Source organism: Mesoplodon bidens (assembly GCF_964165515.1).
Source record: "Mesoplodon bidens genome assembly, chromosome: 10".
NCBI classification, from domain to species: Eukaryota; Metazoa; Chordata; class Mammalia; order Artiodactyla; family Ziphiidae; genus Mesoplodon; species Mesoplodon bidens.
The window spans coordinates 69,623,846-69,765,812 of record NC_138172.1 but is presented as its reverse complement, the minus strand read 5'-3'; the positions used below and the strand labels follow the sequence as shown (position 1 = coordinate 69,765,812).

The 141,967-nt window shown below is 51.4% G+C and overlaps 1 protein-coding gene across 3 annotated transcripts; it reads left to right on the top strand.

Moving 5' to 3' along the window:
* The first annotated feature begins 53,631 nt into the window (after nt 1-53,631).
* Nucleotides 53,632-108,520, top strand: MDGA1 (MAM domain containing glycosylphosphatidylinositol anchor 1). 3 transcript variants are annotated; one of them, XR_014016976.1, is made up of 17 exons: nt 53,632-54,147; nt 83,991-84,130; nt 88,043-88,217; nt 89,314-89,510; nt 90,279-90,411; nt 90,653-90,922; nt 93,052-93,381; nt 96,239-96,535; nt 97,369-97,653; nt 99,288-99,439; nt 100,271-100,448; nt 100,686-100,709; nt 101,707-101,859; nt 102,219-102,370; nt 106,986-107,116; nt 107,335-107,443; nt 108,164-108,251. XR_014016976.1 is itself a non-coding variant. In XM_081247736.1 (17 exons), exons 1-17 carry the CDS (start codon nt 54,081-54,083, stop codon nt 108,253-108,255), a joined length of 2,868 nt encoding a protein of 955 aa, XP_081103862.1. In that variant the 5' UTR covers nt 53,632-54,080; the 3' UTR covers nt 108,256-108,520. The 3 variants fall into 3 exon arrangements, 2 of the variants coding, with proteins under 2 accessions (XP_081103862.1, XP_081103863.1); XM_081247736.1 differs by having other exon boundaries at nt 102,219-102,353; nt 108,164-108,520; XM_081247737.1 differs by lacking the exon at nt 100,686-100,709 and having other exon boundaries at nt 102,219-102,353; nt 108,164-108,520.
* The last annotated feature ends 33,447 nt before the right edge of the window (nt 108,521-141,967 follow it).

Here is a 141,967-nt window from a genome sequence, read left to right as displayed (position 1 = left end):
CCCCCTCTCCCTGAACCCCAAGGCTTTTCTTTTGCTGGTGAAACACAGCCAGTGCTTTCCATGCTGCCTTGAAGATAGGTCTCTGGTTCCTGTCTGACCTGGTAGCAGTTTGTCTATATCTGTTTAAAAGGATCCAGAACTGAGTGACAGGCTGCTGGTTCCCTCAGATGGCCTAGGGGCCAGGGTGTCACAACAAGGCACTGCCCCATCCTTCATTCAACGATGAATTTCGTAACTCTTTCTGAGTGCTTTGTCTGAGCCAGGCCCTGAGGTAGGCCCTGGGCATCTGGAGAGAAAACAGGAGGGTCCCTGCCCTTGGGGAAGCTCACCCCCTCCACTTGCAGGGCTGCAGCTATAAAGTTATGACTCCCAACCCATCCTGTTCCTAGGCAGTTAGGTTTTTTAGCTCCTGTTGCAGGGCCTTCCACAAATCCTTGACTCAGTTTCATCTTATTAGGTTTCCTCCACTTGGCCATTCTGCCAAAATCATTTCGTATCTTGCTCCTGCCATGCCCTGTCCTCTCTCTCCCTCCTGACTTCATGTCATCCGTGAATGTGATAAGCCTGCCTGTTACGTCTTCATTGCAGTCCCTGATAACAGTGTTGGACTGCCAAGGACAAGGACAGAGCCTGGAGGCACTAGAAGTTTCCCTCCAGGTGGACACAGATTCCTTATTTAGCATCCTTTGGGGACAGTGGTTCAATCCACCTAATGACAGGGTCACCCAGCCATATGTGTCCATCTTGTTCACAAGAATATCACAAGATGCCTTGTCACACTCCTCAGTGAAGTCCAGACACACCACGGCTGACACAGTTTCCTTCCTGCCAGTCTGGCAACCCTGTCAAGAAAAGAAAAGTGGATTTTGTTCTCCAGTCACTGATGCCACACTTTAGAAAAACTTTTTACTGAAGCACGTATTCAGAAAAGGCCCCAAATCATAAGCGTACAGTTCGACAATTTTTCACAAGTGACACACAATGTAATCAGCATCCAGATGAAGGAATGGAAGGATACAGGCGGCCTGAAGACCCCCTCATTTTTAACATTTCCAATTACCTCCCCCGCCAGGAGTGATCATCTTATGACTTCTAACACCATAGGTTAGCTTCTCCCATTTTTGAACTGTGTATAAATGGAATCATATAAGATGTATTCATTTGTATCTGGTTTCTTTTGCCCAACATTATCTGTGAGATTCCTCCGTATTATTTTCATAGATGCTTAATACTCCATTATACGAATACAGCACAGTTGATTTATCCATCTGACTCGATGTTGGGGCTATTATAAGCAGCATGCCTATGAACAGTTATTTATAATTTGGTGCACATGTGCACTCATATTTTGAGTCTATCCCTAGACGTGAAACCTCTGGGTCATAATGTATGCATTTTGTAGATTTTGCCAAACAGTCTTTGAAAGTAGTTGTACCACTTTATACTCCCACTAGAAATATATGAACATCCTCACCAACATTTGGTATTGTCAATCTTTAAAATTTTATCCCTTCTCTGGGTGTGAAGTGTACCTTATTGAATTTGCATTTCCCTGATGACTTACGGTGTGGAGCATCTTTTCATGTGCTTATTGGCCATTTGGATGGCCTCTTTTGTGAAGTGTCTGTTTAAATCTTTTGCTCATTTTTCTATTGGATTTTCTGCCTTTTTCTTATTGATCTGCTGTAGTTTCTTTTTTGCAATCTAGATGTGCACTGACTCTGCTCTTAACCTCAGCCAATTATTTTTGCAAATGAATGCATTTGATCCCGGGAGTGAATGAGTGTCCCTTTAGTGAGAAACCACGTCACAGAGGGGCTGGTGATTCAGTTGTCATGTTCATAATCAAGCCCCCTGTTACTCTTGAAAAGTGGTCCAGGTGTGTGGGGAGATGAAAGGATCTAGAGACCACATGTTGAAGGGAACAGGACCCCTTTGGGGGCAGGCCCAATAGCCACAGTGAAGTGCTGTGAGGTTCCTTGTCAGAAACCCTGAGCTCAGGCACTGGCCTAACCACTTCTGAACATTGATATTGGAGAAGTCACTTAGCCTTTCTAGGCATCTATTCCCTCCTCAGGGAAATAAAGCTAATAATACCCATTTCACAGGGTTTTCTAAGGTTAAATAAGAAAACAGTTTATCAAATGTAATATTCTATGCAAACGTTGTATGTGTCTTAGAGTTGGGAGGACCTCATGAATCTGGCTTAATATAGTAGCTGCTCAATAAATATGCATTGTTGAGTGTCTGATGCATACAAGGTTGGCAATCTAATAGTAAAGAGGCTCTGATGGCAGCTTACCTGGGCTCAAATGCCAGTTCCATGACTTACTAGCAGTGTGTCATTAGGCAAGTTGATTAGCTTCTTTGTGCTTCAGTTTCCTTATCTGTAAAAGAAGGATAGGATAGTACTAACCACACAGCATCCATACGTGAATTAAATGAGATCATTTATGTAAAGACCTATACGAGGCTCATAGAAGGCACATAAATGTTAACATTACATTTGTAATCAGGACCTTACCTATATCATCTCACACTTTTTTTTTTTTTTTTTGGCTGCGTTGGGTCTTCATTGCTGTGCATGGGTTTTCTCTAGTTGCAGCGAGCGGGAGCTACTCTTCATCGTGGTGCGCGGGCTCCTCATTGCGGTGGCTTCTCTTGTTGCGGAGCACGGGCTCTAGAGTGCAGGCTCAGTAGTTGTGGCACACGGGCTTAGTTGCTCTGAGGCATGTGGGATCTTCCCGGGCCAGGGCTCGAACCCGTGTCCCCTGAGTTGGCAGGTGGATTCTTAACCATTGCGCCACCAGGGAAGTCCCATCTCACATTTTCATCCTAATGAAGCAAAGTGTGTGGTTATCATTTCCATTTTGCGGGTGAGAAGAAGTTAAGTGAATTGCCAAAGTCACTTGACTGGTGAGTACCTGAGGTGGGATTTGAACTCAGGCCTCTGTGGATATGTTGCAGCCCAGTGCATCTAACTGGGCTGCCATCTAGCTCATATTTGTCTCCCCTACTTCCAAGGACATTAGGAAAGCCTTGTCAAATGCCTCCTTGGATTTTTCAGGGTGGGGGAGGGGATAAGATAGGCCTGAGCCCTTAGACGCCTCAAGGGTGTATTGGGTGTACCTGGCCTGGTGTCCTGAGAGGGGATGAGGAGGTGAGGTTGGTGAGTCCAGGAGCAGAGCTGCAGAGCCAACAGGGCTGGGAGCTCTGCATCGGGGGCTCTCCCGAGCCCCAGGCCAGGCAGCCCAGGATGGCCCTGGAGCTTTCTGTAATAAGCCTGCCACATGGCTGGACAGAGACTTATGACTTCTGGTGGCTGGGCGGCTTCCTCCCGCTTGTCCTCTCTGGTTATTTATCACATTTGTCCCTCTGGAGAGGCAGGGCCATCGCTTACACTGTCCAGAACAGGGAACGCAATAAAACCAGTTCTACAGGAGGCCCTGAGCCTGTCCCCTTCATTGAGGGCAGGAGGGGCAGAGGGGCTCTCCAGGTTGGGGCAGGGGTGGGGCAAGGCACCAGTGGAAATGCCAGCCTGAGTCGCGCTTCCCCGGAGGTCTCCAGCAGCATTGCCAGGACTGCAGTGTGGGACATCACTTGCCCTGCCACAGCTAAGGTGGCACTAACAGCATCTCGAATAGCATCCTGACACCCACTCCCGCCACCTTGGGCACTGCCACCACCATTAAGACTAACACCATCACTGGTGACATCACTGTCATGTGGCAGCAGCCAGCATCACTACCACCACCATCAGCACCACCATCACCACCATCATCACCAACAGGAAGGTAATTACCAGCCTGGCTTCACTACCCACTTCAGCTTGGCTCAGAAAAACAAGGCAGTCAGAAATTTCACAGCTGCTTCTATTTCCACTCCTGACTTCTGCTCCATAAGGGACCTCCATGACTCCTAGAAGTAGTGTCCTTCTTGTGTCATTTCCCTGGTATTATGGAGACAGAGTGGGGTTGTGAGAGGAGCTTGGCTCCAGACAGACTTGACCTTGGACTCCTCTGTGCCAGTGACCAGATGAGAGGCGCAGAGCCAATCACATGCTTCCCTGTGTCTTAGTAGCCTTGTCTGTAAAGAGGGGAGCATAAAATTCACCTCACTAGGTTACTGTAGGGATAACAGAGTGAAGTGTCTGGTACATAGTAGGTGCTCAATGTGTGGCACGTGAAATGATGATCACAGTTACATTATTCCTGGGTGAAACCGCTCTCCTAGACACCCAGTTCCCAAAATGACAGCCTCTGTGCGTCTGCCCAGAGCATCTCCTGGACCTCCCCATCCTGGTCACCTAACCCAGGACAGTGGCTTCTCTCTCCATCTCTCACTGCCTGACCCAGTTTCTGTGAAAACCCAAGTTTCTCACTGAGCAGAGACGGCAGCGTCACATCTCCAGGTCTCATGGTCCTATTAGGACAACATCAGTGTAAACATTAGTTATTCACAAGCCCAATTACGTTTTGATTGCTCTGACCCAAGTGAGATTGGGGTTACTCTTGATCTACATTTATTTTTTTGTCACAAGCTTCCTAAGGCGTGGGGAGAAGAAAACAACCTCCTTCTTTCTCCACTGTACCCAAGCAGGAATCTTCTCCCAGGTTCCCTAATTTCTTCTCCTTCCCTGCTCCAGGACTCAGCCATACCTGGGCACTCCACCATTAAATGGAGAGGAGGAGGGGCTGGGCCAGGGAGGGAGGGAAGCCCAAACGCCTTTGAAATTTCAGTTTTAGTGAAAGGAGCAGCTCCACCAGGGAAGGGGGTAGGAGAGGACATGAGAAGAAGTTATATCTTTGCCCAGCCGGGGAGACTGAGAGAGGAGCTGCCTGGATTTGGGGTGGGGATGGCAAGCTGACCCCCCAACACCTGGGGCACCATGTGCCCACATTCTGGGCTATGCCCTTACTGATGTGCTCTAATTTGAACTCTGGATCTTCCCCCCAAACCTGCTTCTCCGGATGTCTTCCCATCTCAGTAAATCCTTCCACTTGCTCAGGCCAAAAACCTTGGAGGGGTCCACAGTTCCCTTCTTTTGTCATTCCAATCCATCAGCAAATCCTGTTGGCTTTACTTCAAAATCCATCCAGAGTGTGGCTGTTTCTCGCCACTCCCATCGCTCCCACCCTGGTCTAAGCCCCACCACAGTCTCTTGCCTTAATAGTCGTTATTATGGTCTCGACCATAATAGTCCCGAGTGGCCTCCTGTTCCATGATAGTCTATTCTCAACACAGCCACCAGAGTGACCCTTTTAAAGATGTGTCTGATCAAGTCACTTCACTGCTCCAAAGGCTGCAAGGGGCCCCCGTTTCCCTCAGAGTAAAAGTCAAAGTCCTTAAAATGCCTGCCAGACCTTAGCTGACCTGGCCTCCTGCCTCCTTTCTGACTTATCTCTACCGCTCTCCCCCTCGCTCGCTCTGCTCCAGCCACAAAGACGCCAAGCACCGTCCTGTCTCCGGCTGCTGCACTTGCTGTTCTTGTGTCTGGAAAACTTTCCCCCCAGATATCCACGTGGAGTATTCCTTGGTCTCCTTCAGACCTCTGCTCAAATGTCACCTTGTCACGGAAGCCGTCTCTATCTGTCAGGTCCCAGCAGAAAACAGATGGCACGCTCAGATTGAGATCTCTTGAGGAGAGTTTACAAAGAGGTGGGCAGGGTGTTTGGAAACCACAAAGGATAGAGCAGGACCCCTAGGCTATTAAGAGTGAGGGGCCATGACCATCCCAAGGACAGACAACAGGGTAGGGAGGTCCAGTGGGAGGGAGGCAGCTGTTATATAATCCAGGATGCGAAAAGGACTGAGTGGGAAGGGCAACCTGCTAGGGGCTGAGATCCTTGGTGGAGGGATGCAGCCAGCCTGGGTACTCCCCCTTTTCCCTCTGATCTGAGGGGCTCCCCATCGGCGAGACTTAACAGAAGCCAGAGAGCCGGGGGCCCAGGTGATGTGGCCTCACGGGGCACAGAACCTGGTGGAGAAGGGTGGTGAGTGAGTCTGGAGAGGCAAAGGGAAGGTGGTCAGGTCATTACCCATGACTGCACTACTTAAATATCACTCCCAGCACTCTATACCTCTTCCCTGCTTATTTTTCTATATGCCACTTACCACCTTCTAAAGGACATATAATTTTTGTTTGTTGGTGTGTTTATCTTCACCCATCAGACTGCAAGGTCCATGAGGACAGGGATTTTGTCTATTTTTGCCCACTGATGCATCCGCAATGTCTTGAATAGTGCCTGGCATATCATAAATGCTCAACAAATATGTGATGAAGGAGCAAATGAGTGAATTTTTAAAAGAGGGAAGCAGTGTGGGAAGGGCCAGGTGAGATCTAATGGGGCCTGAGCCCCCTGGATTTCACCCTGGAAATTGCCATGTGTAATGGAGAAAGAATGCATTCCTTGTTCAAGTAATTGATGGTAACTGATGGTAATTTCAAGTAATTAAACACTAATCCAATGAGTCAGTAATGTATTTATTTATGGTATCTGTTTGTTCCTTATAAATAGTGGTATTACTTTTGTCAGGCTATTAAAATCCATTGGGTTTTAAAATCCTCAGCGACTTCGTTGAGGTCCCTGGAGGTTACAGAATGAGTGGTGGGACCCGAGTTGGGTGAAGTTTGAGGTTGGAGCACAGGTCACGTGGGGTGGGTCAAAGCAGGCACTGGTAAGGGGTCTCGCGTCTGGTCGGCTGATGCTGGTTTGGGGATGGGGATTAAGAAACTCAGTCACAAAACCCTTTCCAACTTCCTGACTTCCTCTTTTACTCCCCAGTCTGTCTAAAAAGTATTCTTTTTAGATTGGGACATATGAGGTCCACGGGGGTCACTGGGTATAGGAGGTTATTTTTCCTCCCCTGACTTCTTTTCTAAGAGAACAGCAGTGTCCTGAGCTCTTGGACTTTGAGCCCAGCTAATTCTGGGCTGGATAAAAGATGGAGGAGAGAAAGGCGGGTATCTCAGCCCACAGACCCTGAAGGACCCAGAGCAGAACCTGAAGGGCTGAGAGGAGTTGTATGGGGGTGGGGGGTGCTGGGGGAGAGCCTAAGCTCATAAAAGGCAAGTCTGAGGCTTTGGGGGTATCTCTATGAGTTTAGGTCCAGCAGGTATATACCTGGTCCCACAGATGGACTTGCACAGAAGGACACAGAGTGTTGATACCTAGAGAAGACACTGCCTCATCTTTCTAGATTCCCAACCCACATTCTCCCAACACCCCCAAACTAGGGGTGTCAAGCCTTTGGTCAAAATGTAAACCTCTCCTCCCCCACCATACTTTGCTTTTTAGATCCTCCATGGCCACTTGGCAAATTAAACTTATTACAGGTTAGAAAAAAAATATCAAATGGGCACAGAGAAAGCAGAGAGAGAAGTCGGTGCAGGGCTGAGTGTCTCAGAGGCTATAGTCCGTAAGAGCTCTCCTCTCCCTTCATGAGCCTCCACAATGACTGTCCCCTTCCCTATGCTTCCAAAGTGGCAGCAGGAAGGCATTAGGGCGCAGACCCTGGAGTCAGATGACATGGGGTCAGACTCTGGCTGACTCTACCACTTCCTTGCCCTGTGACGTGTTGGGAAAGTTACTTAACATTTCTGAGCCTCAGTTTTTTCATCTGTGAAATGGGGATAATAACAGTACCTGTCTTATAGAGTTGTTATAACATTTAAATGCATTTATGCACATAAAGCACTTAGCCCATGTAGCCTGGCAGGCAGGAAGTGCTTAATCTGCCTTAGTTAGTAGAATAACTAATGCAGGTGTCCCGCCACCTGTGACTCAGTTTCTGCATTCCAGTTTGGCCTCATCTCTAACCGCAAAGAATCTCAGATCCCCGATGGTCCTGACCAGTCCTAATAATTCTCCTTCCAAGGCTCAAATGAACGAGCACCGTCCTTCTAGATCTGGAGTGGGCATCTCCTTTGTAGCAGACTTTTGATTTTGGCCCCTAAACATCAGCCAAGAATCGTCTTTCCTCTGCTTCTCCCCTGCAGCGTAGCCTCTGGAGCAGCCCCAGCTGCCGAGTGACCTCCAGCTTCAGATTTCTCACTGTCTCTGCGACTCACCACCACCACAGTCTTGCTCTGTCTTCCTGTCTCTGTCTCACTGTCTCTGTCCTACTGTGTCTGATCCTGTCCCTGTCTCTCTGGCCTGTCTCTCATTTCCCCTCCTCGCTCCTCCTTTGTTCTCTCTGTGTCCCTTAATTAGCCATATTTTGGAACCGAAGTGTTTTTATTATGTATTATTTATTGAATGGCTGTACGTCTCTTGTTCTTAATTTAAAAGGCAGATCGATAAAATGCTTTATATTCCTTGCTTAAACCAAAACAGAGCTAAGTTGTTCTTTGTTCATGTGGCTCTTTCTTGCTTATTTCTTTTTTCATTGGAAGAAAAATTTCCTCATCCCCATTCCCTTAACTGACAAGAACACTTAATTCACTCACTGGCTCATTCATTCAGTTAATTATTCAGTAAACAGCTATTGAGCCCCAGTTGTGTACCAGCTGTGGGACTCGGGGGACATAGCGATAATACAAAGCAATGTTCCTGTCCTCAAGAGGCTCCTATCTAGCTAGGGAGACTTGTTTGGGGGCTGATACATGCCAGAAAATGTTAGAGGTACTGTGTCAATGCCTGATAGCATTGCATCTGGCACAGGGAGGGAGTGGGAAAGGCTTCCTAGGTGGAGAGCAAGTTGGGCTGAGAATTCAAAGATGGGTAGATGTCTTGATTTGAGCTCACCCAGAAGAAAACCCTAAGGCAAGGAAAAGAGTGCAAGGAGTTAATTTGGGAGGATCCCAGGATGCACTAGCAGGAGTGGGGAAGAGAGACCTGGAAGGAAGGGAGTCAATACAGGGTATATCAGTGAGCAAGTTATCACTGTGGGCAACTGGGCTCACTCCCTCTGGGAACTGTGAAGTACTTGTCTCAGAGTTGTCCCAACTGAGTGGTGAGGGAGCTGGGGTATTTATACTCCCATCAATTCCCATCAATCATTAGTGAGAGCCACCCTGGGAGGCATTAATTCTTCAACACTCCTGGCCTGCTGCACAGATGGCAAAGTGGGCTCTGATGGCCAGAAAGATCCTTCAAACAAAGAAGCAGGTTCTGGCTGTTGGGAGTCAGGCTGGTGTATACTGAAGTGGTAAGGATAAAGGGGTGCTGTGGGGCCCCGACATCATCTGCTACAGTGGGTGTTGGGGGAGGAGAAGGGCATGCCAGAGAGGTGGAAAATGTGACCAAGGGCAAAGGGTGTGGTGACCCTCGGGGCCCACATAGAGTTTTGGATGGTTCCAAAATTCAAGTTGAGGAAGTCTGGCTTTGCTTCCCCTGGGCCTCAGCTTTCTCATTTATAGAAAGGGGACACAGATACCTTCCCTACCCATCCAAGATGATTTGCACAGAAACCCTTACCCCAACTTGGACCCTGAAGAGCAGAACCCAATTCAGCCCTTTCCTTGAATTTTTCCACCACACCTCCTGCCAGCCTCCAAGGCCTTGGATATGCGAGGCTATTTATGATGCCCTGTCGATATCTGTCTTGGCGGAGGAGTGTGGAGGGGGACAGATGGAGCCTGTGGTCCTATCCATCAGTCACTTGGCTGCAATCTCTGAAGAGATTTTAGTTGTGAGTTCAGATTTACTGTAGCCATCAATAGCGCCGCCTGCCTCTTTACCGGCAGAGAGCAGGGCCTGCAGGCCTGCTGGGGTTTGCCGAATGGATGTCTTGTAGCAACGCTGAGGAAATATTTGCTGCGGTGAAACAATGAGCCTGGTGGAAAGCAATTGCCCCAAATTGCCCCCTGACAGCCTGCTAGAGCTCTGCCGGGGACTCCCCGCATTATATGCGCAGCTTTCTTCATTGAGCTGCACCCTTGTTACCTGCCCAGGAAACAAAGAAGATGGCCTCAAACTTGAACTGGAGGGAAACGGAGGCAGGGAACATCGCTCTCCCTCTTCCAGGCCATGTGGAAGAGAAGACAGTAGGAGAACAAGGTGGTGGGGGTGAGGGTTGCAGGGGAGAGGGAGCCCCGAGTTACAAGACATGTACCAGGTGCACCCTGAGCAAAATGTACAGTAAATTTTAGCCCCATTTTCAGCTGAGGACACAGAGGCTAAGGGAAGTGGGAGGTTAGCCCAAAATCACGCAGGAAGTTGTGATGGAAGGGGCTGGAAATCCTGGTCTTTGGTTTTCTGGATTTCTGCATAAGGTTTTGTCTTTGGACTCCTCAGTATCCCTTTCAGAATTCTCTTTTCTGTGTCTCAAAGCTTCTTCACTCCCTCTTGAGGGGACCAGGGCCCCTTCACTCTCAGGGTGTGCTCTGGGGAAATGACCTGCTTCCAAGGGCTGGTACCTCTGAATGGGTTTAAGTGGCTTCTTTCTGAGAGGTGGCCAAGTTTTCTCTCCACCTGTGGTGTAAAACTACTTGTATCCTGATAAAAGGGGAACCTCTGAGGGAGAGGAAGAGGAGGAGAGGAAGGAGGAAAAGAAGAGATCCTTCCTACACTGGGAAGCCACCCAAATAAGGCCTCCTATTCTGCCTTCGAGGGTCAGGACTCAGGAGCAGGTCTGGCCTCAGTGCCCTTTCCCTTTGACCCAAGCCTGTTTTTGCAGAATTTATCTAACAGAAACAAAGCAAAATCACTAGCCCACAAGAATCTTGTTCTTGATATCTATTGCCACATTGCTGGTGATAGCAGAAAAACTGGAAAGCTGAATATCCATTAATAGGAGAATGGTTGGATACCTTATGGTCCAATTTGGGAATATCACACAACTGTTAAAAAGGAGGTTGACCTTGGGACTTCCCTGATGGTCCAGTGGTTAAGACCCTGTGCCATTCCACTGCAGGGGGGTGGGGGGGAAATTAAGATCCTGCACGCTGTGCAGTGCAGCCAAAAAAAAAAAGGAGGTTGACCTAATTGTTGACTTAGAAAGTTGTGCATGAGAAAATCAAGTTGCAGAGTAATAGGTGTATTGGGGTTCCATTAAAAAAAATTTGTGTATGTTTACATTTTGGGGGGAGGTAGAGAAAAGCACACTGAGGGGTCACATTAGGATTAATTTAGTTGTGAATGACAGAAAAAAAGACCACAAAACAACAAGTGTGTTAAACAGGAGAGTTTCCTTCTCTCTCACTTAAAATTCTGGAGGTAAGTGGTTCAGAGCTTGTGTGGTGGCTCTACTTCATGAAGTCATCTAGTTCCCTTCTATTCACCATGACTAGCTTCCATTCCCAAGTTTACCTCATGGCCCAAGATGGCTGCTTTAGCTTCAGCCATCACTCCATCATCCTAACCAACAGGAAGGAGGAAGGCACCCAGAGTAGCATGCCCTCTTCCCTTAAAAGGTCATTTCCTCAAAGTCTCATATATTAATTTTTGTTACATCCCATTCACCAGAGCCTAGCTCCATAGCCACACCTAGCTGCAAGGGAGGCTGGGAAATATATTCTTCATCCCAAGTAGCCAAGTACCCAGCTAAAAGTCTTTCAGGAAGAAGAGTATGGGTATGGGGGGGGACAACTAATTGTCTCTGCCCAGGGGAAGGAAACAAACTTTATACTGATTACTTTAGGGAGGGTGTTTGGGAAGGGGCATGGGGAGTAATCAAATATTAATTTTTATTTTTTACATCCTACACTTACTACTTTACCTGTCTGAATTATTTTAAAATGTGTTAGGGAATTTCCTGGCAGTCCAGTGGTTAGACGCTGTGTTTCCACTGCAGGGGGCACGAGTTCAATCCCTGGTCGGGGAACTAAGATTCCACAAGTGGTGCAGCGTGGCCAAAAAAGAAAAGTGTTACTTTGTTACTTTTGTAATAAAAAATCCCAATAACATGTTTCTTAAAAACCTTTCTGATGGCTCCTGTAATTCTTGTATAAACTCTAATATATTGCTCAGCATGGCATTCAAAGCCCTCTCACATCGCCTGGGCCACTTAGCAGGTTCCTTTCTCCTCCCTGTACCTTGCTATGGCCACATTGAACCCCCCACTTTTCCCCAGGAACTCCCCACCTCTGTGACTTTGTGTATTCTGGTTCCTCTTCTTAAAATGTCCTTCCTGCTCTTCATTTCATCTTTACAGCTGCCATTCAAAAGTCATTTCCTAGAAATCTTCCCTCCTTGCCCTGGCTGGTCAACCCCACTCCCCTCAACCCTGCTGCTTCCAGTCCTCTTTTAGAGCATCTAGTGGTTTATCTCTACTGCGTCCACTTTCCCCATTAGACCAGGAGCTCCTCAAGGGCAGGGACTGTCACTCATTTGTTCATATCCTCCGGCACTCACATAGCATCTGTTACATAGTAGATGTTCAACGGATGTGCCTGATGCTCCCTACAAGCGTTGCCTCATTTAATCTTCACATCACCCCATCAGGTCAGTACCATCATCCCCCATTTTATAGGATTGGGGTGCAATACTGTGTAGCGGTTATAGACCAGGAGGCTGCCTGGATTCAAGTAATAACACTGAAGCCAATTACTTTCTAAAGCCTCAGGTTCCCCATCTGTAAATTGGAGTTCATGATGCCGGTTGGCATACAGTAAGCACTCAACAAATGGTAGTGATAATTGACTGTCAGACAGCTGGGGCTGCAATCTTTCTCTCTTCCTTCCTCTCTTTAGCCCTCCTCCAGTTGGGAGGAATCATGCTGCGCATATCCTTTGCCCAGCCCTGCGACCAGGTCCAGGACAGGTCAGGTCAGCCCCAGCCTAATCTCCCACCAGCCCTGATGTGGAAGCTGGCAGAACAAGGGGAGAAGGAGGAGGACAGAAGTGTGATGTCCCTTAAGTGACCTCACCCTCCTGCAGCTCTTCCCAGAGCACAACAGTCTGGGCAGCATCTTTGCTGCTGTCTCTGGTTCCCTTCTATCCCCAGGACCTTGAGTCATCCTCCTGGGGGTGGGGTGAGGCACTGGGGCACGCTGTAGAGACCCTGAAGAGAACTGGGAACCCTGAAGAGAACAGGTGTCTGAGACCCTGACTGCATGACCCCCAGGGCCAGCCAGTGCCCACCTTGGCAGCTGACCCCTACAGCCTCTGGCTAGGCCACCCTCACCCCCCATCCTTGGGCACCCGTTCCCTGATCTGCCACCCCAGGAAGAGAAATCATCCTGAACTCTGAGGAAGGGGCACACAGAGGCTTCCCATGCAGAGGAGCAAGTTCCTAGTCTAAGCTGGGAAACCCTGTGAATCCAGCCTGTAGATGACCCTAACTGAACTACACACACACACACACACACCAGCAGTGGCCTCCTTGGGTTCCTACAGCTCCTCCACAGCGTCCTGTGATCAGAGGGCATCAAGCCTCTCACCCCCTCCCCATAATTAGAAGCCTTGGGGAGAAAATAGTTGCCCCTCCTTGTCCTCTGGCTTCTGCTATGTCTAGAATCAGCATCTCATTCAGTGACACATTCTGTACTGAGTCAGGTAGCAGTCAGCCAACTTCTGAACTAGGCCCCAACTTTGGTTACCCGCCCCCGCTGCCCCTGCACCCCCATACCCCAGACAATCATGAGTAGAAGCATTTGGGAGGCAGGAGGTCAGGGAGTGAGCACAGGGGATTCGGGAAGGATTCTCCATGCATCTCCTCAGGTGCCTAGTGGGCTCTGCGGCTGAGTGCTGGGAGGGCAGGATGGGGCTCATTCTCTTTCCTGGATTGGGGATGGGAGTCACAGGGCCAGTGACCCTATACCAGGCTGACCTGGTGACTTCAGGGTTCTGTGTTCCAAAGCCCTGGCTGCCACACCTCACCCTCGTTTGTGACTCGTTTCCCCGCTTCTGAGACTGTGTCTTTTTTAATACTATTTGGCTGTACTGGGTCTTAGTTGCGGCATGCGTACTCTTAACTAAGGCATGCGTGTGGGACTACTTCCCTGACCAGGGATCGAACCCGGGCCCCCTGCGTTGGGAGCGCCGAGTCTTAACCACTGCACCACCAGGGAAGTCCCTGAGACTGTCTTAACAGCCAACTCCTGACTATCCGCTCGCTAGTCTCCTCCCTCAGACGGGTGGGGTGGGGTAGCCTCCTGTACCAGAAAGGGGCCTCCCGTGTCCTTCAGCAGATGGGGAACTGGCAGAAGCTGGGAGAGGAGCACTAATCCCCAGACGTCGGACCCCGCCTCCCCCATCAGCCTGGACACACAGCTCTGGCCTCCCGGGAGCTCAGCTGGTGGGGGGCGGGGGGCGGGGGGCTGGGCAAGAGGAGGCAGGAAGAGACCATGGGTTCTGCCCTCTGCCCCCGACCCTAATTGCCTCCTTCACCTTTCCCAGGTTGTGTTTACCTTGGCCGCCTCCCTGTGCCCTGTTCTCCCAGCCGATCTGATTGCTGTAATTAGTTAATCAGTAACTGGCATAATTTCCCCCTGATTAATGCAGGAATAATCACCCGCCAGGGCTGCCAGCAATTTGCTTATCAGAGTCACTTTGAAACAGCTTTGAAAAAGAACGATTGGCACCTTCCTCGGGGTTAAAATTAGAGCCAGAGGAGGCCGCCCTCTGCCTTGGGCGTCTGGGATGTTGGGAGGGGCCAGCAGGGGAGCCCCCGCCCCACTCCCTGTGTCCGGGCGTGGGGCGGCCTGCGGGGCCTGTAGAGAACACGAGGGGTCCCGCGGGTCTCCCGGCCTCCCCGGACTCTGGGCAGTCACGATCCTCGGGCTGCTTCCCGGCTCACGTTAGTACGGCTCAGCTGCGCCCCAGGCAGCCCGCGACCTCCCGAGCTCGTGAGGCTGCCGTTCCCACGGTGGCGTCTGGCTCCACAAGTATTTGCTGAATGGATGCAGGAGAGAGGCTGTTCCTGCCTCCTGTGTGCCCGCTTCAGGGGGCTCCCGGGGACACGGGGAGACAGGGCACGGGTACTCACTCACATCATTTACAGCCACTCGGTCATTTCAAGGGCGATGGCAGTGCTGCAGGGCCCTCCAGGATGGAGCTGGTGGGTGGAGACCAGGATCCGAGGCCTGTCCAGGAGTAGGAGATTGTCGGTAAGGGCACAGGACAGGGTGATAGGACAGCAGGAGGGGCCTGCTCTAGGGAAACCACAGCCCTTCTGCCCTTTTCTGGAGTACAGGAATTATACTAGTTTCTTTACATACATTACCTCACTTAATCCTTATGAGATAGTACATACTTAAAGCCCTTAATGAGCATGTACTATGTGCCATTTTTGCTTCTTTATTTTTATAAGTTTACTTTTAATTATGGCAATTTCCAGACATAAAGAGAGAATTGCAATAAAGAACTCTTATGTACACAATATCCAGGTTCTACAACTTATTATTTTTCTAATTTTGTTTCATCGACTCCACCCTCCCTTCTTGTACTTGTTGTTCAAGTATCTTAAAACCCATCCCAGACATTATATCATTTCACCTGCAAAATGAGATGCAGATAATAAGAGCATCATCCTCACAGGGTTGTTGAAGGATTTAAGGACATCATGGTCTTAGGACACATATCACTCAGTAGATATTTGTTATTATTATAGAAGTGGCGGGGTGGGGGGTTAAATCTTGTCTAAGTCTGTAGGGTCTAGAGGAGAAGTGAAAGGCAGAGCCAGGGGTGTGAGAGCCTCCAGGTGCTGGTGCAGGGGTCTCTCAGACAGGTCTTGGGGGTGTGGGGCAGGGGAGACTAGTGTGATTGTTATTAACGTTTCCTGTGAGTGTAGGTCATCTGTGGAGCTGTGATAGGGGCCGGAGAGAATGATCACAGGGGATGCTGTGGCCTTACAGCTGAGCTGTGGCCCCTGCATGTTCCACTTGGCTCATCAGGTACACACCTGTCTCTCCAGTTCTCCTCTAGTGGGTGGAAGAATTGAGGGGAAGGGGTAGGCGGGTAACTAGGGGCTCTGGAGGACTAGTTCTAAGTCTCTCAGAAGGGAGCATCACAGCATCAAGTCAGGGGAAATCTGAGTGGTCCCTGAGCTGGGGGCTCGGGGTGCTCTGTTGTTGGATTTGCTCCCAGGTGCACCACCGGATAATGAGGGACATGGGAGAGAGGTGATAGAAGCCACTGTGCTGGTTGCTAGGAGCCCGCAGGCTGGTTGGAGCACAGTGAATTAAGCCACTGATCTATAACAAGACACGCACTAGCACATGGTGGGGTGTGATTGTCCAAATCAGTTCCCAGGCCTGGCCTGCTGGAGCGCTGACCCTGAGCAGATGGATGTCCATGTGTGCACATGTGTATGTGCACCTGTGTGCATGCATGCGTGCACACACTGGACTTACACTCCTGACTTATAAATGCTCTGTCCTGTGCATACACTGTCAAGTCACACCTGTCACAGAAGCTTTTGTCAGGGTGAGGAATAATATGTTAATTTAGAAACATTCCTCTGTCAAATAGGTGAGACTGTATGACATTGCTTTAAAAAAAATAATTTAAAATCCACAAAAAAATTCTAAAATGGGCTTTATTTTTAAACAACCAAGCTGTTTTCTGTGCTAGGGCAGCTGCCATTGGCCAGTTTGCCTCGAGTGCAGGAAATAGCTTGATGGATTAGGCATGGCAGGGGGGGTCTGTATTTCTCAAGGTGAGTGTGCTCCCCTCCCTCTCCTCCCCATTCCACAATGTCACCCTGGGTAGGTCCCACTTTCTGCGGGCAGGGTTTGCCCACCCCCCTTTGCACAACATTGACACTTGGTATCCATCTACTTCCTCCTTGAAACTCACTCTCTCCATTTTGCTGACACTGAGCTCATTCACTTCTCCTCCTACCTCTTTGGCAGCTCCTCTTCTTCCGCTCACTCCTCCCTCTGTCCTCCCCTTAAATGCAAGCAGCCCCTCTGAGATACCATCCCCAGGAGAGTTCAATTCTGGCACCACGTGTCCCCCTCCCAACCACCGCCATGATCTCTTTAATCCTCTTCAACTCTTTTATTTTTATTTTATTTACTTATTTGTTTTGCGGTACACGGGCCTCTCACTGTTGTGGCCTCTCCCGTTGCAGAGCACAGGCTCCGGACGTGCAGGCTCAGCGGCCATGGCTCACGGGCCCAGCCGCTCCGCGGCATGTGGGATCTTCCCAGACCGGGGCACGAACCCGTGTCCCCTGCATCGGCAGGTGGACTCTCAACCACTGCGCCACCAGGGAAGCCCTCTTCAACTCTTTTATTGCCACCAGGCTGATTCCCAGATATATCCCTATCCCTTGTCCTGATATTTCTCCAAGGACGCCCAGCCGGCAGTTCCCTTTGTGTCCTGGACACTTCCACTAGGCGCTCATGCTGGAACCTCAAATTTAATTTGTCTCTATCAATTTGTTAGAATCTTCCTCTGCAAATTAGATTATCCCCTGCAAATCCTAAACCTTCAACCAGCACCACAGCCCCTTCAGTCCCTTTAGCCAGAAACTTGGGAGCCACACACAGCCCCCACCATAATCATGTGGATCCAGGGCATTTCATCCTGCATATCTTTTCCTTCAACCCCTCCTCACCATCCGCACTGGGTTGAGCCTTGGCCCTCTCACAGGGACTCTTTGCCTCTCATCTTGCTCTATCACCCACCCACCCTCCAAGCCCAAACCAGAGTATAAAGTCCAGACTACTCAGGAAGGCGTATGTGAGTTCTCCAAGGTTGGTCCCAATGAACTCCTTCCCCTTCATCTCCCTGTACTCACTTTCTTCTCCCTGAACCCTCTGTGCAAGCATCACCCTGGGTGTGGCAGCTTTCTCGGAAGACACCAGGCACTCACATACATTTGTCCCTCACCTAGGAAGGCCATTCCCTACCCCATTCCCGACTTCTACTCATTCGATTCCTACTCAGTTTATTATTTATTTTTTAAATTTTTGGCCGTTCTGCATGGCTTGCAGGATCTTAGTTCCCTGACCAGGGGTCAAACCCATGCCCTCCACAGTGAAAGCATCGAGTCCTAACCACTGGGCCACCAGGGAATTCCCCTTACTCACTTTATTAGTTAGCATTAGGTTTAGCTGCAAATCACAGGGACCCCAAATAATAGTGACTTAAACAAGATAGATGTTACTTCTCTTCCATGTGGAAGTCCAGGTGGAGCTCTGTTCCATAAAGTCCTCAGGGACCCAGGCTCATTTCAGTTTATTGATTTGTCATCTCGAGGCTGTGGTTCCCATCCTCATGATCCAAGATGGCAGCTAGAGCTCCAGCCATTACCTCTGTGTTCTCGGCAGCAAAGAGGGCAAAAGTTATGTGTGACTGCTTTTAAGGAAGGCTACCAGATGTACTACACTGCATTTCCACTTATCTCTCATTGGCCAGCTGCAAGGAAGGATAGGAAATTTAGTCTTTATTTTGAATCATGTGCCTGGCTAAAAATCTAGTCCAGAAGAAAGGGAGAGAGGATATTGGGGTACAGCTAGGGTTCTCTGATGTCATCTGACAGAGACCTATTTAAATGCCTCTCCCTTCAAGTGCCCTCTCAGAGCAGCAGATGGAATTAACCACTTCTTCCTGGGCCCTTGCCTATAGTACTTACCAGAAATTCCCTCTGCCATCTATTACAGTTAGTTCTGGAGTTGTCTTCCCTTCCAGACTGTGAGCCCCTGGGGGCATGGGCAGAGACTTCTACAACCTTGAGCCTCCTTATGGCCAGATGCAAGTAGGGCAGAGAAGGTGCCTGGTGAGTACGTTTTTTTGACCAAATTAAGCCCTTGAGGATCTCAGCTCATTCCTCCCTGGGGACTAGGTCTTTGAAGGTGCCTGGTCATTATCAGATTGTAGTCTATAGCTGGTGCACTTGTGGAACTACCCTGTAGCTATGATTGGTTTGCTTTTATGTAACAGGGCTTTATAGACATATAACATATACCATAAGTGCCTTAAACTTAAGTCTAAGACAATAACTTTGAGTAATGAACACACCCATGTATCACCACTCAGAGCAAGAGAGAGAACATTTCTAACACCTCAGAAGACACCCTAGTGCCCCTCCCTAGGAACAGACCCTGCAGAAGTAGCCACTGTTTGTGTTTTGTGTGTGGCTGTGCTTTTATTGATGCTTGTATTAACTTCAGCAACAACTGGCTGCTTGGTAACCATAAAGAAAGCACCTATCTCTCTGGCTCCAAGTCTTCTCCTGCCTCTCTATGTGCCAATCACACCAGTCTTTAAGTTTCTTTTCTTTCTTTTTTTTTTTTTGTGGTACGCGGGCCTCTCACTGTTGTGGCCTCTCCCGTTGCGGAGCACAGGCTCCAGACGCACAGGCTCAGAGGCCATGGCTCACGGGCCCAGCTGCTCCGCGGCATGTGGGATCTTCCCAGACCGGGGCACGAACCCGTGTCCCCTGCATCGGCAGGTGGACTCTCAACCACTGTGCCACCAGGGATTCCCCTAGTCTTTAAGTTTCTTGAACTCACTGAGTTTCTCTGGCCCCAGGGCCTTTGCACATGACATTTTACCTTCCTGAAGCACTCTTACTCCACACATGGTCTATTTAATTCCTGTTTGACCTTCAGGTCTCAGCTCAAACATCATTCTTCATAAGACTGTCCCTACCTCACCAGGACTGGGTTCTACCTTCCCATAGCACTTTGCACTTTTTCTTTTGTAACAATCATCACCCTTGTAACTCTTTAATTCCTTCTGTGGCAGACACACCCTAAGATGACCTCTTGATGAGTCATATCCCTTGAGTGTGGTTAGGACCTGTGATTTGCTTATAATCAATAGACTAGGTCAAGGATTACAGGATTGTGCAGTCCCAAATCAATTGAAGTTGAATTAATCAAAAAGGAGATTATCCTGGGTTGGCTTTACTTAGTTTAAAGCCCTTAAAAAAGGGACTGGAGGCCTCCCTGAGGTCAGAGACTCTCCTGCTGGACTCAGAGAAGCAAGTCACATCGAGTTCCACCTCTACAAGGAAATTAATTTGCCCTGAGGGAGCTTGGAAGCAGATCGTTCTCCATTCAAGCCTCTGATGAGAATGCAGCCCAGCTGACACCTTGACGGTAGCCTGTGGGATCCTGAGCAGAGCACCTAGATAAGCCAGGCCTGGACTCTGGAGCCAGATAAGGAATGTGTGTTGTTTTAAGATTCTAAGTTTGGGATAATTTGTTACACAATAATAGATAACTAAGGAAGGGTGGGAGGGAGATGCCAGAGGGAGGGGATATGGGGATATATGTATATGTATAGCTGATTCACTTTGTTACACAGCAGAAACTAACACAACAATGTAAAGCAATTATACTCCAATAAAGATGTTAAAAAAATAGATAACTAATACATCTGCCTTTACCTCTTGTAAAGGGACCTTGTCTTATCTTTAGTGTGGGTATCCCTGTTCTCTAATAATAGATGTTCCCAAACTTTCTTGGCTCATGGTATCCTTAATGTCTTAATTTTTTTTCACGATGCCCCTAGATCAAAAGAAATAGTAACACTTCCATTTACTAAGTAGTTATATCCAGACAACTTAATAAGTATCTATGTCCTAACAACTTAGTAGCCATTTGAAGAAATAACACACATAAATTAAAAGAAAGAAAAATTTAACTTTACTCTTAACCACAATTACTTATTTGTAGGATGTGTGAACCTGTTGGGCATTGCACAACTTCTCAAACCTTGAAATCAGATTGGACACCACCACCCACTTCCTCTTTTCTTGTTCTACATTGATTTTCACATGGATGAAAACCTATCTTCACAAAGATATGACCTTGTGTTTTTTTTTGCAAAAGACATATCTGATATAGGACTGTTATCCAAAATACACAGAGAACTCCCAAAACTCAAAAATAAGAAAATAAATGGGAGTAAACAATTGCAAACCATACATCTGACAGGGAACTCACACAGCTCAATAGCAAAAATGTATAAGGAACTCATACAACTCAATAGCAAAAAAATCAAATAATCCAATTTAAAAATGGACAAAGTATCTTGTGAGATAATGGAAAATATATATTGGTCTCTGTCCCCAGTTCCTGAAACCCTTGTAATTTCCTGGGTGATAGGAGTGTCTTTTGTACTAATGAGGTGACTCTGGGTGGGCTCCTGGATGAGGGCTGGTCACCAGAAAGATCAAGCCATAATCAGAGGCTCGGCATTTTCAGCCCCACTCCCCCATCCTCCAGAGAGGAGAGAGGAGTTGGAAATGGAGTTAATGATTGATCTTGCCTACATGCGGAAGCCTCCATAAATGTCCTAAAAGTATGGGGTTTGGAGAGCTCCCAGGTTGGTGACCACATGGAGGTGTGGGGAGAGTGGTGTGCATGGATAGGGCATGGGAGCTTGGTGCCGCTTCCCGCACACCTTGCCCCCTACATATCTCTTCCATCTGGATGTTTATCTGTATCCTTTATCATATCCTTTTATAATAAACTGGTAAACAGTAAGTAAACTGTTTTTCTAAGTTCTGTGAGCCACTCTAGCAAATTAATTGAATCCAAGGAAGGCATTGAAGATATCACCTTTTTGAAAGAAATGCAGCTCAATCTACTGTTTAGTGTGAATGAGAACTACCTCAAACTAGTAGCTTGTGTGGTATACAGCAGATGTTGCTGCGTTTTCTTTGAAAATTTTAAATATCCCACAGTGCCCCTATGAATTCACTGAGGTGTTCCAAAGTACCTTGACTCAGTTTAGAAACCATGAACCTGATACATGGAAGGGACTCAACAAATAGTTATTAACTGAGTGACTGGCTGCCTGGATGAATGAATGAACTGTGGTGGGAAGGGAAGCCCAGAGAGGACCAAAGGGAGCTCTGAGTGGAAAGGCTCATTTCCTCTCACCTAGCACAGTGGCTCCAGAGGGCTAACAGTCAGAGTCCAAACAGAAGCAGAAGCCACTCCAGATGTTTCAAACAGGAGGAACTCAATACAGGGGATTGGTTTTACAAGTGGTGGAAGAACAGAGAAGCTGAACAAGGGATGGTGAGGTGACTCAGAGATTAGTGAGAGTGGGAAACTGCTATTACCCTTAGTCTGTAAAGACAAAAGGAGAAGGTTATTTCCAGGCCCTAGGGGAACCACAGTAGCCCTCTTGGGCAGGAGTTGCAGACATGAAGGAGATGCAGCAGCTGCAAAAGATGCCAAATGAGGCACAGAGAGAAGGGGCACAACTGCCCTGACATTTCCCTACTTCTTGCCTTCCAATTGCTCACCAGTGCCTCCTATCAGCCAAAAACAGCAGGAAACCAGTTGGCATAGAACCTGATAAATGTACCCTGGCAGGGGTCAGCCCCTGTTACAGAAAAGAGTTGGTGGGAGGATGGTTCTGAAAACAGGCCCAGGACCTGCTCAAGAGGGGTTGAATGAATTGGTTATGTAGGGAAAGAGACGGGGCTGGAAGGAGGGTCACTTCACCCAGGCCCTTAACCTAGCTTGGGAACAAGCCAGCATCATTCTGAGAAGAGCCAGTGTATCTAGGATTGGGCTAAAGTGGACACCCTATTTTCTACCAAACACTGGGGAGACTCTTCCTCCTCAAACTGGAACTGAGACCAAGGCTACATTGTAGAGCTTTGGAGACAGACCTGTGGTCCACTGGCTGAATGACTTCCATCAGGTCACTCAAACACTCTGAGTTCTGGTCTCCTCACTGTAAAACAAGGGCTTGAACAACATGATCTCTTGGATTCCTCCTATCTTCAGCATCTTTCTGTGAATGGCTAAGCCAGACTTTGAAGATGGAAAACGTCCCAAAGGGCAACTTGTAGATGGAGGAATGGGTGGGCAAGAAGGTGGAGCCAGATTCCACCCATTTATCTAGTAAAACATGGGCTGGAGGCAGGTCACCAGCAGATTGCATGCATCTGAGCTCACTGGCAGGATGTAGGGAGTTGTCTTCTTCCTGGAGGCATTGCCCAGGCCCAGAAGCTTTCTCTGGAGGGAGAAGAGACCCAGAACAGTCTACCCCTTGGCCTCACCTCTTAAAGGGTGGAGAGAGCTTGGAATCTGGTAGAGGGAATCATCTCATTAACTCTGGAGGCATCTGCAGTGATCCCAAGGAGGGAAATAGAGTTTGCAAGACAGATTCAAGGGACCCTGAAAAGTTGGAAAAGGAATGGGGAGGAGAGAACTGGACCAGAAGTTGTCAAATGGCTCATAGACCTGGAAAATGTCAGAACTAGAATACACCTGACATATTACCTACTGTAGTCCTGTCACTTTACCAATGAGGAAACTGAGGCACAGAGAAGGAAAGTAACTTGCCCAAGACTTCTCATCTATTATCAGCCAGTCTCCCGACTCTCAGCCTGGTTCTCTTCTGAACTACAGCTATCTCCCTCATCACACCAAGATCAAAACTGACTTGATCCGTGTCCCATTCTCTAAGGGCTCTTCTCTGGGTTTTCTGTTGCTCCAGAAAGTGAACTGAGCAGTGAATTTTCATTAAAACACGAGTTAATATGCGGTCCTACTAAGAGAATGTCAGCCTCACAAAGACAGAGATGTTATCTGCTTTGTTTCCCACTGTATTCCCAGCACTTAGAACAGTGTCTGGCATGTTATAGGTGCTATCTGAACCATCCCACTCTGAAATCACAATCTGTTGGGGACGATGTTCTAGGCATAAAGTGTAACAAATGGTGGACATTTCAGGCTTTGGTTGTGGGAGCTCTTTGTGATTTTTTTTTCCTGAACACCCACCCCACTGGCCCCGGTGAGACTGTTCTATCTTTCCTCAGTCCCCCTCCCTCAATATTCTCATAATAGAATTTCTCCAGCTGGATCTGCTATGTCACAGAGTCTCTCCCTTCTCTTTCACTTCCCCCTTCAAAACATCTTGTGGAACCCAATTCAGAAGGTTAGGAGAACAGTACCTAAGACCCTCCTTCCCCCTTGGCCCCAGCCTGGCACCACCCTCAGGGCTGTTTTTCTCAAGATGTCAGTTCCAAGCTCCAAGCCCACATTCTCAAATGCTCACCAGGCATCTCTCTCTGGTTGGTTGTTGTGGGTTGAATTGTGTCCCCTAAAAAGATATATTGAGGATACCTGTGAACATGATCTTATTTGGAAATAGGGTCTTTGCAGATGTGAACAATACTAGGCCCTAAATCCAGTGACTGATGTCCTTATAGAGGCAAATTTGGACACAAACACAGAGAGAACACCATGTGGGAAACATAGAAGCTATGCCTGGCCACCTACTTTGATGGCAGATATAGGGACAAAGCATTTGTAAGGGCAAAGGACGCTGAGAATTTCCCATGGAGCATCTGGGAGCCAACTGGGATTTGTTTGTAGTCTTTCTAAAGGAATGGATCAGCAGATGCCCAGAGATTGATGGCAGATGAAATGACAGGTGGGGAGTGCCACACCCACGTCAGTGAACAATGATAGGTGAGAAAGCCCAGCGGTGAGTTAGCAGGGGGGTATCTTTAAAGAACCCATGAAGGGACTTCCCGGTGGTCCAGCAGTTAAAACTCCGCGCTCCTAATGCAGGGAGGCTGGGTTCGATCATTGGTCAGGGAAGTAGATCCAGCATGCCACAACTAAAGATCCTGCATCGCCACAACAAAGATCCCGTGTACCACAACTAAGACCCCATGCAGCCAAATAAATAAATAAATAAATATTTAAAACAAAAAACCCACAAAGTTTCCCGTGAGAGGAAAAGGCAGCTTTGCTCACATGCCGAGACCTGGGAGACCTCCACTAGAGTATGAGACAGTACCAGGCAAGTCAAACCTTTCCTGCTCCACGCCTCTCCCACCTCCAAACTTGGAGCGGCAGAAGTGGCCTGGCGATTGGAGGAAGGGAGAGAGGGCTCTAATGGGGAAAGAGACAAGAAGCAAGTGAAACACGTCCCTCCCCTTCCCACAGTGGGGGCTGGACACCTGGGGCGGGCAGCCAGGAAGAGCCTTCAAATTTGTATGTAGGTACCTCTCTGGAAAGACGTAAAATGGACTTTAAAAAAATACAAGCTTTATCAAGGAAAATTTTAGAATGCTATAATGGACTCCTATGGACCATTTCTCGGCTACAGCTGTTGTCAGCACACAGCCAGTCTTGTTTCATCTGCACTCCCACCCCTTTCTTTTCCCCTTAATGAACTGGATATTTTAATTACCAAATGAAAGATTTTTTGTTACATGAGCAAATGAGAACTTTTTATTGCCTAAGAGTGGTTTTGGTACAGTGTGGCCTTGGGATAATGGTTTCACCTCTCTGTGCTGTAATTATTGCAAGGTCATGATCCCTGTTCTTCTGACCTCATGTAAGATGCTGGACCATGGAAGTCCTCTGGGAATGATCACACACGGGGTGGATGGGAGATGGTGACGATGACGATGAGGATTACCAGGATCAGAAAGTAAGCATGTGTGTGGTTGGAGTATGGGTGACGTGCAATTGCCATTTGGTGGCATGTGGTGGTATGTGGGTGGAGCATGGTGACATGTGTGCTGGTGTGTAGTTGGCATGCGCATGGTATGTAGGTGGGAAGTTGGGCGGCATGTGGTTGGCACGTAGCTGGTGGCTGGGGAGAGAGATGTGTGGGTGTTGGCTGGTTCACTCTGGGCTCAGAGTGTGAAATGATTTATCTGATTTGCCCTCCCTTGTGCCTCCCCTCCTGGCAGCTGACTGAATCTCATACATACCAAGTTTCTTATCACATCAAGAATTCATAATCATCCCAAAATATTCAAAGGGGGCATGAAATATTTACACACAAGGCACCAGATGATGAAATGAAGCAAGCCCATCCCCAGACCCCGGCAGAAATCTCTCTCCTGCAAGGACAGCAATGGGGCTGAGAAGTGGGGACATCTTCATGGGTCCCATCTCACCTTCCAGAGTTCTGGGGCCCCCAGGGCACATACAACAAGTCCTTGTTTGGTGGGGGAAAAGCAGATTTCCAGACTCCTTCCTGCTGCCTGTGTAGGCATCTCCTCTCTCACTCTCCCCATGAAGCCAAGGATGCCTCTGCTTGGCAGGGGATGGCTGAGGGAGTGGCGGGAAAACAGAGAGGGGTTTGTCCTATATCATAAGGACCCAAAATCTTGGAAATGGAGGCAATTGCAGAATTCACTCATCCTTCTCTCCACCAGATGATGCAGGAATCCTTATTTATCTGCTTGCTTAACTCCACCAACAGGGAGGTCATTACCCTTATTTAATAGCTGGTGAGTTGTGGTTAGAACGGTCTTCCTTGTATTGAAATACCTGCCAGCCTTCTTCAACCTGATGACCCTTCAGCTCCCTCTGAGGGTCACCTTGTTCATTGCCCTGAAGTCTGGCTCCTCAGTGTCTTGAAGCCCCCAGCCCTGCCAGCCACCCTGGGTTGCCCCAGAGCACAAATGGGCCCCTGAGCAGTCATAATGACCTGGTCTGTTTAATTAGCATGTGATTAGCCTAATGCATATTTTAACATCACACCAGAACTGCTCATCAATCACCTGCAGCTGGGGACAGACAGACAGTCAACCTGCAGAGCCAGGAGGAAGAAGTTCTTCTCAGTGACTTTTCGGGGGCACAGCACCCCCAGAGGGTTACAGAGCCGTGCTGTGTTAAAAGGCTCAAAGTCCTTCCCTCCAGCTTCCAGAGCAGGAGGACGATACTCAGGCCTCAGTTTCCCCAGTTACAGCTCTACCCCCACCTGGGCCAGCAGAATCGGCTGTGGCTTCCTGCTAGTGATGTTGATTCCTCAAGGACAGTGTTTTCCCCATCAGCCTGGAAATCCTTTGAGGACAGGAACCCTATCTTCTATTCTCTCCTGTCTTCTCACTCCATCTGGAATTCCCAGCCAAGAACTAGGATCCAGAACAGAAAGAGCCCTGGACTGGGAGTCACTGAATGCGTGTGTTATGTTGCCCAAGCCATGTCTTCTGGCACAATCTGTCTTCTGGCAGAGTCTGTTTCCATCGTAGTAGAGTGCAGAGAACAGAGGCTTGCAAGCTAGATCAGTTTTGCATTTCAGCTCTGCCAGAGGCTAGCTGGGTGAACTTAGGAAAGTGTCTTTACCTTTCTGAGCCTCCATTTCCTCAAATGCAAATGGATCATAATAATACCTACCTTATAGGGTTGGTGGGAGAATTAAATGAGTTAATACAGTTCCAGCACTTAGAGATACTTAACACACAATGCCTTCCTCCCTTCCCCCCTCCCTCCCTCCCTCTTTCTCTTCCATCTCAGACTGTCTTGAATTCACAGGCCCTTCCATGGACACTGGAGACTTTGCTGGTGGGGAGGTGAGACAGTGGATCCCTGGAGCACAAAAGAACCCTTACTGTCAGTGCTGGGTGGAGCCCTTAGTGGGGAGAGCTGGGGTGTGTGCTGAGCGGGGTGTAGCCTTGGGTGGATGAGGCAGGGCATTCTGATTGACACATCTTCCATGAGGATAAACCAGAATGTGACACTGTTACTGTCAGACCCTGTGCAGCAGAACACGGAGGAGCCTAAATATTTCATGGTCAAATTCATCAATAATGGAGACCGAGACTAAATTACATAACTGTCACCTTTCTGTTAAATAATATTTTCTGCAGGGTGCTGGGAGGGGGCCATGGAGGCCTTTATTGCAAGTCATGAATGATTTAGGCCAGCAAATAAAAGAGATCAGGAAGAAAGAAAGGGAGAGGAATTTTCTAGGATCACCTAACTCATCACTGGGGGTGGCTGGAGGGAATCTGAAAGGTGTGAGGGTCTTGGGGGAGAGGGTGCTATGCATACCTACAGGAAGGCTTTGGGGGCTGAGCCCCAACTTCCACAGCAGGACAGGGTGATTAGCATGCTAACCTGAGTCTCACTGTCAAATTGTTCCTTTTATATGGAGACGGACCAACAGAAGCTCAGAGACAACCAGAAATCAGGGGCTATGTCTTCGCATCCAATAGAGAGGTACTCGGAGTACAGGGGCTTGTCTCTCCCATCAGACCAAGGGCTTCCTGACAGCAGCAGCTATGTCTCCTCCATCAGAATCAGAACCCTTGTAGGCAGCAACTGTCTCCCCCACCCCATGAAACTGGGGGCTCCCAAGGCCAGGGCCTAGGCCTCCCTCATCAGAGAGCTCCCCAAGGGCAAGAACACTCCCTCTCCACTGCGGGGGTTGGGGGGGTAGGGGTGGGCTGTGCCTCTCCGGCAGGTTCCCTGATGGCGTGGGCATGATCCGACGTCTGCCCTGATGTCAGAGCAGGGGTTCCTGGAGTGCAGGCATTCTGTACTCCCGATCAGAATTGGGCCCTGTAGGCAGCAACTGTCTGTTCTGTTAGACTGGGGTCTACCTGGCGTCTTGGTCTGTGCCTTTTCCATTGGACTTGGGAGCCCCTGAGGGCAGAGCCTATGTCTCTCCACTCAGACTGGATGCTCCCTGAGGGAGGTGACTGACTTCTTTTTCCTCACCTTCCTTCTTTGCTCAGTGGAGGAGGGAAGGGATAAGGCCTAGTGGCCCCGTGTCTTGGGACACAGCAGCAGCAGGTGGGCCCTCCCCTCCCCAGGAGGGAGCTCCAGTGGGTATGTATGCAAACTCACCCTGCACCGTCAGCCCTCCGTGGGAAGGGTGAGGGTTGGGAGTGCGGTGCCCGCTAAGTGTATAATTACACACTACTTGGGGTAATTTTCCTCTTCCTCAAGAAGCGCACGTTGGCCCTGATTTTCTTATCTGCAGATTGTAAGCTCGTAATTAGCAGCAAATTACCCACACAAGTGACAAATTTTTGTGCTTTCAAGTAAACAGACAAAATACCCACGGTTCATAAATTGCCTCTTGGTGCAGCAGACACCTGGCTCCCGGCGATGCCCAGCCTGCCCACACGTGGCGGGGAAGGGGGTGAAGAGCTGGCGTGAAGGCCGGGGTTGCAGTCACAGGGATCAAGGGTAGACTGGCGTGCCTTTAGAATCAATCCTCCCTGCCCACTGACCAGCGCCACTTGGTCTGGGTCAGCTTTGCAGTCTCTGACGTGGATGTGGAGCATGGGGCGGCAGCATCAGCCTTCAGGATAAGAACCAGGTCCCCAAACCCTCATCTGTCACCCAGGAGCTCATTGTAACCAGTCTTGTGTCTTTTCTCAGCCAGTATCCCCTCTTTGGGTACCACATGCCAGCAGAGCACTGCCTTTTACTTGCTTTTAAACAGGGATTCTTTTTTGTGTGTGTGTGTGTGGTACGCGGGCCTCTCACCGTTGTGGCTTCTCCCACTGCGGAGCACAGGCTCCGGACGCGCAGGCTCAGCGGTCATGGCTCACGGGCCCAGCTGCTCCAGGGCATGTGGGATCTTCCCGGACCAGGGCACGAACCAGTGTCCCCTGCATCGGCAGGTGGACTCTCAAAGGCTGTGCCACCAGGGAAGCCCTAAACAGGGATTCTTAACTTTTTCTGGGCCATGGATCATTTGGAGACAGGGCATTTAAGGAGGTAATTAAGGTTAAATGAGGTCATAAGGGTGGGGCCCTAATCTGATAGGACTGGTGTCCTAATAAAAAGGGGAAGAGACACCAGATCTCTCTCTCTCTCTCTTTCTCCCAAGTGCATATGGAGGAAAGGCCATGTGAGGATACATTGAGAAGGCAGCTGTCTTCAAGCCAGGAAGAGAGGCCTCCTAACTGGAAAACAGCCCAGCTGATACCTTGATCCTGGACTTCCAGCCTCTAGAACTGTGAGAAAATAAATTTCTGTTGTTTAAATCTCTCAGTCTATGGAATTCTGTTATAGCAGCCTGAGCAGAGTAACACACTCGGGTTACTTCTCTGAACCTGCTTCCTCATAGGTAAAATGGGGGTAACCACTGAGCCTCCCATACAGGATTGTAGGGATCACATGAGATCAGGTGCGAAATTCTTATCAGTGTCCCTAGCACAAAGTAAGTGCTCGATGACTGTGTTATTACTAATATTTTAGGATTTTGGTGAGTTACTCTCTTTGCCCTTCCTCTTCATGTTCATTCAAGTTCTTTCCCACCAGGCTCCCAGACTTGATGAACACTCATTTAATAAGATTTGATTTCCTGTGCCCCCCAATACCCTTGAACTCCCCAATACCATCCAAAAACTATGGGTTGGCCAAAAAGTTGCTTTGGGTTTTTCCGTACATCTTATATAATATATGTAATGCCCCTACCTTCCTGCAGAGGAGATGCGTCACTGCTAGAGGCAAATAGGATCTGAAGTTACAGACTCTGTCACCCTCTCTGATCTCAGGGTCCTCACCTTTAAAATGGGATTAATAACACCTACCTCATCAGGTTGAAAAGAGGTAATATGTGTGAGATGCCTGGCCCAAGCATCTCTTACCCGTGGGCATAATGTAATAATAGCTGTGATCAGTGTTATTGTCCCTAGTAATCTGTTACTTTGGTAGCTCCCAATGAAACACACCTCCAGAAATCATGGCCTGTGTACTCCCCTCCCACATTGATGCTGGGCTGGCCTGAGACCTGCTTTAATCAATAGAATATGGTGGAAGTGATTTGGGTCAATTCCTGGCCTAAACCTTAAGAAGCCCTGGCAGCACTGATATGCTGGAGCTTGCTCATACCTGCTTGCAAGAGCGGATTGTTAAATCTTCAGGAATTTTATGGAATGATTGACCTCAAGTTGGTAGCTTAAAGTTAGTCTTGATGGAAATATTTACCCTATGGAAATTGGCAGATACTACAAATCAGGAGCCTCCCTTCTTTTCTCCCCCCCCCTTCCCTCCCTCCCTCCCTCCCTTCCTTCCTTTTTCTTTTTTCTCCTGTAGAGTCAGTTACCAGCACCCCACTGCCTGGCAGCTTCCACTATAGAACTTTTGTGAACCCTGAACCACCACATTAGAAGTTCAGCCACCTTTCAGGAAAGACCATCACGTGGAAAAGCCGCATGAGGAGAGAGAGGCCCTGGGACTACACAGAGGAGAACCAAGGAACCTGGATAAATGACCCAGTTGGGTTGCTCCAGCCAGCCCGCAGCCTCTGTGCCCTCCTCGCTGAGGTTTCCAACCTGTGAATGGAGAGGCCATGGACTTTCTAGCCTCAGGAGACATCATCAAACGGATCAGAGATGAGCTGTCCTGGCTGTAACCTGTCTGCATTCCTTCTTTCTATCTTTTTTTTTGGTTTGGTTTTTGTTTGTTTGTTTTGGCTGAGTGGCCAAACTCAGCCAACCACTGGATAATCAGGGAAGTACCTGTCTGAATTTCTGACCCACAGAGTTGTGATCAAATGAAGGACGTATTGTTTTAAACCATTAAGTCTTGGGGTTTCAGGATGCATCCATGGATAGAACTGCTGTCCACCCTGAGGCAAAGAGCCAGACACTCTCTTCATTGTGTGGCTTTTCATCCCCTTCCACATTTCCTGGGTTCCAGGAAGCCCAAAGGAGAGGTGCCCAGCATTCCACACCCCAACAGGGGTGGCCTTATTTGCCCCTGAGTCACCCTGATCTTCCAGGGATCCCAGGCGGCATCCCCCACTCACACCCCTCCCCCATCCCATATAAACAGATAAGGAGATGTGGTGTGAGGGATTCTGCTGGGAAGGCTGGTGTGGAGCTGAGAGAGGAACAGAGCCCCCTCCCTTCCCTGTTGACATTTGAAAAGGACAAAATTAGGAGGAAGGTAAATGTTACTCTTCTCTTCTCCTGGGGATCAAGGAAGAGAGAGGCTGACCCAGGGTTCAGATTGTTTCAAGTTTGGTGAGGGCGCTGGAGTGCTGGGCATGAGGTCACTGCAGGCTGAAGGGGGCTGCTGCTGGTGGGCTTAGCACCCTGCAGTGGAGCTTACCTGGGACTGGTATGGGGCAAGACTGCCCTTTCCGTGCCATTCCAGCACCGCTGAGGCTGGGTATATCCAGTGTTCCCGACCAGGGTTGATTCTACTAGTCTGCAGTGTTTCTGAATTCCTGACAGCTACTAATTTGGTGGATTTGGAAATAAGAAATTGGAATCCTGAGAATTCTTGGAAATTCCTGAAATCATTCTGTATTTTGTACTTTGCATAACAATATATTTGTGTGTTTTTAAAAATGAGTGACCATAAATAATAAACGGTGAATAATTTTTCTGTAATAGTTTCTAAAAGTTTCAGAGGTTTTTTTGTTTAAAAAAAATGATGCTAGGGCTTCCCTGGTGGCGCAGTGGTTGAGAGTCCGCCTGCCGATGCAGGGGACACAGGTTCGTGCCCCGGTCCGGGAAGATCCCACATGCCGTGGAGCGGCTGGGCCCGTGAGCCATGGCTGCTGAGCCTGCACGTCTGGAGCCTGTGCTCCGCAATGGGAGAGGCCACAACAGTGAGAGGCCCGCATACCGCAAAAAAAAAAAAAAAAAAAAAAAAAAAATGATGCTAGGGCTTCCCTGGTGGCGCAGTGGTTGAGAGTCCGCCTGCCGATGCAGGGGACGCGGGTTCGTGCCCCGGTCTGGGAGGATCCCACATGCCGTGGAGCGGCTGGGCCCGTGAGCCATGGCCACTGAGCCTGCACGTCCGCAGCCTGTGCTCCACAACAGGAGAGGCCACGACAGTGAGAGGCCTACGTACCACAAAAAAATAAAAATAAAAATAATGTTAAACACATGGTTCATTATTACAGGCACACCTCAGTTTATTGCGCTTCGCTTTGTTGTGCTTCACAGATATTGCGGGGTTTTTTCTTTCCTTAATTTACTTTATTATTTTTTTTAAACATCTTTATTGGAGTACAATAGCCTTACAATGTTGGGTTAGTTACTGCTGTATAACAAAGTGAATCAGCTATACATATACATATATCCCCATCCCTTCCCTCTTGCATCTCCCTCCACCCTCCCTATCCCACCCCTCTAGGTGGTCACAAAGCACCAAGCTGATCTCCCTGTGCTATGCAGCTGCTTCCCACTAGCTATCTATTTTACATTTAGTAGTGTATATATGTCCATGCCACTCTCTCACACTTTGTCCCAGCTTAACCTTCCCCCTCCCCGTGTCCTCAAATCCATTCTCTATGTCTGCGTCTTTATTCCTGTCCTGCCCCTAGGTTTGTCAGAACCATTTTTTTTTAGATTCCATATATATGTGTTAGCATATGGTATTTGTTTTTCTCTTTCTGACTTACTTCACTCTGTATGACAGACTCTAGGTCCATCCACCTCACTGCAAATAACTCAGTTTCATTTCTTTTTATGGCTGAGTAATATTCCATTGCATATATGTGCCCTAGAACTACCATATGACCCAACAATCCCACTACTGCGCACATACCCAGAGAAAACCATAATTCAAAAAGAGACATGCACCACAATGTTCACTGCAGCACTATTTACAATAGCCAGGACATGGAAGGAACCTAAGTGTCCATTGACATATGAATGGATAAAAGGTTTGTGGCAACCCTGCGTGGAGCAAGTCTATCAGCGATGTTTTTCCAACAGCCTTTGTTTGCTTTGTTTCTCTTTGTCACATTTTGGTAATTCTTGCAATATTTCAAGCTTTTTCGTCATTATACTTGTTATGGGGATCTGTGATCAGTGATCTTTGATGTTACTACTATGACTCAATGAAGGCTCAGAAGGTGGTCAGCATTTTTTAGCAATAAAGTACTTTTAAAATTAATTAATTAATTAATTAATTTTTGGCTGCATTGGGTCTTCGTTGCTGTGTGCGGGCTTTCTCTAGTTGCGTTGAGCAGGGGCTACTCTTCATTTCAGTGTGCAGGCTTCTCATTGTGGTGGCTTCTCTTGTTGCGGAGCATGGGTTCTAGGCGAGTGGCCTTCAGTAGTTGTGGCACATGGGCTCAGTAGTTGTGGCTCGCGGGCTCTGGAGCGCAGGCTCAGTTGTTGTGGCACATGGGTTTAGTTGCTCCGCAGCATGTGGGATCTTCCTGGATCAGGGCTCGAACATGTGTCCCCTGCATTGGCAGGTGGATTCTCAACCACTGCGCCACCAGGGAAGCCCCAAGACTATATATTTCAATAACGTAGATTTGCTGCCTTCCGGATATAGACATTTGAAAGAGAAAACATTAAAAGAAAGGAACATTAACACAAAATTAATGACAAAACTCATTAAAAATTGAAAGACACAAATATTTTAAAATTTTTATTCTTAAAATAAAAGTTTTTTAAACCCACAAAACATTAATTGACCTGACAATTTTGATCTTTGTTTTGCAACAAATATTCCAGACATGGAAAAAAACTTTTGTGTTGACACTGTTGGAATTGTCAAGCAAATGTCCAAAAGCACCTTCAATCTGAGTGTTAGGATGCACATTGCTTCATATAAGCTCATTTTTTGTTTAACAACGAAAGTGTTTTGTCTGCTTTCCCTGATTTTCTTTTTGCCACTGAAATTGATATTGCGTCTGAGAATTCTACAACATTCCTATTTCCTTCTCTTTGCCTTTCTTCCACAGAGAATATTCAAGCACTGGAAGATGCCAGTGATCATGACTGGGTAGTACTTGAAGAATGTAACATTCAGATCCCAGCAAAGTTAACAGGACTACAAATACCAAACTGCCAATTTAAGGGCTTATTTTGCTTCCAAAGCTTATTTCTTAGAATATCACTCAGAGGATTTGTATAAAAAATACTATGCATATAAACTTATTAATATTTATTTTATTTGTAAGAATGACTCACCATTGGGAACAGACAGGGCTCCCAACATACACTGATATAATAGCAACAGCTACAAGCAAGATTGACAGATTAGATGGTAAAATTCCCACCTATGAGCTCCTGACCAAATTCCCAGAGACATTGACCTTAACCTTCAACTCCATGTACTGGGGTTTTCAGCTTTTGCTTTCAACTTGACGTCATCAGTTGATCCCTTCAAACCAGTAACATCTCTATGTAGATTATGAAGCTTTAATTTTCGCAGGAGAATTATAATACTTTTTCCCATCTTTCAGTTTTCTTGACTGACTTTTCTTGAGATTTGGGATTTGAGAAAGAGAATTTCTATAAACGCAGAAAAGACATTGCTGCATTGTAACACTAGGTCTACAGCATGGCTTGAGGGACATGAGCTTTATCCAAGGAGTGTGAACTCTTGACATGCCTGCCCTTGGATGGGATTCTGTTGTGCAGAGGTTCATTAAAGAGAGAGCTGGACTTCAGTAGAAAGAACACCCAACCTCACTGGCTCCCAAGTTCTCTGCCTCCCCTGCTAAACTCTTACAAGGCAATGTTCCCCAGGGACTCGTTTTTAGCTCCTTTCTTGTCTTCAGCTTCATGCTTATTTGGGGCACTCCATCTCTGATCATGGTTTCAATGCACTGATGAAACCCAAATTCATGTCTCCAACCCAGATCTCTCACTCTTTTACCTAAATACCCATTTGTAAGGTTTTTGCTTTCCAGCCACAAGACTCCAGACTTTGCTGCTTTAGAAGTTTGAATATCCACGATAGGAATACTTCTAGCAGGGGACAAAATGGTTCCATTGAACTGAAAAGTGGGTTTGTCACCAGGACCTTTTGGCTTCTCATGCTAAAAGGGGGATTATAGTGTTGACTGGGGTGATTGACCTTAATAACCAATGGGAAACAATGGGGCAGGAAGGTATATGGGGCATCTCCTAGTAATTCTACATCAAGTGGTAAAAGTTAATGGAAGGGGGACTTCCCTGGCGGTCCAGTGGTTAAGACTTCGTCTTCCAATGCAGGGGGTGTGGGTTTGATCCCTGGTCAGGGAGCTAAGATCCCACATTCCTCAGGGCCAAAAAAACCAAAACATAAAACAGAAGTGATATTGTAACAAATTCAATGAAGACTTTAAAAATGGTCTACATCAAAAAAAATTCTTAAAAAAAAAAAAAAAAAGTTAATGGAAGACCAGAGCGACCCCAAACAAGCAACACCATCAAAGGCTCAGCCTTCTTCAGATGGAAGATTACAACTGTCCCATTACATAAAGAACCATGATCAACTGAGGTACTTGTGAAGTGCAAATAGGACATGGGATGAGATGACAAATACCAGCTATGGTCTTGTGAGTAGATGCAGAAACAAGAACTATAGTTTCTACCCATATTGTACCCACCCCCCTTTGTGATGGATATATTGATCTGCTTTTTAAAAATTTCCCTTTTTTCTCCCATCCTCATTCCCTATTATTTGTATATAGGGATTTTCTGGATGGTTATATTTGCAATTTGTTGAATGGATTATAGAATATCAACATGGGATCATGATGGAATTGGAAAGAGAATGGACATGCCAGTTATCCTGGTGTAATTACCAATATGAATTTGGGTTGAATCCCTTTGGGCAAAAGGGTAAGTTTTCATTAGTGAGGAATAATTACATTATGTTAGGTGGAAGCAGGTTTTGGTGGTAGTGGCAGTGGTGGATGAGCTTAAGAATGGAAGAAGGGTGTATGTTGACCTTAGGCAGTCAAGAGGTGGATTGTAGTGGACATTTGTTATTCTTCCTGGCTGCCTAGGGCCTTTAAACCTTCTTCCTTTGTTTGGGACTTCATATCTTGTGTGTTTGCCTTTCCCCTAAGTAGAAGCCAGAGCTCACTTTCCCAGGATGCCTTGCACCCAGTATGTAACTTAAGAGCTAACGTTTATTGAGTACTTGGATTGCACCAGACACTGTGCTAAGCACTTTTCCTTGTATATCTCAATCCTCACAACTACTTTATGTGGTAAGTACTATCATTAGCCTCATATTGGAGACAAGGAAACTGAGACTGAGTGAAGTTAAGTCACTTGTCCAAGATCACACAGCTAGTAAAGGGTGGAGCTGAAATTAATCAGTAAGTGATGGAACTGGGGCCGTCTGACTATGGTGACTGTGCTAATTTTAACCATCTGCCTCCAGGTGACATCTGTGTTTGGTGAGAGAACACACAGATAAAGTCATTATAATTTCATTGTATTAAAGGTTATACTCTAAGAGCATGGAGGAGGAAAACTTAATAGAGATCCAGGAAGACTTCTGGGAAGAGATGTTGCCTGAGCTGAGTCATGAGGGATGTGGGGAACTGGTTAGACAAAGGAGAATGGGCAGGACACTCCAGACTGTGGGAACCGCATGTGCAAAGGGCCAGAGGAATGAATTGGCATGACCGGACGGGCCACATTGCAGTGTGTCGGGAGAGCAGAGGGCGGGAAGGCAGGGCCTGGATCCTGCAGAGCGCTGTGTGCTAAGCTGAAGAGTCTGCACTTGATCCTGGAGTCTGTGGTGAGTCACAGAGGGATTTTCGGTGGATTTGCAATTCGGAAGTCTCAGGCAGAGCAGGAGGGTGGTTTGCAGGGTGTGTAGGCTGGAAGCAAGGAGCTATCAGGAGGCCTTTGCATAATCCAGGTGAGAAACGAGCAGGGTCACCACTACAAAAGTAGTGGTGACCGAGCAGGGTCACCACTACAAAAGTAATGGTGACCGGAAGAGGAAGTGGGTGGAGGAGATGGATATGAGAGATGTGGGAGGAGGTAGAAGCTGCAGAACTTGAATGTGGATTTAAAGAAGGAGGAGTTCAGGGTTTGGTCCCAGGTGTCTGCCTGGGTGATGTGGAAATGGTGAGCCGTTCACTGAGAGGAGAAATGCAGGAGGAAGAATGAGGTTGTAAGTGCTAAGCAGAGAGATGGGCAGCCTCAGAGCAGCCCGGAGCTGAAGATGCAGCTAATAACAGCTAACGATTACTAAGCGCATGTAACACACTAGGCCTGGTGTTAGGAGCCAACCTCACAGGGACTTTCGAAGATTATGTGAGTTTACACGTGTGAGGGGTTCAGAATAGTGCCTCTCACAAAGTAAGCAATCTGGAAGAAACTACTGTTAATACTATTAGTAGCTTTGTTTTACATACAGGGAAACGGCTTAAAGAGGTGAGGTAACTTGTCCAAGGTCACACAGGCAAGAAGCTGCAGTCTGACTCCAGGGAGCACCCCTGACCCCATACACGCTGTGGGTGGTGATCAGAGGAGGGGCAGTAGATGAGCTCACATATGGGGTGCGTGAAAGGGATAAAGGTGGGGGCGAAGAGCCCAGGGAACACTGACAAACTGTCCCCAAAGACCCTTGGCCAATTGTGTGCCCTTGGGGCCCTTCTGGTGCCCGTGCTTTAATGCATGTACTGCTCACCCCTGGATGTTTTTGAACAATACATTCGCACTATATTCCTGTGTCCCACCCAAGAACTTCTCCTTCAGTCATTCTAGGAGAGTTGAGGTCCTCGGCCAACCTTGAGAGACCCCGGAGCTCACAGTGAATTCCTTCAGCACAGGAACGATGCTTAGTGTCCTCCACTGCAATGCAGGTGTAAATGTGGTACGTCTTAAAGAGTTGTGGTGAAGGTTGAGATGGTGTTGAACATGTACTCCATTAAGCTTAGTCATTATTATTATTACTCACCATTATCGTTATTGTTATTGAATCTCCAGGGTTTAGTACAGCATCTAGGACTTAACAAACCCTTGTGGAATGAATGTCTGAATCAGAGCACCTTGGTTCTCATTCTACCTTCTCCTTGGACGAGTCACTCAGAGCCTCAGTTTCCTCACCTGCAGGTTGGAGTCACCAACCCCCACCTCACAGGCTTCCCAGAATTAAATGAGCGAATACGAATCTGTATTTTGAGGACTGTGGAGTGTTCTACAGATGCAGTGCACAGTCAAGCTCTGTCTCCCCTCCTGGGATGCGGCTGGCAGCAGACCAGGGACAGTGATGGGGAGGCTGCCTTGAACTAGTGGGAAGCTCAGTTCCTTGTCAGACAAGTGGGGTGAGGCTGGTAGGGTAGCTGGGAGGACGTGGGTCAGGCATGGCCGCCACTGGCTTACCAGCTCCAGGAGGGATTGTTAAGGCTAATGGACTGTAGCCTCCCGGACACCTGCCTAATGGTTTGGCATCAACGGTGCTGCATCCTGGATGTATACTTGCCATTGCACATATGCATGTGTGTATATGTCTGGGGGAGGCTCAGCTATCTCCCAGAGTAAGGAGGTGGCAAGTATTAAATCTTTGAGAAGCTGCCTCTTATGTGGGATGGAGACAGTTGAAGTACTGGGAGCATTTGAGTTTGTTTGGGTGTCTATCCTGATATCTTTAAGCCAAGCATGTGCACGCGTGTCTGTCTGAGCTGCTTAACAGGGCCAGTGAGCCACATGGGAAGTAATGATGGGGTCAGGGGTGACAGTGGGGCCAGCCTGGGGGGTTATATACCATGACGAACACTGTGGTAACAATGAAGGTGGTGTTGAGGGTGGGTTGATGGTGGTCTCTTGGCTGCCCCTTTCACACATTGTAAATATTTAAGAAGGAATGGAGGAGGAAGGAGGAGGAGCACCCTCATCCCTCGGTATCCAACCAGCAGCGTCTCCCTAATAATCCAGCTCTTGCAATATCAATTTTTCCTTCCAGAAAGCAGTTCACTTTTGCTGTATGATTGGGAAGGTAATGGGTGGGAGCAGCACCCTGTCATGGCATTTTTATTTTATTTTATTTTTTTGCGGTACGCGGGCCTCTCGCTGTTGTGGCCCCTCCCGTTGCGGAGCACAGGCTCCGGACGCGCAGGTCCAGCGGCCATGGCTCACGGGCCCAGCCGCTCCGCGGCATGTGGGATCTTCCCAGACCGGGGCACGAACCCGTGTCCCCTGCATCGGCAGGCAGACTCTCAACCACTGCGCCACCAGGGAAGCCCCATGGCATTTTTATTTAAGTGGAGTGAACACACCCTGCCTGGCCCTTCCTCCGAAACTTTGCTGAGACTGCTCCCACCATTCAAAACACCTTCCATTCAAGGCGACATCTCACCCATCCCTAAAGGCTCAGCTCAAATACACCTCCTTTATCACGTCTTCTTATGTCTTGCATGATAGAATTAAATTCTCTGTTCTTGGTACTCCTAGGTTGCAAAGACAACTGTTGTAGGAGTCCTATGTGGCTCTGAGGCCAACGAATCTGGGTGGGCTAAAGGTTACATTGGAAATTGGGTCAATGTCCTTCTCTGGTTTAGACTGTAAGTCCTTGGGGTTCAGCTTCGTGTGGCCCAGGATACCGAGGCCTGGTATAGTGGTGGGTTAGTAAATGTTTAACAACCAGCTCTCTGGGGAAAAGGCCCTGATTTGTACCACTTGCCAATTTCCGTGATATAAATACTCCCACCATGGCTGACCTAAAGCTACCGACACCATGCTACTGAAGTAGCAGTTGAGAAGAGACATGTACAGTCAGCTGTGAGCACGTATGAGCTTGTTCCAGCACACAATTGCTGATTCATGCCTATGCTCCAGAAATGTCAACACCAGCTAGTGCCTGGCACATAGTAGGCCTCGAAACATGTTTGAATGAATGAATGAATAAATGAATACATAAATAAATGAATAGACCAAGAGCTGGATGAGTGGGTGGAAGGAAATCAAGAGGCTTGGGCAGTGGTGACTCATGGCAGCTTTGGTAGGGGCAGGTGGGAGGAGAGAAGAGGTTGTTCTGCGCTGGGCAGGGGCATTGGTGGCCAGCACCAGGCAAATCTAAGGTATCCCAGTCCCCCATCCAGAGGGCCTTCCTGCCTCCCCCAGGCTTCCCCCAATGCAGAGGCTGCCTTGCCTTCTCTTATAAATAACCCGTAATGCCTCTGAACGGGGTTTTCTTGCTGGGGCTTTTGTTTCTTCAATCATGACAAAAGCTGCACTAATGAGTTATTGGAAAAATCAAGCCCTGCTCCAGGCCAGAGAGGCTGGGTGAGCACAGAGGGGGAGGTGCGGAGCCCGGCAGCCCAGGCCGGGCGGGAGGCTGAGCTATTTCCTGAAGAGAGCTTGCCAGGTCAAGAGAGGGAATTTTTAAAAAGCCCTAACAGGCGTCCCTGGTGACGCAGTAGTTGAGAGTCCGCCTGCCGATGCAGGGGACACGGGCTCGTGCCCCGGTCCGGGAAGATCCCACATGCCGCGGAGTGGCTGGGCCCATGATCCATGGCCGCTGAGCCTGCGCGTCCGGAGCCTGTGCTCCGCAACGGGAGGGGCCACAACAGTGAGAGGCCCACGTACCGCAAAAAAAAAAAAAAATTAATTAACTAAAAAAAAATAAAAAGCCCTAATGGCTCATATGTGTCCAGGGCTTTCCAGTCCACACAGACTATCTCAAGGAATCCTTCTCTGCAAGCTGCTGGGCAGGTGTCATTAACATCCCCCTGTTCCCAGGTGTTTCCACTTCAGGGCCTTTGTACCCGCTGTTCCCTCTGACTGGAACACCTTTGCTGCCAGGTATCCACTTGTCTCCCTCCTTCCGTTCACTCAGGTCCTTGATTGAACTGAACGTTACCTCCTCAGAGGGGCCTTCCCTGACTACCCTGTCTAAAGTGGCACCTACCCTTGTTCTCCACTCTCTTGTCCTACTTGAATTTTGTTTTGATAGCACCAATCATAATCTGATGTCTTGGGTTGGCAGAGGCAGACCCCAAGATAAGGATTTGAGGGCAATAGTATTCAGTGACTCCAGGAAACACCCAGGGGAGGATGGGGAAGTGATACAGGGGAGGGAAGGCAGTCAATAAAGGGTGCAGTTATTTATCCAGTTACTGCAGAGGGAGGGGGACTGGAGCCCAACCCTGCTGGGGAACTCTGGGAGCTAGTGTGGGACACATACCTTGGGGACATCCTGCCTGAGAGGTGAGGGAGCTGGGGTGTTTATGCACCAGCTCTGTGAGTCATTGCTGAGGGCTGCTCCCGGGGAGCTGGGGGTTCCTGGCTCTTCTGGCCGCTATGTGGGCAGGCAAAGAAGGCCTTGGGCAAAGGCAATTAGAAGTTAGCCCGAGGGCAGTGAAGTTAGTATAATAGGATATGGGCTGACATAACAATATTATGTTTGTCTCATCCAGTAAAATGGAAGGGAGGGACTTTGTCAGGTTCACTGGTACAACCTCTGTCCCTGGAACAGTGTCTGGTAATCATGACATAGTTATCGAATGAATGAATACTCATTTTACAGATAAAGATGTTGAGGCTCAGAGATGTGAAGGACTGTGCCCAGATTAGATTCATCCACAATAGAAGTATTTACTGAGCACCTACTATGGGTCTAGCACTTTAGTCTCTCTGACTCCAATTCCTGGGTTTCCCCCTAGTCATGCCCTCCCCCAGCCAGGGTCCTAGTGAGGGGGAGATGGGACATCCTGAACTCCATTCCACACCCCCTGGTGCATAAATGCTCCTCTGCCTGACCTGGCAGGGAGAGGTCTAAGAAGTCGTCTGTTGAAGTTCAGGCATGAGTTGTATAGCCAGGATCTACACTGAAATGTTATTTTGTGTTTTCCCATTTCGCTTGGAATAATGAGTGACATTTCCCCCTCCTCCATCCCAAGAAAGGAACCAGGGTCAGTGTCTGGGTCTGGGCTTTCTTGCCTCAAGGAGTTTTGGGTTTTGTTATCAATGCAACAGGGACACCCCCATCCAGTTCGGTTTGGAAGTAGAGGTCTCTTGCGGGGGAGTGAAGAGTAGACTAGATAAGCGATGAGGAAAAAGTGACTGACTAGAAGGGCCTCTCCAGCCCAGGAAGGGATTGACATTTGGGGGTTTTTGTTTGGGGCCTTGTGTCCCTCTGGCCTGCAGTGCCAGACGGGGATATTTGTGGAGACTGGATGACAAGTGCTGAGGCCCTGAGGGTCTCCAGGGCCCAATGTGGTCACTGAGAGGGCTGCTGTGGAGAGCTCTCACACCTGTCCAGGGCAGCCGGCCGACTGAGGTCTGGCCCAGGGTTCAGGAGCCAAGGCAACAGGAGTCAATTACCATGGCAACCACAAGGCCCAAGGCCTCTTTCCTGGGTCCCAGATTCTTCTATGACCCTGGAGACTCCCCCCAAACATAACTAAGGCTGATTTCTCAGCACACTGGCAATTGGAGACTTGGGGTCAGAATTTATTTGACTTGAAAAAATAAAACGGTATGACATTTATTGCATGTGGATGTTGCTGAGTAAATTCAAACCCACTCCAGTGCAGAGGGACCTGAGGGCCTGTAGATGAAGGGGACTGAGCTGAGAGGCACAACACCAGCCTCCTTTCTGCTAGTAAATCTGGCCAGGCAAAGCCAACCCCTGGGTCAGACCTCCTAACTGCTTGGAGGGCAGAGGAGACCACAGGGGAAACACTGGAAGAACTTTATTTTTTTTTAAATGTATTTGAAAATCACATTTGTTTATTTCTGGTTATGAAAATAATACCTACTGCTTAGGACTTCCCTGGTGGCACAATGGTTAAGAATCCATCTGCCATTGCAGGGGACACGGGTTCGAGCCCTTGTCGGGGAAGATCCCACATGCTGCAGAACAACTAAGCCCGTGAGCCACAACTACTGAGCCTGCGCTCTAGAGCCTGTGAGCCACAACTGCTGAAGCCCGTGTGCCTAGAGCCCGTGCTGAGCAACAAGGGAAGCCACCACAATGAGAAGCCCGCACGCTGCAACCAAGAGTAGCCCCTGCTCGCCGCATCTAGAGAAAGCCCACGTGCAGCAACAAAGCCCCAACGCAGCCAAAAAATAAATAAATAAATTTACATTAAAAAAAATAATACATACTGCTTGCAAAAACAAAACAGGGGAAATAGAAGCATATGAGGACAGAAATGCAAATCACCCATAATTCGATCACCCACAATAATCATTAAAATGGAATTATCTGTCCTTCTCATCTTTATTCTATATACAGCTTTTACATAATTGAGACCATATTAATATTATTTATATGATTTATATTCTATCTATAGGGGACAAAGGTCCCTGTGCTCTGCATGGTAAACAAATAAAAAACACAAACACACACACTCACATGTTAATTTGCACAGACAGTGGAGAATAGAGCTGGGGGCAGAACACTGAAGAGTAATAATTCCCCACCCTGCTACTAAACAGCATCATAAACCTGAAGAAGTTACTTCACCTTCTCTGTGCCTCAGTTTCTTAATCTGTAAAATGGGGTTGATGAAACCTCATTTAATTGCCTCCCAGAACTTGGGAGAGAGTCAAATGTGAAAGTCCTTTATCAACTGTAGTGGTATCATTAGGCCGTGATAAAAAGAACCAGGAGCCCCAGCTTTTGGCATTTAATTTGCTGCGTGGCTTTGAAACAATTCCTTGGTTTCTCTGCTTCTTAACTACCTACTTAGTTAAAGGAAGGACTGGACTAGAATTCCTAATAATAAAAATAATCTTTAGGGACTTCCCTGGTGGCGCAGTGGATAAGACTATGTGCTCCCAGTGCAGGGGGCCTGGGTTCGATCCCTGGTCAGGGAAGTAGATCCTACATGCATGCCGTAACTAAGAGTTTGCATGCCACAACTAAGGAGCCTGTGAGCTGCAACTAAGGAGCCTGCCTGCCACGACTAACACCTAGTGCAATCAAATAAATAAATAAATAATTTAAAAAATAATAAGTTTTAGAATGCTTACTACGTGTTAGGCACAGTATGGAGCACTTCATATGCATATCCTCATTTAATCCCCCTAACAGCCCTATGAAGTTGGCACTATTCATCTTTTTTTTTAAATTTTATTTATTTTATTTATGTATTTTTGGCTGCGTTGGGTCTTTGTTGCTGTGCGTGGGCTTTCTCTAGTTGCCATGAGCAGGGGCTACTCTTCGTTGCGGTACGCGGGCTTCTCATTGCGGGCTCTAGGTGCCTGGGCTTCAGGAGTTGTGGCTCGCAGGCTCTGGAGCGCAGGCTCAGTAATTGTGGCGCATGGGCTTAGTTGCTCTGCAGCATGTGGGATCTTCGCAGACCAGGGCTCGAACCCGTGTCCCCTGCATTGGCAGGCGGATTCTTAACCACTGTGCCACCAGGGAAACCCCTGTTGGCACTATCCTTATCACCACTTTTTTTGGATGAGGAAACTGAGACACAAAGAGTTTAAGTAACTTGCCCACAGTTACTCAGCTAGTAAGCAGCAGAGCTGGGGTGAAATTAAAGACTCCTGAGCACTGCCGTCTACAAAACTCCTATGATGATAGAAGTGTTCTATATCTGCATTGTCCAGAACGGTAGTCACTGGCTATGGGTGACTGTTGAGTTGAGCGCTTGAAACACGGCTAGTGTGACTGAGAAACTGAATTTTAAATTTGACTTGATTTAAACTTACATAAATACTAGTAGCCAGAGGCTGTGTGTTTGGCCAGCACAGCTGTATTATGTCAGCTTTTGGCCCCTCTTCTATGTGAGAGGCAGCACCAAGCAGTGGAGAGGAGTATAGACTCTAGTTTCTGGAGCCAGATTCTCTGATTGGAAAACCAGCTTTGCCACTTACTAGCTGTGTGACTTTGGGGGAGTAACTGAACCTCTCTGTTCCTTAATTCCTCATCTCTAAAACGATGATAAAACTACCTACCTACTGGGTGGTTGTGAGGGCAAGTGGCCTTTAGGCTGAGCATTTTATGCTTATGCGATTGTCTACTTACTCTTTCAGATAAGCCCTGGGTTAGGGGGTGGAAACGGTGAGAGGTGGGGCTAGACTGCTTTCAAAGGGCTGAGTGGGAGGGTCCCTCGGGATCCCCCTTCCACGCTCGCTCAGGGCCAGATGTGGCTCCCGAAGGTCCCCGGGAAGTGGCGGTTCCCCAAGGAGAGCCGGGAGGGCCAGATAATGAGGCAAGTTAATCAAAAAGTCAGCGAGTCCCCAGGGCTTGTAGTGTGTTTGGAACAAGGAGCTTGTGGGACACGGCCCGGCACCCCTCCCATCCCCTAGCGCATCGTGCTGGGGGCCAGAGGGGCTGGGGGCTGCGGTGGATTGGGAAGAGAAGGAGCGTGGTGTAGAGGGTGGGGGGGTATGAGGTACCGAGTAGGATGACATCAGCTTGTCCTGGGGTCGGGGCAGAGCGGAGGGAGCTGCAGCTGGGCCTCCATGTCGCACCCACTGGGGGTGGGAGATGGGCGCCGTTCCTGTCATATTCTATGTGAATGGCGCCCCCTGGAGTTTATGCCACGCAGCGGTCCTGTCCGTGTGTGTGCCTGCGATTATTCTGCTCCAGATTTCTCGCTAGCCTCACCTCCACCACCGCTTTACAAGGCTCAAAAAGAGGTGATGGTTAAAGGAAAAGGAATTTACTGGAGAACTTAAACGGAAAGGGACCTGGGAGAGTCACGGGCCCTGTCCCTGGGCCCAGCCCTGGCCCCCTCCCCTCCTCCCTTTCCTCCTTTCCCCTCATATCCCAGCCTGTTTTTTCAAGCCTGAGGACATTTGATCCCGCTTGATCCCGCTTCCGAAGAGCTGCCCTGGAGAAGGTGAGAAAGGCCAGCTCAGCGAAATCTGATGCCTTTCACTGGTGCCCTGGGGGCAGGTGCCAGAGGACAGAGCCACCCTCAGCCTGGCAGAACGCACCCCCCACTTCAGGAAACTCACCTGACCCACACCTCCCCTCCTAGAAAGCATCCCAGAATGAGGCAGCAGTGGAGGGTCACTTGTTTACACAGTGATTTTCCCAGAATGTTCTGTCCCTCACTTGCCTACTTCCCTTCCCTAAGAATTTGCTTCCCCTCGGCCTGCACATAACTCAATCATGTCTTCTTATATATTCACTATGTCTACTTGTCCCTAATCTACACATTATCTGGACAATTTGGGCCTCCCTTATCCTGATAATTCAGGTCTTGCCCAGAGCCTACTTCTGTTTCAGTCAGGGTAACCCGACTCAGTTCATTTTAATGAGCAGACACTGTGTGGCTGCCATATGCTCAGTCCTGCACGGGGTGCTGTCTACGAGTGATCCAAATAGGAGCAGGACACCCACCCTGCCCTTGAGCTCACAGCACATGTGGAAACCAAGCACACCGCACAGATGCCACTCTAAGCCGGGGGTGGGAGGTGACATCCATGAGACCAGAGTAGCAGGCGGGGCCTTCAGGGAGGAGCTGGTCTCCAGGTGCTCCGCAGCCCCCTTAGCCAGGTGTGTCTTCCTAGGGAGGCCAGTGGAGTGAGGCAGGGATGGGGCTTCTGGCTGGGGTGGGGCCTGGCCCCCAGAGAGAGTGGGTTCTCCTCCCAGTGGGTGTTGATGCTGCATGCCAGCTTCACAGTTTCGCCTTCAAACAGGCCGGGTTCCCAGGAGCCCAGAGAGACATTTGCATTGGGAGGAACACCCAAGTAAAACACCAGACTGCTTCCCTCGGGCTTGGTTGAGACTTGGAAGGCTGCAGGCAACCAGGCTTAGGGGTATGAAACAATCTTGGGGTAGAGCCAAGAGTCAGAGTACCCACACCTCGTGCTGTCCTTGTTCCTTATGCCGTTAGCATTTACCCATGTAGTGGATAGTTTATTGCTGTTATCAGTGTATCTCTTCCTGTGTCTATATCCTGGCTCCTTTTTCATGCCAGGATCTATGAACCTTTAGTAGCAGTCTCCCCACTCCAGGTGGGGGGCCTGAGGGTAGAGCTGTGTCTCCTCCTTCAGCCTGGGGCTACCTGAGGGTAGGGCTGTGTCTCCTCAGACTGGGGCTTCCTGAGGGACTTTACTTGTTGGACGTCTCCACCAGGATGCTCAGTATGATGCAGGCACAATGCCTGGATTAATAAATATTTATTGAATTAATGAATAAATAGTCAAGAGACCCTGACTTTTCCAGCCTATTCACCCCCTTCCTAGACCCACCCAGTGGGGAAGTAGAGCTGGGTAAATCAGTGCTCCTTACGCCTCCTCAGAGTGGGAAGACTATGTGTTTCCAAGCTGGTGCTAAAACCAAATTACTTCTGATCCACTGAACTGTCAGCTCAAAAAAGTTAAAACTTCCCCTGTTCTAACATTAGTGTGGACAAAGGGAGCTTGAGACAGACCATGTGACCCTCACTTGAGAAATGGTAGCATCCAGGTCTCTGACACAGCACATAAGGCTTTGGAGTTGAGGCACATCTGCTTATTGTGGAAATGAGAATCTGGAGGCCAGAGAGGGAAGATCGCACAGTGAGGCACGGCACAATCATGACAGTGGCCAGAAATGCGGGAGAGAGACTCCTGTCTCTTTTGCATCCCCCAACCCCATCATTCTAGGACTGGTATTTTAGTAACACACTGTTAAGCCAGTCAGTGAATGTCTCTTTGCCTCAGTTTTCACATCTGTAAAATGGTGGGGGCCACATGTCTTCACTTACCTCATATTTTAAGGACCAAGTAGGATGGTGGCTGTGGAATTCCTTGAAAAATTCAAATGTGCAGGCACCCTTGGAGGGTTGTAAAATAATTTACAAGAGAATCCAAATAAATTGGACTTTCAAAAGTGATCATGGTTCCCATTCTCACAATCTAGTCCCATCAATTTTCATTTGTCATTTTATGACACATTAATTGAGCACCCACTAAGTGCCAGGCACCGTGTCAGGTGCTAGGGATGCTGTGGCACCCCCTTCAATCAATTCCACACACAGAGCCAGAACAAGCCTGCTAAATTAAAGTCAGATCCTGTCCCTCTTTTCTTCTTAACGCTGTCATAACTCCCATCTTACTCAAAGTCCAGCATCCTGCAATGAACGCAAAACCCAAATGACCTGCCCCCTTAACTTCTCTGATCTCAGCTCCTACTACTCTTCCCTCATCTACTCAGCTACAGCCAAATACTCCTCACCACCGCAGGGCCTTTGCATTTGCTGCCCCCTCTCCCTGCGATGTTCTTCCCCCAGACATTGGCACGGTTTGATCCCTCTTCTCTCTCTCTTTTTTTTTTTTTATTTGCAATACGCGGGGCTCTCACCGCTGTGGCCTCTCCCATTGCGGAGCACAGGCTCCGGACGCGCAGGCTCAGCGGCCATGGCTCACGGGCCCAGCCGCTCCGCGGCATGTGGGATCTTCCCCGACCGGGGCACGAACCCGTGTCCCCTGCATCGGCAGGCGGACTCTCAACCACTGCGCCACCAGGGAAGCCCCGATCCCTCTTCTCTTTAAGGTCATGACTCAAGTGTCAATGGGGTCTTCTCTGGACACCTTCTCTAACATTTCGGGCCTCACATTTCCTGCTCCTCTTCCTAGCTTTTAGTATTTTCCTTACTATCTAAATACTATTTATAGACTATATTGTCTGTCTCTTCACAAGAATGTCACCTCCATGAGAGGAGGGGTTCTTGTGTGCTTTGTTCACGTTGAATTTGCAGTGCCTAGGGTAGTGCCTGGCACATAGCAGGAGCCTATTAAATATTTCTTAAATGAATGAATGGTGAACATATGGTCAGGGTCCCTGCTCTGAATCCTGCATTCCATGAGCAGAGAACCTGCTGGGGGTATGGAGTGAGGGGGCTACAGACCCTTTGAACAACAGAAGTCTCTATGGCCCTTCCTTTCTGAGGATGTCATTGCAGGATTGCAATATTACTAGTCTCGAGCAGCACGATTTATAACAGGAGTTAACTGCTTACTAATTAGCAGCTGGAACCATTAAATTGGCTATTTGTTAGAGCTGGAATTAATAAACTGGTCTTTCAGCGGGGTCATAACTCTCCCCGTTCCTCACTCCTCCCAGCCAGCCTTCCCCTACCTGACCAGAAAGTGGCTTGCCCCTAGATTGAATCAATACCCCTCACTGCACGATTTTCAGAGACAATTTCCCTTGCAAGGTGATGACGCTATTCCTGCAAAGACTCTTTCTCTCTCTCTCCCTTTTTCCTTTCCCAGGCTCTGCCTTGCTGGAGACGAGTGAGCGAGTGAGCGAGAGGTCGGGAGGAGATGGGAGAGCTTTCTAGTAATGCACTCTCACAACAAAAGCCCGAAGCTGCACTGCTTGGCTGAGGCCCGGGGCTCCTGGTTCCCTGGCCTCTCACGTACCCCCCCCCCCCACTCAGCAGCTAGTTACTTAGTCTTCCTGGAGGTCGCAGGCTGGGCTTTCTCTAGGGCAAAATAATGGGGTTTTTCTTAGAATATCATGGGTGGAACCCAAGAGTTGGCAGTTGGGTGCTGACCCATCAAGCCTCCAGGCAGCCTGTGCCCAGTGGCCCGCTTCATGGATGCCTCAGGTCCGGTGGTCTAGCTCTCATCCCCCACCCCCCAAGAGCCCAATTTGGGGCCCAGAGGACTGTTCTCTATTCGAGAAGAGAGTAGGAACACTTCTTGTGAAAATATTTACTAAATACCTAGGCCCTCACATCTCTTCTGTACAGAACAGTGGGAAAGAGCAAGGCCACAGAGCCCACTTCAGCCACTTAGCAGCTGCGTGAATCACTAAATCTTTCTATGTTATTCTATGAGAATAACAGTCCTATCTCACATAGTTGTTATGAGGATTAAATAGCTAATACACGTGAAGGGCTTAGAACAGTGCCTGGCATGTGGTGTCAGCTATTACTATTATTACTCGCTTCTCTCAACCACTCTCTGAAATAGGGACCCTACTCACTTTACAGCTGGGGAACCTGAGGCCTAGAGAGGTTAAGACTGGAGCTCAGGATAGATGGCTCCCAAGCCTAGTGCTCTTTTCCTTCTCCAGGCTGCCTCCCATTGTCAGACTCAGGGCTCTGTCAGAGGCAACAGGCAAGGCACACCTAGGGGAGGAGATGACTGAATTTACAGGCACACACAAGCAGGCTGTCAAGGTATTTACACTGCATACTATTAGCTGCAGAGTATTCACAAGTGGATTAGCTACAGCAAATGTTCAATCTCAGCCTGGCTAGAATTTGGTTCTCTGCTCCCCCTCCCTTTTATCCCTCCCCCATCGCAAGTCTTCTCTCTCTAGGCCAGTGTAGGTATTCACAGATGGTAAATTCAAGTGACTGTCAGCTGAGTCAGTGGGGTTCCTTGTTCACCAGTAATGCACCCCAAAGCCAAAGAGGATCAATTAACTGCTATTTGGGGTTGGACTAGCTAATTGAAAAATAGGAAGGCAGTTTCCCATGACATGGACAAGTGCTCATTCAGCTCAAAATGGGCAAAGCCAAGGAGGGTGGGAATCACTGTGATCACTCCCTGAGAGCTTCCTGGAGGAGGTGATGATTTTTGAATACTGGGAGAAAGATGACAATAAAAGAAGCTACTCACCATCACACCCTCAATTGGTGCCACTTCCTTTTCAGACTGGGTGGGGGAGGTGGGTGGGAAGATACAGAGCCTGATAGCTCTGTATTTCTGTGGGGCAGAAAATGGACTTTTCTCTTTGGTTTGGGGGGGGCGGTAGTGGGGAGTAGAAAAGATGGTGGTATTAAGGGTATTCTAGGTCTGTTGTATCTGGCCTATGATGGGAATCACTCATTCATTTAACAAATCTTCAGTTGGCATCTGCTGGGTGCCCAAAACTAAGTTGGATCTGGTTCTCCTTATTCAGCCTTGGACCCACAGGTAAGGAAGGAGAGGAAAAAAAGGAGGGGTTGAAAGAGGAGAAATAAAGTGGAGGGTGGGCTGCAGAATAAGATTCTTCCGATAAAAGAATATGAAAAAGAATGTATGTATTGGGTTGGCCAAAAAGTTCATTCAGGTTTTTCCGTAAGATGTTATATATATAACTGAATCAGTTTGCTGTACAGCAGAAATTAACATTGTAAATCACCTATACTCCAATAAAATAAAATTTAAAAAGATTCTTCCGGTGGTCTCAGACTTTCCAAGATGGACAGAAGGAAGCTGAGGAGATGTTACCTGATGGCACCCCCCCCATGCTGCCTGGAATTTCTCCAGACACCTCACATTCCTGCCACCCCACCTCCGAAGCTGGGGGCACGTGCTCCTGTGAGGGTCAGCCCCTGGAGGGTCAGGAGAGGAGGGAACCAGCAGGACATGCGCCTGGGAAAGGGGTGGCTTTTTAAAAAAATTTTGTTTTTATTTGCGTACTGAAAAATAAAGTCTTTTTTGGTATACAGTCTTTGAATTTTGACAAATGCTTGGAGTCGTGGACCACCATCACAACCAAGATATTACGCAGTTCCGGGGGGTGGGGGAGGAGGGTTTGTAATCTCCCCGCTTGTTAGTTGCTGCGGTTTTCCTCGCTCCCACGGGCAGCCCTAATACAATCCTTGCGCACACGCCGAGATAAATAACGGCGACAGGTGGAGCAGGTGAGATTAGCAAGACCTGGGTAGAGGAAAGCGATCGGAGGTGCGGGGGAGGCCGCCCGCCTTGCTTCCTAGCCTTTACCTCTCCCTGCCGGCGTTTGGGAGGAGCACTCTCCCCATCCCTGCTCTCGGAGGGCCGGTTTGAGGTAGCGGAGTCCGGGAGTGCGGGACCCCGCAGGTGGAGCTGGCCCCTGGCTTGGCTGCTGAAAGAGAGGGCGCCCCTGGGGCGCCTGAGGTCCTGAGGGGAGGCAGGACGGAGAGAGGGGCGAGCTGGGGATAATGGAAGGTGGCCTGGGGAAGCTCCGGCTGCGGGGTCCTGCGGACAAACCTGTTGGCAACCTGCGGGCCGAGGCAAGGGCAAGAGCTCTGATCGCACCCTTTTCGCCCCGGGCTCAGCCAGCTGCTCCGGCGGTGGCCCCCACGCCGGGAGAGGCCGAGGCTGCCTGGAAAGGGGCGGGGCTCGGCCAGGGGCGGAGGGACTCCAGGGCCGCGCAGGCAACCCAGCAGACCCACAGCAGGCGACCGGCTCGCGAGCCTGCAGGACCCCAAGAGCCGCGGGCGCCCCGGGCCCCGGCCTTTCTCTTCGACCCCCGCTTCAGTCCCGCCCCCCCAAAAGTGCAAAACATTTACAAAGTGGGCAGTGCCCCTCAGGCTAGGCTAGAGTCCCCGGGGCGAACGGCCGTGCTTGCCCAGCGACAGTACTGGGATCGGTGCACCCGGCTCGGGCAGCCGGTCTGGGTGTGCAAGGGCGGGCGAAGAGCGAGTGTGCGAGCGCGCTGCAGAGCCCGCGCCGAAACCCACGTCTCTTCGCCTCTGTCCTCGGGATAGATGGATCCATTTCTGCTTTCTGACATTTTCCTGCTGGGGGGATGGGGGGGCGGAGAGAGGCGGGGGGTGCAGAGAGGGGGAGGGGGAGGGGTGGGGGTGAGAGGGGGGAGGGGGGAGAGAGAGAGAGAGAGAGGGAGGGAGGGAGAGAGGGAGAGAAAGGCAGTCTGCTTCCCCCAGCCCTGTTTTGTTTTCTCTAATTGGTCCTGGGGGAGGCGAGGAAATTGGACAGAGGCTGGGCCCGGCGAGCTGCGCTGCCTTTAATTGGCTCCTTTTTTTTAACTGGAGGGGAATCAAACAGGAGAGCGAGCGACAAAGGGTGGGAGAGCGAGAGACCGAACGAGGAGACGCGAGGAGGAGGGAGGAGAGGGGGAGGCGGGGGGAGAGCGGAATGAAAAGCTCGGAGCGGGGAAAAAGCAGCACAGCGAAGCCCAAGTTGCCGAGCGAGCGGAGCGCTCTCGCGGCCCGGAGCCCAGCTGCAGCCGCGCCCGGCAGCCCGGCCCGGTCCCGCCTTCTCTGGGTCCCCGCCGGCGGAGGCCGCCGGGCGGGGGCGGGGACGGGGACAACCAACTTGGGTCGCGGCGCAGCCCGGCTCTCCCGAGAGCGCCGAGCCCGGGAGCACCACCGCCACGGCCAGACGGCGGGAGCGGAGCGAGGCGAGCAGAGGCGGCGAGCGGCTCCCGCGCCGCAGCCCAGGCCTTGGCGAGAGCGCGAATATTTTTCAAACGACTCAAACTTTCCTTCTTTCCCCGCGTTCTGGGGTCTCTCTTGGATGGAATTGCTCTCCTGATTCCCGCGGGGCGCTGGGGCGCGATTCCTCCCCGGGGTTCCTCGGTGGCTCGGCTAACTTCGCGGACCCGTGGACCCGTGACTCTCGCTCCTCCGCGGAGCCTAGCCCGCGCTTCTCCCTTGCTCAGGAGGGCTAGAGCCGGGGCTTTTCGCCTCCGAGAGGACGCCCAGCCCGGCCCGGCCCCCTTGGGTCGGGCCATTGAGCCCCCAGCACCGGCCGCAGAACTGGAGACAGCGGATTAACCCCCCAGCTCCGCGGAGGGGCGTCCCCTGGGCGGGGTAAACGACAAGTTTGTCAGTCGTCGGTGGCCTGTTGGATCGAAGCGCCTCCGCCTCCGCAAAGGGGTCCCTGGCGCCCAGAACCCCGAGCGGACAGTCCTGGGAACCCGGAGAGGCTCGGCTGCCGGGCTTCTCGGGCCGGGGCGCTGGCTGCTGCGCCGGGCGCGCCGAGGCACCCGGGGCCGGGCCAGCGCCCCCTGCGTTCCCACGCGGGCAGCGGCCCCGCCGGAGGAGAAACCCAGGTCGCTGCCGCCGCCACCGCCGCCTCCTCAGCCTCCTGATTTCCGTCGCCGCCGCCGCCCCCTCCGTCGCCTCTCGGGGAGGGGGAAGACGCAAGGGGCATCGCAGGGCCCCGGCGGAGGCGCCCCCCACCGCCTCTCGGGCTGCGCCGCCTCGCGGGGATGAAGCACGGGCCGTGAAGATGGAGGTGACCTGCCTTCTACTTCTGGCGCTGATCCCCTTACACTGCCAGGGACAAGGAGTCTACGGTAAGAGCCCGCGTCTCGCTCCATGCCGGCTTAGCACCGCGCGGAAACTTTGCAAAAGACGCAAAGTGCGCGCTGCCCGGGTTTGGTGGGTACCCCGGCTCGGACTCTGGAGTGGATGCCCGGGTCCCCGCCCTTTTCCAGAGCGCGAGGAGATCGAGCTAGCTGCTTCGGAGCACGGAGACAGGTTGTAGGGTCTGGCGTGAAGCCAGGGTTGCCGGGGGGAGGTAGTACCCACTTTCACAAACCCTGCCAGGGGCGGGAGTGAATCGGAACACTTGAGAGCACCCAGTTGGCTCGAGAGACCCTGACAGACCGCACACCGGGGGCTGGGTAAACGACTTGCACCGAAACCTCATCCCACCCTGGCTCGGCCTCCGGAGTGGAAGCCGAGCGATGCACGATGCGGAGTTGCGCCCGGCTGGCGAGCGAACTGGCTGCCAGTACCGCGGCCCGGCGGCTGGCTCGCCTTCCCGGCTCTCGCTGGGCTTCGCTGCTTCGCTTCTTGACAGCCCAAGCGGATGCAGGCATCCCCTAGATCCGGCTCCCAAGACCCCAGAATCCCTTCTCGGACCTCTCCTGAGCCAGTTAGTTCTTCCTGTCCCCGGTTCCCAGCTACAAAACCCCAGCCCCACCTTCCTTCTGTCTGCGCGCACACATTCAGCCACAGTCCCCAGAAAGCAAACACTGCACGCACCCATCAGGCTACGTGTCGAAACTCTGCCTCCTGCCACGCAGCTTTGCTCCCGCGTCCGCACCCACGCCCTCAGGAGCCAAGGGAACTCTGGTTACCCCTTCTCCCTTCTCTCTCGTAGGTTTTCCGGGAGAAAGATCTCGGGAGTGGGCATCATCCGTTCAGGATCACGAGGGCTCATCCTTCTCAGGGACTTTCCCTCTGAGTTCTGGCAGCCAGCAATGCCCTGACCCACAGCACAAAAAGTCTTTGGGGCCCGGTGGCCCTTACTTTACCTTCTTCTGACTGCAAGGTGGTCTGTATAGGTCACTTTTTAAATGATGTGTAGCTGGAGTGGGGAAGATTCTCTTTCCTTCTTTCTCTAGGGTTGAGGACCTAATTATTCACCTTTAGATCGGGAGAGGGTTTGACCTATTCTGTTGAGGGGGTGGAGGCAGAGGCATTGTCCCTCAGCTGCCAGCCTCAAGTGCAGATGCTAAATGCTTCCTTCTGGGGATGCCTGGCCTGCCTCCCCGAGCCTGGCAAGAGAGAGGGGTGTCCTGGGGGTATCTGGGAGGTGACATACTCCTGGCTCTACACAGCTAGCTGGCTTGGGCTTAATTCCCTGGGGAGGCTGGCCCAGGCATCTGGCCAAACTCTGCTTCTTAATTAGTTTGTGTGTCTCTTACTGCCTGGCCCTTTACATAGGCCAGAAAGGGAAAGAAGGAGGAAGAATGCAGCAGGGACTGAGAGAGGCTGCATTGTGGAGAGGAGGCCACTGAGCGTCTTCCAAGGGCCTTGGCCTCCCCAGGGTAGGGGAAGACATCAGGGTGTACTGGTGGGTCCTCTTTCTTTTTTCTCCTCAAGGTTTCCCTACAGCTTCACTGTCTCCTTAAGAGGTGGCCTAAGGAGGGACCTGCTGAGGTCTTTGCCTTCTCACCACACCTCAGGGGCTCTGGAGAGCGATGGGGAGCCCTCCGCCTCTGCTGCTATCCTCCACCCTGCTCCTCCCTCTGAGTGCCCTTGGGCAGATCTGGCAGGCCCATCTCCTGGCCATTCCTCTTCTCTATCCCCTCCAGTTTCTTCAACCTTATCCGGGGCTGCATGGGACCCATCTTGAAGAAGCTCCCCTGAGCCTAGCCTGGAAACCCCAGCAATGAAGGCAGGGGGTGGGGCAGTAGTTTCTGTGGACCCTGATTCAGAGTACTTTGGGGCCAGGATTTAGCCGTTGGCTTGTAAGTCCCCCTTTCTCTGTGTTTTCTCCACTCCCTCGTGTGCCTGGGTCCCAGCTGCTCTCACTCAGAGCAAATCAAGGTGTGTTGCTGTGCACTGGGGCCAACCCGGAGCTCTTGGGTGACATTCTTTCCACTTGCCCTTTGAGAGCATGACTCCAAGGAAGGCCTCAGGGGAGCTGCAGGGTGAAAAGTCTTAATCGAGGTGGATGGAGAGTGGAGGATCTAGTGAGGAGGAGGACCCCAAGAGGCTGCCGAGTTCCTTGTGATGCTAGAAGCTTTGGCCAGATATAGCAGAAGGGAGAACTATGGTATCACTGGGTCTGGGTTAAAGAAATAGTGTGGGGAGCGACTTCCCTGGTGGCACCGTGGTTAAGAATCCACCTGACAATGCAGGGTACACGGGTTTGAGCCCTGGTCCCGGAAGATCCCACATGCTGCGGAGCAACTAAGCCCGTGTGCCACAACTACTGAGCCTGTGCTCTAGAGCCCGCGAGCCACAACTACTGAGCCCATGAGCCACAACTACTGAAGCCCGCATACCTAGAGCCCATGTCCACAGCAAGAGAAGCCACTGCAATGAGGAGCCCGTGCACCGCAATGAAAAGTAGGCCCCACTCACCGCAACTAGAGAAAGCCCGCGTGCAGCAACGAAGACCCAACGCAGCCAAAAATAAATAAATTAATTAAAAAAATATTAGTTCTTTAAAAAAAAAGAAATAATATGGTGAGCTAGTTCTGCTGCTCTGCCCACCCCCCACCAAAGCAGATGAAGCAGTTTGAGAAAGAGTAGAGTGTAGGGGTGAGGGATGGTCACTCATACCCATCATTGTATGTCAGCACCTAGCATGGTGCCTGGCACACAGTAGGAGCTGGCAAATATTTGTTGCATGAACGAAGGGCCATTGTTGGGGGGAAGTTGAGGAAATGCTTCTTGAAATTCCTTCTCTCCAAGAACTCTGTCTAGGATGGTTTCCAGCAGGGTAGTGGGGTCTCTCTGAGAGTCTCTGCTTAGGGAGAGTCATGGAGTCCTAGGCTGGCAGCCGTAGGGGACCTCAGCTTCCCTGGCAGTGAGAAGGGAGGCAGGTTTTACTCAAGGCACAAAAGAAAAAGTGTGCCGGAGGGAGGGAACCCCAGCCTGTGTGGCTGAGGGAGGGGCAGATTAACATGGAAGCTGACTTGAGGAGAGGGAGGAAGAGCAGGGTGTGGAGGATAAACCCGTCAGGATCTGGCCGGTGCTGAGGGTCTCTGATGAGGCTGGTGGGAGGCAGGTGCCTGGAGCCATATGCCTGGCTTCCCTCTGAGTGTGCTCTTGTCGTCTCTGAGGTCCGCTGTCTACAATAGGGCTGGGGAGATGCTCTCAGTCTGGTCAGGTGGTTTTGCTCTTCTTGGGGGCACAGATGCTACAGGAGCTGAGTACTGAACCAGATGGTCCATTTGGAGCCTGTCCCCTCTTCCCTCCTGCCTCCCATCTCCTGGCCCAGTTTGTTGTGCTCCCAGTGGATCCTGTAATCTGCTTCTGGCAAGCCAGGGCGGTGGGCTGTCCCCAGACGCCTAGTTCTGGGGCAAAGACAGTAGCTAGGTGATGGAGGAGGAATATCCTATGTGTGGATAGCATGAGAAAACACCCCCGCCTCCATCCTGGCTTCCTCTCTTCCTTCCGTAGCTGCTGGACTTCCAGCCAGGGGCAGGTCAGTGGGACTCCTCTCCTTTACAAAAACACAACAAACCCCTGAATTATTTCATATGCAGGAGTGTGAATTGACATTATCCTTAAGACAGGTTGTTTGCAACTTACTGGTGGAAGTCAAAATATTTCACCAAAGGTGTCATCAGAAGCTACTATCCTATGCTAATTTTTGTGAGAACATGAAGACAGATGTTGAATAATTTGACAAGAGCAACATAGCTTACAGAATTATCACCAAGTCAGGTTTTTTTCCCTCCTCTGAGGGGTGCGGAGAGGGAATTTCAGGAAGTGTGTCTCCCAGTGCCGTCTTCTGGGTGTTGATCTGAGTGTGGGCGCCCCTGGGATTTTTCACTGGCATTTCTACCCCATGCCTTGAAACTGGCTGTCCCCTGGAGAAGGAAGGCATCGCATCAGAAAACTCTTGACACCCAGGGCAAGCAGAAGGCTCGGGGGTTTCTAAATGTCCTCAAGAAGATCCCTGCCTGTGTCCCTTCTTCCTTCTCAGTTATAGAAACTACATGAGGGAGAAAGAGGGCCTTGTGTCCACAAATCCAGGCTGTTTTGTTTGCTTTGTCGGCATTGTCTGCACCCCTGCCCCACCGAGTTTAAGTTGACCCCTGTGCTAGTCTGAGGGCTCCCAGGCCTGACGTCGGGACGGAGAGTCCTCCTTCAGGTCAAGAGCCGCATCATGTCCCATCCTACACTGCAGGCTGCAAATTTGTGCTTCCTGCCTGGAAGGGGGCTCTGGGGAATGGGGCTGGGGGTGGTTAGAGAGGGTGAGTTTGTTAGCCAGGAAGGCACCTTCGAGAGGCGGGCTGGGGACATGCCAAGAGCCTACTTGTAATTGGCCAGGCCTGGCTGTGAGCTGCTGGGGCCAGGGTGGCAAAGCCTCGATTAGAGCCTGGTATTAGCTCTGCTTTGCTGGAACATGGAGGGACGGGTGAGGGCTCCATAGGGAGAATGGAGGGAGCTAATCACAGCTGCCAAGGCCAACAAATGAATGATGCAGGAAATCAATACCTGGGGGCGGGAGTGGAAATCCGGGCAGTGGTAGCAGCCATGGCTTCTCCCGCTGCCCAGGAGGCGCAGGTGGGCCTGGGAGGAGTGAGAGAGAGGCAGCAGCGTGAGGACCCTCCTCTCCCCCACACCCTCCCCCCTCCCCTTCGTCTGCCTTCCTCTCCACCACTCCTACCTTTCATCTCCTTGTGGCTGGGCTCAGGGAGGATGGGCCAGGAGATGCCCCACCTGGCAAAAACAGGGGACCTGGGAGATGGGACCTTGGGCCACTCAGTCCTGGAAGAGCGCTCCCCAGCTCTGACATGCCTCTGGACACCTGAGCCTGACTAGGCTCCAGGTGTGAGGGTGTGTGCCTGGGGACCCTGCCCTGTGCCGCTGGCGCTGCCACTCCAGAAATGGCCAGCAGGGGGAGGGCTTGGCTGTAACATTGCTTCTTGCCTTTCCTGGGCTCTCTTGGCCTCAAGCCTCCCAGTAGGATGAGCTTAGCCTGGGGCCCACCGGAGCTCCTTAGGGCCTTCTGAAGCTCCAGGCCGCCCTCCACCTCCTGTGTCCCCACCCCAGTGTCCCAGGGCATTCGCCTGTGGCCAAAGCCACACTTCCTGAACCCTAGGCTGGAGGAGAGCTCTCTGGTGGGGCTTGGCTGGGTTGTGTGCAGAGCAGGGCCTTGTGCCTTGGCAGAGCTGCCTCTTTGTGAACCTGGGTATGGCCCCTCTTGTGCATCTTCCTCCCCATAGTCAGAGACCCTGCTTTGCAGGCACACATCGGCTGACGGCTGATACTAGGTATTCAGGGGCCCCTATTTCATTTAAATGCTGATATGGAAGGCAAAAGCAATGCTTAACCCAAAGGAATGAATCTTTTTTCTTAAGCAATGCAATCTCCCTTTTCCCAAGTCTATGAGTAACATGTGTTCTCTGCAAAAACAATCAGAGTAAACATAAAAGTATAAGGAAGAAAGTAAAACTCACTTGGCATCCTGCCTTGCGTTCGATGATGATTCTTTCAGGCACCTTTTTGGGCAAATAGGAATGAGTTTTTTAGGGGAGACTCGTTGGTTTTGACGACCATATCTTATAGGTGTGTAAGTACCACGTGCATTGCCAAGCATTTTCATGTGTCTACCTCCTTTGATTCCGTAACATTCTGAGAGGTCAGAACAGGGGGTCCTATTGTCCTTATTTAACAGATGGAAATACCAAGGTTCTAAGAGTTTAAGAACTTGCTTAAGGTTACACAGCTGGTAAGAAGTGGCTTGTAGACTCGATCCCAGTGGATCTTCTGATTTGGGGGTTGGAAAACAGTATGGTGTCCCTCTCACCATTCATTAAATATTTACTGAGCACTTCCCTTGAGCAAGGCCCTGTTCTGACCATTGACAGGGCTACTGAGATAAATAAGATGCCCTCAAGGAGAAGGGGAGAGGAATCACATACAAGATGGTGGTTCCTGAACGATCTTGATAAATGCCATGTGGCAAGGGCAGATAAAGGGCTGTGGGAATTCGAAGAGGGAGGAAATTACTTCCAAGGCCTGGTAGCGGAGGGGGCATTTGAACCAGCCTTGACAAATAGAAGTAAGGAGTGAGAAGGGCATCCCAGGTGGAGGACTCATTATGACAAAGGCATGGAGGATAAAGAACCTGGGTGTGTGGGGGGAGTTGTGAGTCGTTGATTTGGGCTGGAGCGTAGGTTGAAAGGGAGTCAGGGCAGTTAGAGTTGGAACAGTAAAGGAATAATAATAAAAACTGCTAACATTTGCTGCCCAGGCTGAGATAAGGAATATGTATAGTCTTCTTTAATCCTTACCATAATCTCTTAAGAGAGAGTCACTCATCGGCCCATTTTACCAATGAGTAAACTGAGGGCTCAGAAGGATGAAGTTACTTGTCCAAGGGGGCAGAGCTGGGCTTGAACCCAGATTTGCTGATTATAAAGCCTGTGCTTGGGGGGGGAGTAGGCTGGAATCTTGGGTTTGTGAGGGTGTTGAGCAGGGGAATGGGTTGATATGAGCCCAGGTACCTCATATCAGGCTGGGTAGCCATGCAGCTGTGTGTTTGAAGAGGCTACGGTCAGGCGGAGGGAGACTGGTCAGGAGATCCAGAAGTTGTCTGGGGAAGTCGTAATGAGAGCTTGATCCATGGTGGTGGCTGTGAGAATGAACAGGAGGGAGTGGGTACAAGAACTGCAGCCAACCAACAAACATGTAAGTGAAGCCTCTGTAAGTGGCACTTGAAATATTTGATGAAATAAACATGCTCTTGTTCTCCTAGAGTTTAAGTTCAAGTTGAGGGGAAACAGGCAGTAAACAAGTCAGTGAATAAGTAATGCATTCTATGGTGATGAATTTTATAAAAAAAGGGTAAAGCAGCTAAGGGAACAAGGTGTGGTAGGATGTGGTTCAACTTCATACCCATTAGTTGGGGTTAGAGGTGCTCCTTGAGTAGGTGCCAACAGAGCAGAGACCTGAAGATGCCCGAGGGAGGAGGGAGGAAGCCCCGTGGATGTCTGCAGGAAGTGTGATCCAGGCGGGAGAATAGCCATTGCAAAGGCCCTGGGGTAGAAACATGCCTGGACTATTTAGTAACAACTAGGAGTCCAGTATGGCTGGAGCAGAGTGAGCCATGGGGAGGGGAGTAGGAGGTGGGGTTAGAGAGTTAATGGGGGCAGATTGTTTGCAGCCTTGAAGGCTAAGTAAGGACTTTGGATTTTTTTAAATTAATTAATTTATTTAATTAATTTATTTTGGGCTGCATTGGGTCTTCGTTGCTGTGCACGGGCTTCCTCTAGCTGCGGCGAGTGTGGGCTACTCTTTGTTGTGGTGTGCAGGCTTCTCATTGCGGTGGCTTCTCTTGTTGCGGAGCACGGGCTCTAGGTGCACAGGCTTCAGTAGTTGTGGCACACGGGCTCAGTAGTTGTGGCTCGTGGGCTCTAGAGCGCAGGCTCAGTAGTTGTGGCGCACAGGCTTAGTTGCTCCGCGGCATGTGAGATCTTCCCGGCAGGGCTCGAACCCGTGTACCCTGCATTGGCAGGCAGATTCTCAACCACTGCGCCACCAGGGAAGCCCAGGACTTTGGATTTTATCCTGAGAGAGGTGGGGGCCATGGGAGGATTTTGAACAGAGGACAGACATGAACTGACACCTTTTTAATAGAATCCCTCTGGCTGCCATGTAGGGCATAGACTGTAGGAGGTTGGGGATGGGGGAAGGATCCAGTCAGAGACTGTTACAAAAGGCGAGAAGTGAGAATGTACAATCATTGGGTCCTGGCAGTATTTCAGAGCTTGGGCAAGGGATGGGAGCTGAAAACGGCTCTGAAGTTTGGTGTTGGGAGGCTTGGCACACAGTGGCAATGAGATGGAGCGAAGGCCATGGGAAGTCAGACAGGTTTGGGGCAGAGGAGTGAAGCAGTTAAATGCCTGGACTTCTGGGTAAGGAACCCGTGTTTGAACCAGCTGTGAGAGCCCGAGAAATTACATCTGCTTTCAAAGCCATGGCTTTTCTGCTTGTCAGATGGGTTTGTGATAAGCGTGCAATAAGCCATACCTGGAAAGCCCTGAGCACTGTTCTTGGCACTTAGCAAGGCCTCGGTGAATAGTTTTATTTGAATGACAATGCCAGTGCAGTTTTGAACTTCATGGGATTCTGGTGCTGGGGTGTCTGGGAGAGATGTTGATGGATATGAGTGGCGGTGCTCAGGGGAGAGATCTGTTCTGAGTGGTGGACTTGCACATCTGGATTTATGTCTATACAACGATGTGAGGTGAGACCACGAGGTGGGCTAAAATTGCCAAGGAAGAGAGAGTAGAGAGAGGAGACTGGGCTGAGACCAGTGCCCTGGGGGTGGGAGGAGAAAGAGGAGACAGAGCAAGTGGCATCAGGGAGGTAGGAGGAGACCCAGGAGGGGACAGGGACCAGAAAGGCGGGGAAGGGATGGAGTCCGTGGGAGGAAGGGCCATCTGAGGTGGGGGAGGAGACAGAGTAAGGGCTGTCTGGGGACTGGGAGGTTGGTGGGGATGCGGCTGCAGCACAGAGCGGGGCTCCTTCTCAAGGGGACTTCCCAAGGAGTCCCCTGGGGATTTTGTGAAAATGCAAATTCTGACTCAGTGGGTCTGGAGCTGAGCAGAGATTGTGCATTTCCAACAAACTCCTGGGTGATGCTGATGCTGCTAGCCCGCAGATTGCTCTTTGAACAGCAAGGGCAGACAGGGAAGAGGATTGGACTCAAACGGGAAGCCTTGGGTTGGAGGGTCAGTGGGCAGCTTGCTGCCTCTGAGAGACCCTGGCCCAGGAGCCTCACCTCTCTGAGCTCAGCTTCCTTATCTGGAAGGCTGGTTCAGGCGCTCCCACCTCTTGGGATTACAGAGGAGCTGAGAGTGATAGCACTTCGTAAACTCTAAGGCAATCTATGGGGACTTTGTTTCCCGAGAGCAGAGGAGATGGCAGGCAGATGGTAGGGAGCCCTGGGTGTGGGTGGTGTATGGAAGCAGGAAGTGCAGGCTGCTCTTTTGAGAAATGTCGCAGGCCAGGGCGGGCTGGAACCGCAGTTCCCCTACCCAGGCCGGGCCTTCTGCCTGTGGGAAGCTGGGGCTGCAGGGGTGGGTGATCTCAGTGTGTGTGTGTGTGTGTGTGTGTGAGAGAGAGAGAGAGAGAGAGAGAGTGAGAGAGAGAGAAAGAGAGAGAGAGTGTGACATGGGCGGGCATGAGGCCGCTGCTTGGCCAGCTTTGGAGATTCCACTCCAGGCTCTTCTTGGTTCCTTTCCAGTCCCAGAAACTCAGCTGGGATTGACTTTGATTATCTGGAGGGTTGGGAGCTGTGTAGAGAAGTGTTTCTCAGCCCGGGGGGCATGTCAGAACCACCTGGAGAACTTTTTCAAGAACAGATGCCTGGCTCCACCCCTGGACCTCCTGAATCAGAAACTCTGCAGGTGGCATCAAGGCAGCTGTGGTCGGAAGCTCTCCAGTTGATTCTCAGGCACAGCTGGTGTAGACAGTGCATCTGAATGAGTCAGGCCCAAACAGATGCCTTCTTCCCTTGGGCTTTCTGAGGGCATTTCTGGGTTTTCCAGGTCACCGCCCAAGCTTTGTTTCAGCCATGCTCATCTAGACCCTCGGGTCTTAAAAAAAACTCACTTATCATTTTTTAAATTATGAGCCAGGGGACTTTCTAGTTTAGTAGTCTAACTGGAAAGGTCAGGAGCTTGGGAGAGTAGCCTCTCTCACTCTGCTTCTAGCCAGGGAATTTCCAGACCTGAAGCTAAAGAGACGGAAAGAAACTGCTCCAGGAATGTTGTTTTCATTGATTTTCAATAGGTAAATTCTGTTACCTTTTTGAAATGTGGCCCTTTTGTTTATTCTCTTCTCTTTTTGGTTTCGAGAAAATGAAAATTTCAGAGCTGGGCCCCATCGTAGCAATTCAGTTCAAATGTAAACCGAGTAAATGTTTAATGAGCAGCTGCTAAGTGTCTGGAAGGGAGGTGGGCGCTGTGACTGCAGGGAGGGCTGAAGGATACCTGCCCCCAAGGAGCTCGCAGTGGTGCGGGAGAATGCAGCCTTTTCCAGCGTCCTCATTTTCCAGATGACGAAGCTGAGGCTCAGCTTGAGGGACTTGCCCAAGCCCCTGAAGTTAGCAGGTAGTGGAGTCAGGATTTGAACTCAAGCCTGCCCAATACCAAGTCTGGTACTTGCCTACTGCCCCCAGTGTGAAATTCATGAGGGCAGGATCTGACCTTTTTTTTTGTTTTTTCCCCAGACTGTGCTGTGGAGAATGGGTTGCTGATGGGAGCAGCATGAGGACCCTCAGTCCTATATCAGTTAGGAATCACATTCTGTTGCCAGAACCAAAGACCTGACTACAGAGTCTCAAACAAATTAAAGTGACTTTCTTAAGTCTAGAAGTAGGCTATCCATGGCTGCTCTGGTGGCTCCTTGGTCACTAGAGATCCAGGCTCCTTTCATCTTGCTGGTGCTTCTTAAACCTTGCTGCATATTAGAATTATCTGGGCGTGTTTAAAATTTGTGATGCTTCGGTCATACCTCATATCAACTAAGTCAGAATGTCTGGGAGTGAGAACCAGGGATCAGCATTTTTTTTTTTTTTTTTTAAAGAAAGATCCCGAGATGATTCAGATGTGCAGCAAAGTTCGGGAACCCCTGCCTTAGAGCATTTTGCCTTAAAGTCACCAAGGGGCTGCTGGGGCTCAGCCATCATGACACATGCCAGGCAGGAAGAAGGGAGGAACACTTAAAAGGCTGAGTCATTTACCAGTTGAGTCAGCTTTTCCAGGAGCCCCTTCCCAATGATGTCTGCTTACATCTTACTGGCCATTCCATTTTTTTTTTTTTTTTTTTTTTTTTTTGGCTTAGTCGGGTCTTAGTTGTGCCACATGGGATCTTTCGTTGTGGCATGCAGGCTTCTCTCTAGTTGTGGCGTGAGGGCTCTGTAGTTGCGATACGTGGGCTCCAGTTGCCCTGAGGAATGTGGGATCTTAGTTCCCTGACTGGGGATCCAACCTGTGTCCCCTGCATTGGAAGGCGGATTCTCAACCACTGGGAAGTCCCTTACTGGCCATTCTTAGATGAAGGGAGGCTGACAAATGTAGCCTTTTAGATGGACATATTCTCACCTAAGAGAATATCAGGGTTTATTTAGATAGAAGGGGAGAATGGAAGTTGGGTAGGTCATGAGCAGTCTTTACCACAAATCCCCACCTCAGGATCAGTTGGCATTTCTTGAAATGAAAGGATTTAGATGGATGTGAACAGCTGTTCTTCTCCCCACCTCACTCTACCCTGCCAGCCTAGCTCAGGTTGGGTGGGGTGCTCTGGTGGCTCTGAGTATGGCCAGAAGGAACTTTAGAGAAGACAGAGAACCAGAGCAGGGAAAAGGCTTGCTTGGGGTAACCCAGACATTCATGTGAGGGTCCAGCTTCCCATCTGCTAGTGCTCATTTGCTCCCCCTCACCCCAGCACACTGTTCATTCACATTTCTGTGAGGTTGTTCATTTCCACTGGTTGGTACCTCCCTCCACTAGCAGGTGGCTCCTTTCAGTCCCAGCTGCAGGAGAGCTCTGTGGACCCTCCTGGTTTGGGGGAACCAGAAACTGAGGGACTGTGCTAGAAACCATGATCTACCTCATCTTTCTGCCTCTCAGCAAGCCCATACCCACATGAGCCCAGGCAACCCCACTGCTGTTTGCTCAATGTCTAATCCTTTATTGGGAAGTTCTTCTCATTGTCTGACCTTATTTCAGCTTGTTGTAACATAATCTCTTATCAGAAAGATTCGGAAGCTGAGGCCTCTGACCTGAACTTGAATATCTCCTTAGCCCTGAGACTTTTCCTATGTGAAACTCTAAATGAAGGCACTTATCCCATCACTGAGAGGGACATCTGGAGGGTAGACTTGGGGAGGGGAGCTGGATTCTGGTGTTCCAGTAAAATTCAGGGGGCCTCTGGGGAGGTCAGTTTATCTCTAGCAAAATACATAAGCCCACAAGGCAAGCTGAAGGTCTGTGCCATCACAAGACCTGGCTTTACTCTACTTTCTGGAATAAGGCCATGTATTCCAGACACAGAGAAGGCCAGGAGATAGAGCTTGAGGGTGTGGCAAGAAGTGAGCTCAGCTGCAATACAGTGGTCTTAACTGATCCAGAGGCACTTGAATCTCAAGGGGTCTGTGCAGGAAGAGACTGAGACCAGAGAAGGTAAGGTCAAGGTCACACAGCAATTAGGTGCCAAGGCTGAAGTTAAAAGTCACGTCAAAGGACTTTCCAGCTGGATTTTTCTCATTCTCCTATATTATCCTGTGGGCTCAGGAGAAGCAAGGACACATCTGCATGGCATTTATAAGCTCCCATGAAGTTCAAAACTGCACTGGCATTGTCAGAGCCAGGAGGGAACTTAGATCAAATATAATAATTTGTTAGAAAAGAAACCTGAGGCCTAGAGAGGGCAAGAGAAGTCCCCAGACCACAGAGCAAACAGGCAGCCCAGCTTGGAATCATGGAAGGTCAGAGGTAATGGGCTTAGAGGTTACCTGGCTCTAACTGGTCAGTTTTTAGAGGCAGAAACCAGTGGTCAGAGGTGAAGGGTCGCTTCAAGCTCTACCTGCCATTGAATACACCCTTCTCTCCCACTTCTATCTCCCAAGTCATATCTGGGCTCTAGGATACCGAGAGGAGTGTGTGTGTGTGTGTGTGTGTGTATGCGTGCGTGCACACATGTGGCTTAATGTGCCAGGGGCAGCAGGCAGGAGACATAAGAGGCTCTCTCCAGATCAAGCCACCCACCTCCTTCTGGGGCATTCAGAGGCTACAATGAGTTCTCCCCTCCCCTCCTGGCTTCCTCCAGTTCCCCATACAGCCATGGCCCCTGGCGTTGCCCACTGGCACAGTGGCCTCGGGGGTGCTGGGAGGGCTCAGCCCTGAGGGATGCCCTAATCTGCCTGAAGCACCGACACCCTGCCTGGCTCACTCCCTCACTTTCTCGGGAGCTGAGGGAGCAGGGGCTGTGAGGCCGTCCAGGGCGAGGGTGGGCTGCATCTCCCCATAGTCTCCTGCCCTTCATTCTGGTGGAGCTGGGGCCGGTGCAGCCAGTGGCTCCTTCAGGCTCCCTTGCAGAATTATAGAGCCAGGGATGCGGGGCTGAGGGGTGAAAGGAGTGATTGGTGGGGAGCCCTGGCTGCTGCTGGAGATCAGTATGTGTGTGTGTGTGTGTGTGTGTGTGTGTGTGTGTGTCTTTCTGTCTTTCTGTCTGTCTGTTTGTGTATGGAGAACCATTGGCAGGAGATAAGGTGTTCTCACTGGGTACCTCAGCCGGAGCTGAAGTACATTCCCCAAGTCCTCTCTACACTGGGCATGTACACTTCATCAGTATTTTTCGTGCACACGTAAATATACGTGGGCATGCATGTGCTGAAAGTGTGCATATGTGTGATCATGCCCACAAGAACATGGGTTTATGTGCAGGGAGTCATGTATGTATGTGTGGGGGGACTGCAGACCTCTTTGGGGGCTTCTTTGGGTCCACCTTTATCCCACTGCTCCTCTGGGCAGCCCCTGGTCATCTTTGCCTTGGTCCCCAGACAGGGGGCGGGAATGGGCATCCAACACTCTGGACTGTCAGCTGAGCGCTATGTCCAGCCTGGGTTATAACTGCCCACTACCACTTCTGGGAGACCTGAAGTGGGGGGCAGGGACAGGTTGAGGCTGGCCTGAAGCTCCTGGCTAATTTTCCTGGCCTTCATCGATCCAGAAACTTCTCCTGAGTCTATTAGCAGTCGGCGAGTGAAAATATCCCCCATTTCAAGCCCTGACCTGAGACAGGGAGGAATCCATAGCAATTTGTTCAAACAGAGGAAAGCATTTCCCTCTGATTTGTATTCCAATTTATTCCAGGCAGGAAGAGGGTCAGGGTGGGGGAACAGGGAACCCTGGCACGGCCAGAGCTGGGCCCAGGCCATCCCCCTCAGCCCCGCATGCCAGCCGGGGTGGCAGCTGGTACTCCCTATGGCTCCTGGGGGTGAGGGCTGAGGAGGGGAGGGTGGGCCCCAGCAGGAGGGTGGGCCCCAGCAGGGGGATGGGAAGAGAGACCCTTCCCAGCAGGCCCTGCTTGGCTGGAGAGCTCAGTTGTGGATGTGGTTTTCACAAAATACAAAGCTGCCTGCTCGGAGCCTCTCTCCCCTCACCGGGGCCTGTGCCAGGCGTGCGCTCACCCACTGTGCCCGTGCCAGGGTGGGGGCTGGGCTGAACGCATGGGCACAGTGGCCCCAGCTGGGCTGAGTGGCAGGGGGGCCTCTTCTTCTCCTGAAGCCCTCCCCAGCCATCCTCGCAGGAGCAGAACTGCCCAGGCTCAGAGGGGAGCTGACACCTTGGAGAGTCCCCTTGTAGGGCAGGGGGCCCCTCACCACGGGAGCCCTGAGCACATCTGCCTGACACAGCACTCACACTTCATTTCTGACCTGAGCAGACTGGAGCTCACGGGTGTCCTAACCAGGGAGTCTCTTTTGAGCACCTAGGTTAACGATAGCTCTGGCTGACATTTATTAAGTACCAACTACTTGCTGGGCACTGGGCTAGTGCTGCCAAGCACCCAGTTTTGGCAGGGTCCAGGCGTCCTCCTGCACCTCACTTTCCGCAACCTTCTGCATACTCCTGTCACCCCCCTCAGCCGTCTCTACTCAGTGTTTTCAGTTTCTCCTGGGAATCACTTCTCCCTTTCCACCTGCGGCTGGCCCTAGTGACCGAGGGTCTCAGGACTGATGCCTCTGCAGCCCCCCTTTTCCAAGGGCCTCCACAGACAGGCCAGCTTCCTTTCTTCTGGATCACTTTCTTTGGCGCCACCTGGTCTTCCGCTCCCCGCCAGGGCCCAAGCCTCTGCAGAGGTGGCTCCATGGCAACCAGAGAGGAGGATTCTGGGAAGGGTCAGCCAAGTGGTCCTGCAGCTTTGCCCCCAACCCCTGCTCTCCACTCTTTCCTTTCCTCATGCCTCAGTGCCCCAGGGAGGAGAGTAACCAGAGAAGTTCTTCACACCAAGGTGTCAGTGACTAGCAGCTCTGAGGTCAGCTGTCACACATGACTTGCCAGGCTCCATGACACCACTGAGGTCTAATATCAGAAGCAAGCAACTAAGTATATCAAAGTCATCTCTCTCGCTCAGGTGGGAGTGTGGGAAACAGTGTGGCCTGAAGGCTTGTGGCAGAGGCTTCTGCAACAGGTCTGGGTTCAAGTCCTGCCCCAGTCATTCACTGGCTGTGTGATCTTGGGCAGGGTATACTCTGTGCCTCAGTTTCCCTGTGCACAAGCAAATGATAATAATAGTGCTCCCCTCAGGTGCCTGTGGTGAAGAGGAAATGGGAACTTGTGGAAAACCATTCTGAGCCCAGTGCCTGGGGCTTTTCAGAGGAGGCAACGCTAAGTGAGTGATTCCAGCGCCCAGGCCTGTTCTGATGAGTCACAGAGGTTGCCACCAGGGAAGTGGCATGTGACACAATATTGGGGGAAAGACTGAGACCCTGATCCTGGAGAAAGTGTGGCAGAATTCCACCCCTCCTCCCATCTTCCTCTTGGGGAAGTTTATAGCAAGCATGTTCCCTTTGAGCTACTTTATGAGTTGGGAGACAGGTGTGTTTTGCACCCAGCCCTTTACTGCCACCCACATGGCTGCCCATTCCAGACCTCACTTTCCTCCTAAGAGGCAGTGCCCCCCACCTCCTGTCCTTAGCCCCCAGGAGCCTCCTAATGGCAGTGACTTTTCTGTCCCTGGCTGTGATCGAACTTAGGTCCAATTGGCCTCCCCCATCCACAGGTCCTTCACTTTTCTCCCCCAGCCGACTGGGTTTCAAGTCATTTACAAGTTGTTCAGAGACTCGGCATGCTGAGATCCTACAGTGCATGCCACTTATGTGCTTTCTTAAATTTCAGCCAAAAAAGGAGAGAAACCCTTCAGTGATGGAAGAAAAAAATAATGAGAATACTTAAGCAGGGAGGCAGGTATTATATTTCCCGATTTATAAATATACCTGATGCTAAAAGAAAATACGTTCCCAAACTTTATGCTTCTGGAATTGACTCTTGAAAAAAAAAGAAAAAAAAAGATTGGTCATCCCTTTCAGAAATTTAATGTGCTTTCCCTTCCAGGGGTGTTCTCCTTTTGAAAGGGACACAGAAAGAGAATGCACAAGTGACTATTTATTTATTTATTTTTAAATTTTATTTATTTATTTTTTGGCAGCGTTGGGTCTTTGTTGCTGTGCGCGGGCTTTCTCTAGTTGTGGTGAGCGGGGGCTACTCTTTGTTGTGGTGCGCGGCTTCTCATTGCGGTGGCTTCTCTTGTTGTGGAGTGGGGGCTCTAGGCACGTGGGCTTCAGTAGTTGTGGCGCACAGGGTCAGTAGTTGTGGCGCACGGGCTTAGTTGCTCCACGGCATGTGGCATCTTCCCGGGCCAGGGCTACAAACCCGTGTCCCCTGTATTGGCAGGCAGATGCTTAACCACTGCACCACCAGGGAAACCCGCAAGTGACTATTTAATATGCTGGTGTTGATGAGTGGTATGAAGAACACACAAAGCAGGTAAGGGGATTGAGAGTGATGGCGGTGGCGGCAGGAATGCTGTCTTAAAAAGGGTGGTCGGGGAAGGCCTGTCTCAGAAGAGAGCTGAAGGAAGCGATGGGGTGAGCTCTGGATATCCGGGGAAGAGCAATCCAGCAGGGGGAGTTGCAAGTGCAAAGGCCCTGAGGTGGAAGTGGGCTTGGTCTGCTTGAAGAACAGCAAAGACAGCAGTGTGGCCGCAGCTGGGAGGAGGGCAGATGCAGGGTGTGGCGGGCTATTGAAAAAGCTATGGCTGATCTCCCTGTGCTCTGCGGCTACTTCCTACTATCTATCTACCTTACGTTTGGATCAGCTCGGTGCTTTGTGACCGCCTGGAGGGGTGGGATGGGGAGGGTGGGAGGGAGGGAGATGCATAAGGGAAGGGATGTGGGAACAGATGTATATGTATGACTGATTCACTTTGTCATAAAGCAGAAACTAAAAAAAAAAAAAAAAAAAAATCTATGGCTTCGACTCGAAGTGAGAGGAGACCCACGGTAGGGTTTTGAGCAGAGAAGGGACAGGATCTGACCTAATGTTGTAAAGGGATCCCTCTGGCTGCTTGTGGAGAACAGACTGTGCCAGGCAAGGGAGGAAGCAGGGTAGAGCTCTCTGGAGGCTGCTGTAAAAATCCAGGCAGGGCATGGTGGTAGTGGTTTCTAAGACCAGGTTGGTGTTTCAGGGGTCGGATGCAGAATCAGTTCTGAGGTTGAGCTGGTGGATTGGGCATGGGATGTGGATGGAGAGAAGGCAGGGATGACTCCCAGGTTTCTGGCTGCCAGTGTGTTTTCAGTGACGGAGGGTGAGGAATGGCTCTCAGGCCTTGGGGGTGTGGGGGGGTCACTAAATGCTGTCCTCCTGAGGTCAATGGATGTGGACAGAGGCATAAAGTTAATCAGGCCCTTGCATCTCTGATCCCTGGTTTTTAAACCTTCAGAGGCAATCCTCCTCCTGCCTCCTGAGCTGGGGTGAAGGTTCAGCCTGGAAGAACTACACAGGGGGTGCTTTAAGAGGTTTCAAGCAGTCAGGTTGTGACACCCATAATTCTACCCCCCAGCTGGGCGGGATGATGCCCAGGAACCCACAGTAGCCTGGGGTGGGGGTGGGGGGGGACCAGAGTGCTGCCCAGCCAAAGTGGCGGTGGTAAGCTCTGCAGAAACACTGTCCTTCTGTCCTGGCGTCTAAGGCCCCGCCTGCTCTTAAGCTGCAAGAGTGATTTTGCTTTCAGGGTTGTTATTATTATTATCCACTTAAACAACTTCACGGGAAAAAAAAGGAACCCAGTGACCATCAAACATTAACCATTCATTCTAAATTCCCTGCCCATACCTGTCAATATATTTTTACATAGCAGTAAACAGTGGTCCATTCTGCTCTCTTGGCTGACTTTATCTCCTTCACACATCTCCTGGTATTGACTGAACCCTCAGACCTGTCAGCTTAATGGCCGCAGGGCACCCCCTGCATTGATACGCTGGAGTTTGGTCACCATTTCTCCAGTGCTGGGCATTTGGGCAGATGCCAATTTCTTCTTCTAAATAGCTCTGCCATGAATATCCTTATGTGAATTACTTTTTCCTTTTAAATTATTTCCTTGGGGCCTATTCCCCAAAGTGAGATTGCCTAATAGGTCATAGGATAGGAACAGTTTTATGGTTCTCATTTCGCACTGCCGGCCCATGCTACAAAAAGTTTGAGCCGGGCTTGTGCGCAGCCCAGCCACAATGGATTTTTATCATTTTAATTTATTTTCACTGGTTTAATAGGTGCATTATGGCCTGCTTCTTAACTTCCAGTTTTTACTTCCAGAAGCCATATTTGGGTCTTTTGAGCACCTAATAATAATAAGACCTGATCTGTGCAAAACTTTACAGTTTACATGGCACTTTCTGATATGTCATCTCACTTGAGATGACATATCAAGTGAGACACGATGAGCCTAATACTATTGGCCTCTGTTTTGTATGGTGAAATGGGGGTTTAGTCAAGTTAAGTGCTGGAGTGGAACTTCCAGCCAGTTCTTGCAGGTTTGGTTGGAAAGGACTCCCACCCACTTGCCACCATCCCGTTCTTTCAGGGGGCCCAAGCCCCCCCCCACACACACACCATCCTGTTCTTTCTGAGGACCCAGGTCCCCAGATGCTCATTTCAGCCCCAGTCCAGTGCCTCAGCCCCCTGTATCCCTTGGTTCCCACAGCCAGGCCTGTGTCAGGCTGAAAGCTGTGCCCTGTGCTTCAGGCTTGGGTCTCAGCTCGGGGGGTGGGAGGAAAACACTGGGCTTTTGGGTCATAGGGGCCTTTGAGGGTTCTTTGCTTTAGCGAGGCCACTGTTCCCTCCATTCCCTGGTCCAGGGCTGGCCAAGGCTCTGCATTCTGGGTTGGGGGCCTGCACCTGGCAGTGTGTCTCTGGTCCCACCCAGGATGTGCCCCATCCCTAGTGTTGGTCACAGGTACACTGGTACCCAGGTGACTGAGCCTCAGGCTCCAATAAACAGGGTTACTCAGGGGCCTGTCAGGCTCTACAATGGAGGCTTCAACTCTCAGACTAGGGGGACCTTCTCAGGGTGGACACACCCTTAGGTATGAGTTTGGGTTTTTTTTGTTTTTGTTTTTGTTTTCCGGTACGCGGGCCTCTCACTGTTGTGGCCTCTCCCGTTGCGGAGCACAGGCTCTGGGCGCACAGGCTCAGTGGCCATGGCTCACGGGCCCAGCCACTCCGCGGCATGTGGGCTCCTCCCAGACCGGGGCACGAACCCGTGTCCCCTGCATCGGCAGGCGGACTCTCAACCATTGCGCCACCAGTGAAGCCCCGTGAGTTTGGTTTTATTCTGCTCCCTTCTAACTATACTTCTAGAGCATCTACTAGGCAGCATGTGCTGTGATTGGTGGATTCCATTCTTATTATATTTAACACTCTCAATAAGAAGCATTCTTATAGCCATTTTATAGGCAGGAAACTGAGGCTGTAGACTAGAGAGTTAAATGATTTGCCCCAGGTCACACAGCAATTATTGCAACAGTCTGAATGAGAACGCTGTGTCTACTCCAGCCCTGCCCCTCCCATGAGCTTAGTTCGATAGGTATGCTTTGTCAGTTGGAAGCTTGGTCACCTCTAGAATTTGGCCCACTGCCAGGGTCCAGGGCCAAGTGAACTGCAGTGATGAGGTCTCCAGGACTGCAGATCTTGGTGGGGTTGCGTAGCGGGACCCCAGCAGAAAATTTTTACACGAGAAACCCTATGTCCATGGGCCCCACAGCCCTGGGCCAGGCAGGCTCAGGTCCTGGGTTCCAGAAACCACTCTGCTCTGATGGGTGGTAGCCTCTCTCTCTCTCCATCATCCTGGATGTTCTGCTGGGGAGAGCTTTCCTTCCAGTGATTACCTCTTTCTGTCCACATTGACGTTCTGGTCTCTTGGGATTATGGCTCTTGGCATCCCCCCAAAGTAGACCTCTTCATTCAGTTTTACATTTTTCTCTTACAGGCCCTTGGAACAGGTTCCCAAAGGGTCCCAGGCTATATGATCAAATGGAAAGGGAACTGAAATTTATTGAGCACTTACTAGATACTAGTGATTATGCTCTGTACCGAATGTGCATTATCTCGTTTAATCCTCACAACCCAGAAGATATTTTCACTAGAGCTGAGATGTAGTATTATACCCATTTTACAGATGAAGAGACTGAGGCTTCGAGAAGTTAAATAACTTGCCCAAGGTCACATAGTTATTAGAGGAGAGATAGAGCCCTACCTCCTGCCCCTCATACTACACCATCTGGGCAGCCCCTCAGACTTGCATTTACAGCTTCGGCTCAAGCAGTGCCCACCTTGAGGCATGTGCCTTTCTGATCTCTCTTCCCTGAGTGTCCTGCCTATAATGTTAGCACTGTCCTAGGGCACCTCATTTGTTGACAGTTTTGATCTCCCTGCCCACCAGGGAGAAAGTCCCTTTATAGTTTCCCCCAGGGGACCTCAGAGCCCCCACTTAGAGGGCTTTCTGATGACCTGTCCTAACATTCCTGAGTTCATTGGTTGTGTGCAGATTAGACTTCCACTGGTATGCAGACAGTGAAGATTCTATGAGTAGAACCTGGCACTCTCAAAACCTGTGTGCCTTCTGATGGGGCCAGGATGTAGGTGCAGCGGTGCCAAACCTTCCCAGGGACAGGGGCATAGATGGACTGGCCACCACTTTCAGCAGTGCCAGGCTCTGCCAGAAGCATCAGGCTCTGCAAACAGTATCAGCTCCTGAAAATGGAACCAGGCCTTACACACAGTAACAGACTCTGCGAGCCCTACCAGGCCCTGCCTCTGACTATGAGAGCAGAGCTTGTTTTCATGCTCAATCATGGTGATAGGCTGGCAGCCTGTGCCCTGATCTTTCATCTGTGGCTGCTTTCCACACTCAGTGACAGTGCTCTTGAACCTGGAGGTGAGAGATACATACATACTCAGGTTGGGGAGAGATTTTTGAAGCCAAAGGGGAGGTCAGCTGAATGTGGATCTGGTTTTGGTAAGCAAAAAAGACTTATTGCTGAGAGCAGACTTTTAATAGAGTCGGCAGCAAGGGGAAGGCAGAGGTGCTTCAGGGAGGGGGATGTGCCTGACTGCCTCTGCATTCTAGAGCGGAGAGCAGGCCAACAGGTGCTCAGGAAATGTTACAGAAGGGATCCATGAATCAATGGTAAGTTAACAGGCGATTGTACGTGCCTTTGAAGGACTGGGAGGCCAGGGAGCAAGAGGGAAGATGGAGAGAGAATCATCCTGGACCAAGGTCTAATGCCCTGAGAGAGTGACCAGAGGTGGACGGGGCAGGGTGTGCTGGTGCTTCCCCTCAAGATGACTCACATTAAGGTGAGGCCAGGGGAGGTGGTACTGGTGGGGGGACTGGTTCAAACTTGTTTTCCAGCATGAAATTGGCACCTCCCCTAGACTCCAGAACTCCTGAGAAGCCACCTGGCCTGCCCCCTGGCCAGCGGCAGAAACAGAGGGCAGGCTTCAGCCAGCTCTGCAGACAGGGCTGTGGGGAGGGCAGGGCAAAGCCCCACTGTGGAGAGCACAGAGAGCAGGGTTAATTTTCCTGAGAGGTACACATCTGATGGCCTGTGGTCTGCAGGAGAGGCGTGTAGCATCATCTCTGGCAGAAGGAGGCCCAGGAGGAGCCAGCCAAGCGCCTGCCCTGAGAGCCTCCTTTCAGACTCCGGCCGCCATTCTCTGAGCAGCTAATTAAAAGAGAAAAGCCTGTTAATATTTCAGCACTGGTAACTCTGCTAAATTATTAAGTGTCCATTTACATTACATACACAAAAGGATCGATAAACATGTGTGTATCAGGAGCTGGGAGAATGAGGGAGGAATAGTTTCTAAGGATGCCACGTGGGACAGGCCCTACCAGTGGCTCAGAGACTATGTCCTGCACCTGGGGCCCTGTGTCCTGAGCACTGTGCCAGGCACTTGCAAACTGGAAATGCATGGGGCTTAGCACAAAAGTCAGAGAGTCAGAGGGACTCCAAATCAGCAGGGTGTCCTTGGGCAAGTTACTTAAACTTGCTGAGCCTCAGCTTCCTCATCTGACTAATGGGAACAATAATAGGCTTGTTGTGGGCAATAAATAAGATAATAGATATAAAACACTCAATAAAACGCTGGCACAGAGTAATATTATTATTATGTATATATTATTATGTGATCGTTATATTATGGTAATGGGAGGGAGACCTGAGACATAATTCCAGCTCACAGTAATCCCTCCTTGTTTCCTTTCTGCCTCTCAGCAGGCCTTTATAGGCATCTTTTTTTTTTTTTTTTTTTTTTGTGGTACGCGGGACGCACAGGCTCAGCAGCCATGGCTCATGGGCCCAGCCGCTCCGCGGCATGTGGGATCTTCCCGGACCAGGGCACGAACCCATGTCCCCTGCATCGGCAGGCGGACTCTCAACCACTGTGCCACCAGGGAAGCCCTATAGGCATCATTCTTATCCTAGCTCTTCTAGACTATGCACTTCCCTAGTGCAGGGCCTGGGTACCATAGCTCTCTGTACCCCCAGCACCAAGCTCAGCACCTCACACTTATAAGGATTTGGTGAATGACTGTCTTATAGAAGCTAGGACCAGACCACAGATTCTGTTTCCATATCGCCTGGCCCAGAACACTCAGTGATGCTTCCAGGAGGTGGTTAGGGTGATGGTACTTGCCCTGCCATCCAGTAACTGGGAGATAGAACCAGCTTCAGGTGGGGGAGTCGGCAGCACCCCCTTCTTCTTTTCTCTCCTTGCCTTCCCACCACTCTGCTCTGTTTGGAAGATTCCGCAGCCTGCAGACACACTTCCCCTGAAAGAGTCAGGAGGGGGAAGCAGGACACCAGATGCCACTTGGTCATGATTAACCTTTTAAAATTTAGGGTGGGGAAGAAAGCTGAAGGAAAGCTGATGTGATGGGGCTTTTAATCAAGGGTTTTCATTCCCTTTGCTGTCTGTCAGCCTTGTTTGGTTCTACATCCTACTGTTGCATCCTCATGTACTTTGCCAGTGTCCCCCACCCACTTGGCTCGCAGCTGGGGAGAAAATTCTCTGATGGGGGATGGGGATCCTTGATGAAATTCCCCTTCTAGGTTCCAGTGAGAATTCTCTTCAGAAGGCCACGGAGCCAGCTGGAATTTGCCTTAACATGCATCCTTGAGAGTTTATGGCTTCCTCACTGGGTGCTGGCAGTCCCCACCCCTACCTACGGTGTGGGGTGTACACTTTTGCAGGTAGAAAGGAGTGAGCTCATAGACCAGAAGCATCTGCCAGGGACTTGCCATTTCTGCTCAGTTGCCCTCCTTAGGATGCTACCTCATTGGTGGCATGTCTCATGCCGCTTGGTTACTCTCAACCAAGGGGCTGGGGAGGGGAATGTTACTTGACTCCACAGCCATTATATTCTGTTAAGAAAGAGCTTTATGGTCAAGTGGAAAGCACTGGATTAAACCAAGTTACATGGATGTGTTTACTGCAGGACTTTTCAGGGCCTTTAATAGTATAGTCTTGTGTGCTGAGACTCTGAGAGGGAGAAGATGCAACATCCTTATTTGGCGATGGGCTATCTGTGAGCATTTTATGGAGCACAGGTTTGGCAGACAGTGTTTTCCTTTTCCATGGGGTTTGTTGCTAAATCTTGGGAGAGTTAAATAGCAGAAGTCTCATAGGCCAGAAGCAGGGAAATTGTTCCACAATCCTTCCTATTTTCTATCCACCAATGTGGCGTCAAGCAGAGATAAACAAATCCAGCAGTGCCTCTGAAATTTAAAGGGAGTGTGTTACAAATACAACCTCTGAGGCCCGCCCCTGAAGAGTCAGGGCTAGTGGTTCTGCATGGGCCTGGGAATATGCACTGCAAAGGGCTCCCCTAGTGACACAAGGCGCGGGTAGAGGAGTCCGTGGAGGGCAGTGAACTGAGTTCCAAGCTAGTGGGCAGAAGGCCTGGGCTCGAGCCCCAGCTCTGCTACTGTCCTGTGTCTGTGAGTGGACAGGGTGTTCCCTTCTCCAGGCCTCAGTCTCCTTCTCTGCCAAAGGAGGCTAAATAGGACGTGCCCTTTCTGGCTCTCAGAAGTGAGGCAAGGAGCTTGCAAATATACAATGGACTCCAGGAATGTATCAGGCCTCATCATCTGTGGCAGATAAGACATCATCCTTTCATGCGAAGGCCTTGCAGTGCCCTGGGGAGGTGGGGTTTTAAGAGGAGTGCAGGATCACTTACGGAATAATAATGCTGGCTGACATGCTTGATGGCTTACTGTGTACCAGACAGTTTTAAACACTTTACCTGAGTTTACTTATTTATTCCTCTCCACAACCCCATTTTACAAATGAGAAAACTAAGGCTTAGATAACTTGCTAAAAGTCACAAGGTAACTTTCTGAAAGTTAAGTGTGTAAGAGGGATGCTCAGAAAGGGCTCCATCCCTCCCCTCTGGTTTTCCAACTCCCTGCACAGCCCTCAGCATGAACTCTGAACATGTTCATGAAACCTCCCTAATGGTTTAGCGTCTGCTTTGAGTGGCTCCACCCCTGAGATACAGAGGGGGCCACAGAGGGTGGTCTTCTGTCCCCATCTCTTGCTCCTATTTAATCATCTCAGGAGCTGTCATTTATTGACAGAACACATACTGTTTGGGCAGATGTTTTACATATATTGTATTCAACCCTCACACTAGCCCTGGGAGAAGGTATTATTGTTCCCATTTTACAAATGAAGAGGCTGAGGCTCAGAGAGGTTAAGTAACTTGCCCAATGTCACCCAGCTAGTGGGTAGCAGAGCCAGAAATTAGTCCTAGATTGTCTGCTCTTTCCACCTCTCTCCAGCAGAGTCCTCCTCCGCCCACTGTTCCTTTTTTCACGATGCCCTGCTTTAGGGTCATCTTAGCGCTTAACACACTCTGAAACCATCCGTTCATTTCTGTTTCCTTGTTTGCCATCCATCTCCCCAATAATGCTCTTTCAGAGCTGGTCTTTGTTTGCTTTTCATGACAGTCTCTCTAGCATCCAGTGCAGTGGCCTGCTTTTGTTGTTTGATAGACTGAATGAAGGGATTATGTCATGGTGCCTCCTGACTCAGGCCCTGGCCTGGTTGCCTTTAGAATCAGAAAATGTTGCCGCTGGTAGTGACTTCCTGGGGTGTGTAGAGCGAGAGGCTGAGGCTCAGTGGGACAGAACCCCTTTGGGGGTCTGTAACTTGGTGGGATCTCTGTTGGTTTAGGGTCAGAAAGCAGTTCCAGCCATTCCAGGGGCGAGAGTTGGGGAGGCTGACTCATGTTAACGAAATTCAGTGGGGGGTGATGGGCAAATTGGAATGTCTATGCCAAGGGGGCCTGAGTGCTTTGCAATTAGGCAGCGCTTGCTCCAGAAGGAAAATCTGAACTGGGAAGAAGTCAGCCATGGGAAGTGGCTCATCAAATAGGACTCAGAGTAAAGGGAGTGGGTAATTGTAATGGTTAGTGTCGACTGAGGAAGCTGGATAACATCAATGGACAATGTCATCAAAGGGGGGTTGGATGCTCTTTTTTTTTTGTCTAATTGAAGTGTAAAGTGATATAGTAAAATCTTAAGCAAATACCTTGATGCATTTTTACATGTACATCCACCTGTGTAACAGCCGCTCAGATTAAGACTATGAACATTTCCGTCTCACTAGATGGGATCCCATCTCCTCCCCAGAAACTTCTCTTGTGCCCTTCCCAGTATCCGCCCACCTCCACCCAAGGGCAACCACTGTTTAGATCTCTGTTACTATAAGGTTGGTTTTTCCAGTCTTGAATTTCAAATCTATGAAAGCATACACTATTTCCTCTTTTATGTCTGAGCTCTTTCACTCAAATTGTGCTGTGAGATTCAAAAGGGTTGTTGTGTCTATCTGTAGTTCTTTTTCTTTTTTTTTTTTTTTTTTGTGGTACGCGGGCCTCTCACTGTTGTGGCCTCTCCCGTTGCAGAGCACAGGCTCCAGACGCGCAGGCTCAGCGGCCATGGCTCATGGGCCCAGCCTCTGCGCGGTATGTGGGATCTTCCCGGACCGGGGCACGAACCCGTGCCCCCTGCATCGGCAGGCGGACTCTCAACCACTGCGCCACCAGGGAAGCCCCTGTAGTTCTTTTTTTCACTTCTGTGTAATATTCCATTGTAGGAATATGCCAGAATTTATTCATCCTTGCTGTTCTTGATGGATATGTGGGTTGTTTCTTGTTTTTAGCTATAATGAATAAAGCTGCTATGAATATTCTTGGACCTATTGTTTGGTTGTCATAGCACTAATTTCTATTGGGTACATACCCAGGAGTGGAATTCCTGCATCATGGGGTGTACACTTGTTTAGCCTGAATAGGTGCTGCCAAAATCTCTTCCAAAGTGGTTCTACTATTTTAGAGTTGGATAGTCTTAGGAGTTAATGTCATTAAAGGACGTTAGATAATCTTAATGATGTCATCACCCATGATGCCAGCTCATAGCCCAATGTCCAGTGAGGAAGAGTACCTGTCAGGTGGCCAGAGGCTTTGTGTCTGATGGCCAGGCCCCATCTTTTCTGGCTTGGGCTGGCCAGGCCCTGAGAAAGTCCAGCTCTCCAGCTCTTTTTCAGTATTCCTTATCAGTCACCAAAGTGTCTATCATTACAACACTGCCTGGCTACGGGCAAGCCACAGTGTCCAAGATTACAGCTTATCTTCCTTTGGAGCCTGTTAAATCAACATCTTCCTTGTTGAGAGGCACTCCAGGCCTCTTGCAGACATCCATGCAGCCTTCTGGGCTTATCAACGACTGGCACACACATCACACATTGGTGGCTTGTTTCCTGAGGACCTTGGCCACAGATGGCTATCTTTTCCAAAGCATTTTCATTGCAGGGGGTGATAGTTTCAGACCCATTCCCTAGATTCCAGGGTGCATCTTTTTTTTTTGGGGGGGGGGTTTGGACCCTGCGGACCCACCCCTACCCTGACCCTAGACTCGGGATAAAGTGGGGGCAGGAGATCCTGAATTTACTGATACCAACTCTCTGCTCCACGATGGGATGAGTAAGTTCATTTATAGAAAAACAGAGAAAACCTCCTTGCACATCTACATTTGTGGAGTAGAAGCCACACTGGCTGAACAAATGAATAAAATGATAAAGGAGGACTTCATCATTTACTTTAAATCCCCAATGTCCAGGGTGCATCTTATACAGGGACCACATGCTGTTTATAAAATTCATAGAAAGTATGAGTTGAAAAAAGACCTCAGAAGTCATCTAATACACTCCCCTCCTATAGGTGGGGAAACTGAGGCCCATGAGGTTTGACTTGCCCAAGGTCACACAGCTTGTCTCCTGACCATGGCAGCCAGACTGGACACTCAGACTCTGGGTTGGTAGCAGCTGCCACTGTTTGCAGAACTTGCTGCTGTTTGCAGGCTCTCATGGTTAAACACAGCCTACATCACCCCCAGATGGCTGCCCCACAAACTTCTTGATGTGTGGCCGGGCTGCCTCTGTGGACCCATCTCTGTAATGAGTTCATGACTGTCCCATCAGTGTTGGTTGGAAAGACTCTGTTAAGGTGCTATTTGTGGCAACAGTAGAACACATCAGAGTTTGCTAAGCACTTCTCATTTATCCTGTGTGATGATCACATCCACCCTTGTGAGTTCTCAGGGTTGGTAGCATTCTCTCCATCTTAGAGATGAGAAAATGAAGGTCCAAAGATCACTAGTATTTTACCCCGGGTAATATGGAATATAAGACTGCCCTGTCAACCTGCAGGAAGCCCCCCTGTTTTCTGAGGGCTGGTTCAAAAGTTGCCTCTTCGGGCTTCCCTGGTGGCGCAGTGGTTTAGTGTCTGCCTGCCGATGCAGGGGACACGGGTTCGTGCCCCGGTCCGGGAGGATCCCGCATGCCGCCGAGCGGCTGGGCCCGTGAGCCATGGCCGCTGAGCCTGCGCGTCCAGAGACTGTGCTCCGCGGCGGGAGAGGCCACAGCAGTGAGAGGCCCGCGTACCGCAAAAAAAAAAAAAAAAAAAAAAAAAAAAGTTGCCTCTTCCATAGAGCCTTCTGTGATTCTTTCTCCAGCAGACAGTGATGTCTTTCTCCTCTCACCTCCTCTTTACCTTTCTTACAATGCTTAGCAGCTTCACCATGGCATATTCCTATAAATTCATTCATTCAGTGTTCACTGAGTACCTGCTATATTCAAGGCTTTGCGCTGGGGATACCAAGGTGTGAAGTTCATGGTCTGGTAGGTAGAAAGATAAGAATGCTGAATTTGGTAGACACGCAGATTGATGCTTTGTTGTTGCACTGGAAAAATGATGGATACAGAAGGAGGGGAGGATGTAGGTCAATCATGGAATGCTTCCCGGAGGAAATTACACATTTTATGAACAGGTTTTATCTCACCTCCCTGCACCTCTTTAGGGCAAGGACTCAGTTTTCACCCCCTTGTGTCCCTCGTGCCCTGGATTAGCTCTCCTGCCTCCACTCCCTCCACCCTCATATGTGAGCAGACAGGTTTGAAATTGGGGGCCTTGCCCTCCTTCCCAGAACCCAAGTACTGGTGGGCTGGGGGCTGGTTTTCCTTCAGGACAGTGGGGCTAAGACACTGAAGGAGGGCTATGAACTTTTCTGGTTCAATCATTTTACCTTTGGGTCCCCCAGCCATATCCCAGCTCTGGTCCCCCAGCCCTGGCCAGATCCCAGCCCTGGCCACTGTGAGAGAGGTTAGGGAGGATCCAAAGTCTTGTGAGAGCTTCCAGACCCCGGTGAGAACTTCTCTCCCTTGGAGAGGAGGCTGGCATAGGTTCAGAGAGCAATGAGGGAAAAGTAACAGGCGTTTGGGTGAGGGGAACGTGCAGTCTGTGGGGCTGGGGGCTATCTTAGTTAGGTTCGCTGAAGGTTGAGCCTCGGATGGTTGGTGGCAGTGAGTTCAGGCAAGTGATTTGCTGAGAAAGTGCTCTAAGGACCAACTGAAAGGGGACAAGGGAAACAGCCAGGTGAAAATGTGGTTTAGTTGACTTAGTCTCAGCCTGTTCCCTGGGGTGGGGTAGGAGGCCTCTGGAGCATGAACAGAACCGTGGTCACACCAGCTTGAGGCAAGGTGGCTGGGCTTTTGCGTCATGTCCACCAGTCATTGGGGTGTGTATGTATTGGGGAAGGGATGACCTCCTAGGCGTGTCTGGTCCAGGCAGCTCCCACTGGTGGAGGGCAATCCCCTGGGGCAGGTGAGCTCTGCGTGCCTAGCAGCTAACACAGCAGCTGGGAATGAAGGCACCTGCCAGATACAGGGAGCTGGGCAGAGCACCAGCAGCCTGCACGACCGGGGGCTGCTAAGGCACGACGCTCACTGGGTGACAACCACTCTGTACAGATTACAAAGCCCCCTCACAGTCCTCAGCTCATTGAAGAGCACAGGTCTCTTGCAAGGGCCGTGGGATGGGGACGAATTGCCCCTGTCCTGAGTCCCTGGCCCTGGCCCTTCTGGTCTGGCCCGGGGCCCTAGGAGGATTCTTTCCTGAGCTCGATGGGATCAGGCCTCTGAGGGATGTCATGGAGAAGTCTGGGCTGACCCCTCCCCCTGACACATGCAGAAGGGAGCCTTAGAACCCCTCTGGCCTCGGGGCCTCCTGTCTAAACCTCTCCGTCTCCCGCCAGCTCCAGCCCAGGCTCAGATCGTGCATGCGGGCCAGGCGTGTGTGGTGAAAGAGGACAACATCAGTGAGCGCGTCTACACCATCCGGGAGGGGGACACCTTGGTGCTGCAGTGCCTTGTCACCGGGCACCCTCGGCCCCAGGTAAGCCCTTGGCCTGGCTTGAGCAGGCCCCTCCTGACCCACCCCACTCTGGGATCAGAAGAGGCAGTGGGAGCTGTGACTAGAGACAGACAGCAGCAAGTCAGCAGAAGACAGGAGCCTGGGGCTGGGGAAATAGCTGGAAAATAAACTGTGGGGAAGGGCTAGAGGCTGTGGGCTTATTCACCTGGAAATATTGACGACTGAGGGCAAAAACTGAATGTCAGTTTTTCAGTTCCACTCCATTCCCTGTATCTGTTGAGCAGACGCTCTCTCAGATATATACCTTCAACCACTGTTTGAAGGCAGACCATGTGCCAAGCACTATGCTCGTTACTTTCTCCAGTGTTTTCTCTTTGGAACCTCGCAACCATGCTGTGAGGAAGGCATCAGGGCCTCCATTTTAAGCTGAGGAAATCGAGGTTCAGAGAGGTTGGGTAAACTCCCAAGGTCCTCAGCTCTTGTGAGGGTGGGTGCAGAATTCGAATCCACAACCAGCGTTCTCTGTAGCTTGGTACACTTCCTCCTACTTTAGGAGGCTTCCAGTAGGCAAGCCCCACACTTTTGACATGAAGAGACTCAAAGCTATTAGAAAGTAACAGAAGATGAGTATCTGGAAAATCTGGGTGAATTTTGTCCCAGACTAAGTGTTTGGTTCAGGCAGGAAGTATTGGCTGGTTATCACTGAGAGCTGACAGGAGGAGGCAGGAGGGTGGGCTGGAGGGATGGGTAAAATTTGCTGGCGAGCTGCGTGACCTTTAAAAGCAGCAGAAAAGGTTTTGATTGGATCCTAGGAAGCACAGTGATTGCAAAATCCTTTTTGGGGGGGACAAATTTGGGAACAGGGACAGCTTTAGTAGGTTTGGTCTTGAGACAAGCAGATGGACGAGAAAACTCCTAAAGACTTTTTCAAACTGAAGCGATCACCACCGCTTCCTCCTTCTTAACGGTTGTTTTTTGGAAGTGAAAACAGTGCTGCCAGTCTTCAGGTTGGTGTTTGCATAGGTGTGACTTTAGGGATGATGCTCCCTAAAGCCAGGGAGGCAGCTGGGCCACCTCTCCCTCAGGCTGCACTGGCCATCTGTGTGTGTCCCCTTGTGCATCACATGTAGGAGTCGTTTGTGGCTGTGGCTGTGAGTCCATGCACCCATTTTCTATTTCCATTTGTAGTTTCATTATTCTTCCTGCTACCTAGGCTCAAACCCTTGGGCTCATATTTGACTCAGCCGCATATCATTCCCCACACCTAGCCAGGCTCTGAGGCCTTTCTTTTTACGTCTCTTGCATGGGTCTCCTTCTATTCCTCATTACCCCTTGAGGTCAGACCTTTAGTCTTGTCCCTTGGACCACTGCAGTAGACTCTAACTGGCCTCCCATTCTCCTACATCTCCCCCTCAAATCTATTCCTGCACCCTGCTCCCAGAATCATCATCCTTAGACCTGCTACATTATATCACTCCCCTGCTCAGAGACCTTCGATGGCTCCACATTACCTACCAGACCCAGTTCAGCCTCATAGGGGTGGAACTAAAGAACCCCCACAATCCAGCCCCCACCTGCCTGTCCTGTCTGATCTCCCACGGCCATCCTCCTCACACCCTGTCTTCAGTGAACCTGTCCAAATACACCCTGTTCATTCTTGCTTTAGCCACTGCTCTTTACCTGTCCTGAAATGCCTTCTAGTGCCTTTTTGCTCATTTCAGTACAATAAATATTTATTGAGCACCTGATATGTGCCAAGTACTGTGATGGGTCCTGAGGATACAGCTGCAGTTCCTGTTGTCATGGAGCATCCAGTCTAGGGGTGGAGCAAGTATCATCTCATAGCCCACTTTGTTGTCAGATGGAGGAATGAGTGGGCATGGAATTCCCTACTCCAAACTAATAGCAAGAGAGAGGGACTCTCTATGGTTAAAATGAAGAAGAAATCTATAGCGATGGTAGTGAGCAAAAGCTGAAGAAACTGGTACTTGGAGGGACTTAACTGCATACTCACATCAGGGGTAGTAGTATTAATACACACATGGGGGGTATGAGCTGAGGCCACAGGCCCATCTATGACTGGAGCTAGAACTGCACTTCTTACCTAAAGCTGGAAGCTTGATAAGAGTGATACCACCTATGAATGGGGACCAGAAGATCTCTGCCCCATAGCCCAGAGTCACAGCAGGGAGCAGACTTTCTGCTTCAGGGTGTGGGTGCAAACAGAGTCACCTATGAGGGAATAACCCTAATCCAGTCTGTGTCTTACACTATCCAAGTGGTGAGGAGACCTTAAGCTGAGAAACTAATATAAAAACTGGGACTTCCCTGACGGTCCAGTGGTTAAGACTCTGCTTCCAGTGCAGCAGGTATGGGTTCGATCCCTGGTCAGGGAACTAAGATCCCACATGCCGCGGGGCACGGCCGAAGAAAACCCAAACTGGTTGAAACCTGTGAATGCATATATCTTGGGCATAGGCAACCATAAAGCTACACCACATACAGGCCTGTCAGTGGGAGTTCTGAGGAAGATAATTCCTACTGAATACAAGCCCATGGGGTGAAATTTTAAAGCATATCTAAAAATACAGTGCCAGGAGAGCCAGTCCATAGACCCAAATAATTGAACAATTCACATCTGAGAAAACAGAGATAATAGAGCAATATGAAAGGATCTTTAAAATAAATGTGTTTAAAATGTTTAAAGAGATAATGGAAGGAATAGAATCTATAAGACAGGAGATTATAAAACCTGATCAGTTAAGATATGGAAAAAAGCAAATAGAAATCCTAGAAATAAAAAATAATATAGTCTTTAGAACAATTTGGCCTCAATACCATAGAAGTAGCTAAAGAAGAAACTGGTGAATTGGATAATAGATCCAAGGAAATCAGCTACAATGCAGTCTGGAGAGGACAAAAGGATGGAAAATGTGAAAAGGAAGTTGGGAGACATGGAGGATAGAATGAGAAGCTGTAACAAATTTAGGCATTCTAGGAGGACTAGAGAAAACTTAGAAGAGTCAATATTTAAAGAGATAAAGCCTGAGAATTTTGTAGAATTTAAGAATGGTATGAACTCTCAGATGGATAAACCAAGTCCTAAGCATTTGTAAATAAACCTCATCTAGATAAATCATGGTAAGACTGCAAAATGTCAAGTACAAAAAGCAAAAACATTTTCATGGTCTTATTCTTTTTCCAAAGCACCCTCTGATCTACGTCTGAATGTCCTGAAACTGCATGTAGCCTTCCCCAAGTTTTGTAACCCCTGGGTCCATGAGGGTAGAGTTGAGGGTGGTGAGGAGATGAGAACAGCAGTGACACACCATCACTCCTGCCAAATTCTGTTGGTCACACAGACCATCCCTGGTACAAAATGGGAGGAAAGTACAGAAAGGTGTGAATACCAGGAGGTGGGGACCACGGGGGGCCATGGTGGAGGCTGGCTATCACGTAGACCTCTTTCACAGATGAGAAATCTGAAGCCAGGAGATGAGTAACCTACCCAAGGCCACTAAGCTAATAAGTGGAATAACAAAAATTTAATCAAATTCTTACTCTTCCAGGAATGAATTATATACTCATTTAGTCTTCTCAGTAAGCCTAGGAAGGGAGTAATATTTCCATTTTACACATGCGGAAAGGAAGGCAGGAGAGGTTGGGTAACTTGCCCGCAAATCCATGATGTTAACGAGTGCACATACTACCTTTTTAAAAGCCTCCTCCACCTGACCCCAGATTCCCCAGGCTCTTCACTGAGAGGTCCTACATCCAGTGTGCATCCCCATGAGGCTGTTTGGGTTAGTTTCACAGGCCTGTGTATGCCTTATGTGCACTCGTGGAAAAGTATGGGGGTGGGCGGGGAGCCCCCCTCCCCCCTTCCCCCTCCCCCTCTGTGTGGTCTGACTCTGCCCTGCCTGGCTGGCCCAGGTGCGTTGGACCAAGACTGCGGGCAGCGCGTCGGACAAATTCCAGGAGACGTCGGTGTTCAATGAGACACTGCGCATCGAGCGCATCGCGCGCACACAGGGAGGCCGCTACTACTGCAAGGCTGAGAACGGCGTGGGCGTGCCTGCCATCAAGTCCATCCGGGTGGACGTGCAGTGTGAGTCGGGTCTGCCTCTTAGTACTCGAGCCAGGGGCCTGCTTCTGGGGGCTCAGGCTGGGAAGGGGGAGTGGGGAGAAGGGTGGAGAAGTGGCACCTCCGTGGAGAAAACTGTGGAGACTTTCTCTTTTCCAGGATAGAGAAGGGCATCCCTGATGTTCCTTTGATGTGCACTACCTTATACCATTCACCCATTTCTATCTTTAATCCCATATGAACCTTGCAGCATCCCTGCAAAGTGGTCAGGGAGGGCAGGACAGGTTGGATTATACCCATTCTACAGATGAAGAAGCTGAGCCCAAAGGCTTGTGACTTTCTCACTGCATAGGTCTCTTATTATGGTCCAGTGTTCTTCCCACAGTACCTCATGTCTCTGCTTTTGTCCCAGGGCAGCTCTGAAACTTCCCTACCCCAACACCTGCAGGACCAGGCACCCCTCAGTCCTTGCTGCAGGTTGAATGGGAAGCCCTCAGTCCCTGCCTGCCCTCCATGGATATTCCCTTGACCACCCAGAGGCTATCTCCCTTCTTGCCATCTGCCTCTGTGCCATCCAGGCTGACCTAGGTACCCAGAAGCTGTGGGGCCAGGCCCTAAGGTCTGTCTGCCACCATCTTAATATCTACAATGAACCTATCCATTAAATACACTCCCCTGCCCCAACTGGGACCTGATAGAGTGGTGGAACCCCAGGCCCTCTCTTCTGTCCCCCTTCAGCCACCCAGGGGCCTGACAAACCCTGGGGCTGAGGGTCGTTTCTCAAGTTATTGCAGCTGGAAGGGTCTGGCAAGCATGGCCTGATTTCCAGTGTGCAGCTGCTTCCTCCATCCCATGATAGGAGGGTGAAGATAGACACACACATCCCCCCGCCCTCCCCCTCCCCTGCCAATGCAGGTCCCTGGGGAGGGACTGCTGAGAAGCCAACACATCCAGTCCCCTGCCTCTGACAGGTTGCTCAAGCTTGCAGGGCTGGGAGAGCATCTGGCTCTCTGGAAGCATCCCATGAGGGTAGCTTAACTTTCCCCGAGAGCTGCCAGGGGCCCAAGCCCTCCACCTAGGGGGTCATGCATCTGACTCCACTGGGGCTGTGCCCTTGCAGACCTGGACGAGCCAGTGCTGACAGTACACCAGACAGTGAGCGATGTTCGAGGCAACTTCTACCAGGAGAAGACGGTGTTCCTGCGCTGTACAGTCAACTCCAACCCACCTGCCCGCTTCATCTGGAAGCGGGGCTCGGACACCTTGTCTCACAGCCAGGACAATGGGGTCGACATCTATGAGCCCCTCTACACCCAGGTCAGGATGGGTGGCAGCTGGCTTGGTCTCCTCATGGCTCACCCCACATTCTTCCTGCTGTACCCCACAAGGGAGGGGGCCAGGGGGGCTGAAGCCTCACCATCTGGAGCTCCAGGGACTGCCCTGACTCCAACAAGTTTGTTCTGACATCAGAAGCAAGCATTCTGATTGGGCTTCAGACCACCTGGGGCAGACAATATCGAGACAGAAAGGTCAGGGAGCAGTGGTGAGGACAGGAGAGTCCTCAAGGCAACATGTCCTCTAAGAACTTTGCCAGTTAGGAAAGGCACCTCCTGGGGCAGACAAGTCATCCCTGCCTGTTGCTGGCTGGCAGGGTCTTTGGAACGCATGGGCAGGAACAGCAGGAGTTGGGGTAGAAAGATGAGTCACTTCCCATGGCTCTCCTGCAGTCCTAGGAGATGGTGATGAAGCCATCCTGCAAGAGAGAGTTTTCAGAGGCAGCTTTCCTAGGTGGCTGTCAGAACTCCACATGTAGCCATGGCCTGTAGGGCCAGCCCTATATTTGTATGGGTTGCAAGACAGAGCAGGATTCCCTCCTTACCCTTCCATTTCCTAGAATGGGGAAACTGAGGCCCGGTCCTGACCAGTGTGTACCAGGACACCCTCAGACCCATGGAAGCCCAGGGTAGGGGGAGTGTGCCATCCACCCCAGGCTCAGTCCTGAATAGGAATTTGCTTTAGCCTCTGGTGCTTGGTGAATGTGTGTGAGACCCAAGCAGTCCCCTCACCCCAGTGGTCACTGCCCAGGGGGAGACCAAGGTCCTGAAGCTGAAGAACCTGCGGCCCCAGGACTATGCCAGCTACACCTGCCAGGTGTCTGTACGCAACGTGTGTGGCATCCCGGACAAGGCCGTCACCTTCCGGCTCACCAACACCACGGGTACAGGCACTTCCCCGCCCATCCCCTTGCCCACCTGGGCTGAGTCCTCAACCAGGAGGTGGTGCCCACCCCATGCAAGACTCCAAGCACATCACCACGAGTGTTTCCCCTCCTCCCTCCTGCCTGCTCCTTCCCTTCTCCCCCTGCAGGCCTTCCCCGGCCCCCATTCCCTCCCTGATTCTCCTCCCCCACATCCGGCCCTGCCTCACGGTCCCCTAAGACTCCATTCTTGTCCTCCTAGCACCACCAGCCCTGAAGCTGTCTGTGAATGAAACTCTGGTGGTGAACCCTGGGGAGAATGTGACAGTACAGTGTCTGCTGACAGGCGGTGATCCCCTGCCCCAGCTGCAGTGGTCCCATGGACCAGGCCCGCTGCCCCTGGGTGCCCTGGCCCAGGGTGGCACCATCAGCATCCCTTCAGTGCAGGCCCGAGACTCTGGCTACTACAACTGCACAGCCACCAACAATGTGGGCAACCCTGCCAAGAAGACTGTCAACCTCCTGGTGCGATGTACGTGGCTCCGGAGGGGTGGAAGGAAACTTGGGGAAGCAGACAGGGTCCCTGTACCTTGGGAACTGAAATGGGAAAGGGGCCTGTGTGCTTCTCCTTGGTAGGGGAGGTAAGCTGAGAAGGCAGGTTCCAGGCACTTTGATTTCCCTGCAATTCAGGTGTCTGCCAGCAGATGGCAGGACTAAAATTTGCATAAAGTTTTATTTACAGTTTACAATCAATACATTTTCAAATATAACCTCAACAACCCAAGAAGTAGGAAGGGCTGGTGTTGATTACCTAGATTTTTTTAGATTGGGAAACTGAGGCTGCAAAAAGCTAAATGTGGACATTTCAGACTCTAAGAGAAAGTTCCTGACTTTCTCCCTGTACAATGGTTTCTACATGATTAATAGAATTAAAGTGAAAATAACACACATTTCCACATACCTCATATGTAAATCTTTATTAGCAAAGCATTTCAGTGAGTATAAAGATAATTACTAAATGTAAAAATGATTAAAACTTGGAGCACAATATAAAAGAAGTACAAATACTTTCCTAACTAAACTTCAGCCTCACTAATTATCATTAGCTCCTTGGTAAGATCTTGATTTTACTACTCTGCTTTAAGGAGGAAACTTTAAATTCTTCTGCTTGTGCAGCTTTAGGTGGTTGTTTTAAAATTTATTTAAAAAAATTTTTTTAAAGATCCAGGCTTGTTTCCAGCTCTTTAATACTTGAAAGTAAGATACAGTTTCTGTCAAATTCAATTGAGCATCTTCTGATGAACACTCTTCTTTGTTCATCTGTCACTGACCAATCTCTCCCTGACTCTCCTCACCAAGAGAAGCTAGCTCTCTATGACTTTTTACTTAATTATGATTAAGTAGTGAGAAAGATAATAGTCAAACTGTGGTTATCTAATGACTACTGTTGCCTTTGATGGTACTTTTCCCATCAGAAGATTGTTCTTCCCCACCTGATCCATATGCCCTTTAAAACCTGGGTTGATAAGATTGCCATTTTCATCAAATACTTGTGGTCACTTCTCGGGGTGACATACAGCCCGCTTCACTCAGCCCAGTCCTGATTTATGGCTGTTGTACCAGAGTCCTTTCCAATGAGCACCTAATATTAAGAATTCTGTCTAACTCTTGGCATACATAAAACAATTTTAGATTTTTAAAGGAGGCCAGACCATTTTCTTTCTAAACTCTATGTTTTTATGTAATTGCATGTAAAATGACTGTATTGGTCTTGTTTTTTTTTTTTTTTATGACACAAACTTGTTGCAAAGAGCTAAACAGCGCAAAAGGGCAAGTTAAAAATTTCCCCTCGGGGCTTCCCTGGTGGCGCAGTGGTTAAGAGTCCGCCTGCCGATGCAGGGGACAGGAGTTCGCGCCCCAGTCCGGGAAGATCCCACATGCTGCGGAGCGGCTGGGCCCGTGAGTCATGGCCGCTGAGCCTGCGCAGCCCCAACGGGAGAGGCCGCAACAGTGAGAAGCCCGCGTACCGCAAAAAAAAAAAAAAAAAAAAAAAAAAATTCCCCTCAATTTCCCTCAGTCCCATTCACTAGATAGAACCAGTATTACATTCTGGTGCCTCTTTCCAAAATTTGTATTTTGTATATTCTGGGTTTGAAACAACAATAAAAATAAAGCAGCATAGTAGTTAAGAGCACAGGCTCTGAGTGTGAATTCAAGATTGGCTATTTACCAATACTTCTTTGAGCAAGTGAATTAAACTGTCTGAGCCTCATTTCCCTCCTTTATAAAATAGGGAAAATAAAATGCCTCCCTCAAAGACTGTGGGGATAGGCTAAACGAGGAAACCCACATACAGTGCTTAGAACAGGGCCTCTCATATTGTATGTTTGGTCAACAGTGGCTGTATTGATTCCTAAACCCACTTTACTACAGCGAGCTTTTTTTTTTTTTTTTTTTTTTAACTTTTGGAAACACATCTGAGAGAGGAGAACAATTTCCAAGCAGAAAAAGTGATGGTTTCTCCTGGGAGTGGGATCGTAGCCCCCATACTCCAGGAAGGCCAGTTGGAGGGTAGAAGCTGCATCTGGATGGGGGTGGTGAGACAGGGAACCCTGGCTTTGGGCCAGCTCCAGCCACTTTTCCCTCCCCATCCACCCATAGCCATGAAGAATGCCACATTCCAGATCACCCCAGATGTGATCAAAGAGAGCGAGAACATACAGCTGGGCCAGGACCTGAAGCTGTCATGCCACGTGGATGCAGTGCCCCAGGAGAAGGTGACCTACCAGTGGTTCAAGAATGGCAAGCCAGCGCGCATGTCCAAGAGGCTGCTGGTGACTCGCAATGACCCTGAGTTGCCCGCTGTCACCAGCAGCCTAGAGCTCATTGACCTACACTTCAGCGACTATGGCACCTATATGTGTGTGGCTTCCTTCCCGGGAGCACCTGTGCCCGACCTGAGTGTCGAGGTCAACATCTCCTCTGAGACAGGTGGGCAGCTGGAGGGGGGCAACAGGGAGGTATGAGGGGGCTGGAGAGACCCACAGAGGGGAGGTGGGGGCAGCAGCTTGGGAAAGGGAGGCTACAGTGAGGAGGATACCATTTGTTCATGTCATATGCATTTATTAAACACCTGTTATATGCCAGGCATTATGCTAGGCACTGGAGTAAATTGGTGGGCAAAACAGGCCACATTGAACTTAGTAGCAAATGTTTTTCAGATCATCCCACAAATAAATGTATCACTGCAAACTGTGATTCATGAGAGTCAGGAAAGAGTTTCCTAAGATAGCAGGTTTGATCTGAGATCTGAGGGAGGGGCAGGATTTTAGTAGGCAAAAGAGAGCAAAGGGAGGGTGGAAGAGAAAAGTAGGCCAAGGAATCAGCATGTGCAAAGGCACCGAGGCAGGAAAGTACATGGAGCATTTGGCGCACTGAAAGAAGGAGAGTGTGGCTGGGAGAATAGAGTGAGATGAGAGTGGAGAGGTTGGCAGGGGCCAGGTTTTGCAGAGGATTTGGGTCTTTATTCCAATAATAATAAATAACGATAATGAAATAATGGCCAACATTTACTGAGTGTTTACTATGTGTTTTGATGATTTTATATTTATCTCATTCGCCTTCATGATTTACTTTATGGGGTAGATGGTTCATCTTCAGTTTTTAGAGTTGAGGAAACTTAGGCTCAGAGAGTTTAAGAATCTTACCTAAGGTTACACATCAATAAGTGGTGGAGCTGGGATTCAAACCCAGGCAACCAGACTTCAGAACCTGCTCTCAGCCACCCCTGAAGGGTTTACACTTTGAAAATTACAAGAGTTTGGACGGAGTGACTTTGGAGAAGGTCTCTGGAATCTCATCTCCAGCCCCCAGTACCTTGCACTGAGTTGCTGGCTGACTTTGGCTAAGGCTCTTCAACTCTCTGGGCCTCAGTCTCTCCTCTATGAGACATTGAACCAGATGGCCTTGGAAGCTCTTCCCATCCTGACATCTGAACAGGGAGAGGCCAGGTGTAGCTGGAGGTGTCAGGAAAGGCTTCCAGAAGGAGACAGACTTGAGCTGGGTTTTGGGAGTGGACTAGGCCTCCACAGATTCCACAAATCCATTTTGCAAATCACAGAGCCATGTCTGGGGTGAGGAGCTAGGGACTCAGACACGAATGCCACAGCCCCATCATCAGAGCTCACTGCCTAGACAGACAGATAGACCTGTTGCAGAAGGGTCAGGCAAGGTGGAGGAAAAGGAAAGACAAACCTTAGATAAGACTCAGGAGCTAAAGGTGGGGTCTGCAGAGCATCTAGGGGCACAAGAGGAGTACCAGGCTGCCCGGGGTTGTCAGGTAAGGCTTCTTAGAGGAGCCATTTTCCATGTGTGCATTTGCCCATGCTCAAGCCCATGAGAGGAGGGACAGGGAGCCCCCAAGGCATATGAGACTTGCTGTGTTCAGGAAGTATGTCCCTTACAAGTGGATCCCACAGCTGGAACACAGGATGGGAAAGGAAGATGAGGCTGGGGGTTGACAGAGGCCAGAGCACAAGGGCCTTGTTAGAAGAGCCAAGGAGTTTGAGCTTTAACCTGAGGGCAGTATGGCCTCAAAATGGGGGGACAGCCCTTTATCTTGTGGGGGCAAAGAAGGGTTGGGAGCTGGGGTGTTTTAGAACCAGGGAAATCAATGGGGTACAGGGCCATTTCCTTCATTTCACTCGTCAGCTTGATGCCTAGGACATAAAAGCTTTTTAAGGACCTGTGGAGATGGTTTAGAATAGGAAAAATAAATTAACTGGCTCCAAAATACAAAGGGAAAACTGCAGAATTAAAGCCAATAAATGTATAAATGTTTACAGAGTATAAATTATGCTAACTAGATAATTGGACTTCAGCTTGCCTTGTAGAGTTATTTACGATTTATATTTAATGTAGACATTTAATTTGTTTGATGTGATATGGGATGGGACCCATGGAAGTCTTTAAAAGACCCTTAATTTGGGCAATGTGTTGGGTTAGATTAGGTTTGGCTGTGAATAACAGAAAAAACCCTAAATAATGGTGCCTTTAAATGAGCTAGATGTGTATTTCTTCTTTATGTACAAGTGAGCAGTCCAGGCTGGAATAGTGGCTCTGCTCGACCAAATCCTCAGAGCCCCAGGCTCCATCTTGTCCTGCTTTTCTGTTATCTTTAGCATGTGCCCCCTCGTCCATGATGGCAGTGCCAGCTGCAACCATCAGTCTGCATTCCAGCCTGCAGGGAGGAAGAGAGGCACTGCCTCTCCCTTTAAAGACTCACACCATCTTGGCCAGCATTTAGTCACGTGACCACAGCTAGCCATAAGGCAGGCTGGGAAATACAGTCTTTATTCTGGCTGTGTGTCCTGCTAAAGCCCAGATATTCTTTCACTTTTGAAGAAAGGGTAAGGATGTTGGGGGACAGACTACCAACCTGTGATAACACTCCAGAAAGAGAAGATGGAGGCTTTCACTAGAGCAGGGCCAGTAGGCAGAAAGGAGGGGATTGAGGGAGAAGATATTTAGCAGAACTATTTAAAAAGTGGAACCCCCCAAATAAATAAAAGGTGGAATCCCCCAAACTTAGTAATATTGGGGATAGAAAGAATTGGCCTGGACGACTTCAACACTTTTCCTGAGTTGGGAGACCTTGAGGTAGAGACCCAGGAGGTGGAGAGTATTTGGGGAGGGGAGTTCTGCTTTGAAGATACTGCAGGATCTGTGGAACATCGGGGATGGGAAAGGAGGCTCGCACTTAGAGGGAGGGAAGCAGGACCCCCAGAGCAGAGGCCGGGGTGGTGAGGGGAAGCTCTAACCCCGCTCCTACCTCTTCCCTGCCCCGCAGTGCCTCCCACCATTAGCGTGCCCAAGGGCAGGGCCGTGGTGACCGTGCGCGAGGGCTCGCCCGCCGAGCTGCAGTGTGAGGTGCGGGGCAAGCCGCGGCCGCCTGTGCTTTGGTCCCGTGTGGACAAGGACGCTGCGTTGCTGCCCTCGGGGCTGCCCCTCGAGGAGACCTCGGACGGGAAGCTGCGGCTGGAGCGCGTGAGCCGCGACATGAGTGGGACCTACCGCTGCCAGACGGCTCGCTATAATGGCTTCAACGTGCGCCCCCGCGAGGCCCAGGTGCAGCTGAACGTGCAGTGTGAGTCCCACCGCCCCACCCAGACTACCGTCCAGAGCTGTCCCTCCCAGTTTACAGTCAGGCCTGCCCCCTCTTCACCCCTTCACCCACCCTGGTCCAACCAAACCCCTCTGCTGATACCCCTAAACCCTCCTTGACCCCCGTGCTCTAAGACATGGAGGTCCATGACCCTTGCCACACTTCTACTCCATCTTCATTCCCAGGGACCCAGTGAGCAAAGAAATAACTGATTTTGCCAAGTGGAACTGGGAGTTTGAAGGAGGAAGGAACCTTCAAGGGAACACACTGCCTCTGATAGTATAATGATGAGAGTTAATTTACCACGTGCCAAGCACTGTTTTAATGCCCTAACTCATCTAGCCCTCCACAGCCCTATGTCTAGATTCTGTTATTCACCCATTTTTACAAATAGGGAAACCGAGTCACACAGATGTTAAGTAACTTGCCTAAGATCTCACAGCTAGTTAGAGGCAGAGCTGGGGTTTGAACCTAAGCTATCTAGCTCCGGAGATCATGCTGTAAATCCCGACGTTATGCTGTTTTTCATTACACGGAGGGTGAGGGGACCATTTGAGGTATGAATAGAGGCCCAGTCTGGGAAGCTCGGCTGGAGGTTTTGGCCGGGAAGGAGTAGGTATCTGCAGGTCGGAGAGGTATGAGTGTGGCTATTTTGTATGTTGTGAGTGTGTATCCGCCCTGAGACCCTTCCAGGATGCTGGGGGGTGGGGTAGGGGTGGCGGGAGTAGGGGCGAGTACGTCGCCTCCCCATGGGGCCGCTCCTCAGACCCCACTCGGTGGGAAGAGGCCCCGCTGACCGCCGCCCCCGCCCCCAGTCCCGCCGGAGGTGGAGCCCAGCTCCCAGGACGTGCGCCAGGCACTGGGCCGGCCAGTGCTGCTGCGCTGCTCGCTGCTTCGAGGCAGCCCCCAGCGCATCTCCTCGGCTGTGTGGCGCTTCAAAGGGCAACTGCTGCCTCTGCCGCCTGCCATCCCCGTCGCCGCCGAGGCCCCCGACCACTCTGAGCTGCGCCTCGACGCCGTCACCCGTGACAGCAGCGGCAGCTACGAGTGCAGCGTCTCCAACGACGTGGGCTGGGCTGCCTGCCTCTTCCAGGTCTCCGGTGAGTGTCCCGACTGACCCGCCCCAGCCGACCCCGCCCACCTGGGGCCAGGCTCCGCCCCAACCCCAGCCCTGCCCAGGCTCGGCCTGGGGCCCCGCCCTTTCCGGCCTAACTGCGCCTGGTTTAGGGCCCTGCCTTTCCAGGACCCGCCCATGCCAGGTACAGGTACCGCCAGGCCTCCCGGATATAACCAGGACCTCCTCTCACAGCCCTGAACCCGCCACTTGGCCACTCTAGGTTTAGGCATTCCCCTTTCGAGGCCCGCCTCGACTTGGCCTAAGCCTCGCCTGTTTTAGCTTGCCCGGCTCCTGGCATCTGACAGGCCCGCTCCCTTCACCAGGCCTAGACTTCGCCCCTCTAGCTCCAGGAGCACCAGGTGTGGGCCCTTGCCTTTAAAGGCTCATTCACACCTGGCTTACGCCCCGCCTACGTGAGGCATAGGCTCCACCCCTTCCAGCTCTCTGCTTCCACCTGTTTGAGTAGCAGGCGTCGCTTTCCCTCCAGCCCTGTCCACGTCAGGTTTAGACCGACCGCTCAAGCCCTGGGCACCGCCGCATCTCAGCCATCACTTCTCAAGCCCCTCCTCCTTCGTCCTTGGCCCTAGAGGCTGCAGATAGGAAATCTCTTCCTGACTGCGGGCCCAATGTGAGGGGCCTGAGCTGTAGCTTAGAGGAGGGAAGAAGCGCCTCAACAGCTTCTCTGGAACGTCATGGGTGGCGCTGGGCCAGCCAGCACACATTTCCTGAGCTGTCACTCTAGAGGTTCAGGCCCCTTGGTGCCCAGAAATCCCTTTCAGCCCTATCTCTTCATGTCATTCAGGTGGGCATTTTGGGGCTGCAGATGGGCGTGGATGGGTCAGAAAGGAGGGAAGGTCGTGGTGAGAGTGGAGGGGAAAGGCCGGACCCACTCCCTTCTCTTCCTCCCTTGGGGAGAGCCGGTACCCTGTCAGAAGCAGCACCCCAGAGGAGAGCCCCAGGTGTGCCTGTCCCCCATTTTACTGCGCCCCCGCTCTCCCAACAGCCTCCGACTGACTGGGTGCCCCTTTAGCTCTTATTTGGATCTCCTCACTCAACAGTGGGGGGCTAGGGCCACAGGTCACTGGCCACCTACCCAGCCCCTCCTCACCCCACCCAGCCCTGCCAGCCAGAGGCCCCTGTGACATTTCCCACCTCCTTCCCCTCCCCTGTTCTCCCACACTTTCCCTGTCTCCCCACCTTTTGGCCACTCTCTATCTCTCTTCCCGTCCTTCTACCTCAAAATCCTTGACCCTTCTTGGTGTCTTCTATCCAATTCTCTTCCCCTGTGTCTTCTCTAATATCCCTTCTCTGTGTCTTCCCACATTTCTCGTTTCCGTCCTTTCCTTGGCCTTTCCACTCCCTTCTCACCAACACCACCTCTTGGATTCCCAATTTCCCTTTCCTCCATCTCCCACCTTCCCGCCTACCCCTCATTCTCCCCAATCTCCTCTTCTCCTACCATCTCCTCTCCTCACAATATTCCTTCCTTTTGTCTCCCCCCACCCTCTCTCTGTACCACGCATCCTCTTCTGTCGCCCTCTCCCGCACCTCCTCTCTCTGTGTCTCTCCTCATCCCCTGCCCCTCATGGCCCCATGCCCCTCTCCCGGCCCTCTCAGCCAAAGCCTACAGCCCGGAGTTTTACTTCGACACCCCCAACCCCACCCGCAGCCACAAGCTGTCCAAGAATTACTCCTACGTGCTGCAGTGGACCCAGAGGGAGCCTGACGCTGTCGACCCTTTGCTCAACTACAGACTCAGCGTCCGCCAGGTGGGCCAAGGGGGGCAGGGGCTCAGGTGCAGGCTGGCTCTGGGAATGCTCATCAAGCCAGGGGGAAGGGGTTGGAGACACATTGACCCTCTTATAGATAACTCTTCAGAGCCAGGGAAAAAGTGTTCTGGACTCAGGAGCTGGGAGGCTCTAGGGACCTGTCCCCTTTGAACCCATGCTCTGGGCACAGCCCTGAGAATTAGGGGTCTGCTGGGTTCATGTGGGGGAAGGGGGACAAAGCCAGTCTTGCTCACAAAACAGAGAATCTACTCTTATATCATAAGCTTAAAGCATGAGCTTAAGTCTCATCTACAGGGTCTCTAGGACACAAGGCCAGAGTCACTATACGAGTCTTGAGTCCAGTCTAATTGCATGTGGTTCTGCCCAGACTAAGGGGTAGTTGGGTGGAGGGTAAGAGTGTGACTCTGAGTCAGACTGCCTAAGCTAAAATTCAGTTCTGTATTAACTTGGGCAAGCTACATCTGCTTGGCCTCAGTTTCTTCATCTGTAAAATGGAGGTAATTATACTATTCCAACTGATAGGATCATTATTTTGAGGATTAAATGAGTTAATAATTGCAAAGCATTTAGAACAGTGCCTAGCACATTAATTTTTCAATATGTGTTACTATCACTTATTATTAAGACCGCCCTGGGAGGTGGGCATGGAAGGGGTGATTGCTCTATCTTACAGATGAGGAAACTGAGGGCCTGGCTTCCTAGTCCTTTGCTCTTTCTGCTCCCCTGCACTGCCCCCCAAAGTCACACCAGGGCCTGGGCTGGTGCTTAGGTGGAGGGTGTCGGGCATCTGGGAACTCCCTGTATCTACAGTTGAATCAGCAAAACGCCATGGTGAAGGCCATCCCAGTGCGGCGTGTGGAGAAGGGGCAGCTGCTGGAGTACATCCTGACCGACCTCCGAGTGCCCCACAGCTACGAGGTCCGCCTCACGCCCTACACCACTTTCGGGGCTGGAGATACGGCCTCCCGCATCATCCACTACACAGAGCGTAGGTGGTGGTGGCTGTAGTGGTGGGATACGTGGGCCCATCTCATGCCCAGGGGACCCTCCATATTCCCCACGTGGTTCCTTGGGGTTCTTCAATGTGCAGTGTCCTACTCTGTCACTGCAGGCCAGGAGCCTCTGGCCCCCAGGCCTACTCTGGGGACCGTGTTCCTAAGCCCAGGCACCCTCTGCACAGCCCCACACCTTGGTTCTGACTTGGTTTTCCTGCTTGCTTTCTCAGCCATCAACTCTCCCAATCTGTCAGGTGAGACACCCCTACCCACCTCCCCTTCCCTTTAGGGACACAAAGGCTCCCCTGGTGGGAGGGACCCCAAGAGATAACCCAGAGAGAAAATAGTGTGGAGGCCAGAAGTTGGCAGAAAAAGCAGAAGGGAGCAAGGCTGGGCTTGGAGATATTTGCATCTAGGATTTATTCTGGGGCTTAAAGGCTTGAAGTGAGGGTGGAGTCAGGAGGACATCTCTCTAACTCAGGGCCTTTTGTCCTCACTCAGCACCATTCACTGTCCCCAAAAGAAAAATGGAAAGACCAGGCTAATCCACATTCTCTGTTCCCTGGGGCAGAGGTCCTTAATCTGAGATCCATGGACCACCCCTACAAAGGATGAGGAGGGTCCATGAAACTGGACCCTGGAAGGGCATACAATGACTTACTTATTTTCCCTAACTTCTAGAAATTTAACATCTTCAATGATGAGTGTAAGAATGTGGTATAATCACTACCTGTGACTCTGTCATCAGTGGAAATCCAATGATTTCACATCACCTAAAAGCTTTTGCAGCCATCTCTAAATATCATTTCCATTTATTAGTATTTCAAGCTACAGTAGTTAGACCTAACACTGGATCCTGTGATTTAATTAGATAAGAGAGAAGCCCACTTACTATTATATCACAAATTTATTTTTTAAATATTTTGACAACTGTATTTCAATATAATTGATTTCCTTTGTAACCCTGTGTTTTTCATTTTATGCACCTAAATAATTATTCTGAGATGAGATTCTTAACTTCACTAGACACCAGAAGGGTTTGTGGCACAAAAAAGATTAAGAGGTCCTGTTCTGGGAATAAATTTGTCAGGGGTTCCATTGCCTGGTTTCTGAAGCCCTGGGATCCTGGGCCTGCTGCTTAGATGCTTGGGAGCTGTCTCAAGGGTGACCAGGAAGGCAAAGCTGGACCAGGGGACTTGAAGAGGCTGACTCTCTTTGTCTCATTCCCTCCCAACTCTGCCCTGAATACAGACAACACCTGCCACTTTGAGGATGAGAAGATCTGCGGCTACACCCAGGACCTGACAGACAACTTTGACTGGACCCGGCAGAATGCCCTCACCCAGAACCCCAAGCGCTCCCCCAACACTGGTCCCCCCACGGACATAAGTGGCACCCCTGAGGGTGAGGACATGGCCTGCTGCTACGATTGGAGAACAGCTTCAGGGAGGAGTCTAGCCCTAGGGAGCCCCGGTCTGAGGGGAGACACAGCCCTAGCCTCAGGGAGCCCTGGTCTGAGAGGAGAGAAACAGCTCTGAGCTGCTAGAGGATTGGGAAGAAGAGAAACTGCAGCAGAGCTAAGAACTCACAATTGCTGGCTCAGACTCCTGTGTTGTGCCGTGAGGCAGGGAGGACTGGGTGGGGTGGGGTGAGGCACCTGGGATTCAGGCAGCTGATACTAAGGCCAAAAAGGAATCAGATGGAAAGAGGCCTGGGCGGGGGGTGAGGGGGAGACTGTTGGCACACCTCCCCCTTCCCTGCAGGCTACTACATGTTCATTGAGACATCAAGGCCCCGGGAGTTGGGGGACCGTGCGAGGTTGGTGAGTCCCCTGTACAACGCCAGTGCCAAGTTCTACTGCGTCTCCTTCTTCTACCACATGTACGGGAAGCATATCGGTGAGTCGAGGGACCAGGTAAGCTGCACGAGTGTGTGCTGGGGCAGGGAGGGGTGTCCACAGGAAGCTGGGGACTGGCCCGGGTCAGGCCTGGGCATCCCAAGTTGGCTGAATCACAGATCCTTGTAGGGAATATGAGCAGAATCTGGGCAAGGGGGAAGTCCAGAGCCAGCTTGTCTGTGGTTTTGAGACGATCAAGGCTTTCTGAGTCTGCAAAGAAAGTGGATCCACCAGGCTGAGTCTTGGAGGGGATGGAGAAATCAGCTAAGAGGTTGCATGTATTGAGTGCCTGCCAGGTGCCAGGTGACATCCTGGGTTAGGGATGCATCTGTGGTCTTATTAACCCTCACAACCACCACGTGTGGGAGGTGTTACCATATAGACCAGAGAGGTTAAGCATTTGCCCAAGATCACACAGCAACCCAAGTCTGTCTGATTCTCCAAGCCCTAAACGCAGGGTTGGAAGGGAGCTGCTCTGTGAGCAGTGAGGGGAAATACTACTTCTTAAGCATGACCATGAACCTAAGGAGTGCCCTTTGGGAAGAGATGGCACTGGTAGGAGTGCCACATCAGTCAATGAACTCATCAGTTCAGCCATCATTTCCAGAGCTCCTGCTCTGTGCCAGGCATCTAGTGCTGCAGTGAACAGGATGGACAAATCCCTCATCCTCTTGGCACCTACAGTCAAGTGGGAGAGACAGACGTTAAATAATTAATTGCACCAGATAGGATTTGGTGACCACTGTGATGTGTGTCTGCAGCAGAAGGACAGAGGCCAAGACAGCTGATAAAAGGAATAGTTGACTGACTCTGGGGGCTGGTTATGGAAGACTCTGCTGAGGAAATGACAATTTTAATTTTATTTATTTGTTTGTTTACATATTTATGGGAAAGGTAATGTATTTTGCACAGGTCAGAAGGTACAAAAGGGTTGCATAAGGAGAGTCCCTCTCCCATCCCAGTCCTCCTGCCACCTAGAGTCCCTTCCCGGAGGCAATCAGTGTATTAGATTTTGGGGCAAACTTCCAGAAATGCTTTAAGCATGTAGAAGCCAGTACACATATATTCTGTTTCCCTCCATTTTACACACACTGTTCTGTGCCTTGCTTTTCCCTCTAAACTGTGCATCTTGATGATCAGGCCTTAACAGACCATAGAAAACTTCATTGTTTTCCTCAGCTGCATGGTAGAGGAAGTGACTTTAAGCAAGTGTGGACCTAAAGGCTCATTGTGAAGTGTCCACAGCTCGAGTGATGGGTCGGGCCGAACTGATGAACTAGAATGAGGTGGGATGGAACCTTCTGCATCCACTGGGGTCCCCCGGGCCATCCACACAATCCAATTCACCCGTGACTGGGTCTGGACTTCGTGAGAAGCTTCCTGTGGGGTAGGTGGGGGTGAGGGTGACCAGGACCTCCCTGCACAGCTAGAGTAACCACTTCAAACCAATCCTGGTTTGCCCCAGCCTCTCCCACTTTTAACACTAGAAGTCCCACATCCCAGGCAAACCAGGACAGTTGGTCATTTTATCCTCAGCTCAGGAGGGGCACGGGAGACCCAGCTGGCAAGAAGAGCATGTTGGACACAGTCGGGCCCTGGGAGATCAAGCCTTAAGAGCTGGGATGCCCAGGTGCCTGGGAGCAGAAAAAGCCCTGAGGGAGCCGTCTGTGCTCCAGAGCTTGCTTGGTGTCCCCCAGCAGGTGGGACAAACACCAGTCACTGAAAGCTTCTGGGAGGCAGGTTTGAATTCCACCTGAGGAAGATCCTATAAGTATCAGATCTTCCCAGCAAAGGAATGGGCTATCTTGTGCCTGGACAGGAGGACTGTCCAGCAGGGGTGCTGTGGAGGTGTCCCGCACTCGGCCCCCTTCCATCACCATCTTCTGTAGGCCTCCCGTACCGGATCTGCCCCTGCCTGCTTCTCTGACCTCATTTTCTGCTGCTCTCCCCTGACTCTACTCAGTTCAAGCACACCGGTCTCCTTGCTTTTCTTTAAGTACTTGAGGCCTTAGAAGCCTTTGCTTGTGATATTTCCCCCCGCCTAGAATGTTCTTCCCCTCTCCTCATTCAGGCCTCCTTGGAGAGGTCCCTGACAGCCCCATGTAAAATACCTCTGTATCCCTTTCCTGCATTATTTTCTTTATAGTGCTTACTGCCAAAAGAGCATAAGCTTCAGGGAGGAGAGTTCTTTATCTTATTCATGGATGTGTCTCTGGTGTCTAGAATAGTGCCTGCTCAATTAGATGAATGAATGAATGAATGAATAAAGGAGAAGTGGGGAGGTAGGGAGGGCTGGGCTTGATGAACCCTGAGATAACTTCTTACCCTGAGAAGCCTCTTTTCAGTCAGTCCTGATGACAGTGATGGAAAGTTCTTCATTGAGCATTCAGATATTGAGAACAGATAGGAATTTGATGGGGACTTTCCCTCAGGAGCCAAATAGGGAGAGAGGATATGAATCCCAGTAACTGCCACACTGTAGAGCAGGGAGTGGTCTGGGCATGGGGAACTGCAGTTTAAGGTCTCAGAGTTCACAGGAAGCACAGAGGGCACCCAGCTCAAGCCTGGGAAGACTTCTTGGAGGAGGTGACATTTCAGAGAGGGCTTGAAGCACAAAAAGGATTTGGTCAGGGGAAGATAGTAGGGGAGGGCATCTCAAGCAGTGGGAACAACCCAGGCAAAAGCCCAGAGTCTGGAAAGCTGGACTGTGTCCAGGCTGCAACATGTAGCTCAGTGTGGCTTTGGAGGTGACAGGAAGATAGGGAAGAATGTAGTGAGCGGGCACCCTTAAAGCCCTGGCTGACCCTGTGAAACGCTGTCAGGAAGAGGGGAGATCTTGGAGCTGGTGGGATGATCAGGGAAGGGGGCAGAAATTCAATTTTGGTTTGAGTAGTGAAAAGGTGGGGTTCCCCCATTAGGGTCCTTGGGGCAGGGTGGTGGAGGAGGAAGAAACGGTTTGGAGATCCCGGTTGGACCCTGGAGATTGGGGGATTGGAACCGGGAAAGATCTTCAGTTAGGGGAAGAGAGGGAGGTCCCTTTGGGGCTGGTGAGAAGCCCAAAAGTCACTGGGGCTTGGGCCCTGCCTAAGCCAGTGTGGCATCTCCCAGCCCACTGGGTGCTGGCTTCAGCCCTCTCAGGGCCCCATCTACTGGTGAGGGTTCTCCACATGCCTTGAACCTTTGTTTGCTCCTCCCCCAGGCCTGGGTCTGCTGCTGGGGAGGGGTGGGTGTTTCCTGCTGTCCTGGTCCCTCCTCTCCCCTCCCCTCCCACCCCACCTGGCAGCTCTGGGCACCAGCTGTCCCCAGTCCTTGTGTCTCACTGGCTCTCCTAGGTCCAAGCCAACTCCTTTCATCTCAGGCAGGTAACATTTGGTGGCCCTCCCCCACTGGGGGTCCGTCTATCTGGTGTCACAGATGGTGTGGCTTTGTCTGGTGCAGTGCCATGGAAATGCCAGCTACCAGGTGCCGTCTGAGATTGATTCCCCTTCTCTCTGAGCCAAGTCTTTATGTCATAGGGGGCTTGAGATAGGCTAGAAGAGCCGGCAAGGGGGCATGACATTGCCTGGGTGCTCTTCATCAAGGCCTGATCCCTTTCTTCTCTTCCATTGCCCCTCAGCATCTCCACAATCCCAGGCCCCTGGGTCTGTGGGCAAAGGGCCTCAGCACCCCTAGGCTAATAACTCCAAAATTTTACATTTTACCACAGCTATGTAGCACATATACTAATATCTTTCTTTAAATCAACTCACTCCTTTTTTCTTAGCTTTGTCCTAAGCATCAATATTAGAGAAGTTGTGGGTTTGAAAGGCTAGCTTTATTCACCTCTTAAAACATACATATAAGTATGAAATTTTTCATTGAGGTATAATGGACATTATATTAGTTTCATATGTACAACATAATGATTTGACATTTGTACATATTGCAAAACAATCACCACAATAAGTCTAGTTAACAACCATCACCAGAATTTTTTTTTCTTATGATGAGAACTTTTAAGGTCTACTCTCTTAGCAACTTTCAAATATGCAATAGAGTATTATTAACTATAGTCACCATGCTGTACATTACATCCCCAGAACTTCTTTATTTTATAACTTGAAGTTCGTACCTTTTTAGTCCCTTCACCCATTTCACCCACCTGCCACCCTCCAAGTGTTAAATTTTTAAAGTCCGTTCCTGTACCTCCAGAAATCATTGCATGTATCGTGTACCACCAAGCGTGTGCATTACGTGCTTCGGGAATCCTGCTCTGTGTTCAGATATGGGCCCCAGTGTCCTGGGACAACTCCCCTGTCTAGAGGGGGGAAGGGTGCTGTGTGTGGGTGTGTTTGTGTGTGTGAGTGAGTGTGTGTGTTGGGGGGGAATTAGCTGATTAGGAAGGAAAGGAAGAAATGAAAGAAAATTTGCCAATCGTCCTGATATATGGAAGCCCTGCTGCCCGGCTGCTGTCCCCTTTCTTTCCCATGCTGAGGTCCCCTCTGGGATAACAGGACACTGGGCCAGTCTGCGATGGGGAGAATGTCCTGTCCAGCGGGGACTGTGCTGCGGGCAGTGGTAGGGAGTTGAGCCTGGTGAATGGGGAAAGGTGAGGGTGCCCCCTCACTGCCCCCTCTCCTCACACCCACCACAGGCTCCCTCAACCTCCTGGTGCGGTCCCGGACCAAAGGGGCACTGGACACGCACGCCTGGTCCCTCAGTGGCAATAAGGGCAACGTGTGGCAGCAGGCGCATGTGCCCATCAACCCCAGCGGGCCCTTCCAGGTGAGTCTGCTGGGCCCAGGGCTCCTCACAGCTCTCCAGGCCTTGGGCCATCGCTCCGGCCAGGGAGCCCTCAGGAGGGCCCAGGGCTTGCTTCTGGGAGCTGAGGAGAAAAGCTTGCCGGGATGGGGGGCCTTCCAGGGAGACGGAGGCTAAAGGCTGGAAGTCTGTGGTACAGAACCTCCCTCATCCCTGCTCCCTGCTCTCTGACCCCACCCCAGATTATTTTTGAGGGGGTTCGAGGCTCGGGCTACCTGGGGGATATCGCCATAGATGACGTCACACTGAAGAAGGGAGAGTGTCCCAGGAAGCAGATGGATCCCAATAAAGGTGCAGGATGGAAAGAGGGCGGGGGTGCTGAATCTCTGGGGGACTGTGTGGGTGGGTGCCTGTGTCAGGGGAGGCGTTGCTGTCTGAACTGGGGTTCAGAATGGCTGGGTGATGGGATTCATGTGCTGGTGATTGTGGGAACAGCTGCTGGTGTGTTTGGTACCCACCTTGGGCCCCACCCTGGCTCAGGCTGTGGACCATATGGAGGACAATGAGACCACCAGACCCTCCTGTGAGCTTACTAAGTTTACAGTAGCAGCATCTGTGTCTGGGTACATCCGTGTGTGTGTGTGTGTGTCCAGGTGTGAATGTGTACCCCTCCCCCTCTGCCACTGGGGGCCAGGTGTTGGCAATAATAACAGCTGGAGTTTACCAAGTGATTACGATGTACCAGGCAAAGTACAAACACCTGTATATGTGTGATCTCATTTATTTCTCACAGCAGTCCTCTGGGTGGCTCTTCCTATTAGACTCATTTTACAAACGAGGAAACTGAGGCCACTGAGGTTGAGTGAATTGCTCTGTGTCTTATTTAGTGAGCCACAGAGCCAGGATTTGGACCCAGCAGGCAGAGCACACCACCTCATGTCTTACGAGTGTGTCTGTGAGCACAGAGAGGGGGCAGGGGAACAGCCCTCCCGTGGCCTGCTGGCTGCTCCTCCCTGGCCCTGCTGAGCTAACTGGAGCCCTGGCCTGTCTCCCTTCTCTTTCCCGTCACAGTGGTGGTGATGCCAGGCAGTGGAGCCCCCTGGCACTCCCGCCCACAGCTCTGGGGACCCATGGCCATCTTCCTCTTGGCGTTGCAGAGATGATGAGTGCTTCGTGGCCCCCCCCAACCCCGCCCCCGGCACACCAAAGTGTCCGCATCGTACCAAAGACTGACCCCGTGCCAGCCGGGGTGCCCAGGGGCAGAGCTGCCCGCCAGTGAGGGGGCCTGCATTGGCTGTGAGGATGAGCAGAGAACAAGGACAGCGGCCCAGCACTGAGGCCCCGGAGACGTTTGTTCGACACAGGCACACACTCACTCACCCACGCTCACACACACACAGATATATTAAAGCACAAGTTTCTATCTGACCTGCCAGCACCTTCTTTGCTGCAGAGACAGGGGACTCGCCTGAATGGCATCCACCACTCCAGGGACCTCAGCGCCACATAGGCCTTGTCCTGGCTGCACCTGCGGTGTGTTTCTGACCTTCCCCTGTCCCTGACTCAAGGCTGAGCTCAGCCCCGTGGCTTTACCAGAAGGAGCCAGAAGGGGAGCAGACACAGGAGCCCTGCCCTTGGCTGGACTCTGGGGCCCCCTGGGATGGAGGAGGCCGGGGTCAGAGGGGGCCAAGCAGGACCGACTCTGCGAACGACAAAGGACATGAGGCACCAGCTGCACACAACTCTGTTCCCAGAGCGAAGGCCAGAAGCCGGAGAGCCCAGGCCACCCATATCCCCTGACCCATTCATACGCCCCTCACTGTGCCCCGTTCGAAGGGACCTAGCACAGGGTCTTGGGCCCGGACAGTCTGGAGAACTGACCCCTTCCCCACCCTCCCCATCCCACTGCACCCCACCCCACAAGGAGCTGTATTCCTGAGAGCACAGTCCCTGCCCTGCTCGGCTGGCCTAACCTCAGCCCCCAGCTGAGCCAGGGGGGAGGGGTGGTGGCCAAGCCATTTTCTGGGGTGAGGCTTGGCTCTGAGAGGGGCAGAGGAGAAGTCCTGCTTTTATGATTTCACGCCCCTATATTGGACATTGATTTTAAGAGTAGAGTGGAACCTCCATTTCTTACATACTTGCCATGAAGGGGTGCTCTGGATGGGGTGTGTGTAGGGGGCTGCCCTGTCCTCCTCCACCCCAAAGCACTGTCTAATGGGCTGTTCCCTTCCCCGCCCAGGGTCAGTGAAGGAGGAGGGGTTTGTAGAGCTGGGGGTGGTGTGTGGGGCAGTTGCTGGTCACCATGTTCCCTGGGAGCTGAGCCTTGTGCCCCCAAAACTGGGAAAGGGCTCCATGCCCTTGGTCCTGGGTTGGGAGACTGAGACGGACATGATGGGACCTAGACCTCCTCCTCACCGTCATCCCTGAGCCCGCCTCCTAGCGGTCCATGGGAGAGAGGAGGCCCAACTCCTTCCAGGGTGAGTCATCACGTGTGTGTGCATGTGGCTGTGTGGGTGTGCACGTGTGAACATGTGTGGGCCCATCTGTTGTCTGTGTACCACTGTGGGCATATCTCTGGCAGGAGTGTGTGCAAATATGTATCTGCGTGCGCTGTGATCCATATGTGAGGCTGGGTCTAACCCCCGTCTCTTGTGGGTGCCTGCGTATGTCAGTATGTCCATCTTCATGAGTGACATGAATGATTGTGGAGTGCTGGCCAAATATGCCGCTTCAGCCCTATTCTGTAGTCTCAAGCTGCCTGCCACCACCTGAATTTCTACCTTTTATCCCCTATGGGTGACAAAGAGCTTACAGATGGCCCTATGGAAATGAAGGCACCTTTGGTGGCGGTGTCACAGGGCTCCTCCTGGAGCATTTGGTGGTGACAGCTGCAGAGAAGAGGCAGCACTGCAATGCCAGGAGGCAGGCAGGAAACCAAAGTAAACGCTGCCCATCTCAGCTCTGCCAGGCTGGTGTTATCATCATCACCAACAGCTGGTGGGTGGCCAGGCCAGGGCTGGAGTGGGGGACTCCTGATACCTGACCAGCGTGGCTGCCTTCCCGGCCCAGCCAAGGCCTCTGTCCGAAATGAGTGGCTCCAGGTTCCCAGAACGTGCTGCCATTTTTCTGCGGGTGTTGTTCCTTAATTGTCCCATCTGTTCAGGGTCTGTTTTCCCAACTAGACTGTGAGCTCCTCCTCTGAGCCTTCCAACCCTCCCCTGACCCCATCCCACCCTCATGCCCAGCACAAGTGGGTCTGTTACGGAAATCTCTCAACGGGCTTTGCCTAGCAGAATGGATTATAGAAATCAGTGGTTCCCAGCAGAATAGAACCACCAGAGATTCTTTTAGAAAGCACCAATGCTTGGGGCCCTCTCCAGAGATTCCAGTTTAATTGGACTGGAGTACAACCTGGCATCAGAAATGTTTAAAAGCTCCTCAGGAGAACCTGGCCTATCACCTGCCAGGTGCTTCCCCCGTGCCCTGGCTGGCATGGGTGCTGGAGATCAGAGCGCTTCCTCCTTGGGGCTCCATGGTGCCCCATGCCTACTGCCCTCAGATGACCTTTGAATACATCTGTCCCCTGCTCTGGCTGCTCCATGATGGAGACCCTCTCTCCCTTGTTCACCTCCACATCTGTAGAGCTGGATACAGAAAAGGGACTCAGCATATGTCAGCTGAGCTGAAGCACATACACGTGACCCCTGAGTTCTGGTCTGTTTGGAGAGAGGAGACATGGTCACGTGGACAGAGAGTGCAGGGTGGGGGAGCACCAGGGAGCACTGCCCGGGGAAGGTCGGGGTGGGACCGGGGCAGCCCTGACTGCAGGGTGGCTTGACCTGGGCTAACAAAGTGCCCGAGGGAGCCGCTGAGATCCTTGGTCCTTGCGTGTGTCTGCATGTGCCAGCAGGTCTGCAGCGGATGTGGGTGTCAGTGTGTGCTGACATTAACAGTGTGTGATGTGAGGGGTGTGCTAGCCTGTGTGTGTGTGTCGGGGGGGTGTCCTGCAAGGAATGAGTGTCTTTGTGTGTCCCTGGGTGACTTGTGAGTCAGTGCTTGTCTCTGTGTGCCTGTGAGTCAGCACCTCTGTGCCATGCGTGTCTTTGTGTGCCAGTGGGTATCAGCGTCCATGTGTTGGTTGGTGGCCCATGAGGACCCCCAGCCTGGGGGAGACCAGCCTGGCTGGATCCAGTGCATCTCCCCAGTGGCAGTCTCACCCTCTGGGTCAGGGTGGCTGAGGCATTTTGTGGCCTTAAAACAGGGAGTCCAGGGTCAGCCCTCAGGGTGTTAGGGTCCTCTACCCCTGTCCCCTCCAGCTTGGTGTCGGGGGGGGCAAAGGGACTCCTGGGGCCAGGTGCTGTATAGGTAGGAGACAGGGAGCCTCAGCTTGGCTGTCCTGCCCCTGGAACCATAGACGGCCACCCGGGGTGCCAAGCTAAGCCTGCAGACCAAGCCCCCTGCTCCTGGGACGCTCCTTCCGCCTCTTCCCTCTCTGGGATAGTCCTGACTCTTCTTCCTCATTCACTTTGCCCTCTCCCTATGCTCAGTGAAAGCCCCTGGCTCAGGCTGTCAGTGCTGGGATGGGCCGCAGAGATCCAAACTCCTCATGGTGAGAATGAGAGTTAAGCCCAGAGAGGGGGAGGGACTTGCCCCAGGTCACACAGACAGTTAAGGTGGAGCCAGCCTTGGAAGCCAGGTACTACAGTCCTGGGGTTGCCACACCTCTGGCCACTGCTCATGCCAGGCAGCAAGGAGGAGCTTGGTCAAACATCCCTGTCTCCGGGTGCTGGTACAGATATTACAGATGTTAACTGGGCCCTGCACTGGGAGAGGTACTGTCTCCCTGCCCCCAATTCTGGCCCCGCATCCCAGGCCACAGCCCCTCCTGCCCCAGGTCAAGCCTGGGTGCCACATGGAGGCTGACGCCCTTTGCCCACACTGGCTATGGCTGCTGCCCTCCCCCAGGCTCCCAGATGAAAGGGACTCTCTTTCCCCTCCCCTCTGTCTTCACATGAGCCTGGGCTGGGAATGAAGGTCAATGTGTCCTGGTGTCCTTATCCTGTTGACTTCCCCCTAAGGACCAGGGGAACCTGGGGGAGGAGGGCTAATCCTTGTGTTTTCCTCTCTCTGCACAGCTCAAGGGGGACGGGGGTATTTTCAGGGTCTGTCCTCAGGAATGGGGTGGGTGTACCTGCAATGGAGGGTCCCTGTAGGGCCACTGGTTGAGTTTCTAGGTTCAGGGGAGCCCTCCTCAATTCCAAAGGCAGGATAGCACCCCCTCTCTGTTGAGTCAGTGCTGCTGTGTGTGTGCGTGGATGAGAGGGTGTGTGTGTGTGAGAGAGAGTGTATGTGTGAGTAAGAGTGTGTGTGTGTGTGAGGGAGTGTGTTAGGGCAGAAGGACCACTCTTTCCTGGGGATCCCTTGACCCTTAGAGCTGGAAGGGACCTTAAAGACCATTTAATCCAGTGTCCCCACTGTACAGGTGAGAAAGCTGAGGTCCAGAGAGATGGCCCTTGCCCACCACCACCCCCTCCCCTCATGTCACCTGCATTCATTTCCCAGGGGCCCCCCTAGGAATGCCCTCCCTCCTGGCATCCCCCCACCGCTGCTCGCATAATCACCATCTCAGCACAACTCTGCTGGCCCCTCTGCACCCATGGCCTCCAAGCATCCTTCCTGCCCCAGGGTAGCCAGCTCACCAAGGCCTTTATCTCCAACCCAGGAGAAAGGGTAGGGGAAGGAGGGGACTGCTCCAGCCCTGCGGCCTCAAGACTTGGGAGAAAGCCAACCCCTCCGTGCCCAGGCCCACCCTACCACCAAGGTAAAAGCACAACAGGAGACCCTCATTAACGGGTGAAAGGGATTGGGGTTGTTTTAGTCACATGACCCCATCCTCACCCCTTTGCCTTGCTCTCTGTCTCCGCCCCAGCCTCTGCCCCCTCTTTGTTCCCCTTTCCCCCCCACACCCCCCAGATGTAACCTCTAGTTGCGGACGCGGTTGTTTCAATCAATAAAGCTGCAGTGTTCTAGCGCTCCGGGTCAGGCGGTGTCTGTTGGCGGCAGGTGGGCTGGGACTGGAAGGGGGTATGGGTGAGAGAGCCTGGGGATTCCCCTCAGGCCCCTGGAGGGAGCCCTTCTTCCCTTCGGCCCCAAAATCCTGGCTCCTGCTCTGTGGCGTGGACAGTGGGGACCTGCAGCCTGGTGTCCAACCCACCTAACTCATTCATTTGTCGCTTCAACAAATACTAGCTAAATGCTGCCTTCGTGGAAGCTCCTGTTTAGTGGACACTAAGCTCATAATTGCACTGGGAAATGTATCCTTATGAGCACAATTAATGCTGTGAGGGAAACTGGTGCTCTGGAAAAAGGTAAGAGGAGGGTCTTATGTGGGTTGGGGCTCCAGGGAAGACTCCTCTGAAGAAGAGACATTTAGAAGATACCTAAAGAATGATTGGAGGGCCTCCCTGGTGGCGCAGTGGTTGAGAGTCCGCCTGCCGATGCAGGGGATACCGGTTCGTGCCCCGGTCCGGGAGGATCCCATATGCCGTGGAGCGGCTGGGCCCGTGAGCCATGGCCGCTGAGCCTGCGCATCCAGAGCCTGTGCTCCGCAACGGGAGAGACCACAACAGTGAGAGGCCCGCATACCGCAAAAAAAAAAAAAAAGAATGATTGGAGTTAGCCTTTGGGGGCAGAGGGAATCTTCCAAGCAGAGGAAACAGAGTATGCACAGGCCAAGAGGGGTGAAAAAACTTAGAAGGCTCAAGGAAGAGGAAGGAAGACAAAGAAGGAGGAATAAAATTGATCCACTACCTGTAACAACTCTGCCCTTTCCCTTCTCAGCACCCAGCCCCACCATCCCTCCTATACAGTCGTACTGCCCACCCCCAACCCCCAATCTCTGTTTCTGTCCTGGCCCCATAAGCCCCACTCTGCACTCTACTTGGCCTCCCTTATTCACCACCAGTTAGCTGCCCACTTGCCCCAAAATCATTTTGTGCCAAACTTTCCCTTTTTCCAGACCTCTCAGAATGCTAAAATTTCAGAGCTGGGATGTCCTTCAAGTCACTTATTTCAATCATCTACTCCTATGCTTTCCTTGGGAGAAATAGGCTTGCCAAGATCATGGGGACAGGCAGTGATGGGGAACGTTCACTCCCCTGTGAAGGTTTGTGACGTGACCCCAAATCAAGGGCAGATGTGTCATGATATGAACTACCGGGATATCAGGCAAAGAACAGGAAGAGAGTTTATCGTGTTACTCGGTAGTAACAGGTAGGTGGAGCAGAGAGTTTCATTTCCTTGTTTCAGATGGGCAAACTGAGGGTCAGAAAGGTGACAAGACTGCAGGCTCCATGTCCCACCTTTGTCAGCTCACACCTTGGGTAACTTGTTGCTGCCACACCTGGGATTTCTCTTCTGGAGCTTGGAGCCCACCACTGCTTTGGGTTGGCTCGTTGGGTACCAGGAAGAGAGACTCACTCGACCTCACTCAAGTACAGGAGCATTACTGTGAGGCTCTATGTAGTGAGGGGGACAGACTTTCTCAGAAAGCCAAACACAAGAGCCATAACAGGGATAAATTTCTTAAACCAGATGGGTATTCTGCATTCAAGGTAGTTTTAGGAGTTTATGAGTTTATGATTATGGCTCCTCACCTGGCAGGGTAAAGATGGCCACAAATCTTTTGTTATCCTACCTATAGGGAACAGGACTCTTAATTCCCTTCCCCTTGAATCTGTATTGGTCTTGGTGACTTGTTTGGCCCATAGAATGTGACATTCTGAGTTGAAGATGCCTTGCAGCTTCAGCTCAGGCCTTTTGGAATGTTCTCTCTGGGAGCCCTGAACCAGCATGTAGGACATCCAACTCCCCCAAGACCGACATGCTGGAGAGGCTGCGTGAAGGGCTCTAGTAGACCATCCCAGCTGAGTCCAGACCTCCAGCTGTCTCCTGCAAAGCACCGGACATGGGCATGAAGCTGCCTTGCACCCTCCAGACCAGCCCATCCACAAGCTGAACACCTCTGTTGATGCCACAGGGAACAGAAGTATTGCCCAGCCCAGCTTGCCCAAATTCCTGACCCATGAAGTCATGGGGTAAAATAAAATAAGTGTTGTTTTAAGTCCCTGAGGTTAGAGATGGTTTGTTACAACAGCAATCGATAACCACCCTGGCGTGACTCAGCCACTTTCCAGCATCTGCTTCTTTTTACCCACGCAGTTCTCTCCTGACTCATAGTGTCTGCGCTTTCATGACTTCTGCTTTCCAGACATCTCCAGCTCTAAGTCTCCCTCACAACCTTCCCGTGACAGCTCCCAGCATTCACAGACTCAAGTTCTCGAGAGAAAGAGCCCACTCGACTGGCTCACCATTTTGTGCCCGGTCATACGTACATCCCTGGGAAACCTGTTGATAAGTTGCCCTTGGGTTAAGTGCCACCCCTGATCCAATCCACTGGGTTGGAGGAGGGGGTCATGAATATAAAACATGGCTGCCTGTGGGCCACTGCTTCAGAGAGACTGTGCGTGGACCCACTTCAGAAGGGCAAGGGGCTGGCAAGCACCATAAACGTACTTCTTTGGTTCTTCCCTCTCATTCCTCCTCTAGTGATGATCTATTCCCAGGGGCACAGTTATGCAGCGTGTGCACCACGAAGCTGATCCCATCCAAGGGCGGGTCTCAATGCAAATTGTACAGGTGGGTCAGGTAACTTCCAGGAACAGAGTCTTGTGTTATGCACTTGTGGTGACTCAGATATTTTATTTTCGTGTCTACAGATGAGGAAACTGAGGCTCAGAAAGATGCTGTGGTTACCCAAGCTCATACAATTAGGAAGGGGAAGAACGTGGAGACGAATCTAGATTTTTGACTTTTTTTTTTTTTTTTTTTTTTTGCGGTACGTGGGCCTCTCACTGTTGAGGCCTCTCCCGTTGTGGAGCACAGGCTCTGGACGTGCAGGCTCAGCGGCCATGGCGCACAGGCCCAGCCACTCCGCGGCATGTGGGATCTTCCTGGACCAGGGCACGAACCCGTGTCCCCTGCATCAGCAGGCGGACTCTCAACCACTGCGCCACCAGGGAAGCCCAAGATTTTTGACTTTTAGTGCAGTGTTTGTTTATGTCAGCCAGATCCTCTCCTCCTCCTCCCCTTTGGGATCATTCTGCTTTTCTCACCGGCTCATCCCCAGGAGCTGGGAGAAGCAGGGCCCTTTCCTGTGTGGCCCTTCACTTCAGATGGAAATTGTTCCTGGGCCTGATTTTCTATTTCTAGCTGCCTGACCTTTTTGCATATGTCCTTTGTGGAAAGCTACTATAATACCTTTTTAGAAAGAGGTTGGGTATAAATAAATCCAAGAAAAAAGTCAAAACTCTTCTTTGAATTCACCCCAACCCCGCATGGAGGTATCCCTCCATACTGCTTCTTGAACTGCCTGCTCCCAAATTCACCTTTCCTGGGCATGGAGCCCTATCAGCGCCCAGCAGGTCTCTGTGCTCTGAGGTCAACTTGGCAGGCCCCCCCAAATGCAAATCCTACCACTCCATCCATCACCCTGTCTCTCTAGTAGTTCTGGTCTTTAAAAATATTTTGAGTTTCCCATTTCTCTGAGGCCTCATGAGGCCAGCCAAAGCTCGGCTGAATGGACTCAGCACTTTGCAAGGCCCCATGCCACTTACACATGCTGTCTTAAATAGAGCCCCACTCTCAGTGTCCCCACCTCCCAGGACACCCACCAATTCACACTCAACTGTGAGGTGGTGAGAAGTAGAGTAAAACATGAGTCAGAGAGGCTGCGAGTGCCAAACGTCCACACAGTGGGAGTTGCTGCTGCCATTTAGAGATGTCTATAATGTATTGTTGAGAGAGAAAGGCAGACCAGAAAAGAGCATGCTTATTACTCTGGCATTTTTTTATATAAAAATATCTGTGTGTACTTGTGTGTGTGTGTGTGTGCATTTTTTTTCTAAGTCCAGAAGAATATTCACCAGGTTATCCGTCGTTCTCTCAGTGGTGAAATTTCAGATGCTTCTGACTCATATCTTTAGACTTTTCTGTATCGTCTGAATACTTTTACAAGAACATGTATTATTTTTAATAACCAGGAAAAAATCTATTTTCTCGAGAAAAGAAAAGCCAGAAGTCATCAAGGACTACAGATTATACAAAAAGGTCACTTTCTGTTCTTAGCATTATTTTTATAACTACACATCACAAAGATTGGGAAAGGGCTTTGAACTTAGGCCTTGAAATCTTTTTCCTGCTGATTTATTCAGATAAAGACAGATAGTCGGAAAGAAAGGGAAAAGAATTGGCCTGCGTTGATCAGGAGTGAGGAGGTGGGATGTTAGGCCAGGTTTTGACTAAGAGAAATCCCAAGGAGAAGGAATAACACTACTCACAGCAACAAACACTAACATTTGAGGTATGCCCAAGCCCTGCGCATGTGTGAGTGTGTGAACGCGTGCATGGGTGTTGGCACATGGGTGAGTGCGTGTGCGCGTGCATGGGTGTTGGCACATGGGTGAGTGTGTGAGCGCGTGCATGGGTGTTGGCACATGGGTGAGTGCGTGTGCGCGTGCATGGGTGTTGGCACATGGGTGAGTGCGTGTGCGCGTGCATGGGTGTTGGCACATGGGTGAGTGCGTGAGCGCGTGCATGGGTGTTGGCACATGGGTGAGTGCGTGTGCGCGTGCATGGGTGTTGGCACATGGGTGAGTGCGTGTGCGCGTGCATGGGTGTTGGCACATGGGTGAGTGCGTGTGCGCGTGCATGGGTGTTGGCACATGGGTGAGTGCGTGAGCGCGTGCATGGGTGTTGGCACATGGGTGAGTGCGTGTGCGCGTGCATGGGTGTTGGCACATGGGTGAGTGCGTGTGCGCGTGCATGGGTGTTGGCACATGGGTGAGTGCGTGTGCGCGTGCATGGGTGTTGGCACATGGGTGAGTGTGTGAATGCGTGCATGGGTGTTGGCACATGGGTGAGTGCGTGTGCACGTGCATGGGTGTTGGCACATGGGTGAGTGCGTGTGCGCGTGCATGGGTGTTGGCACATGGTGAGTGCGTGTGCGCGTGCCCTCTCTTGGACGCTGTGGTGTTGGCAGCCCCCGTGCACTGCTGGCATCTCCTTCCCTCTCATGAATGCAGGGCCATTTAAGGAGGCTTCACTCCAGCCAAGGGGAGTGTGTGGACAAACACACCCACTGGGCGGGGGCAGTGGGAGGGCTGGCCTGTGTGGCCTGGACAGGGCCTGGCGGGGATGGGCAAGAACTGCCTTTGGGCCCTTCCCAGGCTCCTTCCCGACCCAGGTGGCAGAAAGCCCCTTGGAAACTCTCAGACCCTTGACCAGAAGCATCCAGGCCTGTGCTGATCTCTGCCTCAAGACTGGGGTCAGAGAAGGTGTCCTGCTTCCATGGGAGAGAGGGAGAGAGAGGGGCTGAGGAGAGGTGGAGAGAGACAGAGACCGAGCCCAGGAAGTGGAAAGAGCACTGGGAGGAGGGGACAGGGATGCCTGGACCCAAATTCTGGCTTGTGACCTCCAATAAGCCAGCCCCATCTGGGCCTCCGTTTCCCTGTAAATTGGGGGACAAGATGGGGAAGTTTAAACGTAAAGGGTCTTCCAGCTCTGGGATTGAATGAAGTGAGGGGGTGGGGTGTTCCTGAGAAAGGGGGCTCCCCCAAAGGGGTCAGTGGGAACCCCGGCGACATAGCCCTGTTTCTGTTTGTGAGACTGAGCATCTTTCTGTCTATGTCCCCCTTCCCAGCACTGGAGACCCCTGTTACCCAGGCACACCCGCAATCCCTGAACTGGGCCCCACCCCTGCCAAGGGGCAGGCCGGGGTCCTTGTGGGGCGCTGGCGGGCAGATGCCGGCTGTGCCAGCGGTGTGGTGGGAGATGAGTGGGACCCACTGGGGTCTGGCCGAGACCTAAAGCAGGGGGTCTTAGCAGGGTGGGGTGACGTCAGGGTTAAGCCAAAGACAGAGGAGGAAAGAGGGACAGTCCTCAGGGAGGATGGCTTCCGAGTGGGAGGTGGCTACAGGTGGACTTGGGGGGTTGGGGGGGTGGCAGCTACGAGGATGGGGGGAGGAACTCCTCCCCTTCATGGATCCCCAGAGGCATCAGAAAAGCCTTCTTCAGCCTGGCCTTTCTACCCTGGTGGTGGGGACAGCATAGTAAATCCAGAAGTCTTCCAGGAGGTCATTGGCCAACCCTGGACATCCTCTCCTGGAGTGAGGGTGGAAGTGGGTGGGAGGCAAGACCTAACTGGGTCTCAGAGATGTCCCTTCACCTCTTCACCCTGGGTCCAGAGATGGGGACAAGATGGGGGAGGGGGGTGGTGAAAATTCCCCATTTCCTCTCCCCCTGAAATGGGAATCTGAGGCCCTTTTTCTTTGTCTAAAACTTGAGAAGCAGAGAAGGTCAGTCTCCCCCACATACACAGGCTGCTACTGCTGTGGGGACTCTGGCAGGAGGCAAGTGCAGCATCTGGTGACTTCTGGCCTGTGGAGTAGTGATGGTGGGGTGGTGAGGTGGGAGTCCTTGTCTCCGACCCTCTGTCCAGACCCCCAGTCTCTGAGGGAAGTAAGCAGCCTCCTCTGTGGGAGCCCCCTCCACTGTGGCCTTAACCACACCCCTGCTGGCACAGAGTCACACCTTTAGAAGCCTCCAGACATCTCTCCTCTTGCCTCTCTCTCACCTACCTGTCACCATGGGGACAGCCTCCAGGGATGGCAGAGGTGTCTGCTGCCTCCAGACCTGAGCAGGGCCCAGCCCCTCTTGGCTGGTGAGAACTGACTGTCTGGAGATTCAGCGCTGAAGAGAACCTCTGGTCACCCCCACCATGGCTGGCCAGAGTCTTCCCTACAATATCCCTCCAGCCCTGCTCGAACTGTGCCAGTGGCCAGGAGCTCAGTACTTTGCAGGCAGGTCACTCCCTCTTGGCCAGCCATTGTCCCCTACCAACCCTCTGCATCTTGTGTGATGGTGGGGGGAAGGCTGTGGCAGAATGGGGATGAGGGCTCTGTTCCCCACTCCAACATTTCAGAATGGGCTGGGGAACCCCAGGCTGTCTCCCTTGAGTCACTCCATTGAGGCCGTGGCTCTGCCTTGAGAAGCGATGTAATGCCCAATGGGAGGGGCAGACACTGGGGTCCAGGCGCCTGGGTTCTCGCCCAGGCTTTGCCATGGACTTTCTTTAGTTCCTGTCTCTGAGCCTCAATCTTCCCACCTGTAAAATGGAAGGAGTTTGGATTGATTGATTTTCTTAGGGTCCTAAAGCTCTGACTTCCAGTGTTATTTGCTATTAGGGTAAAGAATTGGGCATGAAGAACCATCACTAATAGCCAGAATCATTGCATGTTTGTCTCTCTGGGTTAGCAGAGGATAGATTCCTGCAACACACGTTTAATCTGAGGGCCCCTGCCCACATCTGGGATGCAGCACCCTTGTCTGTCCCCCAGGCTCTGTCCAGGTTCTTAGGTTTGACTGAGCCCTGTTCCCTTTTCCAGGAATTACATCATCTTCAGGCCAGGGTGGATTTCTCTCTCTCCCCTGTTGTCATGTGGATCACCCCGCCCAGCTTCCAGGTTCCCTGTCCACTCTGGATCCATCTAGTCATTTCTGAGCCTACCACCCTCTCCACCCACTCTGACTGCAGAAACTCTGACCTCCTTCTTTCCTCTAAACCCAAGGAGAAAAAAAGTGGATATATGTATTTGTATGGCAAATTCACTTCGCTGTATACCTGAAACTGGCACAACGTTGTAAATCGGTTATACCCCAATTAAAAAAACAAAAACAGGAACATCTCTATCCCTTTCCCTCCATTGTCTGCTTCTCCCTTCTTGGATTCTGACCCTGAGAGGACATAGTAGCATTTTTTTTTACTATGTAGTATTTGTTCATTTATTCACTCATTCACCCACTTAGTCACTGTTGCAGACATTGCTGGTTACCGCTGTTACAGTAACTCCCTTCTTTTTTGCCCACCTCCCACCATAGAGCTTGAAAAACGGAGGTACTCATTTCTCAGCCTCCCTTGCAGCTAGAGCTGGCTTATGTGACCCAGTTATGACCAATAGATACAAGAGGAAGTCTGCTGGGAGCTTTTGGGAAAGGTTTTCCTCCCTGTTGAAAGAAGGAAACTCTGGAGAATAATCCTACCTCACCACCCTGGCCCTCATCCTGCTTCCTGCCCATGGGCATGATTGTGTGAGCTCATGATGCCTGGCACAGTGGTAGCCACCTTGTGACCAAGAGGCACCAAGCACAATGATAAAAACCAACACTCTGAAGATGGTGGAGTGGAAAAGTAGAATGAACCTGGGGTCCTTAATGATTGTTTGAGCTGTTGAGTCATTCCTGAAACCACCCCATGACCCCTTCATACTACTTGTTAAGTAAACAAATGTCATAATTGTTAAAGCTTTATAAATATTATTATTATTATTTTGCTGTCACCATAATAGCACAACTTAGACATTCATTCAGTTGGTCATTTACTTACTCACGAATTCACTCATGCATGTATTCACCTTCTTACTGAATTGATTAGGATAGTGGTTCAGATGTTCTAACAGAGACCCCATGTAACAGTGGCTAAGTTAAATAGGAATTTATTTCTCTCTCATATAATAGTCTGAGTGTAAGTAGTCAAGGGCTGGGGTGGCAGCTCTGAGATGTCAGGGACCCAGGATCCATCTAGCTCATTGCTTCACCAGCCCTGGGGTGTTCTCTTGTCCACATGCTTCAAGGTGTCCCCACTGCATCACATCTCAGCTTGAGGGAAGGGAGAAAGGCAAGAGGGCCTTGTTCTCTCTTCTCTTTCAAAGGTGTGATCTGGAAGTTAACATATCCCACACATTTTTGTTCACATGTCATTGGCCAGAACTACCTACAAAGTTCTGGCCCCTCCTAGCTACAAAGGAGACTGGGAAACGCATGCTCTATTCTACGTTGCTATGTGTCTAGCAATAAATTATAATTTTTGTTTTACTGTAAAAGAAAGTGAGAAAAGATATGGGGGGCAATTAGCAGTCATTGATTTTTTCACTCATTCATTCATTCATTCACTTGTTCATTCATCAAACATGTATAAATACATACTTTGTAGAAAGCACTGTGCCATGTGCCAAGGCCCCAGATTTCAGGAGCTCATGATCTAGTGGGAGAATAAGGCAAGTCTAGACATTCACATCCAACACACTTTTGTGAGCACCTCCTCTGCCCAGACATGCATCCAAACCAAAAAGCAAAGAGCACCAATGACATTACATTTGGGGGCGGGGCTGTGTGTTGGCCCACCTGTCCTCTCACGTGGACTACCCCTACTGAACCAGTGATGTAGAATGAAGGAAGGGAGAACAGTGACGATGGCAAGTGAGAGCATGTCTCTCAGAACAAATCTGTGCTTAGAAAAACCCTTCTTGGGGACTTACCTGGTGGTCCAGTGGGTAAGACTCTGTGCTCCCAATGCAGGGGGCTTGGGTTCAATCCCTGGTCAGGGAACTAGATCTCACATGTGTGCCGCAACTAAGAAGTACGCATGCCACATACTAAGAAGCCCATGTGCCACAATGAAGATCCTACGTGCCGCAGCGAGACCCAGCACAACCTAAATAAATAAATAAATTAATTAATTAATTTAAAAAAATCCTTCTTAGGTTCTAATGAGAATCCTGCCTGCTGAAATGTGAACTCTCTCTTTGTTCTTGGGTGTGACAGGCATCAGTACTGGCATCTCCCCCGGGCCCCCTTCTGTTGCCTCTGAAGATAGGCTGTCAGTCTCCCACTCTTGGGGTTTCAAAGTGACTCACTTCCTTTGGGAAGCAGAGACCCTGTGTGAGTGGTCCTCACTCTGTGTTTGGCACTCCTGGGCACCACAGGAGTTTGGTACATGGATGAAGAATCAGGAGTGTGTGCTAGATTGTATTTTGCAAAATTGGCCTCAGCAATATTTCTTCCAGGACCTGACCACACCTCATCAAAAGTGAATCTATTTTTGGGACTTCCCTGGTGGCACAGTGGCTAAGAATTTGCCTGCCAATGCAGGGGACACAGGTTCAAGCCCTGGTCTGGGAGATTCCACATGCCGCGGAGCAACTAAGCCCGTACGTCACAACTGCTGAGCCCGCGCGCGGCAACTACTGAAGCCCACGTGCCTAGAGCCCGTGCTCCACAAAAGGAGAAGCCACCACAGTGAGAAGCCCGTGCACTGCAACGAAGAGTAGCCCCCGCTCGCCACAACTAGAGAAAGCCTGCACACAGCAACAGAGACCCAATGCAGCCAAAAATAAATTTAAATATATATATATATATATATAAAAGTGAATCTATTTTCTCTCCTCTCGAAATCGGGCAGATTGTGACTGCCTCCACCAGAGAATGTGATACAGCTCTGCCTGGGTGCATCTATCTGCCACTCTCTTTCTGTCCGACCCTCGATACTCTCCCTGGGAACCCATCTCCATGCTGGGAGAAAGCACAAGCCGCAGAGAGGGACCACATATAGGCGTCCAGGACGGCAGCCCCAGGTGAGGTGTCAGCTGAGAGCCAACATCAGCCCCCAGTCACCTGAGTGAGTTTCAGATCATTTCACCCCCATCCTTCAAGCCACCCTAGCTTGAAGTGCTGGTGGAGTAGAGATGATCTGTCCCCACAAACCCTGTCCAATTTGAAGATTCACGAGCAAAAGAAATACCGTCATTGTTTTAAGCCACTTAGGTTTGGAGTGGTTTGTTATGCAGCAATAGACAACCGGATTTTATTTATTTATTTATTTATTTATTTGATTATTTAGGCTGCATCGTGTCTTAGTTGCGGCATGCGGGGTCTTCACTGAGGTGTGAGGATCTTTCGTTGCAGTGCAGGCTTCTCTCTAGGTGTGGCGTGTGGGTTGTCTCTCTCTAGTTGTGGCGCCCTGGGTCCAGAGTGCGTTGGCTCTACAGTTTGCGGCATGCGGACTCAGTAGTTGTGGTGCACAGGTTATAGTTGCCCCACAGGATGTGGGATCTTAGATCCCCAACCAGGGATCAAACCCATGTCCCCTGAATTGGAAGACAAATTCTTTACCACTGGACCACCAGGGAAGTCCCAGACAACCAGGTTTTAAATGGCCACAAATTCTTTGCCACTCCTCCCATCAAGAGACAGAGACTGCTTCCCCAGCCTTTGAATCTGGGCTGGCTTTGCTCAGTAGAATATAGCAGAAGTCATGTGCAATGGCCGAGCCTAAGCCTCAAGGGCCTTGCAACTTCTCGCTTTCTTGCTGAGCTATCCTGCTAGATGCTGGAGACAACAAGGCCCAGCTGAGGGCCAGCACCAACCTCCAGACATGTGTAAGTGAGTTCACCTGAAAGCATCCTGCCCCCGTCAAGCCACTGACCGAAGCCACGTGAGGGATCCCTGGTAAGAACCCAGCCCAGATTGCTGACTCCCAGGATTGAGGGTAAGTAAGATGGTTCTTATTTTAAGCCCTTGAGTTTGGCACATACCAGTAGATAATTGATAATATCAGCTTCCTATTTCTGAATCAACATATGAATTGAGAGGTATTTTGAGTGCCCAGTGCTATACCAGGTGTGGGCACAGGTAAAGTGGATGAGATCGTTGACCCCAGGAGCTGACTGCCTAGCTGAATGTAAGGGAAAATGAAGTCTCATACTGACGGTGGGGCTCAGTCTCTTTTCAGACCGGGGCTCCCTGAGGCCGGGGCTGTGTCTCCCCTCAGATTGGGGCCCCCTGAGGCCGTGGATGTGTCTCCCCTCAGACTGGAGCTCTCTGAGTCAGGGCTGTGTCTCCCCTCCGACTGGGGCTCCTGACGGTGGGGCTCAATCTCTCCTCAGACTGGGGCTTCCTGAGGCCGGGGCTGTGTCTCCCCTCAGACTGGGGCTCCTGAGGGATGGGCTGTGTCTCCCCTCAGACTGGGGCTCCCTGAGGGCGGGGCTGTGTCTCCACTCAGACTGGGCCTCCTGAGGGCGGGGCTTTCTTCCCTCCGACTGGGGCTCCTGACGGTGGGGCTCAATTTCTCCTCAGACCGTGGCTTCCTGAGGCTGGGGCTGTGTCTCCCCTCAGACTGGGGCTCCTGAAGGCAGGGCTGTTTCTCCCATTAGACTGGGGCTCCCTGAGGTAGGGCTGTGTCTCCCCTCAGACTGTGTCTCCCTGAGAAGAAGGTTGTGTCTCCCCTCAGACTGGGGCCCAGTGAGGCCGGGTCTGTGTCTCCCCTCAGACTGGGGCTCCTGACCAAGGGGCTGTGTCTCCCCTCAGACCGGGGCTCCTGAGGCCGGGGCTGTGTCTCCCCTCAGACTGGGGCTCCTGAGGCCGGGGCTGTGTCTCCCCTCAGACTGGGGCTCCCTGAGGCTGGATCTGTGTCTCCCCTCAGACTGGGGCTCCTGACCAAGGGGCTGTGTCTCCCCTCAGACTGGGGCTCCTGAGGCCGGGGCTGTGTCTCCCCTCAGACTGGGGCTCCCTGAGGCCGGGGCTGTGTCTCCCCTCAGACCGGGGCTCCCTGAGGCTGGATCTGTGTCTCCCCTCAGACCGGGGCTCCCTGAGGCTGGGGCTGTGTCTCCCCTCAGACCGGGGCTCCCTGAGGCTGGATCTGTGTCTCCCCTCAGACCGGGGCTCCCTGAGGCCGGGGCTGTGTCTCCCCTCAGACTGCGGCTCCTGACCAAGGGGCTGTGTCTCCCCTCAGACTGGGGCTCCCTGAGGCCGGGGCTGTGTCTCCCCTCAGACCGGGGCTCCCTGAGGCTGGATCTGTGTCTCCCCTCAGACCAGGGGCTCCCTGAGGACGGGGCTGTGTCTCCCCTCAGACTGGGGCTCCCTGAGGCCGGGTCTGTGTCTCCCCTCAGACCGGGGCTCCCTGAGGCCGGGGCTGTGTCTCCCCTCAGACTGGGGCTCCCTGAGGCTGGATCTGTGTCTCCCCTCAGACTGGGGCTCCCTGAGGCCGGGGCTGTGTCTCCCCTCAGACCGGGGCTCCCTGAGGCTGGATCTGTGTCTCCCCTCAGACCAGGGGCTCCCTGAGGACGGGGCTGTGTCTCCCCTCAGACTGGGGCTCCCTGAGGCCGGGTCTGTGTCTCCCCTCAGACTGGGGCTCCTGAGGGTGGGGCTGTGTCTCCCCTCAGACCGGGGCTCCCTGAGGCTGGATCTGTGTCTCCCCTCAGACCGGGGCTCCCTGAGGCCGGGGCTGTGTCTCTCCTCAGACCGGGGCTCCCTGAGGCTGGATCTGTGTCTCCCCTCAGACCGGGGCTCCTGACCAAGGGGCTGTGTCTCCCCTCAGACTGGGGCTCCTGACCAAGGGGCTGTGTCTCCCCTCAGACTGGGGCTCCCTGAGGCCGGGGCTGTGTCTCCCCTCAGACTGGGGCTCCCTGAGGACGGGGCTGTGTCTCCCCTCAGATCGGGGCTCCCTGAGGCTGGATCTGTGTCTCCCCTCAGACCGGGGCTCCCTGAGGCCGGGGCTGTGTCTCCCCTCAGACTGGGGCTCCCTGAGGCTGGATCTGTGTCTCCCCTCAGACCGGGGCTCCCTGAGGCCGGGGCTCCCTGAGGCCGGGGCTGTGTCTCCCCTCAGACTGGGGCTCCTGACCAAGGGGCTGTGTCTCCCCTCAGACTGGGGCTCCCTGAGGCCGGGGCTGTGTCTCCCCTCAGACCGGGGCTCCCTGAGGCTGGATCTGTGTCTCCCCGCAGACCGGGGCTCCCTGAGGCCGGGGCTGTGTCTCCCCTCAGACTGGGGCTCCCTGAGGCCGGGGCTGTGTCTCCCCTCAGACCGGGGCTCCCTGAGGCTGGATCTGTGTCTCCCCTCAGACCAGGGCTCCCTGAGGCTGGGGCTGTGTCTCCCCTCAGACTGGAGCTCCTGAGGCCGGGGCTGTGTCTCCCCTCAGACTGGGGCTCCCTGAGGCCGGGGCTGTGTCTCCCCTCAGACCGGGGCTCCCTGAGGCCGGGGCTGTGTCTCCCCTCAGACTGGGGCTCCTGAGGCCGTGGATGTGTCTCCCCTCAGACTGGAGCTCTCTGAGTCAGGGCTGTGTCTCCCCTCCGACTGGGGCTCCTGACGGTGGGGCTCAATCTCTCCTCAGACTGGGGCTTCCTGAGGCCGGGGCTGTGTCTCCCCTCAGACTGGGGCTCCTGAGGGATGGGCTGTGTCTCCCCTCAGACTGGGGCTCCCTGAGGGCGGGGCTGTGTCTCCACTCAGACTGGGGCTCCTGAGGCCGGGGCTGTGTCTCCCCTCAGACTGGGGCTCCCTGAGGCCGGGGCTGTGTCTCCCCTCAGACTGGGGCTCCTGAGGGATGGGCTGTGTCTCCCCTCAGACTGGGGCTCCCTGAGGGCGGGGCTGTGTCTCCACTCAGACTGGGCCTCCTGAGGGCGGGGCTTTCTTCCCTCTGACTGGGGCTCCTGACGGTGGGGCTCAATTTCTCCTCAGACCGGGGCTTCCTGAGGCTGGGGCTGTGTCTCCCCTCAGACTGGGGCTCCTGAAGGCAGGGCTGTGTCTCCCCTCAGACTGGGGCTCCTGAGGGTGGGGCTGTGTCTCCCCTCAGACTGGGGATCCCTGAGGCCGGGGCTGTGTCTCCCCTCAGACCGGGGCTCCCTGAGGCTGGATCTGTGTCTCCCCTCAGACTGGGGCTCCTGACCAAGGGGCTGTGTCTCCCCTCAGACTGGGGCTCCCTGAGGCCGGGGCTGTGTCTCCCCTCAGAACGGGGCTCCCTGAGGACGGTGCTGTGTCTCCCCTCAGACCAGGGGCTCCCTGAGGCCGGGGCTGTGTCTCCCCTCAGACTGGGGCTCCCTGAGGCCAGGGCTGTGTCTCCCCTCAGACTGGGGCTCCCTGAGGCTGGATCGGTGTCTCCCCTCAGACCAGGGCTCCCTGAGGATGGGCTGTGTCTCCCCTCAGACTGGGGCTCCCTGAGGCCGGGGCTGTGTCTCCCCTCAGACTGGGGCTCCCTGAGGCTGGATCGGTGTCTCCCCTCAGACCAGGGCTCCCTGAGGCCGGGGCTGTGTCTCCCCTCAGACTGGAGCTCCTGAGGCCGGGGCTGTGTCTCCCCTCAGACTGGGGCTCCCTGAGGGCGGGGCTGTGTCTCCACTCAGACTGGGCCTCCTGAGGGCGGGGCTTTCTTCCCTCCGACTGGGGCTCCTGACGGTGGGGCTCAATTTCTCCTCAGACCGTGGCTTCCTGAGGCTGGGGCTGTGTCTCCCCTCAGACTGGGGCTCCTGAAGGCAGGGCTGTTTCTCCCATTAGACTGGGGCTCCCTGAGGTAGGGCTGTGTCTCCCCTCAGACTGTGTCTCCCTGAGAAGAAGGTTGTGTCTCCCCTCAGACTGGGGCCCAGTGAGGCCGGGTCTGTGTCTCCCCTCAGACTGGGGCTCCTGACCAAGGGGCTGTGTCTCCCCTCAGACCGGGGCTCCCTGAGGCCGGGGCTGTGTCTCCCCTCAGACTGGGGCTCCTGAGGCCGGGGCTGTGTCTCCCCTCAGACTGGGGCTCCCTGAGGCCGGGGCTGTGTCTCCCCTCAGATCGGGGCTCCCTGAGGCTGGATCTGTGTCTCCCCTCAGACCGGGGCTCCCTGAGGCCGGGGCTGTGTCTCCCCTCAGACTGGGGCTCCCTGAGGCTGGATCTGTGTCTCCCCTCAGACCGGGGCTCCCTGAGGCCGGGGCTCCCTGAGGCCGGGGCTGTGTCTCCCCTCAGACTGGGGCTCCTGACCAAGGGGCTGTGTCTCCCCTCAGACTGGGGCTCCCTGAGGCCGGGGCTGTGTCTCCCCTCAGACCGGGGCTCCCTGAGGCTGGATCTGTGTCTCCCCGCAGACCGGGGCTCCCTGAGGCCGGGGCTGTGTCTCCCCTCAGACTGGGGCTCCCTGAGGCCGGGGCTGTGTCTCCCCTCAGACCGGGGTTCCCTGAGGCTGGATCTGTGTCTCCCCTCAGACCAGGGCTCCCTGAGGCTGGGGCTGTGTCTCCCCTCAGACTGGAGCTCCTGAGGCCGGGGCTGTGTCTCCCCTCAGACTGGGGCTCCCTGAGGCCGGGGCTGTGTCTCCCCTCAGACCGGGGCTCCCTGAGGCCGGGGCTGTGTCTCCCCTCAGACTGGGGCTCCTGAGGCCGTGGATGTGTCTCCCCTCAGACTGGAGCTCTCTGAGTCAGGGCTGTGTCTCCCCTCCGACTGGGGCTCCTGACGGTGGGGCTCAATCTCTCCTCAGACTGGGGCTTCCTGAGGCCGGGGCTGTGTCTCCCCTCAGACTGGGGCTCCTGAGGGATGGGCTGTGTCTCCCCTCAGACTGGGGCTCCCTGAGGGCGGGGCTGTGTCTCCACTCAGACTGGGCCTCCTGAGGGCGGGGCTTTCTTCCCTCTGACTGGGGCTCCTGACGGTGGGGCTCAATTTCTCCTCAGACCGTGGCTTCCTGAGGCTGGGGCTGTGTCTCCCCTCAGACTGGGGCTCCTGAAGGCAGGGCTGTTTCTCCCATTAGACTGGGGCTCCCTGAGGTAGGGCTGTGTCTCCCCTCAGACTGTGTCTCCCTGAGAAGAAGGTTGTGTCTCCCCTCAGACTGGGGCCCAGTGAGGCCGGGTCTGTGTCTCCCCTCAGACTGGGGCTCCTGACCAAGGGGCTGTGTCTCCCCTCAGACCGGGGCTCCCTGAGGCCGGGGCTGTGTCTCCCCTCAGACTGGGGCTCCTGAGGCCGGGGCTGTGTCTCCCCTCAGACTGGGGCTCCCTGAGGCCGGGGCTGTGTCTCCCCTCAGATCGGGGCTCCCTGAGGCTGGATCTGTGTCTCCCCTCAGACCGGGGCTCCCTGAGGCCGGGGCTGTGTCTCCCCTCAGACTGGGGCTCCCTGAGGCTGGATCTGTGTCTCCCCTCAGACCGGGGCTCCCTGAGGCCGGGGCTCCCTGAGGCCGGGGCTGTGTCTCCCCTCAGACTGGGGCTCCTGACCAAGGGGCTGTGTCTCCCCTCAGACTGGGGCTCCCTGAGGCCGGGGCTGTGTCTCCCCTCAGACCGGGGCTCCCTGAGGCTGGATCTGTGTCTCCCCTCAGACCGGGGCTCCCTGAGGCTGGATCTGTGTCTCCCCTCAGACTGGGGCTCCCTGAGGCCGGGGCTGTGTCTCCCCTCAGACTGGGGCTCCTGAGGGTGGGGCTGTGTCTCCCCTCAGACTGGGGCTCCCTGAGGCCGGGGCTGTGTCTCCCCTCAGACCGGGGCTCCCTGAGGCTGGATCTGTGTCTCCCCTCAGACCGGGGCTCCCTGAGGCTGGATCTGTGTCTCCCCTCAGACCGGGGCTCCCTGAGGCCGGGGCTGTGTCTCCCCTCAGACCGGGGCTCCCTGAGGCCGGGTCTGTGTCTCCCCTCAGACCGGGGCTCCTGAGGCCGGGGCTGTGTCTCCCCTCAGACTGGGGCTCCCTGAGGACGGGGCTGTGTCTCCCCTCAGACTGGGGCTCCTGAGGGTGGGGCTGTGTCTCCCCTCAGACTGGGGCTCCCTGAGGCTGGATCTGTGTCTCCCCTCAGACCGGGGCTCCCTGAGGCTGGATCTGTGTCTCCCCTCAGACCGGGGCTCCCTGAGACTGGATCTGTGTCTCCCCTCAGACCGGGGCTCCCTGAGGCCGGGGCTGTGTCTCCCCTCAGACCGGGGCTCCCTGAGGCCGGGTCTGTGTCTCCCCTCAGACCGGGGCTCCTGAGGGCGGGGCTGTGTCTCCCCTCAGACTGGGGCTCCCTGAGGACGGGGCTGTGTCTCCCCTCAGACTGGGGCTCCTGAGGGTGGGGCTGTGTCTCCCCTCAGACTGGGGCTCCCTGAGGCCGGGGCTTTGTCTCCCCTCAGACCGGGGCTCCCTGAGGCTGGATCTGTGTCTCCCCTCAGACCGGGGCTCCCTGAGGCTGGATCTGTGTCTCCCCTCAGACCGGGGCTCCCTGAAGCTGGATCTGTGTCTCCCCTCAGACCGGGGCTCCCTGAGGCCGGGGCTGTGTCTCCCCTCAGACTGGGGCTCCTGACCAAGGGGCTGTGTCTCCCCTCAGACTGGGGCTCCCTGAGGCCGGGGCTGTGTCTCCCCTCAGACCGGGGCTCCCTGAGGCCGGGGCTGTGACTCCCCTCAGACCGGGGCTCCCTGAGGCCGGGCCTGTGTCTCCCCTCAGACCGGGGCTCCCTGAGGCTGGATCTGTGTCTCCCCTCAGACCGGGGCTCCCTGAGGCCGGGGCTGTGTCTCCCCTCAGACCGGGGCTCCCTGAGGCTGGATCTGTGTCTCCCCTCAGACCGGGGCTCCTGACCAAGGGGCTGTGTCTCCCCTCAGACTGGGGCTCCTGACCAAGGGGCTGTGTCTCCCCTCAGACTGGGGCTCCCTGAGGCCGGGGCTGTGTCTCCCCTCAGAACGGGGCTCCCTGAGGACGGTGCTGTGTCTCCCCTCAGACCAGGGGCTCCCTGAGGCCGGGGCTGTGTCTCCCCTCAGACTGGGGCTCCCTGAGGGCGGGGCTGTGTCTCCCCTCAGACCGGGGCTCCCTGAGGCTGGATCTGTGTCTCCCCTCAGACCGGGGCTCCCTGAGGCCGGGGCTGTGTCTCCCCTCAGACTGGGGCTCCCTGAGGCCGGGGCTGTGTCTCCCCTCAGACTGGGGCTCCTGAGGCTGGGGCTGTGTCTCCCCTCAGACTGGGGCTCCCTGAGGCCGGGGCTGTCTCCCCCACCCTGTCTGGAAATTATTTAGTGCAGAATTTTGTCTCCCCGTCATATTGGGGCTTTATGAGGGCTGTAGATGGATCTCCCCCCTAGACTTGGGCTTCTCTAAGGCAAGGCTGTGTCTCTTCCTCCCGCCCAGCATTCTTAAATCTGGAATCCCCTGAGGGCAAGTCTCCTGGTCAGTTTATTTTCTGAGGACCAGAGCAGTGCCTAGCTTCTGATACCAGTGCAGGTAAGAATATTTGGTCTTCCCCCTGCTCCTAACCCCCTCTCATTTGGGCAGTGACTGTGACAGGGGCTGCAGATGGCATCCAGTGATGGCAGAGGGTGGTTAAGCACCCTTGGAATGAAGCTTAGCCTCATTACAGCTTGTTTGAGAGAAGAGCCAATTAGGGAAGCAATTTTCCTTGAGCAGTCTGGAGAATGGAGTGAAAAGATACGCAGACAGTAAACCAGCAGCCTCTCCTAGGCTGGCTCCATGGAGGCCCCTGCCCACCCCCTTGCCTCCTAGGAGTGCCCCAGGCACTCAGATGTGGCCAGTGGGTAGAGAGGGGCAATGACGCCCCACCTGAGGTCAAGGTTCTAGGTTACTTCATGACCAGCCCCTCCCCCATGCTGCCCTCCACTAACTTATCATGGCAGTAGATAAACACTCTCAGCTTCTGAACTTCATGCTCATGGCATTGGGGAGTTTTTCTTGATCACTAATCAGCCTTCTTTGGGGCTTCGGTTTCTTTTCCTTATGTCCTTTGTGAGAAAGGAAAACAGGAAACACTCCTAGGACATGCCCAGAGGCCCTCTCACCTCCCCCTCTCCATTCACAAAGTCCTGTCCCTTTTGTTCTCTGGCACATTCCAGAACGATGGTTTCCTGGGAGTTCTCTGTTGGCCAGAACTACTGGATGGGGAGCAAATGACAGAAACTCAGCTTAAATGACTGAACTAAGGGGGAAAAAATTAAAAAGGAGAGAAGAGGGGACTTATGAGAAGGATTCAGATTATCTCTCATAATCAAAGGAAGGGAGGGCCGAGCAGGCAGGAGAGCCTTCGTGACAACTGGATCCCAGGACTCAAACGCTGCCAAACTTTCTGTCATTTTCCCCTCTGGTTTCTCCCTCTCTGCCTGTTGACTGAAGTTTCTCAGACCCTCTTCCTCCACATGGCAGGCACTGTGGCTTTCTCTCTCGTGTCTCCCAGCTTCAGTTTGAAGAATCCCAGGGAAGAATTCTGATTGGCCCCGCTTTCGGCACAGGCTAACTCCTCAGCTGGTCATCTATGGCCAACGGTGGGGGGAGGTGCCTGATAGATGCTTTCTACCAGGATCCCAGAGCTGGACAGGTGGGGCCCATCCCCCAGAAGAAGGGGCATACCAGTCCCAGGAGAGTGGTGGGGGCTGGGAAGACCATATAAGAGTTATCAGTTAGGAGGGCACAGCTGTCTCCTTCCCCCGCAATGTGCCTGGCAACTTGTCAAATAGTTTATCTGCCTCATCTCCTTTATTTCTTGAAACAGGCATGAAATAAATTCCTATTATTATCATCCATGGTATTCAGATGAGGAAACTGAGGCTCAGTGAAGTTAAATCACTTGGCCCAGGTCACACAGCTGTTAAGTGAGAGAGCCACAAGTGGGGGAGGAAGGAAGAATCAATCCATATGATGAGCTGAAGTTGGACATGTGAAATAGAACTTCTAATACCAGGAGGTCTGTGCCAAGTGTCAAAGCAGAGTCTACACAGAGCTGAAGGAAGCCAGATTCCATGGGGCAGAGTTGAGCAGGCTCTAGCAATCAGGATAGGCTTCCCAGAAGAGGTGTCATTTGTGAGCATAGCAGGATGGTTTGTGCTGCTCCAGAGAGTGAGCAGGCAAAGAGCTGCAGGTGCTGGCAGTTGGGAGTTGGACTGGTGCCCATCCTGCGGCAGCACAGGCCTTAGTCTTGGAAGCCAGCTCTTTAACTAGCTGAGCCACACTGGAGGAACAGCACCTAGCACAGTTCCAGGCACACAGTAGGCACTCAATAAAGAGTGGTAACTATTACCCAGACTAGGTGGTGACAACACTGCCAGGGCTACTCTGTCAGCCTGATGATGAATGGAGACCATGAGAGAGAACACTCTCAACTACTGAGCACCTACTGTGTGCTACACACTTTACCACATTCTGCAGAAGGTAAATCCTGAGAGCAGGGATTTTGTATGTTTGTTTTGTATGTGTCCTGCACATAGTAGGGGCTCACTATACATCTGGTGAATCTGCAAGGGGGACCTCACAACCCCTCATTTTACAAATGGAGAAACTGAGGCTCAGAGAATTAAAGGGACTTGTCGCTGGTCACAGGGCTAGAAAGTGAGGGAATCAGGTTCTGCTGATTTCCCAAAGCTATTTTTTTAATGAGCAACCCCAGCTGCTTCCCCAGGGACAGGTGGTTGCCAGGCAGAGGAGGAGGTTGGGGTCCTGCCTCTCCCATCAGACTCACTGATGAGAGGTGTGTTTTGCTGTCCCTCCACCCTTGTTGGGCCCTGCTCAGGGTTCAAGCTCTTCAGACCTGGATGAGGGCCAAAGGAGAGAGGGGACCAGCAGAGGCTTCATAGGTCTGGCCCCTGTGGGGTACCAGCCGCTTCCTGGGGAGTCTGAGGGAGGTGGCCTTAGCCTCAGGGGCAGCCTGCTAATTAGGACACGGTCTTTATGACTCAGTACTCTGAGATGTCATTTTCTAGACTTGGGGTTGGGGGTGGGAGTGGAGAAGGCACACACAGAGTTGTTTTTAATTACATTTGGTTTGCTAATTTCTGATAGAAAATAAACATTTACCGGGAGCCATATTTCTTCATTTCACGCCGGCTGACTTCTGAGTTTATCAGGAGCCCAAACTGGCACCTCCAGCTCACCTCCCCGCCCACCCCCGCCAACTGGAGTCATACACCGGAGCTCAGAAGTTGGACGGGAAGGGGGAGAGATGGGAGGAGATGGAGGGGTGGGGGAGGGCAGGCCCTGCTTCTGTGGGTGGCAGGTCCACTTTTCTATGTGGACAGAGGGGAAGGGGGCCTGAGGACGGGGAGCTCCTCACTCCTGATGCCCAGGTAGCACAGTGGCTGGAGTGGGGGCAGGGAGTCTGGAGGGGGCATGCCCTCCCCTTCCACCCATGAAGATGATCTCTAAGGACACTTCTGGCTTCCACATCCTAGCATGGTGATGGGTCTCTCCAAGGACTGGCCTTGGAGGGCTTTTTGGGTGATAGGGATGGCAGGGAGCTTTGAAAGGTCATCCTGTCCACTCCTTGGTCTCCAGATGGGCCCATGCAAGGGAGTTGGAGGGAGGGAGAAAAGAAGAAGAAGGGGAGAGGGGAAAAGGTATAGGAAGAGAGGAAGGAAGTCAGGGTGAATTCCCCAGGGGGGAGATAAGTGGTCCTCATAAAGTAAAGACATCTGTCCTTCTCTCTGCTGAGGGTGAAGGTCTTGAAATTTACAGGGGACACATGAAAAAGAGGGTGCCTCCTGATGCTGGAGAGGGGAGAGGAAATTAGTGGTCCCTTGGTTGAGGGCTGGGCCTAGGCAGGGTGGAGAGTTGGAGCGGGGCACTTTCTCAGCCTCAGCACTGTTAACATCTGGGGCTGGATAATTCTTTGCTGTGGGGGGCTGTCCTGTGCCTTGTGTCCCTGGTCTCTACCTACTAGGTGCCAGTAGCACTGACTCACCATCCATCGTGACAACCAAAAATGTCTCCAGACATTGGCAAATGTCCCTTGGAGTGTGTATGTGTGCAAAATTGCCCCGATTGAGAAGCACTGTCTAGGATGCCTGAGGGTGAGGATGGGGGTAGAGAGGAGCTGCAGGAAGATAGGGAGGAGCTTGTGGAGACCCTGGACTGAGAGGTGATGGGGTCCCCTGAGGGATGGGGAAGTAAGAAGAAGATTTGGAGACTAGAGAGTAGAAAGGCCCCTGCCCCCAACCTGGTTTCTAAATCCATGTTAGGCCATGATTGGGTTTTTTTTTTTCCAATTACATTTCAATTTAGCTCAATTACTTTTCCATTATTGTTCAAGCGACTCGGTTTTAATTGAAGCTGCTGGTTCTTATCTCTCTCATTCTCCCACATAGAAGAGGGGAGGGAGGAGGACAGCTGGGGTTAGAGGAAGCCCAGGTTGGTGGAGTTCTGGGGGCAGTGGGCATCTTCAGCAGAAGGACCAAGGCCTTGAGGGGTGGAGCACACCCAGGAGCTCTCTGTGGCACCCCGACTGGCCAAACAAATCTGCAGGAGGGGAAAGGGAGAGCTATGATAATAACACTTGTCAAGTACTGGGCATCATTGTAGCTAAAAGCAATGAGGTATCTACTATTATCAAGCTCACTTTCCAGATGGGAAAACTAGGCACAGAGACATTAGAAAACTTGCCCTGAGTCACATACCTGGTAAGTAGCAGAGCTGGGAGGTAATCTAGCCCTTTGCCTCTTGAGTTTAGGTGCTTAGCTTCAGGCTCTACTCCCTGTCCCTCGAAGTTATGCCCACTGGCCCCCTCCCAGCCCCAGCCCCATCTCCCTGGCACTCCCTCCCTCCCAAGCTCTGAAGCTCTAACTCAGTTCCTTCAAGGGTGTTTGGCTTTTCATCTGTCTCTAATTTCTCCCCAGGCTTCAAGGCCTGGCCTTCCCTACCTCTTCCAGGAAGTCTTCCCTGATTGCCTCTGACCTTATATACGCCCCCAGCCCCAAGCTGCGCATCATGGTGAGGTGGGGTGCGGGCTGGGAAAAGGCAATGATTTGAAGTTGGACAGATCTGAGTTAAGTGTATTAAGTCACTTAAGAGCTGTGTGATTTGAGCAAGTCATGTAAGCTCAGTGAACCTGTTTCCTTGTCTGTAAACTGGGTATTAATAATACCCACCCCACAGGATGTGGGTGGATTACACTAAAGGAGATGAAGTATGTAAAGCACCAACAAGGGATAAGAGGCTTAAGCAGGATAAGGGGTTTTCTCAGCCAACCCTAATGTCAACCCTGAGACACAGGTATAGCAGGGATCAATCTCTCCACTTCACAGAGCAAACAAATGAGCCCCAGATATGTATTCAAATCCTGCAGGGAGATGGAACAGAGACCGGGACTGGGATCTCCCTCTTAACCTTGAATTCAGCAACCCTGTGGCAGAGGAGATGAGGGTCGAGTATAAACAGCTGTGGACTTTCTGAGCCTATGAGGGTGAGGGGTTTGGATACTTACTCTTCCCCCACCTTCCTTGTTCTTCCTGAGATCCCAGTGAATTCACAGAGCGGGTGCCCCTGAGACTCTGAGGGTGGATAAGTGATGGAGGTGAGAGCAGACAAGCCCCCTGCCACACAGTTGTGGTGTGTACTTGGTTTTCTCAAGTAAGAGAGATGTCTTCCACTAGAAGGAATAGAATACTAGACCCAAAGTGGCTTTAAATGCTTTTTCTCAAAGAGCTAAAAGTCTGGAAGTGGTTCCAGTGTTGGTCAAGGACCTGGCTCTTCACAGATCCCTCAGCTCTGCCATCTTCAGCATGTTCATAGTATCCACCTCATGGTCACAAGATGGCTGCTAGAGCACCACATCACAGCTTCCAAAGACAGCATCTTGAGCTGCAAGGAAGGAGAGAGGAGAAGGGGACTCCCCTCATGCCCTCTCTCCTTTCATCAGGGAGAAAAGTCATTCCCAGAACTTGTCCCGCAGATTTCCCCTGTCTCATTGGTTAGGATTGAGTCATGCATACAGTCGTCCCGAACTGCAAGGGAGTATGGGAAAGCCAGCCTCTGGCACGCTTACCCCAAGGGTGCACCCTTCGGGGTGGGGCTCCAGCTTGATGTGGGGAGGGCCTCCTGGAAGATCCCCCCACCTGAGCCTTGGCGGACCTTGACTTCTGTGCCTCTCATCTGGAACATCCCCTAAACCAAAGCCCAATGAACAGTGTCTGCAAAGAACTTCAGGATAAGCAGTATTGGTGCTTACCTCTCGGGTTATGAGATTTCATCCCCAAATTAGCTTGGTATTCCCTGCTGTCTTTTCATCTTTTTTGAAACTTTTAAGTTTACTTCTTAAAATGTATTTCTCCAGTGCTTTTTGTTGTTTTTAGAAGAAGGGTTGATCTGAAAGACCTAACAAGTCATTGCCTGGAACAGGAACTGTAGTGTCTGACAAAGAGGAGTGGTCTGTCACACTTGGCTTAGACCAGTGACTCACGCCAGAGGCTGGGCACACTGCTGAGCCCCAACAAAATTAGGGTTCTCTGAGAGAAGGAGAAAGGGGAGTGGCTGCAGTGTGGGCCATCTGCAGCCCACACCAAAGCAGTGATAATTATTGCTGAAATCCCGTGGGCAGGGCCCAGGGGACAAGAGAGGAGGCTTGCCTGTGAAATGTGCCTTTTTGCCTGAACTTGGAGATTTATTGATATTTTCCTCCAACAAGTATTTTATTTTTTGAGACAACAACAAACTCACAGGAGAGCTGGAAATATGTTACAAATAACTATGTATTTTCTGAACCATTTGAAAGTAAGTTGCAGACCTAATGTCCGATCACTCCCAAATACGTTAATATATCCTACACACGAGAGCATTCTCCTGCGTTGCCACAATACAACCATCAAAATCAGGAAATTAAAATTAATATATTACTACCATTTGAGCCTCAGACTCTGTTCACGTTTTGACAACAGTCTCTATAATATCTTTTATAGCAAAAAGATGCAGTCTAGAATCACGTGTTGTATTTAGTTGTCATGTTTCTGTCACGTGAAGCTTCTTTCACTCCAAAATGGTTCTTTGATTTTTCCTTGACTTTATAACTTCAACATGTTTAAAGATTACAGGCCAGTTATATTGTGCAATGTCCCTCAATTTCAGTTGCTTTCCTCATAATTAGATTCAAGTTATGCATCTTTGGCCAAAAACATCAACAAAGTGATTCTGTGTTCTTGTTGCATCCTATCAGGTTTCAGTATGTAAAATTTCTGATAACGTTCACTTCCAACAAACATTTTTTGAACATGTGTATATAAATCATTGTCTTTGACTTCTCAGTGTCCTCTAGCTGCTGTCTGGACCCTCACACATAAAAACGAACTGTGCCAAATTGCATGTTTCGAGAAATTCCATGGTTTATTCATTCAGGGGAGAGAGCAACCAGGGAGAGCTTCAAGGAAGAGGTTTTGTATGGCCTCCAAGAATGGGGAGGATTTGGCAGGGACTGAAGGCAAGCACTTCAAGGTAGGAGGAAAAGTATATGCAAAGGCTCAGAGCTAAGAAGAGTAAGGCATGTGTGACAGAGACAATGTTATGTATTCAACAAAGCAATGTCATTTCTCTCTTGGGTATTCAGAAAAACTACATTTCCCAGACACCTTTGCAGTTCAGTTGGCCCATGTGACTGAGATCTGGACAACAGACTATGGATGAAACTAATGAGCAGTGCTTCTAGGCTTCCCATAAATTCTTCTTCTTGCTCCATACTCTTTCCTCCTCTTGCATGATAACCTTGGAGTCTGCAACTTGAGGATAACGATGTTACCAGATGAGAGAGCCTGGGTCCTTGAATGACTATGTGGGACAGAACTTTACCTCTCACCCATCAGGTTGTGACATGTGGGGGAATTAACCTTGCTTATGATAAGTCACTGAGATTTGGGGGTTATTTATTACAGCAGCTGGCATACCCTGACCAAGATAGTATGTGATGGAGACCTCAAGGAAACCAGTCTGTTTAGCACAGTAAGCATGTGTGAAGCCTGTGAGACAAGATAAATCTAGTTAATAGTGGAACCTTGAATGTCAGGGTAATAAATATGGAATTACTTTCAGTAAGAAATAGGGGGCCACTTAAAGTTTATAAGTTGGGGAAAGACATGAGAAAAGTAGTGTTTAAAGGGGAGGTGGTTTGTAGGATAGCTTAGGTTGCAATGCAAGAAGAGGGAAGGCTATGTAAAGGCTCTTGTGGTCATCCAGGTAAGGGGTGTTATTAAATAAGATTAAGTTCAGATTGACAGAAAACCCCAAATAACAGTGGCTAAATCAAAGTGAACATTTATTTCTTTCACATAAAAGAAATCTTAGTGTATCAGTCTAGGGCTGATCCTCAGGCCCCTTTTGTCTTTTTGCTCTGCCATCTTTAGTAGATGGCTTCTGTGTCATGGAAAGAGATGGCTGCTTGAATACCAGCAGCGAATCACATCCACTTCCTAGTCAACAGGAAGAAGAAAGGGGCAAGGAAGGAAGTGCCCCCCTCCCTTCCAGTATGCTCCACAAAGTTGCACGTATTGATTCTACTTACATATTCATCACACGTAGCAGCAAAGGAGACTGGAAAATTTAGTTTTTATTCTACATGACTCCAGATGCCCAGCTAAAATTGGGAATATGAGGAGAATGGATTTGGAGGGATAATAAACAGTCTCTGCCATGGGCGTGGTGGTGCCTAAGCCCCAGGGGTGGTGCTGAGGTTGGAGAAGCAAAGGGAGGATGAAGAATGATGAACAACTGAAACAAAATGTCCTGGGTTCAAATCCTGAGTTCTCCATTTTACTTGTTATGTGATTTAGTCAAGTAAGTTTCTTAGCCTAAGCTTTTAATTAGTTAAAGAGAATGATACTACCCCCCCACTGGGGGATTAAATGAGATATTAAATGCAAAATGTCTGGCACATAGAGGATGCCCAATAAATGGTAAATTAATTTAGCCCTTGAGAGGCAAGAAAGGACTGGGAGAAGAGGGACCAAGGGGAAGGAATTAGATCATAACATCGTTCATGCATCCACTCATCATCTATTTATTGACATGCCAGGCACAGTGCTGGACTCTGGAGATAAACAGGGGACAAGGGTTTGGCCCCTTTGAAGAAGTTCCCCACCCATAGAGACAGACAAGTAAACAAGTGATTAAATCATGATAGAGTGGAAAACCCTGCCTCACAGTGTCAGCCAGGTTTACAGCTTTGTCTTCCTCCTCCCCAGAAGAGTGGTGGGAGCTCTCCAAGGTACTGGCTTGGGTCCACCACTCCTGCTGTGCAGGCCCTGCCATCAATCAGGGAGAGTCATTAGCAGGGGAGAGTTCTCCTATTCTGTCTCAAAGTGAGGGGAACTTTCCCTGTGAGCACACAGGTGGGTTAGGAAGAGCCTGAGTGGGGAAGAGGAGAGACCTGGGTGTTTTCAGCAGATTGTGTCTTGGGTTGTTGTTGGGTGAGTATGGGCAACCTGGTCCTTAGAAGTAGACTGACAAAATGGCTGCCATCGTGAAGGGGGTCTCTGATGGTGCAGTTTCAGACATCAACAAAAGGAGGCGGGTGTTTCCTCTTTTATAAGATTTTGAGTTCTGGTTCTGAGGAGATGGAGTAGGCATACCCCCACCTTGTCTCCCATTGCATAAAACTATAAATCTTGAATTCTTGGAGCAGGTATCAAGGATTCTGAAAAATAAATGGTAGCAGGTGGATTAAGGAAGAATTACAAGTTTCACCCCTCTGGTATTGCCCATCCTGGACTTAAAGGCAGCCTGAAACTCAGAAGTGCTCATTGGGTGTGGACAGAAAGAGCTCCATGAGAAGCTTTCTATTTCTGGACCAAGGAGTGGGAAAGGGGACCCCTATGGGTTTTTGAGAGTAGGGGACATCCCCTGTTGCTTTTATTTTTTTCCCCTTTTTTCTGGCCCAAGCCCCCAGGCAATACTGTGGTGGCAGTGGTGGTGGTTGCACAGTGATGGAGATTTAGTCAGCAGAGCAGGTGTCTAAATCTCTGAGAGAGGGAAACTCTTATCTCTCACCAGAGTAGCTGTGATCCCAAGGACATAGGGCGAATCCCCACTACTTTCTTCTTCCTCTTTGTTCTCCCATTACTTGTTCCTGTGTGTGAATCTCAGGCCTCACCTCTGAGCTGTACATGCCTGGATCTGATGCTAAACAGCTGATCCAGGCTTTGAGAACTGAGCTACAGTGCAGATTACCACCTAGGTTTCAGACTGGCCAATGGGTAGCACACACGTGAGACTGTTCCTCAAAGCACTGCAAACACTTTGAAAACTAAACTGGTATTGGAACCACAACCCACAGAAGGCAGGGCAGAACTTGCAGCCTAAACCTAATTTGGTTGATTACCTGCTAACAACAACAACAACAACAACAACAACAAAACCCAACACACTTCTTAGGATTTAAATAAGATCCAAAATAGCTAGGACAAAATCCAAAATTGCTTGGCATGTTAAGAACAAGGAAAATCTTAACTCACAAGGGAAAAGAAAAGGAACAAATGCCAACCCCAAGATGACACAGATGTTGGATTATCA

Coding starts and splice junctions, on each gene's coding strand:
- MDGA1 (XM_081247736.1), top strand. CDS start 54,081: ATGGAGGTGACCTGCCTTCTACTTCTGGCGCTGATCCCCTTACACTGC. Junction 90,923..93,051: donor TGTCAACCTCCTGGTGCGAT/GTACGTGGCTCC, acceptor ATCCACCCATAG/CCATGAAGAATGCCACATTC. Junction 100,710..101,706: donor CAACTCTCCCAATCTGTCAG/GTGAGACACCCC, acceptor CCCTGAATACAG/ACAACACCTGCCACTTTGAG.